This window comes from Labeo rohita, chromosome 17, assembly GCF_022985175.1.
Source record: "Labeo rohita strain BAU-BD-2019 chromosome 17, IGBB_LRoh.1.0, whole genome shotgun sequence".
Lineage (NCBI taxonomy): Eukaryota > Metazoa > Chordata > Actinopteri > Cypriniformes > Cyprinidae > Labeo > Labeo rohita.
Window position 1 is genome coordinate 33,883,434 of NC_066885.1, and position 134,714 is coordinate 34,018,147.

Here is a 134,714-nt window from a genome sequence, read left to right on the forward strand (position 1 = left end):
GGCTTTGCTCTGAGGAGCTGCCTGTCCAGGCTGCACTACCCATGTCTTGCCCTGAGGGGCTTCATGAAAGCTAGTTTAGCCCTCTCATGTGTCAGAGCTTATATTGCTGAGGCATAAAGCAACTTCACTTTCTATTTCCACTCTGCCCTCATGGTTAAACAGTGAACTGCCACTCTGAGGAGTCGGCTAGAGCTCACTGTCCTTCTGGAGGTTTTTGAGTGAGAGGTGTTTCGGAGGAAATCCTGAGACTGGCTCTCAGGAGCAGGAGCTCTTTAAGTATTGGACCTGCGGGGTCTAGTGCCACTGTTGGTTGCCCTGAGAAGGCTCCCCTCCCTGGGAGGGCTAGCCTAGGTACCCAAGGCTGAAGGCGCAGGTGCACTTTATATCACATGAGTTGTTTAAACTCATGTCTGTAGGAACGATTTGATCTCCCTTGAAGCTAGATCTAGTTCTGATACCCTCTTCTGGGTACTCATCTCAGGATATGGCAGTGCTCCCCTCGCTAAGGCAGGGTCTTTTGAAGCACGCTGTCCTTGGGCATACTGCCCAATTGCTATTCAATGGAAAGGGTCCTCCTGTATGTGCGGGGACAGTGCTCCCCTTACTGTAGGAGGTTGCACTGATCTATTCGGGTATTGAAGGCACTTGAGCTCCATAAAACAGCAGCCTGGGTCATTAGACCTTTTTCCCTGCCCCTGTAATGTCTCTCCTAACATTGGATGAGCATAGCAGTGTGTTCTCTGCTTCCCAGAGCCTCACGAGACAACGTCATGTGCAGTGTGTCCAGATTGCTAGACCCCTACTAGTAACTGCTTCCTTGGATTACAGCAGTCACATAGGGCTCAAATCCTGTTAGAAACAGCCTCATTGAGCGTTGTGAACGGTATCTAAGTGCTCATGCTAGCTAAGCACATTCTCGACTTATGTATCCCTGACGATATTTCTGAACAGGGTGCCGATGCTACCTGGTCACGCAAAGCTGAAGGTAAACCCCTGGATGACAAGCCAAGGTCTAGTCAAGTCAAGTCAAGTCACCTTTATTTATATACCGCCTTTAACAATACAGAATTGTGACAAGGCGGCTGTACAGTATTAAATAGGAAACAGTACATCAACAATGCCAAAGGCAACATTAAACACTCACATTATAGGTAAAGGTAGTTAATCAAAAACAATAAAATAAAATGCAATATTGTGTTAAGAGAAAGTGTCCCCAACTAAGCAAGCCAGAGGTGACAGCGGCAAGGAACCAAAACTCCATCGGTGACAAATGGAGAAAAAAACCTTGGGAGAAACCAGGCTCAGTCGGGGGGCCAGTTCTCCTCTGGCCAAAGTTCCCGTGGTCTTGTGCCGACAGCCGTCTAGGTGATGTGGTCTTTAATGTGGATCCGTCTCTGGGGCTCATCTAGTTGATGTGGACTCCGCTGACATTCAGGGCTGTAGAGGTCGTCTCTAGGTGCTGATCCACTGTCTGGGCTGGGTTCGGACTGGATCCGGGGGACTGCAGTGACCATCTGATCTGGATACGGACTGGATCTGGTGGTTAATGTGACCTCGGAATAAGAGAGAAACAGACTAATATTAGCGTAGATGCCATTCTTCTGACGATGCACCGAGTACATCGGGTGTTATGGGAAGTGTTAGACTAGACTGTCGTCCTAGACGACTGATTATATCACTTAAAGGAATCTCTTTGCTGTCTGATTCCAAGCCTGAGCTCTGCCCTGGGGTCAGGCTCCTGCTAGCCTAGCCCTTTACCGGTAAGTTCTTGGGTATGTACCTCAGGCCTTTGGTTAAAGGGATTAGGTCACTGACAGCTGCCTGGACGTCATTGGGGCAGGTCCCTCAACTTGGGTGTAGCTTGCCTTGATGTCTGGCCTGCACTCCCCTAAGCATTGCAGCGTGGGTATACAGTTCCCCATAGTGACCCCTAGAGGACGCAGTTCGATGTTCCCTTGACAGGGAAAGTCTCAGGTTCCGTATGTAGCCATGGTTCCCTGAGAAGGGAATGAGACACTGCGTCCTCTAGCATCATCACCATGACTCGGACGTAAGCTTCAGATGAAGAAGTGGATAATGTGTTCTAGTGATGTGCTAGTTCTAGTGATATGTGTGTTAAATATGTGTGTTAAACTTCAGCTGTAGGCACGGTTCGCTTGCATAAGCATTAAACAAAATGTTTTAATATCATTATTTTAAGAACAGATTGGAGCACTATATTATTGTTTTATGTAAAAGTGCTCAGGGTTGCCAGGTTTTCACAACAAAACCTGTCCAGTTGCTACACAAAACTAGCCCAATCGCGTTTTGAGGGGGGTCCCCTGTTAAAAATTGCATTCCGGGGTGTAAAATACATGCTTTTTGTTGGGTTACCCTTGGTAAATTCACATTTCAGGGGCTAAATATGACATTATTGGGGTCGCTTCAACCTGCGGACATTAAAAACAACCGTGGGTGGTAGCGCTCGCTTACTTGCTCAAGTACTCCTCTCTGTGCCAATCACAACAGGCTTGGCCAGCTGTCCAATCAGAGCGGAGTAGGCTTATGGAAGGGAGGGGTTTACAGGCATTACGCTCAAAGCTGGTTCAAATGAACCGTTTCAAAATCATTGACAAATGACTCCATGTATGAATGTATATTCGGAGAAAATTACAGTGTTTTCTGACTATAGATGCATTTACATTTCTTTGTAATTAATTGTGAAATTTACTAGCAATTTCTGAGTGAAAATTGTTTCTGCACCAAAATGTTTTCAGTGTAGTTGCTGAAAGTCAGACCCAGTCAACAAATTTTGGGCAGACAGGGTTGACTGATTTTAAACAAAATTGTGTTGGGTATGATGGGTACAGACATTTTAGCCTCTAACAATGATTATATCCTGTTGTCAGCGATCTAAATGTTGATTTTATTATGCATATTATTATAATTTGTCATGCATCTCCTAGCAATGAAGTGCATGTTTTTTTTTTTTTTTTTTTTTTGCATTTAAAATGTGATCCTCAGTGATTTAGTGTATAATAACCAGTTTTAGTCTGCATATCTGTCATGGCTAGAGTTTTAAAATCTCTTTGGATTTCGAAAACCGTGTAGTGTATTCCAGCCTTAACAGTATACATCACTGAAACTTGGACTAGTGAGTAAGTCTGACATGCAGTTCAAAAACAGGATCACATAAGAAACTTTCAAAACTCAAATCGGTCAAACATCAGTTCTATTTTAATTCTATACTGTTGAATCAAAGTTGCTTGAAAATTATTGATAACTGTAGGCCTTCACTGTTTTGTGCCTAATTCCCTGCTAACAAGTTAATCCTTGTGTTTTTGAGACACAACACACTCTATATGTTTATATTACTCTCATGTGTTAAAAACAAGTGACAAAAACAAGTTCTGCCCCCTCTTGGTGTGGTATATAGGCTCTTAATATACCATATGACAGCAGGGTTAATGCACAACTGTAGTCTCTTGGTTTGTGTAAAACAAACAAACAAAATGGTATATTTGTTCCAGTTTACTAGAATATAATACAAATGAGAATTTATAGACAACCATTAACTCAGAGACCAGTAGTTTGGCTTCATTTATTTTAAATGTTGCAGATTTGTTTTACTTCAAAAGTTTCTTGATGATCAACAACTACTTCAGTTTTTGTGAAATCAGACCTACGCTGTCAGATCCTACTAGCGGCTGCTGCATGATGTGAAGTAAAGTAATTAGCATCATAAAAAGAATAGGGAATCACACTTTATTAAAGTTTTGGTGGGGTTAGTTAAGGAAAGCTGGAAATCCTGAAGTGTTTGAGGGTTGGGGGGTGGTTAGAGATAGGGGGTTTAAATATGTTGGGAACGAACGCACACAAATTGTCCAGCTTTCATTAGTGTGGTGAGTGAAGACTCCGCAGAGCGCTTGATTCCCAAGACTCTCAGATAACAAGTGGCTTCTCACACTGGGGCTTTCTGTTTCCTCTAAATAAAACCAAAAAGAGAAAAAAAGGAGTGAGATGGAGAGTGAGTTACCACAGAGGAAAAAAAAAAAAAATGGGAGAGTGATTCCAGCAGCCAACTGTTATCTGCCTGACATTCAGTCAGTGTAGAGTTATTTTGGTTTATTTATCCCAAGAGCAATGAATGGCTGCCGACAAGATATTTCTGATAGATGTGATAAGGGCTTCCATCCTCTAAACATGCCCTCTTAGCTTTAAGTTAACCTCACCTCTAAAAGCCATTAGTGACAGACATAAAGCTGAGGGGGAACATGGAGGTCCTCTCTGAAACATTAATCTGCACACAAAGCATTGTAGACATCTCCAAAAGCAAACAGGAAAATGAAAAAGTCCAGAGTGGAATTTCAAGAATACGCAAGACTGACACCTTTGTTTCAACTAGAAGGTCCTTCATCTTAGTTTGACTCATTAATCATTGCAAGCAATTTGCGGACTACAGACAACCCATAACTTACGGTCCAGAGACAGAGCGTTCGAATGCGGTATTTTTATGAGCAGAAGCAAAACATGTTTCCCCATCCTATGCAGTCTGAATATCACATCCTCAAATAAATAGTAATCCATCTCATTTGCCACTCTAAACTTCTAATCCATCCACAGTTTAAAGATGTTGCTTTAAAGTTTACATGTAACAGCATTCACAAAATGTTTTACTTCTGCAATGTGACATATTTCTCAGTGCAACAGGATATTGAACAAGTTTTTTCAACAGAAAAAAAACATATATAAGTTTAAGTTATATGTTTTTTTTTTTTTATGTTTTTAGTTTTAGTTCACCATAATGACCCTCACTGTAAATTTCAGTATGGTAACACTATGGTTAATAAATTATGTTCAAGTTCAACCCATTTAAATATTCGGAGTGTCTATTTACACTAAGTGCAAATAGCCTGCCCACTAACCTGTGATTAGGGTAGTCAAGACTACACACGACGATTGTCAAACAGCTTCTCCAGTGGTGGTGACAGTAAAGTGCATGCTGTAGTCTTTTTTGACATGATCGATCCGAGTTTGAATCCACCTTTTTTACTCCCTTTTCAAATCTCATATTACATTGGAAGCACATTTATTTTTGATAAAAATGAAGTAAATAATCAAAAGGTTGAAAATAAATGATCAGGTAGGGTGAGGGTGGTAGGATGGCCTTTATGGCCCCAATAAATTGGCATCCATTTAATAATTTGAATCAAATTTATAGTAGTAGTTTAATGTTCAAAAAATGTTCAAAAGGGTTTATAATGTTCAGTTTCTGAAAAAAACAAAACAAAACAAAAATGTATAAACAGTTGTAACAAAGTTTAAAATGCTCTCATTGTATTTATTTATTTATTTATTTTTGCAGTGTTGTGAAAACTATTTGTGTTAAAGAATTGTTGTTTTAAACTGAATTTTTATTCATTAATGCTATTGGTAACACTTTATTTTCATAGTCCACTTTAGACATTCTACTAACAGTAAGTAACTTTGCAACTGCATGTCAACTATCATTAGAGTATTAGTAGACTGTCTGCTTAATATCTTCTAACACTCTTCTTTGCAAGTATATGTCAACTCATTCTACTAATCCTAAACCTACCATAACAGTCTGCTCTGAGAGTTAGTAGACATGTAGTTGCAAAGTAATGAGAATTAGTTGACATGTAGTTGCAAAGTTACTTATAATTAGTAGAATGTCTAAAGTGGACTATCAAAATAAAGTGTAACCATGCTATTCATGGTGAATTGTACTGAATCAGTTTGACCTCCTTCTTAAACATTGTACCCAGATTTTAAACATAATACAAGGTAAGTAAATGGGGTGAATTTTGATTTCACGTTCACTTTAAATCCCTAAATGCCTGTGAAGATGCCATATGGTACAAATGTGAAAATACTCAATCTGAACTCAAATTTGCGAGCTGGTTTTTTACAGGTCTTTTCAACCAGTTGGCCATAGATGGATGAAGCAGAGACACGCAATTCATGGGCTGCTGTACAGTGACTGACATCAAACTTTCCCATACATCACCCATTCTCTAATCAATATTCTTTAGTCTCTCAGTGTCTGAAGTGAAAGTTTTCATATTTTTGTGCCCAACCATCTGGCCAGCCAGTGATGAGAAGCAGAGATGATGGCTGGTATACAAAACTGGCAGTGCTCAAGTTTCTGATATCTTGTGGGACCCTTTGATGTGCATTGCCCCCACTCCTGGCTTCCTCCTCTCAGGAAATTGCATTCTGTCTGTTTCCACAGCAGATAAATGATCTAGGAAGGGGGCTGCACACTGTCACCGGCCAGTCCTGTATAACACCACGGCCTGTATCGTGTTAGCTGCGTGTGGCTTCATGGCTGGCATTGCTGGCCGGTTAATGTGCAAATACATTCCATGCGTACTCAATTTCTTAAAATATAATTCAGACTAAACAAACAAACAGATGTTTACATTTTTGCAAAATTGATGATTATAGCAATGATAGTTGCAAGTAAATTGTTGTATTGGTCTTTATATCAGAATGCTGCAGGGATGATGTGCTTTTGTAGGCCAAAACCTTGAAGCATGTTCTCATTTTACCACTTCTGTCATGAATCTGGTCCTGAATGCCAGGCCGCTCGTCACCAGAGGTCGCCATGCTTTGCTGTGTGTGGGCTCGTCTTTTACTGTGGGTGTCGTGGAGGAGGAACATGACAACGTGGTAGTGGCGGCCACAAAGTTTAGTCAACCACAAGTATGTTGATTGCTACTCCGGTGATTAAACCCACTCGTGAAATTGTGTCCGCACCGGAGTGCACTCACATAATGGCGGCGACAGCGGAGCCCCATTCACAAAATGGCGGCGACAACAACGGTCCGTTATGTCACTGCTGCCATCCCGGAGGCTTGCAAAGCCACAGCTGATGTTCCTGAGTCAAGTAAAGTCAAAGCTGTTGTTCCTGTGTCAAGTCCAGTTACAGCTGTGTTTCCTGAGTCAAGTCACAGCTGATCTTCATAAGCCAAGTAAAGTCACAGCAGATCTTCATGAGCCAGGGTCAAGTCCCGTCTCAGCTGGTCGTCTAGAGTCAAGTCACGTCTCAGCTGTTCGTCCAGAGTTAAGTCACATCACAGCTGGTCTCCAAGAGTCTCGTCACATCACAGCTGATCGTCCAGAGCCTCATCACGTCTCGTCTGGCCTCCCAGAGCCTCGTCACATCTCGTCTGACCGTCCTGAGTCATGTCACCTTTGATCGTCCTGAGTTATGCCACATCACGTCTGCTGCACCCAGATCATCAAGGTTAGTCCTTCGTAGTCCCAGTCTGGTATCCAGTGTGAGGGATCCTCCGCTGGTGTCTTCACGTGCTATTTGAATCCCTAAACCAGCACTCACCAACCCTCCTGTCCCAGAAGTAATCCTCTTGTCTGCAGCACTTCCCATATGGGGGATTGCTTTCTGGTGTCTTTGGGCTGCAGTCACTACCGCCGAAACTCCAGAACCATCGATGTCCACGGTAGGATCACCAGAGGTGGCGGCTGAAGCTGCAGAACCTCCTGAGATGGCGACGGGCGCGGAAGGATCTTCAGAGGTGGCAGCTAAGGCTGCAGAACCTCCAGAGATGGCGGTGCCCACTCCAGATCCTCCTGAGGTGGTGGCAATGGCTGCAGAACCTCCTGAGGCGGTACCGTTGAATTCAGTTCTGGTCCCGGTAGTAGCGGCAATTTCTGAACTCTTGTCCGGCCCTGTTCCGGCCACTTATGAACTCTCTGCCCATCCTGTCATGGCTATGAAGGCTGTCAATGAACTGTCTGCCTGTTCTGTCCCCACAAAGACTGCTAATAAGCCCACTGCGTTCCCTGCCTCTGTTCTTGTTGCTCTGTCTGTCTTTTCTGTCTCTGTTTTCCTCAGATCCCAGCCTCTGCCATGGGTCTCTGCTCCATCTACTTTGTCCTGGTTGCCGTCTGTTCTGCCGTGGTGGTCTGCTCAAGCCTGACGGTCTCCTGCTCCGTCAGCCCCTCCGTGGTGGTCTTCTGCTCCATCTTCTCCTCCGTGGAGTTCTCCTGCTCCACCCTGGAAGGCTCCTGCTCCATCTGCTCCACCCTGGATCCGACCCCTTCCCGTCTCCCTCGCTTCGTAACAACTTCCAGTTGTTCTGTTTAAAGTCAATGTTTTTTTTTGGTTTGTTTGTTTGTTTTTAATGGCTTTCTGGATAAAAGACTGAAATAAGGTTTGTGGTGAACACAAGCTTTAGATATGTTCATGTTTTATTCTACAACATAAAATACATCAGTAAAATGGCCTTGTCATTTTTAAAGCTTTTACTTTCCTAACAAATGACTAAATTGGACTACAGAGGTTGTCTAGCCATTTAATATCATCACAGGTGAACAGGTAAACTCATTTACTCACTAGTTGCTTTTGCAGCCTCAGGGCCAGAGCTTCAATGGTGCGAGGACTTGTCCGAGACTCACCAGGACGTCTGTTACTTTGAATTTTCTCTGTAAGTTTTGTGCCATTTTTGCCATTTTCAGGCATTATATTTAAACAAACTACTCCTAGAAATTTAAACAGATCAACACCAAATTTGGTCAATGTAATCTAAAGGCCTTTGTGACATTAAATTGCGAAGATCTTAAGTTTTCATTTATTAGTGTCCATGGAGGCCTGACAAACTTCGATGTTTCGCCATGTAAAAGAAAATTGTTATACCTGAGCCATACAATATCCGATCTGCCACAAACTACACCCGTTCCATAAGAGTGCTGGCCTGAATACATCTAAAGGCCAAAATATAGCTATAATCATAGCACCACCTGTTGGCAACAGGAAATGTCATGTTTTACACTAACGCAAACATACCATGTTCAATCTGCACTAGACTTCACATGTTTGATGAAAGTGCTGTCCTGAAGACATCTACATGTCAATATTCAGTTTCAACGCTGCTTGCAGCTTTAATTGTGTTTATAACTGTACTCTGTACTGCAAACTATTCCAACTCAAACTTTCAGGGTACAGGTTTTAAAATAGTTGTCAGAAGCTTAATGGTGATAATGTTGAAGTCGTCACACTGGTGTAGTTTGTTTGTACCTTATGTTTAGCTTTTATCTTCTGCCAATTGGAATTAGGCTTCAAAATTCATAAGTTGTGTTGATCTGTGAAGATTATCACGATGAACAAGACGTTTATTTGGGAATCAAGGTGATGCTAATTTAGCAGCTGACCACCTTCAAAAGTAGATTCCAGACAATTACTGTCAAACTTCAAATCAGTTATAAAATTAGTTAACATATGTCTAACAATGCAGAATCATTTTCACAACACTGGGTTAGAATTAATGCATAAATGAATGTTAATTTTATGTTAGCTATTGCATTGAATGAACTTTTTTGTTATTATTAACCAGCATATTAGTCTGATCTGATCCTATAAAGGGCATTTTTGTTTTCAGACAGCTTACCATGCTATGCAGTCATTAACTGCATTCCACTGACGATATTAATTCATCGTCTTCACTTTCTGGCAGCACCTCCTCAGAGTCATAATGCAACAGGTCAAAGGTCCTCCCAACAAAAAATAGCGGCCTCGGCTGTTGTCATCAACGTTAGCATGCACTGCCCACATTACGGCTCTGGAAAATGTTGCGTCTGCATTCTGAATCATTCTCTTTGATGACAGACAAGAGCAAGGCTCCGTCTCAACCCTCTGTCCCGGTCCAGACGACTCCCTGCGCCTCTGACCGTTGGGCCGTGAAGGTTCTCGTTTCATTCAAGCACCGTGTCACCCTTCCATTTACAACATCATAGAAAAAACACACTTGTGCACACTTGAGTGTTTCAGAGCAGGAAGTTCCCTGCGGGGAGAAAGTTTGGTTTCAGGTCAGCGTGCTTTAGTCGGAGAGGAGGTGTGCCGGGGGAGATTTGGAAACTCGAAGGCAGTGGGAGTGCTAGGCAGCTGGTCGGAAAAGGAAAAGCCAGTGGGCCTTTGGGATTTCGAAGGTGGGGGTGGACGATAGTGCCGTTGGGTCCTTGGAGGAAACATTAGCGAAGCGTGGAGGAAAAGCTGCCAAATTAACTTCTCACCCTTTCAATCACACCCCAGAGGATTCCTGTCCCACTTCACCTCTGCCAGTCTGGCTCGTTTTTTTCAGCCTCTCTTCCCATTCCAAGTTAAGACGTCGGACGACCCCTGAACGCCTTCACTCCCCAGCAACCCAGAACACTCAGTAACGTTAACACACCAACAAGCCAATGAGGTCGTATGGCCTCTTTCTGCCCTCAACTTGTTATTTTTCCTTTTGTGCGCCTTACGAGCAGAACTTTTAGTAAAGCTTCCCCTCATGTACCTTTTGAAGGAGTGGAATAAATGTCTCATTTGTATCAGTGACACTTGTTCTAAATGGTCCATTTCTGTTTAGGCAGATTTAAAGGTGTTATTGGGTTATTGGGAGCCACAAGTCTTTTTTTTGCATAAAAGTATTTTTATTCTTGGCCCTTAATAACGTTCACTAAAATGAAAAGCAGATGCAGACCATATTGGACCCTTTGTTAAAAAAAAAAAAATAAAAATACTTTGAGTGGTACTAATTTATTAGGCTCTTTCAGCATCTGGAATTCTTTATAATTAATGCATTGACCCCAAGACTTAACTTCCACCTGTCAAACCTTGAGAAGATGACCAGAGATGGTCCTATAAATGATTAGAAACTATGGCATCCTCCACTGCTCCCCCCCCCCACCCCACCCCCTCCCGGAATAAGAAATCTTCAGAATGTTTCAGAAACATCTGCACAATGTGAATGTCATCCAAAGGTTTATTAACTACAATTTATTATGGTTAATTAGCGGTGCTTTCTAAGGCAAGTATCATCATGGAGTGCTGCAGGGATTACATATTTTTATAGGCCTAAACCAAGAAATGAGTATTTGAGCACTTCTGGTCCCATCATCCTGAAATTGTTTTTTTTTTTTTTGGTTAAATGCCTAAGGTCTGTGGTGAACACAAGCTCAAGATAATTTCAAATTTTATTCTATAACATGAAGTACATCAGTAAAACCCCTTGTGATTTTTGAAGCTTTTAAGTGTTTTGTAAAAGGTGGTTGCTAACAATATCTACTTACTGTGAATGGAACTACAGAGGTTGGTGGTGGCATTAAATGGCATCAGTAAACTAGTAAACTCATCTACTCATTACTGGTTTTTCATTGTGTCTCAATGTTTAAACTTTCAAACTTTCAGAAAATAATTTTATTTTATTTTATTTATCATAAAATTCATGGTGTTTGGACAAAAGTCACCTATTCTATCTATTTAACTCAATGAGTATGACTTATCATAGAGGACCTCAGTGGCCTGAAGTTTTAATTTACAAACAAGTCACCTCTAATACTATGAAGTAAGGTGTTGCCTTGAAGGAGAAGTCCATTTCCAAAACAAAGATTCACATATAATGTACTTACCCCCTTGTCATCCAAGATGTTCATGTCTTTCTTTCTTCAGTTGCAAAGAAATTATGTTTTTTGAGGAAAATATTTCAGCATTTTTCTCCATATAATGGACTGATATGGTGCCCCGATTTTGAACTTTCAAAATGCAGTTTAAATGTGGCTTCAAACGAACCCAAATGCGGTTGTAAAAGATCCCAGCCAAAGAAGAAGGGTCTTATCTAGACCCTTCTAGATCTATCGATCGATTTTCAAAAAAATACAATTTAAATACATTTTAATCTCAAATGCTCGTCTTGCCTTTCTCTCCCTGAACTCTGTGTATTCTGGGTCAAGACAGGATATGTCGAAAAACACCAATCATATTTTCTCCCTCAACTTCAAAAATAATTTCAAAATCATCCTACATCGCTGCAGAAGTACCGACCCAGTGTTTGCAAAGTGAACATGCAAAGAAGATCAAACACCCTTAACAAAAAAGGTAAAACAGTGATATAGGATGATTTTGAAGTTGAGGGAGAACATAAGATAGGAGTTTTTCGACAAGCATTTGACATTAAAAAGTATGTCAATTGTATTATTTTTATGAAAATAACCGATCGTTATGCTAGATAAGACCCTTCTTCCTCGGCTGGGATCATTTACAACCACATTTGGGATTGTTTGAAGCTGCATTTAAACTACGTTTTGGAAGTACAAACTTGGGGGCACCATATTAGTCCATTATATGGAGAAAAATCCTGAAATGTTTTCCTCAAAAAAAATAATTTCTTTGCAACTGAAGAAAGAAAGACATGAACATCTTGGATGACAAGGGGGTGACTACATTATATGTGAATCTTTGTTTTGGAAGTGGAGTTTTCCTTTAAGTTTTTTATTGACTATCAATGTTTATTTTAGAAACAAATGCTGTTAAAGGGATAGTTCACTCAAAAAAAAAAAAAAAAAAAAAAAACTTCATGATTTACCGCGGTAAACCGAAGTCTAGGATAGATGCTTGCTGATGTAACAAATGATGGGAACAAATGAAATCAACGACATTTAAACTTTCTACTGCAGAAATTTGCTTTTAACTCAAGTTTTCTATATAAAAGACAGAAATGAAGGCGGTAAAACAAGGCATGTGGTTTTCACAGAAGCAAGCCCTCATACATCCTCAAAGCAGGAAAACCAGAGGACTTTTTGGATCACTAGCAGATTATAGACTCATTAGTCTAAATGTAGCTTTAAAGACTGTTACTCAACAGCAAACAGGGAGCATGCTAATGAACTTAAATGACTAACAGAGATAATGAGAGCCCAAAAGCCCTCTCAGAGAAGCAGCAGACAGTCTGTTCAAACCAAATTATTCAGTTAATCAGATAACCTTCTACATGCCTACTTGTAACACCTGGAGTGAAAACTTTGATAGATAGTCTATTAATCTTCCATGGACCAATAACAAATGCTCAACTGCATTAAAGTTTGTTTGTGATATAGAACTGTTGACCTTTGACCTGTAAGCGAATACTTCTGCATGACAGAGTATAAAAGGTAACATATTTCATGACAAGTGGTTACATTCACAGACCATTATTTTGCCATTTAGCCATTTTATTTCTTTGACATTCGGTGCTGCTACACCATATGTCTAAGTAGACAACTGTAAACATCTTTGAAGTTTGTTTATATATTTATTTATTGTGAATTAATTATGTTATTTTATATTCATTAAATCCAAATTCATGTGACTATAAAAGTGAAAAGCGATTGATCTAGCTGTTGTCATGTATAAATGAGGCAGGCCCTTAGACAGTTAATTACTAGTTTCCACTAAGCCCAACCATACGAGAGCTAAGACGGCCAAAGATTTATTGTGAGAACAACAAGGGCGCTCTTCCCGTTACAGAACGCTTTCCTTTGTTTGACTTTATTAATACCAATATATTACTCAAAGAAACAAGGGTGCATTACAACAAGAACATGTACCCTAGGATAATAAATGGCAGCATTGTGAGGGCCTAAACATTTTCGTTCATCCCCAGCTGTTTCCCTGCTCATCATGCTGCGAGATAACATGAAACACTCACGCAACAGCTTCATTTCACAGACATCTGTCATCCATTAAGGACAACACACTCAGCCTCTAAGGGGCAGAGTCTGATCTCTAAAGTCCTCTAGGGTGTGTGTGTGTGTGTGTGAATGGGAGGGGTTAGAGGCTGAAACTAGATAGGGTTCCTTTAAAACGACAGACATATTCAGCGGGACATAAGGCTGCCGAAGAGCTTAACAAGAAAGTTTCAACATTCCAAGACTCTTAACGCTCAGTGTTCCTAATTGCTTAGCTAATATTTGATCATGTATTGGCTCACCATGTCCCCTTCCTTTGGAGGATAAAGGGAACTTTTAACGCTGAAGTGTAATTCATTCATCTTGGGACTTGGGAATATTTGATCACATTGTAAAGAATGGTCATTTTGCATTAAAACTTGAATATGTTACAGAGTGATCACACAAAAAATGCTCCAAGTTACTTACAAACTGAGCAGCTTTCTGTTGATCAATGAGAAAACTGTTGAGAAATATGTGTGGGGAAATCTTTCGCCCCTTACACGAAATTTCCAGTTGCATGGATTCCGATTGAAATGGCTGCATTTCCCCTGCAGAAATGATCAGCTGTGTAGACACTGTCAAACAAAGTAAAATTAAATGCATATAGTTCATTATAATTCAGCTGTTGCAGGTTTGCATATTATTCAATGGTTGCATTTAACCTGTGCGTTTTTATTAATTTTGAGGATACATTTTTTTATGCACGGATTTGAACTGAAAAATCTCATGCGAAAACTGGACCAGATCATGCTGAACATTTGTGATGGTGATAACAGGTCTTCAGATTAAAGAGCATCTGTTGTAGAAACCAGCATCTGTTTGGTGTCTTTATTTAAGCAGCACAAACAGCATTCAAGACAAAAGTATCAGTGTTTGATTAATTTATTTCTTCAAAACAACTCGCTAATCACAGGTAATTATTTTAAACTTTTTTAAGGGTGATTACTATTTTTTTAATTAAAACTGAAAGCTTTTTATACATTTTGGCCAATCGTTTAAAGAACATCTGCATTTTTTGGGCCTGAAAACTCAAACTTTTGAAAATGTGTGCAGGCTCATCAATGGCTACTGGTCTGGGATGAATAATACAGCATTTTTAGTCCTTTTTTTGTGGATTCGTGTAAAGCTGTATCATTTTGTCAACATTGTCAACTGTATGGGAAACTTTTCAAAAACCTAAATAATCATTGTTGTTGTACAAATGTACACTTTGTTACATTGACTTCCACTCATATGCAGATGAGTGCAGGAGACAGGAAATGTAAATCAGGGTAATATTCTTTGCACTTCGCACAAAGTTCTCGTTTGGTGACCTCTGACCTCTGAAATCATATTGTGAGAAGACTTGGCATCTTAACACATCTTAACTGAGTTAAAAGAACACAAACTTTAATGCTGGAAGTTTGCAGCATTGCAGGAAAATGATATATGTAAAAAAAACACACTTTGTCAATGGGTGAAAGTTCGCATCAGGTGTAAATAGAATTTATTGTTCCTGGGGGCAGCCGTGGCCTAATGGTTAGGGATTCGGGCTTGTAACTAAAAGGTTGTGGGTTTGAGTCCCAGGTCTGGCAGGGATTGAAGGTGGGGGGAGTGAATAACCAGTGCTCTCTCCACCCTCAATACCATGACCAAGGTGAGTCCCTTGAGCAAGGCACCGAACCCCTGACTGCTCCCCGGGCGCTGCAGCGATAGCAATATGGCTGCCCACTGCTCTGGGTGTGTGTGCACTTGGATGGGTTAAATGCAGAGCACCAATTCCAGGTATGGGTCACCATACTTGGCCTCATGTCAATTTTTTTATTTTCTATTTAAATACTTCACGGTGAACATCCACATTTGGTGTGAAAGAGCCTCAAGCTGGAAATTCTTTGTTTCCCACAAAAGTTACACTCCTCCTAACATTTCATTGTACAGAACACACTATCTGATGGCCTATCCTCACATAAACACTGCTTTTATTGTGTCACAGTTGGGAGTGGAACACAACGGCCTTAATGAATTATCCGTCAGGCAGTATGTTCACTCTACAAAAATACAGTGTTTCCAAAAGTGGCAGACGTTCACAAAGACACCTGTTACATGAACAGGACAGAGTGGTTGTTAATCACAAAGAGGGCGGATGTCTATAACCATCCTTGAAAACATTAAGTGGAATTTAATTATAGCTTACCACAATCCAGAGGACTCGTACGGAGCTGCAACAACACAAACCTGTCCTCGTTCATTCTGTATGCTTTGCCTTTTTGCCTCTATACATTGGAAAACAATCAAAAAGACAAAAGTCATTTAGGCCATTCTGAGAGCATATCTTAAAGATATTTAGTGATACTGCTTTAATTCAGAGTGGATTTACAGACAGTACGTTCATACAGTGTTATCACACATGTATCTATATTTACTTTTACCTTATGATAACAACACAACACAACAATGTTCAGAATGGCTGGTAACTTTAAAAACTGAATGCCCAAATTAGCTGGTGAGTGTATATGTACAGTGAGCAAATATGTACAGTGTACAAACACCTGACTTTGATTCTAATAAATAAATAAATAAATAAAAACAGTTAATTGAACGTGAAACTCAGTCTAAAATACTCTAAAGTTCATCAGCAGTGTGTATAACTGACTACTGTAGACTGCATTTCTCACATTGTCATGATATGAGGTGTCTGATAATATTTATTCTTTTTTACGCCATCCTTTTTAATCAGTGGTTAAAAATACTTAGAAAAATACAAAACATATGAGCTCAAAATCAAAATCACTAACAAATATCATACATATTCTTTTGACTGATGTATATGCATGGAAAGGTAAATATATTAAATTTATCATTTATCCTGTCTCTTGGTTTAGTCTGCACTCATGCCATCAGCACAAGTTATTACCCACCAACTAAACAAGATCATCTTAATCAGTATATCAGCATCCACTAAAAATACTTTTTAAACTATATATATACATTATAATTAAATGAACAGTTATTTACATTGAATTGACTTGTGTAGGGTGAGGAACTGCATGTCAGTTTGAGGAATTGCATTCTCAAGAATGTTAGGTGAGGCATAAACGTTAATATTTGCTCCCATCTAGTGGTGGTGGTTTACTTAACAGGCTCTTCTGACAATCTCTTTTATTATCATGGTAACTTTACATATTAATAATAACATTGAATAAATCACAAAATGTTTCTTATCCATAAAAATGTTAGTTTTCTCAGTAGAAAATTTTATATTATTAAACAGTTAATGCATAAAATGTAATAGAACACTATTTCAACCCTCAGAACATGATTCCAAGCTCTCTAATTCAATTCCTGCTAGTAACAATTGTATTTGAGAGCTCTCCAATTGTATTCTTAGTAGCAATAATTTAATTACTGTCACGAATCTGGTCGGTGCTCTGCGGACCGCTCACCACCAGATGTCACTCTCACCTTTTCATTGCACTCTGACTGTTTCTTTGCACTTCGGACTGCATCTCCCATCCTCCACCGCACTGATTGCGTCAGCCCCCGTGACCAATCAGGCTTCCTATAAAACCCCGGACTTTCCCAGTTTATGTCACAGATTGTTGTATTGTTGTATTCCCATTGCTATCGTTTCCTAGTTTCTTGTTCCGAGTTCCTAGTTCCCAGTGTTTTGTTTTTCCCGCCTGGTTATCTTGTTTGGACTGTCTAGCCGCCTGCCTTTTGGACTATCGCTTGTATTGGATTATTCTCTACGATTGCCTGTGATATTCCTGTCTGCTTCTGCTTCACCCTGCCTGTACGACCATGTCTTTGTCTCGCCCCTGTAATAAAAGCTCGCGTATGGATCCGCTCGCCTCTCGTCTCTCATTGCCCGTTACAATTACAGAGCTTTCTCATTTTTATTTGTAAGAAGCTCTAATTAAATTCGTACTAGTAAGTATTTGATCAAATGTCAGTTTGCAAGAATTTGTGATTTACATCTATTTCCTTACCAAATCTAGCTTGTGGTATAGGCTCCTTTTCAAAATAAAAGCTCTTCGTGGTTCAATATTAACCTGAATTGTATTTTAAAAATATACTGTAATGTACCATTTCTCAAAACTATACTAACTGCATTCATACTATTGTAACTCTGGTGACTCATATGTGTTTTGTTAATAAAGGATATTTTCATTAAAAACATGCTGGTGTTGAGTTAAAAGACTAAAGTATAAAAAAATGTAATTCTCCACATTTGGCATTCTTCTCTTAACCATACTCCTAACTGGGTCTTTCAGAGTAATGTAATCAAATAAGAACATACAACAAGCCAAATCAAAAGCAGTGTATTTTTCCAAGAAAGTATTGGATAATGTAAGGCAGGGGTGCCCAACCCTGTTCCTGGAGATCTACCTTCCTGCAGGGTTTGCAACCCTGATCTAAATACCTGTCTGTAATTATCAAGTGCTCCTTCAGATCCTAATTAGTTGGTTCAGTTGTGTTTGATCAGGGTTCCTCTACAGGAAGGTAGTTCTGCAGGAACAGGGTTGAGCACCCCTGAAGGCAACTACATGGATTGGGGTTGGGTTTAGAAATAGGATCAGGTTTAGTACCAAGTTATTACCCTTTTATTCTAATTACAGATCTTTGCAATTAAACATATATTTAATGCTGGGTATTACCAGCATTAGTTATTACCCAATTGTTGTAGTTATTACTCCGTTATTGTAAATACTAAAACAAGTACACACAGTATGTACATGAGCTCTCTAAATCAGTTTTTAATAGTATTTACACTATTAAACTAGTAATTACTAATTAATAAAAACTTACTTACAGAGCTCTACAATTACATTTTTACTAATAAGAACTGCATTGTAGAGCTCACTATTCATTGTCATCTCTTTTTAATAATTGTCCCTCATGTATCTCATTCATCTACCTTGTAAAAATTAGCAAACAGAAAAAAATATGTAAATATTTTTAATGCGGTTTCGTGTCTGCAACAAGTTGCAGGGGTCAGTGGAAACTAATAGTTTGTTACCTGCAGTACTTTTTTTTTTTACTGCATATAATTCTGTATTCAAGTGAATGAATGAATACAAATCTTGATGATTATCCTTGTAAACAGAGTAATTTATGTATTAGTATTTGTGATTTGGCTTGTTATATGTTCTTATTTGATTATTTTACTCTGAAAGACCACAAGTTATATAAATAACACTGATGTTTTCCAGTTAGGAGAACGTTATTTTTATACTTTAGTCTTTTATGTCAGCACCAGCATGTTCTTAATGAAAATACTGGTTCATATCCTTTAATAACAAAACACATATCAGTTGCCATCCTAGTGTTACAATAATGTGAATGCAATTAGTATATTTTTGAGATAAGTTTTTAAATATGATTCAGGTTAATTTTGAACCACATAGGGCTTTTATTTTAAGCAGGAGCTTAAAATAGATTTGGTAAGTAAATGGATGTAATGGCAAATTCTTGCAAACTGACATTTAATCAAATTCTTACTAGTAAGAATTTAATTAGAGAGTTCTCTAATTCAGTTCTTACAAATAAGAATTAGAAAGCCCTATAATTAAATTCTGGCTAGTAAGAATGGAATTGGAGAGCTCTTAACTGCAATTGTTACTAGCAGGAATTGAATTAGAGAGCTTGAAATAGGGGGGTTGAAATATAATTAGACTACTACACTGACCAAACTTATAAACGCAACACTTTTGTTTTTGCCCCCATTTTTCATTAGCTGAACTCAAAGATCTAAGACTTCTTCTGTGTACACAAAAGGCCTATTTCTCTCAAATATTGTTCACAAATCTGTCTAAATCTGTGTTAGTGAGCACTTCTCCTTTGCCAAGATAATCCATCCACCTCACAGGTGTGGCATATCAAGATGCTGATTGAACAGCATGATTAATGCAAAGGTGTGCCTTAGGCTGGCCACAATAAAAGGCCACTCTAAAATGTGCAGTTTTACTGTATTGGGGGGTCTGGGGGGGTCAGAAAACCAGTCAGTATCTGGTGTGACCACCATGTACCTCATGCAGTGCAACAAATCTCCTTCGCATAGAGTTGATCAGGTTGTTGATTGTGGCCTGTGGAATGTTGGTCCACTCCTCTTTAATAGCTGTGCGAAGTTGCTGGATATTGGCAGGGACTGGAACACGCTGTCGTGTACGCCAATTTAGAGCATCCCAAACATGCTCAATGGGTGACATGTCCGGTGAGTTTGCTGGCCATGCAAGAACTGGGATGTTTTCAGCTTCCAGGAATTGTGTACAGATCCTTGCAACATAGGGCTGTGCATTATTATGCTGCAACATGATGGTCATGGATGAATGGCACAACATTGGGCCTCAGGATCTCATAACAGTATCTCTGTGGATTCAAAATGCCATCAATAAAATGCGCCTGTGTTCGTTGTCCATAACATACACCTGCCCACACCATAACCCCAACAGCACCATGGGCCACTCAATCCACCATGTTGACATCATCAACTGCAATCATGTCGAGACCCCGATGAGGACAACAAACATGCAGATGAGCTTCCCTCAGACAGTTTGTGCAGAAATGCTTTGGTTATGCAAACCGATTGATGCAGTAGCTGTCTGGGTGGCTGGTCTCAGACGAACTTGAAGGTGAAGATGCTGGATGTGGAGGTCCTGGGCTGGTGTGGTTATACATGGTCTGCGGTTGTGAGGCCGGTTGGATGTACTGCCAAATTCTCTGAAATGCCTTTGGAGACGGTGGTCTTCTCAGGCTGTGTTTTAAGGCACATTTCAGCATTGTATTGCCCAGGTTTGCACAGATAAGTGCAGTGATCTCCCCTCTTAGGTGCTCCAGCTAAAAGAGCAAGTTCCTTAAAAGAGCAAGCATGGTCGGGCAAGTGTCTTTTTCAAGATGTCTTTCCATCTGTGTGTTTCTGGATGCAGTGGTTTCCTTGCCTCCCATGACAGACATGATAAGGAAACCCGGGTTGCACTGTCTGTTCATTTACACCCATCTATAAGATTGGCAGCTAAGACATGGGAAATACAGTTGCAAATGGACTTTTCTTTTCCATTTGAAATTTGGCTGTGCGTTCGCAAAAGCAAAAACGCAAATATTAATGCAAGATTTGCAACAAGTACATTTGGATTATGTCACAATTTATGCATCCACATATAGAACAAAGCAGTTGAAAATACAATTTGCAATTCCTTTTGTAAATAGTCCAAAAACATCACTTTCTATTTCATTTGTACGTTTGTTTTATTTTACTTATTTGTCCTTTTGTTTGTGCTTCATGTTTTTCCACTTCATGCTTATTGTGTTAATGCCTTCAATAACTGTTTGAGGATTTTTACTTAAATTAGCCTAATATTAGTTTTTGCTTACAAATACATACAAATGTATGTACAAAAATCTTAAACACTAAACAATCCTTAACACTGGTGGATTTACAAATACAGATGTTTTACATTAATTTGCTTTGTTTGTATTATAGTGATTTGTTAAAAAGATATTGTTAAAAACTTCACTATACACATCCTTACAGTGATTTTTCATAATCTTTGTCGCCCTCTGCTGGTAGATAAAATTAAAACATCTCATCTCATAAGCTGTCAGGCTCTTGGTTTCTTTAATTTTCTCTAAGTGAAATGTTTATATTCTAGGTTAACAAATGTCCTCTATAGATCATTGTGGCTATGTTCTTTTGTGTGACATTTGTAACACAAAAGAACATGCCCCGGGTACATGAAAAACCTCAAGTTAAAAAAAAAAAAACAGTTGTAAGTAGCGTGTTACTTTAATGTGTTACTTCATTATAATTTCCAAAATCGTAATCAGAGTATAGTAATCACTGCGACACTTTGGGAAATGCAGCCACATGACCTGGTGCCTGAAGCATGTGTAAAACAACTCCAATCCTATTGGTCCACATAGCCAGTGACATCATAGGCGGGTACGCAAAAGTATAAAAGGGCACCTGCAAAATACATCACCAACTCAGTTGTCTGAGAAGACATTTTAAGTAAGCCCGTCCTGCCATACCAAATGGCTGAAATATAACCACCCTTAGATGGCTAAACTAAGGAGGTCCCCAATGAATGGCCAATCCCACAGTAGCCTAGTGAGTCACTGATATCAAAAGGAGGATTCATAGTAATGATTCGCTAAGGAGCGAACACATAAAACCATTAGTCCAGATCAAAACCTGGACACAGCTATCCTCAAATAAAATTTCCCTCAAATAAGGCTGAAGTTTGCCCAGGGCAAGAAGTGGGCCATCTACTTAAAAACCCGAACAGGGCAGACAGCGCAGTCTAGGCAAGGGCTCAAGGAGACCACTACTTAAAGACCCCACAAGGGGGAGCAGTCTCCGAGCTGGAACACAGTGTTACGTCCCAGGACGTTTTTTTTTTTTTTTTTTTTTTTTTTTTTGTTCTGTTCTCTCTCTTTCTCTCTCTCCCTCCCTCTCTTTCTTTGTTCCTCCACTCTACTCGCAAGTAGGAAGTAATGGCCACCACCTGACACCAATGATTGGCTGTTCCCATTGATTGGAGGATGAGAGAAAGCAGTTGGAATTTAAACGGCATTGCCAACACAGACCAGTGTGGTTGTGTGTGTGTGTGGAGGCCTTGTTGTGAGGATTCTCTCCCCTTGGTTTTCTAAGGATTCTTTTGTTGTTTTGTGAACTATATTGTACTTCCAACCTTACAACTAGAAAACCCAGCATTTGTTTGTAAGCTATCTTTGTTTGTATTTTGTGTTTTGTTATGAGGTCTTTACCTTAAGTTTTTGTATTGTTAATTTAGAACGGGGGTTAAGTAGAGAGGGGGTGCCATTTCTTTCTTTATTTTTTGTTTTCTCCTGTTTATGTTAGTTAAGGAGTTAGGGTATTTTGATGTATTTTTGTTTCTTTTCTTTTGGTAGGTTAATTAGTTAGTTAGTTAGTTAGTTAGTTAGTTTCTGTTTAGCAGTTAGGTGTATTATGTTTGTTGTTTTGGCCTGAGCCCCCTCTTGAAGCCTTAAATGTTACAATTTCTTTACTTTAAGTTGTAACGTGGGTTTTTCTCTTTTGTATTACATTCTTGAGGTTGTTGATTGATCCTCAGTGCTAACACACACACACACAACACCAACTTTAATTCTGTTATGTACCTTCCCTCCCTAGACATTAAAATGGGAACGTAACAACAGCTATCCTCAAACAGCAGATTCCAAACAAAGATTCAGCAGTTATCTGAGAGAGCTTGTGCCCAAGGGGAACCCAACCCAGTCATAGACTCCAGGTTAGAACATAGCTGCCCTCAGACTGCTGAATATAGCTCCACCCGCGATCTTGCACGCCCTGAGCTAAAAACAACTTGATGCTCACACTTTATCGTGATAGCAACACAAGCAATATCCACAGCATTAGGCAACCCGAACGTAAAGGATATGCGGACACCACAGATCAAAGTAATCGCCGTGAGCCGTGATAAACCGAGCCTCAGCAAAGGCTGAGACGCAAGCGTTTTGCCCCGCATCTCTCGGGAAAAGGAACAAACACAAGCGGAGCTATCAAAGTCATGCATCATAAAGAGCAAGTGGTCACAGAGACAAAGACGCAAAGATTAGAATATGCCCTGGAGTGGTAGAATCCCAACATGGAGGCACATATTCTTCAAAGCGCTGCTCAACTCACAGGAACAGGAGCCCTCTCTGGGCCGGACTTGGGAACAGAGTCTCTTCCTGGGCTGGACTTGGGAACAGGAGCCCTCTCTAGGCTGGATTTGGGAACAGGAGCCCTCTCTGGGCTGAACTTGGAAACAGGACGGGCTTGACCTGGAGTGGGTCTGGGGACTTGAGATAAATGAAGGGAGGTGGCTTTGAGCGCTGACCAGACAGAAGTATATGCCATTTAAATATAGGATGAGATTGATTAAGTTGACCAAAGAGCAATCACACAACGAATAGTATTCTTGTCCAGTCCCACCTGCAAACTGGAACATAATGAGGCGTCAGGCCAGCTCACCAGATAAGAAAGTTCGATAAATTCCTATACCCATACCACTCTAAAGGCTGACCACCTTGCTGCAGGCACCACAGTTAGTCCTCAGCCCAGTTCATCTTGTCTTTTGGTCCAATGTTCTGTTACAACTTCAACAGCCAGGAACGGGGAAACATGGATAACCCTAAATCACAGTCTTTAATGGAAGTTTTTAGATGTGGAACACAACATAACCAAATGAGGGTACAAGAGGAGAAACACAAGCACAAAGACAGTCCATGGGCATGACAGTTGGCTTGTTTTTAATATTTTTACTCAGGTGCTGCACTGTAAAGAATGCTGAGCCCAATTTACTCAATAAAATTGAGGCAACTATTTGCATCAGACTTTACGTATTTTGGACTTATTACATTTTTGTTTGTTGTATTAGACTTTACATGTTTCCAACTTGAACTCTTAAAGGGGTCATCAGATGCTAAGTTCACTTTTTCATGTTGTTTGAACATTAATGTGTGTTGGCAGTGTATGTATGTAAGTATATTAGAGACTTTTCATTAAGACCCTAAAGAATCATATCAACTTGTGGAAAATGGGCATCCGATGACCCCTTTAAGTAATGGCAACTCATTTTTTTCAATTGGCAACTCAGTTTTTTTAGTTTACAAAATATAGCTGTAAGTTTGTAAAATAATCCATATTTTTGTATTTTATAGATGTATTCAGTATTCAGTAAACAGTAAACAGTAAACAGACATTTCAAACAAAACCAAACACTTTAATTCTAAAATGTTACCACACATTCTTTTCAGATGAATGCATTCACCTTTGCATAAAGCTGTTTACAGTCTTCAAGGGAAAAAAATAAAAATAAATAACAACAGAATGCATATGATATGATGGACTCCCTCAGAATAATACTTGAACAATTTAAAACAGTGTATATAGTGTTTTGATAAAATGTCAAGTTCACTATATTACTTATATTACTATATTCACTAACATTATATTGGAGGGAGGAGCCATGGTGGAGGAAAGGCTGACAACTCCAGGGGGCCGACCGATGGCAGTGGAGCCCGAGGCGGAGACAGAGAGCCAATGAGCCAGGACAACACAGAGGATCCGGAGGCGGAGATCCGGAAGTCCGCGGCAGAACCGGAGCGACAGAGGACTGAGGTGGAGCCGGAGGGAAGTTTGACAGATCAAGGCAGGCAGATTGTTCAGGGCAGGCAGGGAGTTCAGAGGATGGTGGAAGAAGAGGGGACATGTCTTCATATACATCTCCATAGAAATCGATCAAGTCTGGTTCCAAATATAATAGTCCCAGATCCAGATTCACCTCACCCACAGCGGCAGTGCTGTGGGCAGTGCTTTCCTCAGCACCCTCACGCTCCACTGAAACATCCCCCTCGCGTTCAACGTGGCCGGCTCTCACACCTGGTCAGACAGGATAGTCTCAGGCTCCATGGCGATCCTTTGCACTGTTGCTCCTTTAGGCAATGTATATTTGCAAAAAAGCAAGCAAGTGTACATACATGTATATTTGCAGTAGGGTACATGAATGCTGATATATCAGATAAAAAATCCTTGTTTAGTCAACATCTAATCAGGTTTTGTAGAGATAATAAGTATCAAAGTAATCAAAGTAATCATACTAGCCTGTTTATAAAATTAGAAAAAAATAGGGGGTTACCCTTTACTTGATAAGGATTTTCCATTACTGGTATATTCATCAATCAGTGCGAGTAAGATAAGGTGGGAGTGTATCAGCACCTTTTTATATGATGAATGGGGTTTGTCAAGGTGGAATACTGTCTTCTCTTTTTTTAACTTGTATATGGATGATCTTTCTTTAAAGTTAAAACGATTGTAAAACTGGATGTGTTATAGGGGATTGTCTTATAAATCAACTGATGTACACTGATGATTTAGTTATTCTGTCCCCTTGCAGTGCAGAATTGCAACAGTTGCATCGTATTAGTTCAAGCTACGGTGTGCAGTTTGATATAAAATTTAATAGCAAAAAGAATGTGTCACTTCATGGATCTGTGTGCTCATTTCTGCGTCTGTGTTTGTATTGCATTCCTTGTGCTCGTCAGCGTTGTACCTGATGAGCTAATCAGAGCGCTCACAGGGGTAGCTCATTTGCTCTGCATAAATCTGACTGGCGTTTCTGTGGAGTGTTGTCAGATCGTTGTTCTCATGTCCTGTCCTGTCTTGCTTTCTGTCAGACCTCCTAGTTCCTGAATCTGCTTTGCGTGGGACACATATTTTGTCCATACTTTGACTGTTTGGATTGTTCCCGGCGTGATCTGGATTCTCTGCACCTGCACTGTCGGAAATCTGCACTTCTCACTTCATCAGTCTTCTGCAGTCGTTGTTGCTGGAGTTTACCTAACAAACATTATTTGCACTCGCATTTATCTTGTGGTTCTGTTTCATGACAGAACGATCTGACCATTATGGACCCAGCAAGTGCATCAGAAGTAAGAAACTTTTTGACTCGGATTGCCAGGAGGAACAGATGGCAGCCACCAATCACGCTGTTCAAGCCCTGGTCTCTCAGGTCTCGGAGCTGACCACCCAACTTCAGCGTCTTCAGGCTAAGTCTGTCCAGCAACCCACCGCCTCTAATCTACCTGTGTCTTCTGTCCCGGATCAGGCTGGTCGTTTCAGCGAACCCCGCCTTCCGCCTCCAGCTTTCTACTCGGGTGAGCCTCAGCTGTGCCGTTCTTTCCTTGCCAAATGCTCTCTGTACATCTCCCTTCAACCATCGTCATTTCCTACTGAGGAATCGAAGGTAGCTTTTGTCATCATGCTGCTTTCTGGATGGGCGGCTCTCTGGGAGACTACAGTTTAGGAGCAAAAGCTTCCGTGCTGCACTTCGTTCCAGTTGTTCTTGGAGGAGATCAAAAAGGTTTTTGACCGGGCGGCTAGAGAATGGTCTTTATGTTAAGGTGGAGAAGTGTGTTTTCCATGCACAGTCTGTTCCCTTTTTGGGTTACAGCGTGTCTGTCGAGGGCTTGCGCATGGATCCGGACAAGATTCAGGCTGTGGGTAGATTGGCCAACTCCAGATTCCTGCAAGGCCCTGCAGAGGTTTCTGGGCTTTGCCAATTTTTACCGGCGTTTTATTTGCAATTTCAGCCAGCTAGCTGCCCCTTAGACTGCCCTAACCTCCACCAAAACTCTGTTCAGGTGGTCCAGCGCAGCGAAAGCTGAGTTTGCCAAACTAAAAAGCTGCTTTGTTTCAGCTCCCATCCTTATCACCCCTGATCCTTTCCGGCAGTTTGTCGTGGAGGTTGACGCATCAGAGGTGGGAGTTAGTGCTGTCCTATCCCAGCACTCTTCCTTGGACAGCAAGATGCATCCTTGCGTGTATTTTTCTCACCGTTTGTCTCCCGCTGAACGCAACTATGATATTGGTAATGGAGAGCTGCTGGCAGTCAAGCTTGCTTTGGAGGAATGGTGTCATTGGTTAGAGGGATTGGGGGTCCCTTTTGTCATTTGGACCGATCATATGAATCTTGATCTTACATCAAGTCTGCCAAAAGATTTAAGAAGGTTTTTGTTTCTGTAGTTACATGGGAGATTGAATCGAAGGTCCGCACGGCCTCACAAGGGGTAACACCTCTGCCCGGATGCCCACCAGGTTGTTTGTTTGTGCCTTTACAGTTTGTTTGTCTGAGTCTTTACAGTCTGATGTCATTCAATGGGGTCATTGTTCCAAGGTGGCTTGTCATCCTGGGATGAGTCGTACTGTGTTTCTTATTAAACAACGGTTTTGGTGGCCATGGCTTGTGACCATACGATGTTTTGTTTTGGCTTGCTCTGTTTGTGCCATTTCTAAGACTTCCAATTGACCCCCCTTCTGGACTCCTTCAACCGCTGTCACTTTCTTCGAGACCCTGGTCCCACATTTCACTAGATTTTGTCACAGGTCTCCCGCCCTCAAGTGGGAACACGGTGGTTTTGACCGTGGTGGAATGGTTCTCGAAGGCTACTCATTTTATTGCTCTGCCTAAATTACCTTCTGCCAGAGAGACAGCGGTTGCTGTCATTGACCATGTTTTTCACATTCATGGCCTCCCAACGGATGTGGTCTCTGACAGGGGGCCTCAGTTTGTCTCCAAATTTTGGAGGAAGTTTTGTCATTTGTTGGAGGCGACTGTTAGTCTTTCTTCTGGGTTGCATCCACAGAGTAATGGTCAGACAGAGAGAGCCAACCAAGACCTAGAGCGTATGTTGCGATGTTTGGTCTCTCAGAATCCTTCCTCTTTGAGCCAGCAGCTTTCATGGGTTGAGTACGCACATAACTCATTACCAGTGTCTGCCATGGGCCTGTCTCCGTTTGAGTGTAGTTTAGGGTACCAGCCACCTATTTTTTCCAGTCTCGAATCCGAAGTCGCAGTTCCCTCTGCTCATGCATTTGTCCAGAGGTGCCGACGCGCCTGGAACAGGGCCAGACAGACCCTCATGAAGGTGGGGGCGCGCACCAAGGCCAAGGCTGATCACCACCGGTCAAAGCCTCCCGTTTACGTCATCAGTCAAAAAGTGTGGCTTTCATCTAAGAACATTCCTCTCCGTACCGTTTGTAATGAACTTGCTCATCAGCGTTGCCTAGTTACCGCACCTGACAAGTTAGTCAGAGTTCTCACAGGTGTGGAAATAAAAAAAACGCTGCGGCACAATATCGTTTAGTTTGTTTGTTTGTTTTACTTTCACTTTCACTTTGTGAGTTTTGTGGTGGAGTGTTTCAATTAATGGCAGAAGGAAGTAATATAAAGGGAAGTAAGACGTAACTAAGAGAGAGATTGTGTCATCAGTAAGGTTTGCAGTGCGAGAGTGATTTGGATTGCCTTGTGAAATGGAAAGATGGCCGCTTGTCCAACTGTTGCTTCCCGTGAGCGATGACTGGTGCGTTGCGGAGTCCCACTTGACTTTCATGCATTGCACTTCAAGATCGTGCAAGGATCTTCAAGGATTTTAGTGAAGCTGTTCTCAAGCAAAGAAAAGGCTGCTTATCCCTCCTTTCCTGGTGTCTGATGACAGCCATAACACTCTCCAGTTTCCTACATTCCTGCAAACCGGGTCAGTACCTGTACGCCGCCATTACACGCACTCCTTCACTTACGCCCACACTCACATAACATTCACTCCTGCACATTCGATGTGCTTGTGTTTCATGATTGTTTGATAATTATTTTGCTTTTTGATCTTTTGATTTGTTTAATATTATTGACTTTGAACTATGAAATTAACAATGTTTATTCCATGTTTCTTTTTCTCCTTTTTCCTTTCTCTGTGGACAATTTATGAATGATTGTGGACGCGAATCTGCCAAATTGGAATCTTGAAATAGTGACGCAATTTCTACATGGATTTCAAACTTGAACTGAAGTGTTGAACTGTTTTTCTTTTTCTGATGTTTTTTATTTTTTATTATTATTATTTCTTTTTTTGTTCCTTTTCAATACTTTTTTTTTTTTTTTTGGACTCTACATTGTGGAATTGATCTTACCTGGTGAAATGTGTACAGAGTTTTTCCCATTTCTGTGATTCAACATTGTAACAGATTTTTTTTTTCTTTCTTTTTGGCTATCCTGGGTTATTTTAAAATTGTCAGGCTAAATCCTGGCTGGCACCCGAACAAATTCACTTTAAAAATACTTTTTTTTTTTTTTTGCTTGGGCGGCCACCACCGTTACAGAGTGGCGCCCGAACAGGGACGTGGATTTGAAAATTTGAAAACATGGACTTGAAAATTGGAACAATTGAACACTTGAAAACTTAAGCTTGAAGACCTTAAAACTTGAACACTTATTTTTGTGAACTGTTTGTGTTGGGGAATTATTGAAACCAAAAGATAAACTGTTTACGAAAAGATAAACTGTGAATGAAAACTACTGTAAACTGTACTGTAAATTTTGTGCTTTTGGTTGACGGGAGAGACATCAGTTTGAAACTTTTGACGTTTGGTGAAACTTGTAAAAAATTGTGGTGTAAAAAAAATACAGACACAAACACAATACACAATTACTCATTTTCTGCCCAACGCTTCTTACCATCATACACACACCACAAACATGGCGGCTACCCCTTCTTCCCCATTTACTTTTGTAGAAATGGAGCTTCCACCAGACATCTCAACTCCAGTATAGCCACCAGTAGGACGACCTCGGATGCCTCCAGTACCGCCATCTGGTGTCTCCGCATTGTATAATACCCCTATTCCATTTAACCCTATACTTCCTGTATCCCATATGTCAATGTCTTTTCCTGCTCTGGTTGGCAGCACTCTCACTCTTGCAAACTCTCACCTGGGCACCACAAGTGGATAACATGCAACTCTGCACTTCATCCGAAGGGGAAACTCCTTCCTCAGTTGCACAACGTGACCTGCCCAACATTCTACCTACTCCTGGAAGGGAAATTCAACAGTCCACTGCTCAGGGCCAAAGAAACTGGGAAATTCTATTTGACTTCATGAAAAGACAAGAAAAAATCATCTTACCCAAGAAATGAAGTCACTTCTTCCCATCACAAAAGTCAACTCGCTGACCTTTCTGCAAAAGTGGAGGATAACAAGAGTCAAGTCTTCACTCTGCTGACCACCACCAAACAAAAGGAGGAATCTGAAACAGACAAGTTGACTAAAGCTATGAAGCAAATGATTACAGATGAACTTCAAAAGGTGGAATCTACCTTGGTGTCTGAAATGCGTTTCATGGTGGATCAACTCCAGTCAGAAGTTCAGCAGGACATTAAAGCTGTTCAAGACACATTTCAAACAAACCATGACCACACTACTTCAGAGCTCCAGCAATGTGTCACCCAAATCGACAAGTTTTCTACATGTGTAAAGGAGTTGAGAAATAAGATAGAGAAAGGATTTCAAGGTCTCAAAAAACAAATAGAGGAGTGACAAACATTGCCGTCACCAGTTCCCAGCACCACCATTACTTCAACTCTGCCATCTGAGCCTTCAACTTCTGTAACCCCTCTTCTGTCATCTGTAGTAAAAAGTGCAGACGATGCAGACCCCCTACTCTACCTAACCAAATGTCAGGATTTCTTAGCTCTTCTTCCCCTTACTGATGCAGATATCCTGGCCACCTTCCGTACTGTTCTACATGAAACTGCTCATGACTGGTGGGTGGTCAGACGTTCCAGCATATCCACGTGGAGTGAGTTCGAGGCTGCATTCCTTTCTGCATTCCTGTCTGAAGATTATGAGGATGAATTGGCTGAACGGGTAAGACCAAAAATCCAGGGTGAGAAAGAATTTATAAGAGAATTTGCATTCTCCTACAGAGCCCTTTGTAAAAGATGGAAAGCTGATCTAACTGAAGGTGAAATTGTAAAGATGATACTTAAGAACATCAAGCCTTACCTTGCCAGCCAACTGCGTAGTTGAGTAAATACTGTGGAGGAACTGGTCAAATTAGGACACTAACTGGAAAAAGATTGAACAACGGCTTCGATATGAAGGTCGAATGGATCCTAAGCATCCAAACATATCACAAAGACCCTCAACAAATCGACCTGCTAAGAAAATCCCAGTTCAGTGTTGGAGATGCAGTGGACCGCATCCGCCAGGCAAGTCTCCACACTATGTTCACCCACAGTCCCCTCAGTCATCTGGACACCAGTTCACCAGCAGTAAGCATCCTTACTCCTCTTCTCAGACAAAGGGTCAGTCTTCTAACAACTCTGTTACTGCCACAAGAATGCAGAAGCCTCCATCTACCATCCAGAAAGCCTCAATCTCCACAAGCTCCAATGCACCAATGACAATACCTCAGAAGTTGGTCGTTCCCATCAGTATTGCTACCTGGACTGGAAAAGCCATCGTGGACACCGGCGCAAGCTACACACTTATTCATTAAGGTCTCATGAAACAGCTTACATCAAAAGATCAACTCCATACATGGTACATCTGGCAAATGGAGAAGCAGAAATTGCATTAGGATGGATGAATACCACCATACGACCAAGCTTTCACTATATGATAAAAAATATTCTTTCAAGTTTTCACCAGCAAAAGAATACGCCTTTCAACCAGGCAATGCCAGTGTGCCAGTTGTGAGTCCTGTGGGGTTAGGATTAGGCAATCAGGTAGCGATTTGTCTTTTGGGACTGTCATTATGTTTTTAGCTGGTTCTCCTTCTTTTCTTTCTCTTTGTCCAGCATTTGCTCTGTAGGATTTTTCACTAAACTCTCTTCTTTCTTACTTTCTGCACATACTGGGCCTCATTCATGAAACACAAGCAGAACGAATTTTTGTGCAATTTGTTCATGAAGCTGTTCTAGCGTAAACTTTTGAATTCATAAAAATGTTTGTATTTTCAAAATGTTAGTTGGTACGAAAGAAATGTACACCTGCTCCATACCATGTGTAAATGGTGCATAAAACTTGTGTTCTTTTTGGCGAACTGATGACATTAATGTCAGATTTGTTTAGAACAGGAATGAAATATATATGTATAAAACAAACAAATTATTGTGGCATTTGTTTTAAACTGCATTTATTATACATGCCAAGCTTAAACTAATATATTTAAAGTGCTGAAACTACTACTAGTGGGAAAATGCTGTACAAATACACTTGAGCTCACATACCTCTGTCAGTTGAAATGTGTGCTCTTCGTACATGCTTTAAATCAGGGGTGTCCAACCCTGTTCCTGGAGATATACCTTCCTGCAGAGTTTTCCAACCCTGATCAAACACACCTGTATGTAATTATCAAGTGCTCCTTCAGATCATAATTAGTTGTTTCAGGTGTGTTTGATCAGAGTCGGAGCTGAACTCTGCAGGAAGGTAGATCTCCAGGAACAGGGTTGAGCATCCCTGCTTTAAATGTTTGATGTTAATGCCATTATACAGTATAAGATGCTTTGGAATACACATTTCAGAAAAAAAAAAAAATAAAATAAATCTCTTTCTCAAATGACCACTGCTACATGTATAATTTCCAGCTCTACAATTTGAGAGAGGATCTTTAGGATCTTTAAATATGAGAGCATCAGTTGGGAGATGGCTTCTCATATATGGATGGGGTTCGAACAAAACTGGGGCAACTCTGAACTACTGAGTGGCAACCGTTCCCTTACCAAAAAGTAGTACACTTCAAGTTTATTTTATTAAGTATACTTAAGTAAAGTTCAAGTATATTTTTAGTATATTTTATGTAGTAAGTATACAAATGTCAGTGTACTAGTAGAATACTTGCAGGTATACTATTTCAATACTCAGTAAACTACTAGTTCAGTAGTTTTATACTGCAGGTATACTCGTAAGTTTTCTTTAAGTAAACTTTACATCATACTAGTATACTACTATGTCCCCATCTAGGTATTAATTTGTATATATTTTGTTATATGATTATCTGAACATACAAAACATCAAAAGAAAGAACAAGATATCTGCTTGTAAACAAAAACATTTTATTCTAGCTTCATGCATTCTTTTTTTTAACACTTGAATGTAAGTTTCATAAAAAAAAGAAAGAAACATTTTGAACAAAAAGCTGAAAAAAAAAGACTATGAATTGGATTCAGAATGATAATCAAAATGTAGATGGAGTCAAACAAAACCCCAAAGCTTGAGAGTCATTATTACCTCTTCACTGGTCGACATTTTATTCCACAACGTTACACAGTTTTAATGTTGTTTTATGTTTGATGATCCTGCTAGATTACATGTGGAAGCATCTGTTGTTTCCGCTTCTTCTTTTTTTTTTTCTTTTTTTTTTTTTGTAAATTCTGTACAGAAGATGTGTACTAGTGCTCCCTACCATACAACAATAAAAACACAGATTCTAGGAGCACAGGCATAGCTCAAATATATTTAGACTTTTTCTAAATATTTCTAAGTATAAGACGAGTATACTTAAATGACATTTTAAGTGTATTTCTGAGAAGTACATGAAAAGTAGACTAAAAGTATATTTTCCTATTTTTTAGTTTAAAGGATAGCACACTTGAATAAACTTATTTTTCACAAGGGTTGACAGCCAGCATTAACCCATACTGCTGTATTCTCAGAAGAGTTTGGGTGGTCTAGTACTACAGTCTTCTTGATCAATAAGATCCATGGCCAAATTCAACCACAGTAAGGTCTATCAGAAGCCTTAACATGTTGACAGTGCAGCCCAAAGCAATTGTAGATGAGTCAGTAGATTGTTCCTCTGTCAGTGCCAGACTCCCACACAAGAGGGCACTAGTTTCTCTGTTGTGCACTGAATCACCTACTTCTACACTTATTGTGTCCTGCTGTGTCCCCCATATGCCACAAAATTCAAGTGACCTATTTTACTGTAGTGCACACACCTGCAAACAAAAAGCTTTTAATGAAGCAGATGTACACTATGATGAGCCTTATTTTCACAAAAGTGCTTAACTGGTCATGCAGTGTGAGATTTGGGCTACAAATACCAAATGAACATACAGTCATGCTTATGTGTATTGTAATTGCATCCATAAGATATAGTTTCTGTCTGTAGAATTTGATGTTTCCCTACCTAAACAGGTAGGTTTTGGCATACACAACCTTGTGTGTCTGTCACAATATACTGTACTTTCTGTGAAGTGCTATATAAATATGCATGTTTTGTATAAAACACTGTATAAACAAATGTTACTTGTACATGTACTAGAAGTATCTTAATTCATTTAATTTACATCATTTAAACAAGGCACAGACCAGTTGATTATGACTATAACTTCAGGTTATACCCAGGTATAATATCTTTTATCCAAGTATTTTGTTAATGTTTATTGTTTAATAAAAAAAAATAATAAAAAAAAAACCTTAGCCTTTACGTAATGATTTTATCTGGAATTGCTTAAAATATGAATATATTGCTGAAACACAGTAATGTATAATTTAATAAGAAGGGTTATATTGATTTTGCTTACATCTCCGTTGTAAATATATATATATATATATATATATATATATATATATATATATATATATATATATATATTCTATTTTATTAAAAAGTTAAATAAAGAGGTAAATCAATAACAATTACAATTTTAACAATATTTCAAGTGTGACTTATGAGATTTGTTGTATTTTGAATCCAATTTTTCTTTGTAAAATGCAAAAAGTTGATCATACTGATTGCATAGTTAAGGATTCATTAGTTTGAATATACACTGAACCAAATACTATCATAACATCTTAGTTGATAATTCAGGATATTTTATTTTTGACAAAACATCTCATGTTTCAGTAGTGACTGCACATTTTTGGTACTGACAGTAATGCTTTGGTAGCAACCACATCTGTCACACCCCTGTGGACTGTTTTGTTGGTTTTGCCCTCTTGTGCCCTTATTTGGTCTTTCCTGTTCCGTTTCTTGTTATGTCTTTATTGGTTAATCATTCATACCTGTTTGTGTCTCATTTGCATCCCTATATAAGTTTGTTTCAGTTCCTTGTTTGCTGTCCATTCTTAATGTTAGTTAACGTTGTGTATTTTCCCTGCTGTTTCTGTTTGTTCCTGTTCCCTTGTTGGATTATATTATTAAAGCACGATTGTATTATTTCCTCGTCCCTACAGCTCCTTCCTACACATGACCCTGACAGAAGAACGGACCAAAACAAAATGAAGGCTGAGGAAGCTCTGTGGGGTTTGCGGCAAGGCGGTCAGAAGTTGGAACGGTATGTGGAGGACTTCCTCGAGCTAGCTAACCAGCTGAGCTGGCACAACGCTGCTTTAGGTGCGTGTTTTCAGCTGGGGCTGGACGATGAGACTATCCGTTGCGATCTTCCCGTGTGTGAGTATCCCCTGATCGAACTGATTAATCTAGTCCTTTATTTAAATGGTTCTAACTTCGAAGTCAAAGAAATAAGGGAGGATTACATGTCTCGTCGTCAGGCCCCTTCTGGAACAGCCGCACAGTGTCGGCTCACACCACACTGAGAACCCCCACATGCTGCACCAATGGCTCGGACCACCTGCCCTGGCCCAAACGACCCCATATCATCCAAGGCTCCATCCGCTTCCTCAGCCCGGAACCGCCACTCACGGACTCTGGCCACCGCCCCGAGCTCAAGTCGGCCTGCCGCTGCCCTGGGCTCAAATCAGCCGGCCGCCACTCTCCCGGGCTGGCAGTACCCTTGTTTGTTTCAGTTCCTTGTTTGTCGTCCATTCTTAATGTTAGTTAACGTTGTGATGCCGTGTATTTTCCCTGCTGTTTCTCTTTGTTCCTGTTCCCTTGTTGGATTATATTATTAAAGCACAATTGTATTATTTCCTCATCCCTACGGCTCCTTCCTGCACACAACCCTGACAACATCACATTACAGCTCTTCCGAAAATAACCATGGTTTTACTACAAATAAAACCAAAAAACATGGTAACCACCAGTGTTGGGGAAAGTTACTTTTAAAAGTAATGCATTACAATGTTGCGTTACTCCCTGAAAAGGTAACTAATTACGTTACTTAGTTACTTTTTATGGAAAGTAATGCGTTATGTTACTTTTGCGTTACTTTTTAAATCTAGGCAGGGCTTGTTTGTTTGTTTTTAATATAAAACTATTCTAATGTAACACCAAAAGTGAAATGAATTCACCTCAGGCTGAAAGAAAAGTACATTTATGCAGGAGATCACTCTTCAGCTATAAAAAAAATGAAGCACAAATGTTAGTTTATCTAAAGTAATTTTTGCTTGCATTAGTACGGTTGAATTTCACCATCAAAAGTTAGCAGCAAAGACACTGGTTAATAAAATGTGATTAAATACATAAAGGATATTTGTTTTATTTAACATATTTCATTATTGCAGGGTTGTGTCATATTCTGAGTTTGCATTTCACTGTTTTTATTCATTTTGAGGAATACTGAATCTGTTTTTGTGTGTGTGTGAGATGAATTAATGCTTGTTCACATTTAGTCTAGAATACAGTAATCATGTTTACTCCCAATTTCCCGACAAGAGACTTGTCAATCGATAAATGGGGAAAAAAAAGTAACTGGCGTTACTTATTTGAAAAAGTAACTCAGATATTTTCTTAGAAATTCAAAAGTAATGTATTACTTTACTGGTTACTTGAAAAAGTAATATTATTACATGACTTGCGTTACTTGTAATACGTTACCCCTAACACTGGTACCCACAATCTAACTATGGTTCCCTTTTAGTTGTCACACCCTTGTGGATTGTTTGTGTTGGTTTCTCCCTCTGTTGCTGTTCCTGTCTGGAGTTACCTTTTGTTGATGTTATTAAAGACTTTTTGTTATATTTTGTCTTCATATGTCTCCTTCCACACATGACCGTGACAGAAGATCGGACCTTTCAAAGAAAGGAAGGATGGAAGTTGCTGTTTGCTTCTCCACCCTAGCCTGCAGAGATCTCCCATTTGTGGAGTTTGCCCGGGAGTTCTGTGGGCTGGCTATGATGTCAGGGCTGGACGACGCCACCATCAACTCTCTGTTCTGGATTGGGGCCAATTACAGCAGCCCCGTGGACCTCCCAGACACCACAGGACTGAGCTGGAGGGAAGGGATTCTCCGGTGTCTGGAGAGAGTCTGGCTTCAATCCAGAACCAGCCCACCGGACCACCCAGAGCCCAGCCAACGCACACCCCGACTCGCAGAGCCTGAGCCCAAACCCACCATGGACAGAGCCGAAAGCGACAGAGCCATCACCAAAGGGAGCGACAGCGCAGTGGATCGCTATTCAGCCTGAGCCAAGCCCATCCGACCAGGTGCAAGAGCCGGCCACGTGGCCTGCGATGGTGGATGTTTCAGTTGTGCATGAGGGTGCTGAGGACAGCACCGCCCACTGCACCGCCGCTGAGGGTGAGCAATGTATGGATCTGGGACATATAGTTATTGAACTGGACTTAATTGATTTCACTGAGGAGATTTATGTGGAAAGGGACTTGATCGATTTCTATGGGAATATATCTGAAGACATGCACTCTCTTCCACCATCCTCTGAACTTTCTGCCTGCCTGGATTTCCCACCCACCTTCCCTCTGTTATCTCCTTCTATCATCTCCTCCGCCTCGTCGCCAGAGCCTTGGGCTCCGCCTTGGCCCTCCGGATCCTCGGTGTCGCCCAGGATCATTGGCTCTTCATCTCCACGCCTCAGGCTCTACATCCACCGGCTCCTCCCTCCATCGGGTCTGCCCTGGATCCTTCTGTCTCCTTCCTGGCTCCTCCCTCCATCGTCACCACCCTGGACTTTGTTTGTTGTCCTCCTCCCAGGAGTCCGTCCTCCGCCAGAACCTCCTCCTACACTGACTTTCTGTTACTATCCCACGCCCACTCCTTTGTTTTTGTTTTTGTTTTTTCTACGGTGCGAGGTCGCACCTTCCGGGAGGGGGGAGTAATGTCACACCCCTGTGGACTGTTTGTGTTGGTTTCTCCCTCTGTTGCCCATATTTGGTCCTTCCTGTTCCTGTCCTTGTCAAGTCCTTATTAGTTAATCACCCACACCTGTCTGTGTATCATTACCCTGTCTTTATAAGTTGGATTGAGTTCAGTGTTTAGTGTCCGATCTTAAGGTTAAGTTGGTGTGTGTTTCCCTGCTGTTCCTGTCTGGAGTTACCTTTTGTTGATGTTATTAAAGACTTTTTGTTATATTTCGTCTTCCTACATCTCCTTCCCCACACGACCGTGACATTAGTCAGACACCTTTGAAGTTATTTTTGATCAAATAAAGGCAGCCTTGTGTGCATAAAAGACTAAAAGATAAAGAAAAAAAAAGAAAAACAAACTTATAACTGGTATTTTGTATATGTGACCCTGGACCACAAAATCTTAAAAAAGTGTTAAATGATACCCAGCCTCAGCTAGTCAGTTACGTCCTGTAGATGTACCTGGACCGACCGACGCAATATAGACATGATCTGCACATCGGACAGACATCTCATGTTTGTTGGGAACATGCATTTTAGTTTTTTAAAGTAACGACCAAATGGCCAGCGGCAGACAGTGAGTTGATTATAGTTTATGTCTGTTCAATTTTGCCTTCTCAAATCATCACGACTTGCCTAAAATAAAATCTATATATATAAAATCGAAATATATAAAACAGTTCAAGCATAACAATGCTAGTTTAAACGTTAAACCTAGATAAATGCAGGACATGGAGGCGCCAGCGCTATCACTTGCATTGTATTTTCAGTGGAAATTATTTTAAATATGCCATCATTTTTGCTTATAAAGGTAAGAGTAATACATCATTCGGAACTGTAAAGGGTCTACTTTTATGTGTGTGCTTTCACAATATCAATAAAACGTTGTGTTTTTAACAATAATGAAGAACAAAGAAAACAAACATGATGCACTTTCTGCCGTCTCAAAAATAAACCGAATCTCAGAGAATACATGCATCACAGACATGATAAATGTATATGTAGAAAGCTTTAAATTACTACTTAACGAAATAAAACTAATCGAAAACAAAAACTCTTTATCCGTATAGATGCATTTTTCTCCAAAGGCGTGTCCAGTGAGGAGATAGTGAGTCAGGATCGTCAACTTCATCCTTGCTACACTGACTCAGAAAACACTAGTTTATTAATAAAAAATTCAAATATCTCCTTACTATTTCCCCCGACACATTCATGGTAATTACATTTGCCTGTGCTTTGTGGCAAGCTTTAGCCTATTGTGTGCACTTGAACGCGGATCTCACCCAGCTGCGCTGAAGGCGTGCTCGCTGCTGCTCCTGGCGGGACACTAAGCTTTTTAGGCAGACCAGGACCAGTGCTCGAACTGGACACATATAATTAAGCTTCTGCTGGTCCGGATCCTGAAAGGGAGGAGGACAGAAGGCCTGGAGTATGACAGGCTGTGGTGCTGAAGAGGGGACCTTCGGGACATACCCCGGTCTGGGTAAAGGAAAGCTTTAGCCATGCCAGGGGCAAACTCTAGATGGGAAGGGGCCACAGAGAGGGCCTGAAGATCTCCTACACTCTTGAGAGACGTTAATGCCAGAAGAAGGACAGTCTTAACCGAGAGATGATGATTAGAGGACTCTTCAATAGGCTCAAAAGGAGGCCTACAAAAAGCCTCAAGCACACGGCGAGGCCCCACGTAGGGACCCGAGGCCGTACTGGAGGCCTCAGCCTCAGCGCACCGTGGAGGAAATGTACTACATGGGGGTCCTTGCCCACTGAAAAGCCACCAAGTGGGGCGTTTTAGCCCGCCACGTAGACCCTCAAGGTGGAGTGGGCTAACCCTGTGGAGAACCGATCCTGCAGAAACTCCAGCACTGTACCAACTGGGCAGTTATCTGGGTCCTGCTGGCGGTGTCCGCACCGTGAAGTGAAAAGTTTCACTCCCTCGTGGAGGGAGCTCTGGATTGGAGGATGGTCTCAACAACCTCGGTTGAGAGACCGGAAGCTACGAGGTGTGCCCCCTTAGAGGCCACACCCATAACTTCCACAACTCCGGCCGAGGGTGAAGGATGGTGCCTCCCGCTTGCGAGAGGAAATCCCTCCGGACGGGAATCTCCCACCTCGCGAAGAGGTCCACCTGAGCCTGGCCAAAAACTCTCCAAATCTGCTTCACCACCTCGGGGTGAAGCATTCATTACCCGGGCCTCGGCCCCTGCCTCGACAGGATGTCTGCTCCCATATTGAGATGCCCAGGAACATGAACTGCTCTCAGCGAGAGGAGTTTGTCCTGGGACCACACAAGGATCTGGTGCGCCAGCTTGTACAAGGGGCGCGAACGCAGACCTCCCTGGTGGTTGATGTAATAGACCACCGCTGTGTTGTTGGTGCGAACCAACACATGGCGGCCTATTAGGTCCGGGAGAAAGTGTTTCAACTCTCGAAACACGGCCAGCATCTCCAGGCAGTTGATGTGCCAAGTGAGATGGCGACTGCTCCACAGACCACGGGCGGAGTGGCCACTCATGACCGCACCCCAACCGGTGAGAAACGCATCCGTCACTAGCGTTACGCGGCGACAAGGAGCTCCTAACACCGGGCCCTGAGACAGGAACCAAGGCTTCTTCCACATGTCTAAGACACGTAGGCATCCCCGCATGACCTTGATCATGCGGAATGGGTTTCCCCTCGGGGAGAACCCCTTGGTCCTGAGCCACCACTGTAGGGGTCTCATGTACAGCAGGCCAAAAGGTATCACGTTGGACTCAGCTGTCATCAGACCCAGCAGTCGCTGGAACTGCTTTACAGTGAGTGACCAGCCTTTTTTCACTCTCGTGACTGCAGTGAGGATCGACTCGATCCGAGCAGGTGACAAACATGTCTGCATCGTGGTCGAATCCCACGAAAGCAAACCTCAGGAACTTCCTGTGTTGAGGAAGGATGGAGACGTGGAAGTAGACATTTTTTAGATCTATTGTCGCAAACCAGTCCTCAGAAGTGATCTGTGAAACTACTTGATTGATAGTCAACATTTTGAATTTCAATCTCATGACTGAGCGATTCAGTTGTCTCAGATCTAAAATGGGACGCAGACCCCCATCCTTCTTCGGAACAATGAAGTACCGGCTGTAGAACCCGGACTCCCTGTCGTATGGAGGGACCACCTTGATGGCCTCCTTCCTCAAGAGAGTTTCTACTTCCTGTTCCATTACCAGACCCTGCTCGGGGCTCACCACAGTGGGGAAGACCCCGTTGAAAGGTGGCGGCGGAGCGCCGAATTGAATGCGATAGCCTCGCTCTACAGTGCGCAGGACCCATGCAGATACATTTGGCAGTAGCTTCCACGCTGCCAAATAATCTACTGGGGGAACCAGTCTCTCGAGACCGGCCTCTGGATTTGTGTGAACTGCTAGCTCGGTGTCCCGTAACAGCACACCGGCAGGAACTAACCGAACTGTTCTAGAGACCCCCACAGGGGTGGCGAGCTCCTCAGCTCCGCTACGTTGCCGGGCAGAAGAGACTGAGGTATGGGCTCGCCGGAGACCACTGCGTCCTGGAACACTGGCAGGGTACGCATGATGGTCTCCTGAGGGCACTGAGGAGAGATGGACACCGTGGAATGCGGTGCACCCCGCCCCTCCCCCTCCCCAGCAGGGGCTGCCCTCAGCGGTCCTGCATAACCGCCAGGACCGCTTTGCCGAGGACTTCTTCGCCTGAAGCACGACCCTCAGGTCGGGCCTTGGCTTAGAAGCCCCCAGCTTCGAGCGCCGCTGTTCTCGGTCCCGCTGCGGAGGAGCACGAGAAGCAACGCTTTGTTTTTGTACTGCCATGTATGAGGAGCTGGTACTCGGCTGGGGCTGCTCCCGCCCAGCAGCCCCCAGAGTTAGAACACGACGAGGGAGAAACCGCTGAAATGCCGCCACTTGTTTACGGGCCTCCTGGTACCTGTCGATGACGGAATTGACGGCGTCGCCGAAAAGGCCAGAAGGCGCAAGCGGGGGCGTCGAGAAGGAAGACCCTGTCTTTCTCTTTCATGTCAGACAGGGTCAATCAAAGATGTCTCTCCGCTGACACCATAGCTGCCATTGACCGGCTGATGGCACGGGCGGTCTCTTTAATGGCGCGGAGAGACAAATCAGCGGCTCTCCTGAGTTCGGAGATGTCATCCCGACTTATCTCGTCGCTCTCATCTAACTCTTTAAGCAGGTCAGCCTGATATGCCTGCAACACTGCCATTTTGTGCAGACAAGCACCAGCCTGACCTGCTGCCAAGTACCCCTTACCCACCAGTGCTGATGTTGTACGCAGCGGCTTGGAGGGTAAGACCGGAGCCTTTAGAGACGATGCCGCTTCGGGAGACAGATAGCTCGCAAGCGTCTGTTCTACCCAAGGGATCGCTCTATATCTGCATTCTGTAGTCCCCGCCACATTCCTATAATAGTCAGAGGCGGGGACAAAGAGACGGGCCGAGAATGGTTTCCCCCACGATCTCGACACCTCAGTGTGGAGATCGGGGAAGAACGGCAGGCTCCGGTGTGAAGGAGGCGGCCTATTACGCAGGAAACGTTCATCTAATTTGCCTCGCTGCAGTTCAGCTTGTTTCTCGGCGGGCCAGTCGATGTTTAACTTGGCTACCGCACGAGTAACTACCTCCAACAACTCCTCATACTGGGGCGATTGTGGGGCCACCTCAACACACTCAGACTCAACCTCCTCGGAGGAAGAAATCCGAAGCGTTGAGGCTGTTCCCTGGGGGGAAGTAGCTGCAGAGCGGGCTTCCGATCCCTGAGAACGGGCCCCGGATCTACCGTGTGAGGAAAGAGATAGGGGTTCACCCGTCTCCATACCCTCCAGCAGATCCAACTGCGAACCCCACGAGTGCAGCCGCTGCTCCGCCTCGGCGGAAGCGGGGCCAGACCCGCGAGGAACGCTGGTGAAGGCTCCCTCCTTGAAGAGAGCCTTCCGGGAGCGGAGAGCACGCAGGGGAAGCCGCTCGCAGTGCGGGCAGTCGGCCCCCTCGAGAGCCGACTCAGCGTGATCCGCTCCCAAGCAAACCATGCACAAACCATGTGTATCGCCGCTCAGAATAAAACGCGAGCAGGGAGGAACACACGGCTTGTAACGTGGCTTGCTTTTATCAGAATGTTTTACTTTTTGTGACTTTTTGGGCATCGTGTTTCAAAATAAAGTGGCACGAACTAGTACCGAAAAACAGACACGAGACAAACACACACAGAGCGCTTCGCTGAATGAATAAAGCTGAATGCCAGTTCCAGCGCACGTGCTTTAAAGCTTCCTGGTCCGTGACATCACCCGCCTATGACGTCTCGCTTCTCTATTGGACTGATTACACATGTGATTCAGAGCGTGTTTACGCTGAAGGTGTTCCCCAAAGCGTTTGTAGATGCAGCTCGAGTTCCTGAAGGGGAACTTTCTTTACCTGGGGTTAAAATTAGTTTTAAGAACCCGGGATTAAGCATAGTGTGAAAAGTCTTGAAGACTTCAAAAATTCAGTTCAGCATAGGGTTGCTAATAACAATTTATGACATGTAAAAGCAATGCAAGTGAAATAAAAATTACATAATTTGGCACGCTAGTTTAGAGTCAAAATATGTGTGTTTTACCAATTATCACCCAACACTCAATTCCCCTGAGGTCCAGCTGAACTGGAGTGACAGACAGATGAAAAACAAGATATTGTTGCCACAAATTATTAATATGTGACTGTTTTATTAATGATCTCATTTTAATAAATAATCATTTTTAATTTTTTCAATAATTTTAATAATGAATTTGTTCCTTTTTTGGGGGGTAAATAGTGGCATTGTTTTACTTAATTGTTCCCTTGCATAGGTATCAACTGAAAAAAAAAACACTTTTAATAAAATCATTTTCAAATGATTTCTTTCTGTGTATCGTGTTTTCAAAATGCCTGTGTGTTTGCAAGGCATAAAGGTTCATTATTTATTACTAGTGTAATGATGTATGAAGCACAGCTCACACAGAAGTCACTTTCACCAATCACTTTCTTTTAGTCACTGCAGGAAACTTACATGACCAGCTTTAACATGATGTGCTCATGACTGGTAAGCTAATAAACGTCACTATCAGTCAATTAACATGATTTTTCCATGAATAAGTTTAACATATATTGAAACACCTTTGTGTAGTTTTAACTACAATGACTGTGTAAATAAGTCATAAGGACAAATTCTTAATTTGGATCCAAAATATCTTACACTGGACTGATAGATTATGATGGCTAGACTGTTTTTAGAACTTAGATCCAATCACAATGTGTCCCTTACTAATTTGGAACCAGGGCATGCAGATCAAATAACATTTCGATGACAAACTCAATTACACTTGTCATGTATGTGGACAACCTTCGGATACGGATTGCAGGTTAATACAAAGTATAAACGTGGCCAGTTTGTCTAAAACGACAGACAATCTGAGAAATATAAACAGCCCAAATTTTGGACTATAATATCAGCACTCCTAGAAAGATGCTTAACTAGTCATATTTGACTTGACCAGACCTGTTGTGTAAAGTAAACTAATATTTATCACTCACTGGGATGTGTGATACTGGCTTAGGCCCAGCATTGCCACAGTCCCCAGCTGACCAATAGCATGTAAAAACACCACAGGAATAGATGAGTGTGATATACTACACCACAGTCAGATGGTACACCCATAGAGGCACTGGAGCACAAAGAGATTAGGATAATAATTCCGAAGCCAAGAAAGGCCTTTCAAGAGAGAACGTATAAGATTGCAGCCCGCTATCAGGTTGGCTCTGGTTCGCCCTAGATGACATTGTGAAAGGTGTCAGTCTGTAGACCAAGTTACACGCTCATTTATATTTACTGTAACCTCAATTCTTCAACCTCATTTTTGGAAAGCAAATAATACAAAAGTTTTGCCTAAAAAATATAGATGGATTTTTAAAAACTCATCATTTTGGTGTTTTTAACTTCAAGCCATTGCATCTGGCTTAAATACAAGTCCTTTATCCATAATGTTGCTTTCTTCAGCATAAAAAGTGGTCTGGTCTGAATCAAAAGAGAAATCTGCACAGATTAAGTAGCGTTTACAAGCCAAAACAGCTCTAAACAAATAAGTGTGTGTGGATTTTGATGTGAGAGACAACAGGAGATGGACTTTTTCATTGAAGGAAGCGTTATTATGGATTATGAACTATTTTGGCCTTGCAGCTTTTCTCTTTACAAGATGTTAACTGATGGACTGGAGTGGTGTGGATTACTTGTGGATTACAGTGATGTTTTTTTATCAGATCTTTGGACTCTCATTGTGACGGCACCCATTGGTGAGCATGTGATGGAATGACACATGTCTCCAAATCTGATGAGGAAACAAACTCATCTACATCTTGAATGGCCTGAGGATGAGTAAATATTCAGCAAAATTTATTTTGGGGTCAACTGTTCCTTTAATGAGAAGGTCTTATCTACAAACTAAAATCTATATACTAAGACTTTATGTAAATAAAATGTTGTTGTTGAACATTTAGTCAGTGATCATGCTGTTTTACTGGCTCACGATTCAAAAATGACTCAAGACTATGCGAATGATGTGTGCTCATTGTGAATGACGCGTGCAACACTGATTGGCACCATTTAATAATTTAAGACATTTCACTGGATACAGGCAACTTTAGACCTTAAACGTATACCTTACAAACAACATGTCTTATGCATGAGCTGATTACTTTAGTTTGACTTTTCAAAAGGACTTGTATTATATGCTGTCTGCTAAAGCATTGTTGATGGAAGAGACACAATGCAGGTGTTTTGCTTCATGCACATTTGATAATTTTCAACATGTAAGCAGAACTTATTATTAGGAGTCAGTGAAATGTAGACATTCTGTAAATACCTGTAGAGACCAATTCACTTTTTATCTTCAAGATTTGGAGTGTCGCTATGGTCTTTGTGCTTTAGCAAATTCCATTTTTTTTTAATAACTTAATAAATTAAGTTCAGTATTTTATACTATTTTTTGGAACGTCATGAATAAGCAGTTGAGCCAGTATCACATTTCAGTAAATTTGCATTGTAGATGACCACATGACACTACTGGGTTACCAAAGCTACATGTCGTCAGCTAGTCTGCAGGTTGCAGTTGGAACAAGACATCATCAATTATTTAGGCCAGAGTCAGTTTGATTTGTCTCCTGATGATTACACACGCTCCTGTTCAAGCATCTCACAGTTGTTTGTCAGTGTTAAGATAGTATGATATGAAACAAAATTTTATTTGGATGAATGAGTGATCAGATGTAGCATTTTCACCTGCTGGACTATAAAATTGATACATTCTCTCAGTCTGGTGAGGATATTACACTCACATGCTTGATTGTGAAAGGAATGATGTTGCAGGAAAAGACACTGAACTATTTAAACTGATTGCTTTGCAGTTGTGTGCAAGACCAAGCTCTTGCATGTATAGGTTTAAATAATAATATTTTTAATAGAAATATGAACCACGTGAGAGACAAAAAAGGAATGTAGAAGTAAAGAAGTAGATAATTGTTGGTTGAAGTGTACTTGTTACTGTGTAATTGTACATTGAAGTACTGAGTAATATTAATTAATGTGTACTTACTACAAGGTTTGGTTTAGGGTTAGTTGGATGTAATTGTGCATAATTTACTCTTCTGTAGTAAGTACACTACTGGTCAACAGTTTTTTGCTGTTGTCATCTCTTCTGCTCACCAAGGCTGCATTTATTTGATCGAAAATACAACTGAGGGACTCATATGCAACTATTACAGAAGGTTCAAATACTCACTGATGCTGCAGAAGGAAAAACAATGAATAGCCGGGTCGTGAAAACTTTTTTGAATTTGAAGATCAGGGTAAATTTAACTTATTTTGTCTTTTGGGAACATATAAGTATCTTCTATACCTTCTGAAGGTCAGTACTAAATAAAAAAGGATATTTAGACAAAATAAGAAAAATGTACACATCTTCATTCTGTTCAAAAGTTTTCACCCCTTCTGTTTTCTGCTGGATCATCAGTGAGCATTTGAACCTTTTGTAATAGTTGCATATGAGTCCCTCAGTTGTCCTTAGTGTGAAAAGATGGATCTCAAAATTGTTGGAAAGGGTTCAAATACACAAAAATGCTGAAAAACCAAAGAATTTGTGTGACCTGATGGATTTTTCTGAAGAACAGCAGGCAGTTTAACTGTTCAGGACAAACAAGGGACTCTTGAACAACTATCACTAAACCAAAAACACAGCTGTGGATCATTCAGGAACAACAGAGTATTAAGAAAACTTTTTTTTTTGTAAATTATAAATAACTATCATTTTCTCTTGTGGACTATATGTGAACATATTTTATGTGAAATATCTTATTCAGGTCAGTACTAAATAAAAAATAACATGCATTTTGTATGATCTCTCTTATTTTGGTAAAATAATTTTTAACCTCAGCTGTACATACATACATAAAACTGTTTTCAACACTTAGACTAATAAAACCCATTATTAATAAGTGAGCACTGACGACTGGAGTAATGGTGCTTTGATGACAGCATTAAATTACATTTTAACAGATATTCACAAAAAAAAAAAAAAAAAAAAAAAGTAAGTAAAATAAGGTAATAAAAGCAAACTTGGTGAGCAGAAGAGAGTTCTTTCAAAAATTAAAAATTCTGAATTATTCCAAACGTTTGACCAGTAGTGTACATGCAACTGGTAACAAGGACACTGTAAAACAAAGTGTTTTATTGTATTAATTAGTTTTACTATCAATATATGAATTCACTGCTTCAAGAGATTGAAGTTGTTGACATGTATGTATAAGCATCCGTGGAGTAAAATATGTATCATTTGAAACAGGTCAACACACTGCACTGCAATTTCCTCCAGATCTTATGGAAATTCTGTCTTATAGTTGGACTACATGTAGCCCATCACTGGTGAGAGTTAGAGATTGGTAAGGTATTATATTCATGTTTCCTTCAAACTCATGATACAACATGTTGCTCCTGCAGTTTGCTTGCTGGTTTTTACCTGGTTTGTTAGTAGCCTATTTAGAGCAGTAACCTGTCAAAATCCCACACGATCTCTCTCATCAGGAACTAGTTCTAGTTACCACTGTCTCGGGTTCAGCACTCATACACTATTCATGGCCATATCACATCTCTCCTGCCCATCTTCAGGCTTAGACCAAACCAGACTCTTTTTGAGTTACTTTTGTGGCCTCTCTGTTTCTGTCATCCAAATGTCAATAATGAGTTTGTAGACTATTTATTTTAAAGACATCTTGATATCGGAATCGGTGTGTCCTTCCTGCAAACTCCTAGATGTGATTCAGGAAACAGAGAAGCAGCTGCACTGTACGGTAAGTTTGCAGTGTTTCATCAGACTTTGCATGCAAGTCTTTCTTGCTTTGTGTGTCATGGAAAACCAAACAGTGCAATCCTATGTAACTTAATGACGACGGCTTTCAGATTTGGCTTAACTGTTGTGGTTTTTGGTGTATTAATGAAAACATTAAACTTAATGGAAAACAAATCAGGATATTCAAAATTCACTTGTTTGTGGAATTAAGGATGTTTGAGTAACAGGGTACAATTTAAAAACAAGTTTTTTTTTAATCCAAAAAATATCTTGGATTAAACCATTATTAAACCACCATTAAACCTTAATATATAATTGCTGTTTAAGAAAGAAAAACTACCAGATACTATTAGAAACTAGTAAAAACTGTTGGTTTGTATGCACATAATCCATTAGCTCTACTTTGATTGCATAAAATCGGTTGACTCTAAGTATGCATACTTCTCAGTCTTGAATGTGCAATTTTTTTCTTTCTTTCTTTTTCTTTCTTTCTTTGTTTCTCTCTTTCTTTCTCATTTACAACATTTAGCATGTTTATTCAAAGGTAATCTATTTGTTGTACATGCACTTGTCTATTTAGATGGTTATACTGATTATGCAAATTAATTCAGTGTTAATTAAATTTTTCATGTATCTGCTAATTATTGATGGGTTAGGTTAATAAACTTTATTTAATGAGGGCAAATTATTTTTGGATGTCTGGCTGATTGGAATGGAATAAATCAAGTTACAAAGACATTTCTGTTATATTTGAATTGAGAGATGTTTAACTTTTAGTTTTCATTTTCACGTTCAAAAGATTCATATACCCAGAGGATAAGTCAAATTCATAACAATGAAGCGAAACAAGCATCGAGCCTCCAAGGATGATGGCAAAGGTCAAGGTGAAAGATTTTATTAATTATGTGAAAATTTGTAAATTATTGTGAATTCTTCAACATAATTATTTCAGTATTATTTATAGTGAATAATTAATATATTTAAAAAATGTAGTATTATTTAATATTTATATAATAATGTGTTTCATAAATTCTATTAAGCATTTTATATGTGTATGTTGCCTTCATTTATTGCGGGAAAAAAAGAATAAATAAATCATTTTAAAACTATAGCGCTGTTCATAATGACATCTCATCATATCTGACTCGTTAAGATGAACCGGCCATTCTGGAGACGGAGGATATGAGGATGCCAGACCCTGATACCATCTCACTCGCATCAGTAACTGCCGTCACAACCAATGTCTCCAACAAGAGGTGACCAAAAACCAAGAAGTCACATGAATCCAAATGTTACATTTATGTTGTGTTATGTATTATTTATGATATGTTCTAACAAACCATATTACTGTATTCTAACATAGTATGTTGATCAATTCTTTGTACTTTTTTCCACCCACAAATGCCGTAAATCTTTTAGATCAAAGCCTGACATCAAGATTGAGCCTAGTGCTGGAAGACCAGTGGATTTCCAAGTATGTAGAATGGCAAATTGTCATTTATGACAGAAAGTTCAAAAGAAAGTTTGTAAATAAAAGAGAACTTCCATGCATTTCAAGCTTTACATTTTACACAATGTTTGTTTCAACAATAGATGTAGTGTTGAAAATGAAGGCAGTGTTGTGTTTGTTTGTTGTTAATGGAACATGTTGATATAGTTAAACTGAGGAATTACACCTGTGGATTTTCTGTTTAGGACACCAGTCTTTATAGATCTTTCATTGAGAAAGACTAAAAATCATTGAGCAAAAATTATGAAGAGAAGTGACATTAATTGACAAGAACTTTTTTTTTTTTTTGAGATACGCAGATATATTAAACCTACAATTTTGTATCACTCAGACATTTTTGTGCCAGTTTGGAGCTAGTGTATATTTGAATACCATAGGGTCCCTCATACAGTATTTTGTAATTGTGTGTTATGCCCCACTTTCCAGGTCAATGTCACTGTTATAGAGGCCAGACAGCTGGTGGGTCTGAACATGGATCCTGTGGTGTGTGTGGAAATCGGTGATGAAAAAAAATACACCTCAATGAAGGAGTCGACCAACTGCCCTTACTACAATGAGGTACAAGGATAGTGCTACAGTGATGAACTACAATGATGTTCCGTTTTAATTTAGGATTGTAATATTGTCCTTTTGCCAAGTATTGATCATGACAAATAACTGTACTCAACAAAATAGCAACATGATGATATCAAACCAAATGATCATCTTAAAGTAATATTTCTCCCAAAAATGAAAATTTTCTGTAAATGTGCTCACCCTCAAGTCATTCAAGATGTAGATGAGTTTGTTTCTTCTTTAGGTTTCTAGAAATGTGTCATTCCATCACTGTCTCACCAGTGGATCCTCTGCAGTAAATGGGTGCCGTCAGAATGAGAGTCCAAACTGCTGATAAAAACATCACAATAATCCACAAGTAATCCACACCACTCCAGTCCATCAATTAACAGACAAAAGCTGAAAAAAATCCAGTATTTTCCATCCATTGAAAAAATTGTCTGATCTGAATCAAGAGAGAAATCTGCACAGATCATTTACAGAACATTTATAAGCCAAAAGTTCCTCACTGGAACTGGATTATGGAGTATTTTTGACTAGAAGTGACCAAGTTAAAATGTCCTAAAAATGGATTTGTTTCTAACAAAACTGCAGCTTTTGGCTTTAAAAAAAAAAGGTTAACTGATGGACTGGAGTGGTGTGGATTACTTGTGGATTATTGTGATGTTTTTATCAGCTGTTTGGACTCTTATTCTGATGACACCCATTCACTGCAGAGGATCTTTTGGTGAGCATGTGATGGAATGACACAAATCTGCTGAAGAAACAAACTCATCTACATCTTGGGTGGCCCGAGGGTGAAGACACTCTAAGCAAATTTTAATTTTTGAGGTTAACGATTTGGTAACACTTCAGTATAGGAAACAATTCTCACTATTAACTAGTTACTTAATAGCATGCCTATTCCAAAATATGGACATTTTTTTTAATACTTATAAAGCACATATTTTGCATGACCATATTCTGCATCCCTAATCCTATCCAATACCTGAACTTAACAACTACCTTACTAACTACTAATAAACAACAAATTAATAGTTTATCGAGGCAAAAGTCATAGTTAATAGTTGTTAATAGGGAGAATTGGACCTTAAAATAAAGTGTGGCTAAGTATTCCTTTAATGTTGCTAATATAATGTTTTCATAAAATCTTCCCTTTTTTTTTAGTACTTCGTTTTTGACTTCCACGTTCCTCCTGATGTCATGTTTGACAAGATCCTCAAAGTGTCAGTAAGTAGCATAAAATACCAATTCTGAATAGTTAAATCCTGGACTTTTTTTAAGATGGTCCTCTTCTTTTAGCATTAAGCTTTGTTTTAAACTTGTTTTAAAACAATGTGTCCATACAGGTTATCCACTCTAAGAATCTTTTGCGAAGTGGCACACTGGTCGGGAGCTTCAAGCTTGACGTGGGCACAGTTTATACACAACCTGGTAACTGGTATTATCATGCTTCTCTATCCACCTTATTTTGCAGTGTGAAAAGTAAGCTATTTTCTCTGTATGTACGAGCTTTCAGCTTTATTAGCCTCTATTAGATATATGAATTAAAGAATGACAAAATGCAGTAAACAGTAAAACGATACGCGCTACAAACCAGTGTATTTTATGATGATGATAATAAATGAAAATAATATTATAATAAATATCTGTTTGCAATTTTGCACCTGTAAAATATATAGAAACAAATGACAATGGAAGTCTTGCACGTTCAACTCACACAAGCTAAAAATAAGGTGGATAAATCTCTCAGTTTGTAGATTAGAGATTTTCATTTTTTTCTTCACATTTACAGAACATCAGTTCTTCCACAAATGGGCCACTCTATGCGATCCTGATGACATCACTGCAGGATGCAAAGGCTATGTCAAGTGTGACATCGCAGTTGTTGCAAAGGGCGACACTATTAAAACTCCACACAAAGCAAATGAAACAGATGAGGATGACATTGAGAGGTAAAATGACAACAACAACAAACTTTTGGAAAACAGTGATGGAAAGCATTACTGTTACTGTTCCTTACACTGAATAAACTCTAAACTCATGAAATGAATACTTTCAATAGTATTTAATTTAAATGTGAAATATGAAATTCTAGTTTATTATTTTTCCTGGTACACAACATTACAAATGCTTAGGCCACCCAGATAATTACATCCGAAATTGTATAGATTATTTAAAGGTGATTCTATATGCAAAGATTTTTATTGATTACTTTCTTGTTCCAGTAATCTTCTGTTGCCAGAAGATGTCCCAGCTGAGCGTCAATGGGCGAGATTCTATGTGAAAATCTACCGAGCCGAAGGATTGCCCAAAATGAACACCAGCATTATGGCAAATGTGAAAAAAGCTTTCATTGGAGAAAATAAGGACTTGGTTGATCCGTATGTCCAGGTGCAGTTCGCAGGACAGAAGGTGGGCATAATTCCTACTGATGGTCGATTGATTTGTTTTAATGGTGTGGAAGTGGCCAATTATAATATTAATATATAATATAGTTTAATGATGGAAAATAAGTTTCATCATTAAACAAAACACATTTTACACAAAATTCACCAAATAATATTTTAAAATGCACTATGAAAATGAAGACTTTTGAACTGATGTGTCAGAATGGCCAATTCTGTTAAAGGCTCCATGAAATGAATGGCGAACACCGTTCTCTTTCCTGTGCTGATGTATTTCCTGTTGAAACAGGAAGTTTGAGTGGGACATATTGAAGATGTCGTGCCTTTTATTTTATAGTTTACATCACAGCTGTGAACCACTATTTACTACTTGCTAGTCAGTTTATCACTAGAATTTGGTGTAATACATTTGAACTGTTTCCAAATAATATTTTTATTTTAAATATGCATTCATTCTCTAAATCATATGCATATGTGCTAAATATCTAAAGATAAATAACTGAATTATATATTTTGAATTCAAAATGGAAAAATATTCGAGTAGTTTGCAGCACTGGATTGTTGTTGGTTTTTTTAACATTTATACTGAAAAAGAGTTGTCATACATTAAATATTTAACTACAGCCTATATCTTACAAAATAAATAAATAAATAAATAAATAATTAAAGCCTTCTAAAGTCCAGCTAAATGCATTTATTATAAATTTAAACTATATACGTTTTATATGTTTATATACACGTTTTTTTATACGTTTTCATTTAATTATAAATAACATGCACTCAACCCATTGTCATCCAAGATGTTCATGTCTTTCTTTCTTCAGTCGTAAAGAAATTGTATTTTTTGAGGAAAACATTTCAGCATTTTTCTCCATATGATAGATTGATATGGTGCCCCGAGTTTGAACTTCAGTTTAAATGCGGCTTCAAACGATCCCAAATGTGGGGAAGAAGGGTCTTATCTAGCGAAATGATCGTTATTTTCATAAAAAAAGTACAATTCACATACTTTTTAAACTGCATTTTGGAAGTTCAAACTCTGGGCACCATATCAGTCCATTTTATGGAAAAAAATGCTGAAATGTTTTTCTCAAAAAACACAATTTCTTTACGACTGAAAAAAGAAAGACATGAACATTTTGGATGACAAGGGGGTGAGTAAATTATCTGTAAATCTTTGTTCTGGAAGTGGACTTCTCCTTTAAGTGTCCAAAAATGTTACATTCAGTTCACACTTAAGTATATTCTTTTAATGTATATGATTTCCTTTATAAGAAGTCCTTTTAAAAGTATGCTATAGTGTGCTTCTTTTTCACAAGGGGAGGTATCAATATTTTTGATCCATTGATCTATTTAATCTGTCCACAATGCAGGGTAAAACTTCAATTCAGAAGAGCAGCTATGAGCCGATCTGGAATGAGCAGGTAGTTTTCACTGAGCAGTTTCCACCACTGTGCCGGAGAATGAAGGTCCAGATCCGCGATTCGGATAAAGTGAACGATGTGGCCATCGGAACGCACTTCATTGACCTGCGGAAGATTGCTAATGATGGAGACAAAGGTATAAGGACTTTCTTACCACCTTGGCAAAGTCTGCAAGAGTAATACACTATACCGTGCAAAAAGTTGGTAATAATTATGATTTTATTTTTAAAATGTTTCTTATGCTCACCCAGGCTGCATTTATTGGATAAAAAAACAGTAAAAACAGTAATATTTTGAAAAATATTATTATTACAATAATTAATAAATAATTACACTAATTAATTAAAAATAATTGTTTTCTATTTCTAGTGTCACATGATCCTTCAGAAATCATTCTAATATGCTGATTTGCTGCTCAAGAAAATATTTCTGATTATTATCAATGCTGAAAACAGTTGTGCTGCCTAAATTTTTTTGTGGAAACTGATACATTTTTTCATTCTTTGATGGCTAGAAAGTTCAAAAGAAAAACATTTTAACTGTCACATTTGATCAGTTTACTGTCACATTTGATCACTTTTATTTAGTCCTTGCTAAATAAAAGTCTTTGGTAACACTTTCTATGAAGCCCATATTTATAATATATTATAAGGGTGTTCTTAAGGCATTGTAATGAATAATGCATAATGCATTATAAGAAACCATATAATATGTTATGTAATCTCATGAATAATCATAACAATTATAATACATTGTAATAATTACGTATTTGTGGTTATAACTTTTAAGAGGATGATTATTTATAACACGCAATGAACACCGTATTAAATCTACTTCATTTATAATGGACTATATCATATCTTGACATTGCTTATTTAAGATCTGCAAAGTATCTTACTCTGAGGCCAATGTTAATTTTGATGTGAGCTAGTTAATACTTAATACTTTCAAATGAAAAAAATGCTATATAAATATATATATATATATATATATATATATATATATATATGATATTACAATAAAAAGTTAAAAGCAAACATGTCATATTACACATTCATCTGATCTGATATCTGATCATATCTGATATTTTATTATTATTATTATTAATAAGTGGTCTTTGTCTGCTTTAAGTAAAGCAACATAAGTAAAAGTGCAAGATATGAGACTTATAATACATTATAACTATGAGAAATATAATCAGTTGTAACTTAAGTGGATGCAACATGTTCATTGTGTGTTATAAATTCTTGTACTCTGAAAAGCTATAAACACAAATAAGTAAACATTATTAAAACTGTTCTTATGAATATTCATGAGATGATACAACATATTATAATGCTTTTTATAATGCATTATGCATTCATTACAATGCCTTAAGAATATCCTTATAATGTATTATAAATACAGGCTTCATAGAAAGTGTTACCGCACAACTTTTTTTAACATGGTAATAATCAGCGATGTTTCTTGAGCAGCAAAACAGCATGTTAGAATGATTTCTGAAGTCATTCTAAGACTGGATACTGGAGTAATGATGCTGAAAATTCAGCTTTGTTCACAGCAAAAAATTATATTTTAACATATATTTAAATAAAAAACAGCTATTGTAAATTGTAATAACACTTTACAATATCACTGTTTTACAGTATTTAAGATCAAATAAATGCAGCCTTTGTGGATGTAAGAGACTTCTTTCAAACACACACACAAACAAAAATTATTATTATTTAAAACATTTGACACGATAGTGTATTTTTTTTTATTTCGTCTTGTTTTTGCTTTGTATACTCAATCACACAAAGCCATCACTACATTGTGGTTCAAGATCATTATAAAATTATTTGTAAACATATGTGAAAAGTCATTGAATGTTATCAAAGGTCAAAGATTTAAAAATGATCCTGTTTCTATTAATAGGCTTTCTTCCAACTCTTGGGCCTGCATGGGTTAACATGTATGGCTCCACACGCAGCTACACGCTCATGGATGAGTACCAGGACCTGAATGAAGGACTAGGGGAAGGAGTGTCGTTCAGGGCCCGACTGCTGATCAGTCTGACTGTGGAGATACTGGACACCTCCTCTCCTGAAGTAATGAGCTCCACTGAGGTGCAGGTGGAGGGGATACCCAACATCTCAGATGTAAGCGATCCATAGACGGGGGGGGGGGTTTGACAGGCCAATTACAGTGAATAATTAATCGTCTTTATTTATCTCCCTACATTATTCATTTAGCAGCAATACTCATAGTAGTTCTTTGTCTGCAAGACAATCATCTACACAGTCAGAGCCAAAGTTAGGCTTCATTCTGCATGTGACTTGCCGTTAAAAATTAATCAGTTTTAGAAAACAGAACTGTTTTAAATTGTTTATGAGCATGATGACATCGTTTTTTGTTAAATCTTAGGAAAACCCCCATACAATGAAAAAAAAAATGGTGTAGAAACAAATCTCACTCAGAAATTGCTAGTAAATTTCACTATAAATTACAAAGAATTTGCATGTAGTGCATTAGAATAAACATTAAATTTTAAAGTAGATAGAATTTTCTTGTAAAGCAAACTCTAATAACTTTAGGTTACTTTTGTAACCCCGGTTCTCTGATAACAGGAGTGAGGTATCTCACTATGGGAATCGCCTCAAGCGTGACCAATCCTGGAAGCACTAATTACACCACGTCTGTCGGTTGACTGACCAGTCACGACAGTGATGTAGGAGTCCCGCCTCCCCAATATATACTACTGCATAACAGTCCCTACCTCATTCTCAGCATATCTCTTCACCGTGCTGCTGCAAGGAGGGAAGTGTGGTGGGATACCTCACTCCTGTTATCAGAGAACGGAGCTACGAAAGTAACCCAAAGTTCTCTTTCAAACATTTGTTCGGTGTCTCACTATGAGATATTGATAACTCCCGTATTGCAGATATGCTGTCCGAAGCAGGCATATCAACCAACTCAGTGATGTGTGAGAAAATATTAAGGCAAGCTCTCCACATACTATTTACAGAATAGAAAGGAGACGTGTGAAAAATAAAAACGTCTTTACGAGTGTTTGTTTGTTTTTTATACACTTAGGACGAAATGAGCCAAGGAAGGCTCTGTAACATCCAGCCTATAAAATCTGAAAAAGTGTGTGCCAAAGCCCAGCTCACTGCCGCACAAATGTCTTGAACTGAAACGCCCTTAAACAACGCCCACGAAGTGGCTAACCCACGGGCACTATAAGCCCTCAGCCCTTCTGGGGAACTTAGACCGATGCTATTATAACCCAGTATAATAGCTTCCACCACCCAGTGGGACAGGCGCTGACGAGAAATAGGTTTACCCTTATGAGAATCACCCCGCAAAACAAATAACTGATTACTCTTTCTTTATCCCTTCGTCCTGTCCACATAATGACGCAACACATGGACAGGGCACAAACAATGAAGCCGCTCTTCTTCCAACAAAGAACAAAGGCGGGGGATGAAAAGCCAGTAAATCCACCTGTCTACAGGTGAAAGCTGACTTGCTCAATTAAAGCACAAATGCTGGATTAGTCTCGCAAAAAATCGACAAAGCCTGAAGTTCACTAACTCGTTTTGCGGTCGAAAGAGCCAAAAACAAAGCAATCTTTAGCGAAAGGTGCTTTAATGGGGTCATCGGATGCAAAGTTCACTTTTTCATGTTGTTTGAACATTAATGTGTTTTGGCAGTGTACGTACAAATCTACCCTATAATGATAAAAATCCATCCAGTGGTTTTTAATTAATCTGTAAAAATAATATCCCCTTTTTCAAATCAAGCCATTCTCATATGCCTGTCGGGGTGGCATCACACCCACAGAGGCTGCTCCCACAATAGTTGATTGACATGAGTGTCTTACCTCAGACCAGCTGTCACAGTCCAGTAACCTCCATTGTTTCGATGCCGGAGCAGGGATGTAAGTTAGATTGAACGATTGAAGTGTTGTGTTGCTGGATGTTATAATGAACATAGTGGTCGTCATTTACTCCCGACATCTGAGCCGCTGAAGATGCAGTTGATTACGTTTGTTTGTGAAGGGACTGCGGCTCCCGATCTACATAAATGCGTCTATGTTCACGCGAATCCAGCTTCACCTACAGCAGAAGTGAGTATAAGGGTTTTTTATAAATCTTTGCGATCACCTTTCATAATAATGTGCTAGTTAGGAAGTTTAGCGGCTTAATGCGGCTAAATGTGGCTAAAGTAAACAGGCTCGTCACTCCACATAGAGAAGTTAGGGGCAGGGCGAGCAGAGCTCATTTGCATTTAAAGGAACAACCCCTTATTTTAACCAAAGTATATTATAGACTTTTCATTAAGACCCTAAAGAATCATATCAACTTGTGGAAAATGGGCATCCGATGACCCCTTTAAATCGGCTCAAAAGGAGGCTGAGAGAGTGCGTTAAGGACCACGGACAGATCCCAAAGTGGAATCAGCAACCTTAAAACCCTGTTCAGATGCTGCGCACCCCTCATAAATCTGCACACAAGCGGGTGTTGACCTATAGTATTTCTGTCAATCCCCACATGACATGCAGAAATTGTGGCAAGATAAACATTAACGGTAGAGAAGGCTCTGCCCATATCTAAAAGTTCTTGCAGAAAACACAACACCTCTGCCACCGAACAGTGAAAGGGAACAATTTGCCTTTGCGCGCACCATAACTCAAATACATTCACCTGTAATGAATTAAAATATTTTGTGCCCCACACTATGAGTTTTTGTGCTGGACTGTGAAGCTGAGGAGAACTTGCTCCCCCTGACGATTTATATATGTCACTGCCATTGTGTTGTCTGATCTGACCAAAACGTGATGATTCCGTAGGAACTGCATGAAAAGTTTCAATGCTAGAAACACTGTTAACAGTTCCAGGAAATGTATATGTGCATTCTGTAGTGAGACGGGCCATTTTCCCTTCGCTATTCTGCCCTTGCACACTGCCCCCCAACCTGTGAGCTTGTTACTACTTATCTCAGAGAGACAGCTCCCAGGGGAGTCCCCGTTTTGAGAAAAGTGTGCTCTCTCCAGCGGTGGAGAGCGCACAAGCAAAGTGATGACACTATCATTTTGAGGTTGAGGTGGCTCTTCAGATGTAAGCGCTGTACCGCTATCCAACACTGAAACTCTCTCGCAACAGTCCTAACGGGATGACAGACAATGCCGAGGCCATCAGCCCTGAATGGGATTTTTTTCCCCTTCTGAAAAAGGGACAACCACGAATAGACCTGATGCACTCCTCTGATGGAAAAGCTTGATACAGGTTCAGCCTGAGCCCCAGGAAAATGATCTCTTATGTGGGCACTAAGTAGCTTTTTGCCTTGTTTATTTTGAAGCCTAAACCTTTTAAATGAGACACAAGCAGATTTGTTTCTATCTCTGCCTGCCTCAGCGATGTAGCACAGATATGCTCGTCAAAATATGCTAACACTCTGAGAACAGCTGTTCTCAGTGGTGTTAGAGCCACCTCGACACATTTGGAAAACGTTCGTGGGGCCAAATCCAAACCAAACGGCATCATCAAAAATTCGTAGGCTGTGCCCTGATAGGCAAACCTGAGGAATTTTCTGTGTGCCAGATAAATACTTATGTGAAAGTAAGCGTCCTTCAGATCTACTGATGTAAACCAATCTCTGGGACGAATAACATTGTATAATGTTTTTATTGTAAGCATTTTGAACTTTTACTTTCTGAGGTGTTTGTTGAGGTTCCGCAAATCCAGAATGGGACTGAGACCTCCCCCTTCTTTAGGATCGACAAAGTACTGGTGGTGGCCCCATCTAGCGGCAGAGCTGGGGGTTGCAACTCTGATTTGGATGTTTTTTTGTGTATTTTTTTTGTATTTTCACACACATCTGTGCCCTTGGCCCACTGCCTGGATGCACAGAAAACATTTTTATTTCTTTTGAAAGAGAACATTTGTGTAAACTTTCTTCCTCCATCTTGCATAACCCCACGGGTGGAGAGGAGAGAAACAACATGTGGGGCACTGGATGAACTGGTGCCAACACTCCAACAAGACAACCTCTTCCTCTTGAATGCTTTGCTTGAATCATACCCCGACGCTTCTTTGCTAGAGGGGGGAAACAAGACTCCTGCGCTGTGCAGAGGGGTGCTACAAAGACTCTGGTCCCCTTTATTCACAGCCGCGACTCGTGCTCTGTGCTGTAAGACCATTAACATAAACTGAGAGCAGTGCAGGCAGCACTCGGGATTAGCGACCGCAGCCTGTGCGTGTCTAACTCCCAAACACGTTATGCACAGAGGGTGAGAGTCTTTAGACAAGATCATAGACCTGCATGCACACGGATGAGAGGGATCTTTCTCTTTCGCTGTGCTGCTGGATGGGCTTGCAGTCATACTGATCCGTCACACCACTTAACATGAGGGAATATTTCAGAGAAAAGAGCTGTAACTGCTCGATAAAGAAAATGAGAACCTGCCTTGATGCACTGGTCCCCACAACAAAAAATACAGCAGAAAGAAAATATTTCCTTCAACAGAGAATATTTCCCAACCAAAAAGCAGCCATGTTCGGTGACGTACCTAAAAAGCGGCTTGTCCATGAACAGTTTAGTGGCTACTCCACGAGGATCTGCTGAGGATAGCTTTCAATAAGATCTTCAGGGGGAAGAGAACGAGAATGAAGTAGGAACCGTAATGCAATGGTATATATTGAGGAGGCGGGACTCCCATATCACTGTCATGATTGGTCTGTCAACTGTCAGACGTGGTGTAATTGGTGCTTCCAGGATTGGTCATGCCCGAGGCGATTTTCATAGTGAGATACCGAACGAATGTTTGAAAGAGAACCCTTTTATTTACAACAAAATGTATTCACAAAACATAATTTAATCAATTGTTTGTTGCTTATATCTAGAATGCCACAGGAAAAGTTGAGGAGTTCTTTCTCTTTGGATGCTTCCTTGAGGCCACTATGATTGACAGGAAGATTGGAGACAAACCCATCAACTTTGAGGTTACAATAGGTAAAATCTATGGCAGACTATGTATCAGCCATTAAACTGAGGTCAGAGTTGCTCATCAGTCAGAATGCTACTGAATTCTTTCAAAGAAATTTATATTACTGCTATAAGTGTATTTTTTAATAATGCATTTTTATATTTTAGTAGGAATGACACCAGTTCAATATTAGATCAATCATACACAAAGCAAATTGGCTAATTCCTGAAATGTTACAGTAGATGATATTAATAATCAGTTTTTGAAATGCCATCTCACCAATCCAGCCTTCTTATGTTCTGGTCGATTCAATATAAACTCAAACTCATTTAAACTCAAACACCTCCAGTTTTCACACGCAAGGACCATTACTGGCTTTAAAGGAATAGCTGACCCAAAATTAAACTTTTGCTCAAATTGTCCTCACCCTAAGGCCATCCAAGTTTGTTTGTTCTTGGGAACAGATAAGTAGAAATGTAGCATCACATCACTTGCACACCAGGGAATCCTCTGCAGTGTATCAAAATAATCCACAAGTAATCCATCAATTAATGTCTTGAGAAGCCAAAAGCTGCATGTTTGTTAGAAACAAATCCCCTTTTAACTTCAAACTGTTGCTTCCGACTAAAATACCATAATCCATAATAATGCTTCTTTTGGTGAAAAAGTGGTCTGGTCTGAAGCAGGAGAGAAATATGCACAGACCATGCACCGTTTACAATTTAAAACAGCTCTGAAACAAATATGTGGCAGGATTTGAATGTGAAAGACAACAGGAGATGGACTTTTTCACTGTAAGAGGCACTATTACGGATTATGGACTAATATTTTGGCCTGAAAGACTTTTTCTTGTTAAACATACTCAATAATCTTTCTTTTATGTACAATTAAAAAAAAAAAAACATATTTTACAGTGCACAGAAAAAGATACACTTCACTTTTATGCAAGTAATGAATTATTCTTGAAAGTGTGTCAGATACCTACATCACAAACTATCCTCTCAAATCAAGGAAACTATGGCAGTGAACTTGATACTCCAACCAAGCCAAAAACAAAGAAGAAGAAGGGTGGCGATGGTGATGACGAGGAATCTGAGCTCATTCATGGCTCCAGTGATGAGGAGGTGGATGATGGTGGAGATATGACATCAGTTTCCACCACTCCTCCAATGAAACCAGTCATCACTGACAGGTTAATTTACCCAACTTGTACTGTCCCAACACCCATTTATTTATTTTATTTTGCATTTTGGCAAATATATATCTGGTTTATTTTTCCATAGAAACTATTTCCACCTCCCGTACTTTGAGAGGAAGCCCTGCATCTATATCAAGAGCTGGTGGCAGGACCAAAGAAGACGACTTTATAATGCTAACATCATAGACAGAATTGCAGATAAATTGGTAATAAAACAGTGAATATGGATTATATATTTTGTTTATGAAATTTTCATCTTTTTACCATTTTGTACACATTCTTATTTTTGTCACCCATTTTTGTTTCAACCACTACTTTTATTAATTTCCTTTTTATTTTGTTTTTTTTTACCAAAAAAAATCTCTACTGATGAATAGGGTAAACCAAACTCCCCCCAGTTGTTCAATCACAGTACATTGATACAATTGTTTTTTTATTACAAGTTTTAAGAAATGGGAAATAAGGAAATGTGCTGGAGAATGCTTAAAAATGCAGATGAGACATTATCTTATTAAATATGCACTAATTTATTTCCAGAACACAAATCTGAACATTGGATGATCCAGGTTAAAATTTAATTTTGTTGACATTTTAGAGATTGGATTATGTTTTGCGCTAGTCAGAAAAAATCAAGTTATGGAAGCATATTAGCCCAAAACCACAAAATTGACCAGTGCATGAAAAAAACAAGGGTTTTACCTGTACTGTTTCGCCTAAAATTCCATTTTAATCATACTTTTCATTTAGTATTCAATAATAATCCTGATAATACATCTATACTTTGACATTCCAGCTTGTGTTTTCTGTCATTTTATAGGAAGAAGGGTTGAACGATGTGCAGGAGATCATTAAAACAGAGAAAGCATATCCTGAGCGCAGACTCAGAGGAGTCCTGGAGGAACTCAGCAATGGCTGCAGGTTTGTATACATGCCATTCTGCAAAGCTTATGAGTGGTTCTCTGAAAATAGTGCTATTTGTGCTCCATTTGTTTCCTGTTATTAAAGGTGTAGTAAGCGTTTTCTAAGAACCACTTGACTGGTAATGAATGGTGGTTAGTAAAGCATGATGAATAACAGTGAATTTCTTATCTCTTTCAGTACCTTCGTAACTTTGGGAAACACTGATCAGAATCAGGCTGGAAAGACTAAACTGGACCGTGAGAGACTAAAATTATGCATGCAGGAAGTGGTAAAAACAGCTGTTACTAATAAATATTAATAGTAACTAATTTTCAAATCTGATTCTGATGGCTTATTTTTGTGTCTGTTTGCTAAACCTTTCTGTTGTTGTTGTTGTTGTTGTTTTTCAGGAAAACATGGGACAACAAGCAAAGAATATGCGATCTCAAGTAAAGAAAAGCAACGTGAAAGACAAAATAAAACTGGCACAAAATTTCCTCCACAAGTTGAGATTCTTGTCTGATGAGGTAGTGCACAAAAGCTGATAAAATAAAAAATATGCCTGGTTGTGAGGCCATCTAGATGAATATCTTCATATCACTGTAAAAATATTAATGTAAATCATTTTGTTTTTTCATCATAGCCTCAGCATAGTGTTCCAGATATTTACATATGGATGATAAGCAACAGCAAACGCATTGCATATGCCCGTGTTCCCTCCAAAGACATCCTCTTCTCTTCTGTCGAGGAAGAAACTGGAAAGGACTGTGGGAAAGTCCAGACCATCTTTTTCAAGGTCGGGTTGAATGGACTCAAATTCTGAAAATGTCTTAAAAACATTGTATGTCAGAATACTTATCTTGAAAGGGACCAAATCATATAATTTGCATTGATTTTAACTAATCTGTCAAAACAGCTTATGATGAATGTATCAGTGTGGGTGAATCAAGTTTATTTGCAAAAGGATCCCTGATAATTTCAGTCTGATCTGAACAGTTTTAGCAGCACATTTCAGCACAGATTGCTTTAGGAATCTGTGACAATGTGATGAAAGAAGCTGTTATTAAAGGATGGAGCAGAACGTCTTGGTTACATGTCACCCTTGTTCCCAGAAGAAGGGAACAAAGATGTTACATCAACTGATGTATGGGGTCGCTGTGGAAAGTGCCACAACTACTGAACTTAACAACTGCCATCTAACATTGTAAGCTACACAGCTCCTCGTTGTGAGCCAGATAGTCTTTCATACTGAGAATGACAAAAAACATACTCACTGCGAGGAGGGTCACATCTTTTGTTTCTTAGCCTGAGTTTGTGATTTTACACAACAACAAAAAATAGTGCTTCAGCTCTTTATCTTTCTGATAATGGTACAGCCACAACCAGTTGTAATACACTGGGCAAGTGTGCCTAAATCCGTGCGGAGAGGGATGCTACATAGACCTCATCCTGCCTGAAGGAGGGAAACATGGAGAGTACACAAATGGGCTGACTGGCAGGGCAGTACTACATATGGAAGAGTCACTGCAGTAGTGGATAGAAGTAATTCTGTCAAGGGAAAGACACAGGATTACCAACTGGGAAACTGTACCATGGATGAATACACAACGAAATTAATACACACTGCTTCAGGGCATAAGCCTGCCTAGCAGAGGGAGCTCTAGCCTGACTAATAGTGGCTATCACTGTCTGTGACAGACCACTTAAATCCCTGTGTCCCATCCAGGATCCACACGTGGAGCTTCCAAAGATCTGGACGCAGTTGCAGTGCCCCTGAGAAACAAGGTCTTTTCTCAGAGGAATTCACCAGGGAGGGGCTGTCGTGAGGAGCATCAGGTCTGAGAAGTTGGTCCAGGTGGGCCAGTAGGGCGTAACGATCAAGGCCTGCTCCTTGTGCTCCCTAATATTGCACAAAGTCTGTGCAAGGAGCCTCAGTGAGAGAAGCAACAACCTGAAGCCCCAACTGGCAGGTGCTTGTACAACAGATTATGAGAGTGAGCTAGAATAAGCCAGTCATCAAGAGTTGTGGATATGGATACCCGCTTCCCTTAATGGGGCAAGGGCACCCTTTGTGACTTTAGAGAAGACTAAAGGGAAGGGGAGGGCTTTGTACTGCAAACTGAAAGCAAACTGAAGTAACGCTCTGTGTCGAGGCAAGAATGAGAAGTGGAAGAATTCATCCTTCAGTGCTTCAGTCCAATCTTAAGGCCGAACACACATGCGCTTCTGCATTAACATCTTGAACGAGAGCTTTTGCCAGGCAAAATTCAAAACTCACAGATCCAAGATCGGTTGAGAGCCACCACCTTTCTTGGGTACAATGAAGGGCTGTAAGTAAGGTGGCAACGCATCCCGGAGTAGAGAGAGTGAGTGTGGAGTAGCACTTACCCGGCTCCCTGGGTCCCATGAGGGACTGGCTGTAGAGGCTTGAGGAAGCAGTGCGTCCTTGAGGTGTGACCACTTGGCCTGTGGCGAAAGGGGAGGATGAGGCTGAGAGTGAGCAAGCATCACATTGCCCACTGCCAGACTGCGTTGAGTGTGACTCAGAGACTGAGGAAAACACTCTTTCACTGATAATTTGGGTGAAATAAAAAACAAAGGCAACAAAAGATTCTCCACCCGACCCTCCTCCTGGGGACAGAGTGGTGTTGGAAAAATGGCCACTGCATACAGAGCAGAGGCTGCCTGTCCAGCAGCCCAATAAGCCAAGGCTGATGTCAACTTACAGGCCTTGTATGAGAGATATGGACAAACCCTCCAGGTGGCCATGCTTTATGGGCGTAAATGCACCCTATCACATGCTCTGCCTGGAAGGTCTGGAAGTATTCCTTTGGCGGCCCTGTCATAAAGGGTAGAGAGGGACGAGAACGTAGCAAAATGGCATCTGGCAGTAAAAGGTGCCCTCCAAGATTTTGTGGCCTCCTCATGCACCTCCAGGAAGAAAGACATTGGGACGGAGCATGACTAAGTGTCACATCCCATATCCAGAAACCAATTATCCAACCGTGAACGCTCCAAGATTGGCTGGGTTTCCACTCAAGCCCGATGTTCATGGTTGCCAGGGAAAGCATGGTCAACTCAGAATCGGACTCTGACTTTGCAACCACCCCAGAATGAGGAAGTTCAGCCGAGGTCTTATGCTTGGAGGACACTGATGCTGCAATTGACTTCTGGTCATTGAAATGCTAGGACCACCGTGTAAGGATGGTTTTCGACGGCACACAACATTGAGAAGTGGAAAAATCCATGAGAACTGGTCTGGCAGAAGTGCTCCCACTGTAACCCTCAGATTGCCCTGAGTGCTAACCAACACTGCCCTGTGCAATGCAGAGGGTCCACGCTGGGTAGCAGAAAAGGTGCGTTCCCCCACCATAAAAAGTGAGAGACGAGATCTCAGCATTGCCATGGTCATGCTTTCACAATGAGGACATAAACCATTCAACCATGAGAGACAGCGATTGTGACCGTTAGAGGGGGTCAGGAAATGGCCACATCCAGAAATGCACGGATAAAGAGACATCTATAAAAAGACACTCTTGTCCGTGTTGCTCTCTAAGAGAAACTGCTCTTTTATGCTGAAGCGCACAAGGGGGAATCACTGTACTTATCTGTGCTAACAGCCAGCGAAACACAGTTGAATACGCCGTAGATGGATATTCCAGCGAAAGAGAGATTCCTGAACTCACTATACAACTCACAAGGTGAATGGATTAATTGAATGGAAGGACTGCTGTAGAGACACAAGCAACAGGTTCTGAATATATATCTGAAATATCTGAATAAGTGGATGCACACCACCATCTTATATACCCATGTGTATGGGGGGTGGCTGGACATGCAAATTCCACTCGCCAATAATCATTGGACTATTTTTGTACTACTCAAAGGTGATTGGGGATCCCAGGGGAAACCCCATACATCAGTCGATGTAACGATGAACGTGACTGACTGAAAGGGAACTATGTTTTCTCTCATTTCACATGTGAAGGCACACTAGCATTACACAAACTTTCAATTTAAAGGGTCGAAGAGGGTCATAAAAAGTTATTTATGACTTTAAAAAATGAACAACAAAAAATACCTATAATTGGTTTTTCTAAACATCTACTAGTTATAATTTAGCAACAAGTACCAATTTTCTTTCTTTTAATATTTTACTTCTCTTTTTAGCTCCCTGGTAAGAAAAGCTTTGGACCTGCAGGCTGGACCGTTCAGGCAAAAACTGAGCTGTATCTGTGGCTCGGCTTGAACAGGCAACGTAAGGACTACTTGAACGGCCTACCAAATGGTTTTGAGGAGAACAAGGCAGTAAAAGGGCCTGGCATACAGTCCTCACCACCCATCAGCCTGATGTACACCAGTAAGATATTCAAGAACTTGATATCCACTGATTGTCTGTGTAATAGTCGGAGATAATAACTCTTTTATTGTATGCAAACAGTGAAGCAGATATTCCAGCTGAGGGTTCACATGTATCAGGCTCGCAGTCTGTTTGCAGCTGACAGCACAGGCCTGTCAGACCCTTTTGCCAGGGTATTTTTTTCTACTCACAGCCAGGTCACAGAGGTGAGATATAAGCTTCTTGCCAACTTACTACTTTTGCCAGCACCATCAGGCTATCCAATAGAAAAGTCTCCTCTTAAAGCACTGAACATGCAATAGTACTTGATGGGTTTGAACTGAAATATTTACTAAAAAAATTGTTTGGTGTATGTTTTACTGCTTGAACAGTGGAGCATTGAACTGTTTGATCAATCTACTGCATAAAGAAGTTAGAAGGAAGACGTAATAAGCAAATGATTTCCTTTTAGGTCCTGAATGAGACGTTGTGTCCTACATGGGATCAGCTGCTGGTGTTTGATAATGTGGAGCTCTATGGCGAGGCAGGAGAACTGAGAGATGATCCTCCTATAATCGTCATTGAGATCTATGATCAGGACACTGTCGTGAGTGCTTATACCCTGCAAAATTATCCATCTTCAATCATTCTGCTTTTCATGCTTTTACCTCCATAAATGTGGTTCATTTCCAATCTCATTCTACTTCTCAAGGGAAAAGCCGATTTCATGGGTAGGACATTCGCTAAACCTATAACCAAGATGTCAGACGAGCATTATGGGCCACCACGCTTCCCTCCTCAACTTGAGTACTACCAGATCTACCGGGGAAACTGCACTGCAGGGGAAATGCTGGCAGCCTTTGAACTGTTGCAGGTGCACCTGACAGGAACAAGAAAATGTTTAAGTCTCAGTCTGTGTTTGTGTACATATATACTTATGCATTGTGGAAATCTTTCAGATTGGACCAGCGGGAAAGGCCGACCTGCCCCCAATAGATGGACCTTCCGATTTCGATCGTGGTCCAATCCTGCCTGTTCCTATTGGCATAAGACCTGTCTTGAGTAAATACCGAATTGAGGTGAGTTGCTCTTAGTAAAACAGCTACAGGGTGACCTAGAATCTATTGATGACCTACAATCTAAAAAATCATGGTTACTTGTTTGGCAGCAATGGTTTCATTAAGAACCTTTAACATCCATGGAACCTTTCCATTTCACAAAAGGCTCTTTATAGTGGAAAAAGGCTCTTCAGATTATTAAAATGTTCTTCACACTAAGGAAAAAATGGTTGTTGTAAGAACTGTTTATTAAAAGGAACTAAAATGATTCCTATATGGTAATCCCCTCACACAATGCTTTTTAATATTATTTTCACATTTCTTGTAAATTTTAAAATGGTATTGTAGAGAGGTGCGCAGTCCTCATAAAAGAGCACACTTTTGACAAAAAATAATAATTTTGTCTCATTTTGAGGCCTAGATAATCACAGGCATCAGGCCCGTTCAACCTTAATTTGTCATTTATCCTATGTGATTTGTGCAGAACCAAGGAGTTTTTGCATGTGGGTGGTCGGAGAATCCGTCCAAAATTTTATAAAACATTTATTACACAACACAACTGAATAGATTTGGTTTTTAATGAGATAGGCATTATATATGCATTTTTTTTTATCTCAGTTTTTTGGGGAAAACTCAGTGTGCACTAGGGAATCTGTATTGCAGGCGTGGTACATTGCACTGAAAGACTACAGAGCACAGCTTCTTATTTACAAATTGTGTTTCCAAGTGCAGCAGTGGTGTCCAGTGCTGATTTAATTTATTTTGTTTCTATAAGCTATAGAATTTGTGGTAGCCTGAACAGATGCAGTTTTGTTTGGTTCATTACAAAAATGTATATGATGTCAGGATTTTAGCCTTCTTTAAAACTTCAATACTTCAAAATTGTGCCAGTAGACTATCATGACTCACAGTCTTAGGAAGAAGTTCCAGATCCCCATCAAAAATACTAGATACATGACCAAACAAAACATTCGTGCAGGTTCTCTTCTGGGGCCTGAGGGACCTGAAGCGAGTGAATCTGGCCCAAGTTGACCGTCCTCGTGTGGACATCGAGTGTGCAGGGAAAGGTGTTCAGTCAGCGCTGATTCAAAACTACAAGAAAAATCCCAATTTCAGCACACTAGTGAAGTGGTTTGAAGTGGTGAGTTTTTGCATGTTTATAACTTTTCTGCATTTTCAAGCAGTTATGTTGATGATTGCACTACAGACATTTGAAAATGTTCATGTTTTTTTTCCAGGACCTGCCTGAAAATGAGCTTCTCCATCCTCCTCTGAACATCCGTGTGGTGGACTGCCGGGCATTTGGCCGTTACACGCTAGTTGGCTCTCATGCCGTCACATCTCTACGCAAATTCATTTACAGGCCATCGGACAAAAGTGTCAATAACTGGTCTGCCATGGGTGTGTATACAGAGATAAAAGCTGTTAAATATCTGTAGTTGATTAAAATTGAATTTATCAAAAATGACAGTAAAGATATTTATAATGTGACAAAACGTTTCTATTTCAAATAAATGCTGTTCCTTTCAACTTTTTTTATTCAGTGAATTCTGAAAAAATAAAATATATGATGGAACATTCATGACCACAACTGTTTTCAACACTGATAATGTTGAAACCTAATAAACGCTGGAAACAATGTAGATATTCCTTTAATGTTCCTTATTCTCACATAAACTAAGCACAAAGTAATGATGTTTTTTCCTCTACAGAGGAGGTCGTGATCAACACAGAGCCAGAACCAGCTGTGAAGAAGATTGAGACAGTGGTCAAACTCGACTCAGTGAGAAACGCTACAAAATACTTGAAATATGTCTATTAACTATATCAGTCAAACATTTTGACATAATGGACAGGATTTTGTCAGGTTTTTTTTTTTTTTTTTAACTGTTTTTATTTTACTGAATCTGTTTCAGGCGTCTGATGCTGTGGTTAAGGTTGATATGGTATGTGGAAAGATATCAGATCTATTTTTATTATTATTATTATTATTATGTTCAATGCCTGTAACATTCACAACACTGGCATTTATACATTTATTAGTTTTATGTGTGAAAAATAAATAAATAAATCTGTGTCCTCAATATTGTGACAGCCAGATGACGAGAAAGGTGGGAAAGGGAAAAAGAAGCGGAAGAAGGGCGAAGAGGTGGAAGAGGAGGAGCTGGATGAAAGCATGCTGGACTGGTGGTCCAAATACTTTGCCTCAATTGAAACAATGAAAGAGGTAAGAGCTATAGAAGAATACAATTATTTTACATTTACCAGAAGATGAATGAAAATGTATGATTCAGTTCTTTGAACTGAGATTTTATTATACTATTTACAAACCATTTAGATCATTAAAGCACAAGAAGCAGAAGCTGAAGAAAAGGAAGATTTTGAGTCTGGAGACGGTAAGTCAACAATATGTTTGACATTAGTATAACTTTTAACTTTCCTAAAATTTACAAATGTTAAATCAGATAGGAGCTATGCATGTTAAACTAAAAATAGCTGCCCAAGTGCATTTGTAAAATGAAATGACTAGTTCCTTATGTTCCTAATGCCTCTGATATGAAAGGGACCAAGAAGAAGAGAGGAAAAGGAAACAAGAACAAAGCCATGCCTGGAGAGGGAGTGCCAGAGAAGAAGAAGCAGAAATTGGAAGAGTTAAAGGTACATTTGTACTGAGGTCTTTAAAGGAATAGTTCACCCAAAAATGAAAATGTACTTAAAAAGTACACATTCTTAGGCCATCCAAGATGTAGATGAGTCTGTTTCTTCATCAGATTTCTAGAAATGTGTCATTCCATCACTGGATCCTCTGCAGTGAATGGGTGCCGTCAGAAGGAGAGTCCAAACAGCTGATAAAAACATCACATTAATCCAGACGTAATCCACACCACTCTAGTCCATCAGTTAACATCTTGAAATGCTATGAGTTTGTAAGAAACAAATCCATCATCAAGACATTTTTAACTTCAAACCATCCATGATCCATAATAACGCTTCCTCCAGTGAGAAAGTCCACTCTTTGGCTTGTAAACAGTGCTTGATCTGTGCAGATTTCTCTCTTGATTCAGACTAGATGTCTTTTTCACTGGAGGAAACATTATTATGGATTACAGAAACAACCAGTTTGAAGTTAAAACATCTTAATGATGGGTTTGTTTATTTTGTCTTCTCAAGATGTTAACTGATGGACTGGAGTGGTGTGGGTTACTTGTGGATTATTGTGATGTTTTTATCAGCTGTTTGGACTCTGTCATTCTGACGGCACCCATTCACTGCGTTGGTGAGACAGTGATGGAATGACACATTTCTACAAATATGATTAAGAAACAAACTCATTTACATCTTGGATGCCCTGAGACAGCACATTTTCAGTAAATTTTCAGTTTTGGGTAAACTATTCCTTCAACAGCAAAAGTCCATTTGAAAGGCCTAGATGAAATTCTAATAGTTGTTTGTCTCTTTGGAGAGCATATGGGATGCCTTGTGGATGTAAAAGAGTGGGAATTCTTGTTACCTCCATAGATGTACAACAGAGAGCTTGAATATGAGTTTAACACCTTTGAAGATTGGCTTCACACTTTCAACCTTTATCGAGGCAAGTGTTCGGATGATGCTGATGTCGAGCAGAATGCAGCTGATGAAGACAGACTTATTGGCAAATTCAAGGTTTGCTGTCACTCATTGGTTATTGCTATCTTCTCTCTTGCTTCTGACTTGCTGTTTCTCCATGAACTCAACCAGTCAAACATTTGGACAAATCTACGCTTGCTTTATTATTATTGTTTTCTACATATGTTCGATTAATAGTAACGTCACTGAAACTATGAAATAACACAATTTACTGGGTTGAAATATACTAATAAATTAGTATTGAACGTACTAAACACATTCAACAGTTTGTTTGTTGATTGTACTGTAGGGATCCATGTGCATCTACAAAGTCCCCGTATCGGATGACGTGTCCAGAGAAATGGGCTTTGATTCCAACATGGGCATGTTCCAGAACATCCCACACAACGACCCCATAAACGTCCTCGTCCGAGTCTATGTGGTCAGGGTATGTAGTACTAAACACCATAGAGAAGCACACTGAGTTTTTTCCTGTTTGGCCATTTGAATAAATTTGATGGCTTTGTCTCAGGCAACAGAACTGCATCCTGCAGACATCAATGGGAAGGCCGACCCATATATCGCCATCAAGCTCGGAAAGACAGAGATCAAGGACAAAGAAAACTACATCTCTAAACAACTAAACCCTGTGTTTGGAAAGTGAGTACATTAACACAGTGATTTTGATGTTCTCTTTTATCATTTGATTAATATTAACTTCAAACTTCAAACTCGCAGGTCTTTTGACATTGAAGCGACTCTCCCAATGGATTCCACCCTCACCGTGTCCATCTACGACTGGGATTTGGTGGGAACCGATGACCTGATTGGGGAGACAAAGATTGACTTGGAGAACCGTTACTACAGCAAACACAGGGCAACATGTGGTCTCAGCGCCAGCTATGCAATGTGTGTAAAACTAACTTCTCTTAAACACATTAGAAAGTTTGTGCTTGACACTTGACTTGACTCTACTGTTGGGGATTTGATATTTAATATCATATACATATCATTATATTTTCTTTATAAATATTTTGAATTAGAAAACTTTTAAAAATGTATCCAATTACATTTCTCATTTTTATTTAGTTTACCTTGATGTACTAAAATAACTGAAACTGAAATAAAAAATTAATTACTATACAGAGATTTTTACATTAGAAAACAACAAAATTACTAAAACTTCAAAATTAAATTGAAAACAATATATATATACAAACTACCAACGAAACCAAAATATTAATAATAACTCAAATAGTACCTAATTTATAATAAAATAACATTGTAAAAAAAATCTTATAAATCACTAAAAAGTATTTTTATAAATGGAAAAATATTGTCATGATCTGGGGTTAACTAGAAGTACCAATTTACAAGCTACAAGCTTCAAAAAAAAAAAAAAAAAAAAAAAAGGATGGTTGGATAAAACATTTCGTACTGTTTTTCTTTAGTCATGGCTATAATGTGTGGAGGGACCCAATGAAGCCAACGCAAATCCTTGCCAAACTCTGCAAAGATGGAAAAATGGATTCGCCCCAGTATGGCCCAGGGGGAAGAGTGAAAGTGGCGAACAGAGTTTACACGGGACCGACTGAAATTGAGGACGAAAATGGTATGTATGTTTCCACAAAGCATTTTGAAGGGGAGCAAATATGCATTATTATAAAAGCAACACATAAAAACAAATGCACATGCTTTTTTTCTCAGGACTCAAGAAACAGACGGATGAGCACCTGGCTCTTGCTGTACTAAACCACTGGGAAGATATACCACGGATCGGCTGCAAACTTGTCCCTGAGCATGTGGAGACGAGACCTCTCCTGAATCCGGATAAACCTGGGATGGAGCAGGTCAGGAGTAATGTCCTAAACAGCACCACTATCTGCTAATGAAATTGTGTTAATGAGCCGTTAATGAATATAAATGCTTCTGATGTAGGGGAGGATTGAGTTGTGGGTGGACATGTTCCCAAAGGATATGCCTGCGCCTGGACCCGCTCTCGATATTTCACCAAGGAAGCCAAAGAAGTAGGAAGAACTTAGTGAAATTCTTTAGCAAAAAAAAAAAAAAAAGAAAAGAAAAGAAAAGAATATTTTATATTCTAAATATGTTTTGGTCATTGACAGATTTGAGCTCAGAGTGATTGTGTGGAACACAGACGAAGTCGTTCTGGAGGACGATGACATTTTCACAGGGGAAAAGTCAAGTGACATATTTGTTAGAGGGTATGGGATCTTTTTCATGCAAATCACTTGTATATATATGAAGTGCTGGGCAGTAACTGATTACATGTAATCTGGATTGCCTATTCAGATTTAAAAAATTAAGTACTTGGTAATTAGATTATTATATAATATAATAAGTGACTGTGCCATCACTATGTAATTTGTGACTAACAGATGGCTGAAAGGTCAACAAGAAGACAAGCAAGACACAGACGTTCACTATCACTCTCTGACCGGAGAGGGCAATTTCAACTGGCGCTTCATTTACCCCTTCGACTACCTACAGGCTGAAGAGAAAATTGTCATCTCAAAGAAAGAGTCCATGTTTTCTTGGGACGAGACTGAGTATAAAATTCCTGCCCGACTGAATTTGCAAGTGTGGGATGCGGATCACTTCTCTGCAGACGACTTCTTGGGTGTGCTGTTGTAGTTTTATGGTGTAATTTAAATTTACATTCAGGCTTAGTCTTAATGACCTTGATTCATGCCGGCACATGTGTGTTTGGTTTTTGTTTCAGGTGCAATTGAACTAGATCTGAATCGATTTCCTCGTGGTGCAAAGACCGCAAAGCAGTGCTCCATTGACATGGTGACTAATGAGCAAGACATGCCCATGGTCAACCTCTTCAAACAGAGGAGAATTAAAGGCTGGTGGCCATTTGTGGCCCGAGATGAAAATGATGAGCTGGAAATTACAGTAAGTGACCTGCACATAAATATACAGTAATTATGTACAAATAGTATGTTTTGTTGTTACAAACATGCATGATTTTCGTTCTTCTGTTAAAATACAAATTTTTTTGGAAACTGCTTTTTGGATATTTTGTTCAAGAAAGTGGAAGTTTTTTGTCTGTCAATCTCCAAAAATTCAATAAAGCACCACAAAAGTCCGTGGTGAAAAAAAACAGCATATGCTGGTTAGGTATGTTTTGATGCTGGTTTAAGCTGCTCCTTAAACCAGCAAAGGACCAGCTTAAACCAGCATCGAAACATACCTAACCAGCATATGCTGTTTTTTTCACCAGGGGTATGGCAAATGTGACAGTTGAGAGTAATGGCAGGGTTTTTATAGTAAGCTAAAACTTACTAAAAAAATAAGCCCTTAAAAAAAATGACTAAATCTGCTAAATAAAGTGTAAAGACTTGCTAATGCTGAGTAGTAACCATACAATTTCAGGCCTGACTTTCACTCACGACAGTTTTCTGGTAATCACTGATAAAAGTCAAAAATTGGAGGCCAAACAGTGATCTTTCATGTGAATGGCGAGCACATAAATATTTAGCACGCCAATTATATGGAACTGTCTGTAACATGTAACATGTAGGGCAGATACAGAGTTGTCAGGAAGTTGCCAGTGACCTCCACAGCTGCCGATCCGTTGTGTAATGTGCAAACCACAGCAACTTCATGACACCGAAACACTCATGTAGTCTGAAAGGAAACAGGCATAAGATATTTGCTTATTCTGTCAGAATAAGCCAATTTAAATGCAGTTTAAATGCAAGCCCATTTAAGGTGCCCAATTTAAGTAATCAGAACGTAACCGCCTGGTATTTCACACTCGTTCATGCGTACACCATGACAGTCAAAACTATATCATTCATTGATACATACTGTACGATAATCCAACCATTAAAAAAAAAAAAAAAAAAATCAACTGACTCAACACCAGCTCAAATTTTGTCCACCTGCTCAAGCCCATTTTTACCCACACAATCAAATTCAAAACCGCCAACACTGACTGTAATCATAATTTTAGGGTGCTTTTTTGTGGGCTTGGTAGTAAAAAGCACCTTTCACTTTTAGCTGTGCTTGAAACATTCAGCAGAATATCGTCCTTTATGAGTGAAAGAAAATAATGCAAATTAAATGAAAGGATTTTCATTTTTGCATGATCTGACTCATGCTCAGTCCTCATCCTGAACTATCAGTGTGCACTTGTAGCATTTTCTGTTCAGCTTTAATAGTTTGAATTTAATGTATTTTATCCCTCAAGGGAAAAGTAGAAGCAGAGCTTCATCTGATGACAGGTGAGGAAGCCGAGAAGAGTCCTGTTGGTGAAGGACGCAATGAACCTGAGCCGCTGGAGAAACCAAAGTAAGAGCAACATTTATGTCTTTACATCTACCTTCAGTGCTTCAGTCATTTGGCACCAACCGTTTTTCACTTTCACTAAAGTATAAAAACTTGTTGAACTAAACATTATAAATCACTTTTTATTTAGAATACTAAAAACATTCCATCACCCAGTTCATTAATAAACACTTTAAAAGAGTGCTTCTTAGAAAATAAACGGTAGCCCCTCGTTTTCCTGCTTCCAACTTTCATTGAAGAGTAAAAATATCCTGGTTTAAATGAAATCTCTCCTGACATTTAATACCTCCCAAAAAAAAAAAAAAAAAAAAAACTAAATTAGAATCATATCCCTTTAAAGATTCAAATTACAGATCCCATATTCCTTCGTCTATCACAAAACCTATAAACCATGCTGTATTAAAGAAAACTCTTTCACCCCAAATATCAGTCTGTTTAATGATCACAAATTCACTATTGCCTCACCTTCTGTCCAGTAACCTTGAGAAAGAGCTGCCAATTTAAATGAATTAAAGATTAAAAACTGGTAAGGAGGCCAGTTCATACCTAAGAGTCTGGGAAATATCTGGTGAAAGGGTTTTTGGTGTCCTGTGAAAACCTTCTCCAACTGTAAGAAATTCAGGTTTTGAATCAGAGAATCGAGTTGAGTGTTAAGTGGTTTATAGGGGGTTTGGTTAAGCTGTTCACACAAACATTATAATAACAGAACTAGTATGTCTCCCGGTAGACACATCTGAATAAGTTGAAAACGAATCCCGAATTCGAAATGGTTTTATAGCTCGCCCACTGCTGTGCCGCAGATTTTACCACACGTTTTTCTTTGTCCCACCAGCCGCCCTGACACAACCTTCCTGTGGTTCATCAGTCCGCTCAAAGCAATCCGCTATCTAATCTGCAACAACTACAAGTGGCTAATCATCAAAATTGTGGTGGTTCTGTTGTTATTAGCGATGCTGGGCTTGTTTCTGTACAGTATGCCAGGTTACATGGTGAAAAAGCTTCTAGGTGCTTGAAAAGCTTTCTCAATGCCTGCAACATTTAGCATCACTGCAATATTATTCCACTTGACTGAGGCGGTTGTTTTTGAAATGATGTATTTGTTTGTTGGAGAAGTCATATGCATACTTGTTGTTTTTCATCTGTTAAAAATCATTACTGCTTTAACTGAATGATGACCATGAACATACTATTAAATGGCAAACCTGGCCGAGAACATAAAGTCGTTGATCATCAAACGCTGACAGCAGATTGTAGCAGTTCTAGTTTTGGCTAGCAATGCTAGTTTGGGCTTTTCACATTTTAAGAATTGAAAACATTTTATCACAGTTGTTAGCTCTTTGTGTTTCAGAAAACATACAAAATCTAAAAACATGTAGTGGTCTCATTTGTCTGCATATCCAGTACTGATGTAAAATGTTTTATTAATATATACATCACCTCATACGCTTCTGGGGTTTTCAGATTGTTGGAAGTCACATTTCTTCACTAAAATATGTGTTATTGTGTGCTTTGGATGCTACTAATAAATCAATAAAGAAAACTGCATGCATTTTTATTTATTAACAGTTCTTTGCCACTTTTACACATAATACATTTTCTGCACTTATATACTCTAAAAACCAGTCCAATCATGGATTAACGTCCTAAAGTATTTCACAATAAACAGGCCCATTTACTATTTACAGCCATCTTCTAACTCTAGTGCAGAATCTCTTATGGAGAAAAAAGTAGTGTTGACTAACATCATGAGTCTGTGAACACTTGATGTGCACCATTTACACGCTTGAACGTGCCAAAATTGCATTTCATCAGTGACACATTTTTAATTTGTGCATGTTCACAACTAATTCAAACCAAATTTTTAAAAGCTTGTTCAATGGTTTTGTCCCACCAGCCGCCCCGACACTACATTCCTGTGGTTCCTTAGCCCGCTAAAGGCAATCCGCCATCTCGTCTGCAACCAGTACAGGTGGCTGGTCATCAAAATTGTGTTGGCGCTGATGCTTCTTGCCATTGTGGCCCTGTTCCTCTACAGTATGCCTGGCTATATGGCCAAGAAACTCCTGGGGGTCTGAGAGCAGAAAACACTATATTCAATCAGAGCTTAATCTCTTCTACATACTACATTATGTTTGAAATGCATGAGTTGAACATGATTTGTATGTCTGCATTTGGCAAAATAAAGACATCAGTTGACAGTAAACCTAATATCCGGTCTTATGTTTTTCATTGGCTCATATTTTGCGTTCATTGTTTTAAGCTGGCGCGAGCTTAGAGAGTTAAATTTAACTAAAACTTACTTTAGCCTTCTTTTGTAGCAAGTTCTTCTCAGCCATTATTTCTTGAACGTATGGCAAAGATTGAGGGGGCCATGTTCAGAAATTTACTGTGCTTTGCTGAAGCCAAAGCAAACCAAAAATATACTCTTTAATAGAAATAATATTAATCTAATATTATAATAACAGTCCCCTGGTTCTGAAAAAATAAATTTCAAGGCATTAATTTATTACATCACTCGCATTAATGCCGAAAAATTGGACTTACTGTCATTTCTTATCCTGTGATTCTAGTGAAGAACATCAGACTACAGCCTTCATCTGTCATTCAGTTAGAAATAAATGACCCATCTATCTCAGATTGACCAGCTGTCCATTTGTACTATGTTTTGTACCCTCAAGGTAAGATTCAAGTTTGTTATTATGGGCCACATCTCAAAATGTATTGGCCCATATATACCAAATGATATGGAAACGGACACGATATGAACAAGTGATCTAGGAACATCTAGGAAAAAAAAAATTGCTCATAGCACAAATTCTCACACTTTTTTTTTTTTTTTTTTTTTTTATGTACACTAACGGAAAAAAATCATGTCCAGCCTATGGAAATGACCATCTTCATCTAGACCCCTCATTTAAATATTTTTTGCAAGCATAAGCTTTTTTTTTTTTTTTCCCTAAGACAACGACACATACCAAAGTGTGGGGACACAATTGTCGATCAGGTTGTAATAAAAGGAAATTATGAATACATGCAAAAATGAGCAAGAACCAATGAAATAACCTATTATGTTGTAGTCAATGTAGACTTTTACCTGTGAACTTTTTGTTTTTCCAATATATTTCTTTTCTTTCTTGCATAGTAAAAAAAACCCAAAAAAAACAAATCAACAATAATAAGCCCCAAGAAGCCACAGTTTACAGTGAATTTATAACAGCTAAGGGGCGTTGTTAGGCACAACGTGAAGCGGAGTGACTAAAACCCCCTTAGCTGTTATAAATTCACTGTAAACAATGGCATCACAGGACTTACTGCTTTTATAAAACTGTTATTCCATATACGTAGTAAGGTTTCACAAAATAAAACAAAGCAAATAAAGTGTAATGATATATAAAAAAATACAATAAAATAATTAATTAAAAAATAATAATAAAGAACAGTATTTTTTCCACCAAACAATGAAGTGGTAACACTTTAGAATAGGGTACACTTACTCACTTTTAGTTATAACTTTTCCCTCAATAATTTCCCAATTTGCTGCTTATTAATAGTTAGTAAGGTAGTTGTTAAAGGGGTCATTGGATGCAACGTTCACTTTTACATGTTGTTGGAACATTAATGTGTGTTGGCAGTGTATGTACAAATCTACCCTATAATGATAAAAATCCATGCAGTGGTTTTTAATTAATCTGTAAAAATAATATCCCCTTTTTCAAAATGAGCCATTCTCAGATGTCCAACAGAGGCCGCTCCCACGATAGTTGATTGATATGAGCATTTTACCTCAGATCAGCTGTAACAGTCCGACCTCCATTGTTTCGATGTCGAAGCAGAGATGTAAATTAGACAAGAATATCTCAGATTGAGGTGTTGTGTTGCTGGATGTAATAATGAACATAGTGGTCGTCATTTCCTCCCGACATCTGAGCCACTGAAGAAGCAGTAGATTATGTTTGTTTGTGAAGGGAATGCACCTCCCGATCTACATATATCCGTTTGTGTTCGTGCGAATCATTCATGATGCAGCTTCACTTACAGCAAAAGTGAGTATAAGCGTTTTTTATGAATCTTTGTGATCGCCTTTCCTAATAACATGCTAGTTAGCAAGTTTAGCGGCTAAAGTAAACAGGCTCGTCACTCCACAGAGAGAAGAGAGGTGCGAGCAGAGCTCATTAACATTCAAAGCAGCCTCGACCTGAACAGGCATTTTGGCAGAGCCGATTTTGGCAAGGTGTTACTTACACTACCATTGAGAAATTTTAACCAAAGCATGTTATAGACTTTTCATTAAGACCCTGAAGAATCATATCAACTTGTGAAAATGGGCATCCGATGATCCCTTTAAATTTAGGTATTGGGTAGGATTAGGGATGTAGAATGAGGTCATGTAGAATAAGGCAGTAATATGTGCTTAATTAGAACTAATAAATGGCTAATATTCTAGCAATGTGCATGCTAATAAGCAACTAGTTAAGAAACCGTAAAATAATGTGTTACCAATGTAGTTCCTCAGAAACAGTTGTGGTTGCAACAAAGTGGTTGCCAAGTAACACACAAAAGTAATCAATGGTGTATGTTTGTAGAGTCATTTATAACAGCTTAGAATGCGGCTCAACCAATCAGAATCAAGGACCGGAACTATCCGTTTTATAACATTAAATATTTTCTCTCACAAATTGAGGAACTAAACTTGTAGATTCAATAAAAACAAATCCCCAAACGATTAGTTTCTGGACATCTCTTTAGGCCACTGTTTGTCATCAATTAGTCAAGTTATTATTTGCTGAAACTTGATTAGCTCCTGCCTGCTATGAGTCTCAAGATTTGTTAAGACTGGACCATGTGTTTGACAGACACAGGTCATCTAGTTTAATTAAGTGACCCTAGACCATTACATTGGCTTACATCTGGCACTGATGTTTTTGATACCCCTGATATGGTTCTAGAGTTATGAACTAAAAAGCAAATGTACTTGTTACACATCCACTAGTGTTCAACGGGTCTGTGGGTGGAACCCGTAACCATCCCAACTAGTCTGAGATCTCTTATCTTTGCTGACACCCAGACACTTTTCGGGTGGAGATAAAGAATAACCACCAAAACAGTACAAAAACCAAATTATTTTAGAGACGAATACTGTTTTATCTACACCAACCTTTTTTTTTTTCTCCCTCCAGTGTAGAGATGTCTCCAATAGCTGTTTAAACAAACGTATGTTTCACACGGCAGTTTCCGTACCACTACTATACAAAAAGAAACAAACCAGTAGCATGTGAAACGCCTGCTTTTGCATTTTTCCAGACGGCAAGATTACGACAGTGAACGGGTTTTAAGATAGAATTCAAAACCTTTATTACAAAAATAAGTTACACTCACCTCATTTTACAGTATAAAACAATTTATTTGCTGGAATGCAAAAACGTTGTTGGCCACCAACAATAGTTTAAAACTGCTCACATCTTTTCAAAAGGTTGCAATGTTACAGCTTTATCGAGAGGGAGTTAACTGTGTACAAAACCGGTTGAATGGTTCGGTCACCTGCTTGCTATATATGGAATATAAACTGAAGCTGCAGTATCCCTTTTTCCACCAAAACAAGCTCATCTCTTGCCTGCGAACACAAGCTCGGGAAAAAGTAACGAGCGTCAACATCGATCGTCTGACAATAGTCATGATTGATTATAAAACCTCCATAATTCATCGCTCTCGGACTGGCGTTCGCGAGAAGCGCCCGGCGTCGGCGGAAACGAGGACACTGCAGGGCTTAGCAAATGCAGCGGATGCATTTGTGATGTTTAAGCCAATACAAAAGTAACATTTTATTCCAAACTATCATACAATCATACACCCAGTAACTACATAATCTGAAGAAGCAAGGCAGCTAATTCAGTTGAAAGGAGGATAAAAGCAGGGCTTGTTCCAGCTCATCATATGAGAATCACTTGCATGCCCAGTTTTACTGTTTGCAATGTCAGAGCAGCAGCCGATTGACTATATTACATTAAGAATATCTGCTGCCCTTGTGCATATTTCATAAGAAACAAGCCCTGCTCCTATGCTTCGACGTGTCCCTATTTACAGTACAGGCAGGGTAGTTGAATCCTCTCTACTGAGGTAGTTAACCGACCCTTAAAAAGACAAGTTCTGAAAAGAACCACGTTCCTGGAATGCCTGACTTGTCCATGCGAGGCGGTTACACCAAAAACCCGCAGATGTTCTCTAGCCGAATCCAAGCGCTTTAGGTTAACATGGACATTCCGACAACAAAATTGTAGTTAGCACAAAAATATACAACAGCATCAAGCTCCTCTGAGCCACTTCAAACGCAGGAGTAAAAAAAAAAAAAAAAAAAAAAAAAAAAAGAAAAAAAAAAAAGAAAAAAAAAAAAAAAACAATGAAAAAGAAAAAGTGCAAAAACACATCTGACATTGGGGATCCTTGAGAGTCTGAACTTCAGTTCCAGAATGTGTCGTGTTTAGGCGAGGACTATATAAACTGGGGGTAGTAGTGAGAGGGTTTATTTAGACGGGCTCCGAATGGGGAAAACTGGGTGTCCGACTGGGGTTTCGACTCGAGAACTCTTATAAGGTTTGTCAGGGGTGGCAGTATAGGAGATATGCTTCAATACAGGCTGGAATATCATTGGACCTTTGAGTTTGCTTTAACCTTATGAACACTGGTAGCATCCGGTGTAACCCCATACAACAAGTCAGTCTTCATACTACCTGGTCAGGACCAGCCTCGACCCCCTTTCCCTGGAGGAAGAAAAAAAATATGCATGCTTTATTCACACAAACATAAGCAGCGCTACATAATCAAGCTCATGCAGGACCTTCACAACAAAAGCACAGGAGATGGTGAAAATCCAGTTATCCAAGTCATCACAAAATGAGAATGGTTTCAAAGAAATATGAAGACATAAGTGCCAATGAGCGGCACAATGAGTAGCATGAACACGTCCAGGTGCAGGACTGACGTTGCTAAAGTGCACCTGTTACATTCACAATTAAAGTATTTATTTTGCCTATTAAGTTGCTAATGAGCCTATCTTTAGACTAGTTTTATGATCCTCCCTTGTCTTCAGCAAATGAGAGTGTTAATACAGGTGTTTTAAAATCCTCTATTTTAAACTTTACTAACAAAAAATTAAGCATTAGTGTTTAATACTTTTATTTCTGTGATTAATTTAAACCATTTCAAATTAGCAGATTTAAATGCATAATAAATGCAACATTATTTAAAGCAAAATATTTGGACAATCTTTTTAATGAAATAAAACATACTAATGGAGTACGTTTTACAAGAAAATACTATTTTAGTCCTTCTACTTAATTAACACATAAGTCAGTGTTACTTGCTGTTTTTAGTAATTATTTGTGAAATTTACTGGCAATTTCTGAGCAATTCCTTCCCATTTTTCCCCCCACTCATTATTTTTACTGGTATGTTTACATGATGATTTAATATTTGTCCTTTTGTCTGAGTTCATGTAATAAAAACATGCAAGTTTTTAGATTGTTTACTGTTTTTACTCAATTCTGCATTTGGAGAATCTAATTTGCTAAAATAGTTCTTTTGATTAGTGAAGCACATCTAAGCAAATTCTACTGAGGCACCAAAAGTTTATTTATTACAAAAACTGATATTAAAGTAGCTGAAAACCAAAAACAAAGTTGAATCATTTAACAATCAAGAACTCAAAAAGTTGTATACAAACATTTAAATTGTACTTAAATTGCAGTTTTTAACAATATTTTTTACTCCATTTTATTGTTGAAATATTTAAACAGTGTTGGAAAATGGTGTGCTGAAAAAAGCACAGACTAAAAGAAGGTGGTTGACAAATTACAAATCTTCATTTTCAATGCATTTTCAAGCTAACATGTTTACCTGTTGTAGTTTATCCATGTTTTGTGCATGAAATAGACACTGACAGTCAAAACAAGGAAGCAGCGCTAATTAGATGTCACCATTTTGGTCAATGATTTTGTCTCTCTAAAATGGTTTTAACCAATTTTAAAATTTAATCAAACATGAAATACACGTATTTAAGCTTTGTCACTCAGACCTAAGTACAGCTCGCACTACACGAGTTCTTCTCGATGAAGACATTTTGCATATGCAGCAGTCTAAAATAAATCAGTTCACGTAAGTGCTGTGAATTGAATTTCCATGAATGAAAGATAAGTGCAAACCTTTGGTCCATTTCGTCCACAAGGTGCCTTGCATATGTAAGCAATATGAAAAGGAGGGGAAGGAAAAAACAAACGCCAAAACATGTATTTTGATCACTATGTCCTTTGTCAAATTTGACTTAATAAAGTGAGTGCACATCTAGGCTAGAGCGTTTCAAAACCTCCTGCCAACACTCCAGGAATGCTCCACCCACACATCACGTACCACTCGACATCTCTGCTGGATGCCTCCTCTGGACCCTCGGCCGCCTCGGCTGGACCCCGGACCCACGCGCTGAGAGAAACCGGCCCGTCCTCTGGTGCCGGTGGAGCCGCGGCCTCTGGACAGTGTGGGGCCGCGGGCTCCTCTGCTGCCTCTTCCTCTGACGTGAGCTTGAAAGTCATCGTAGCCGTAGTAGGGGTCGTCGTAACCGCCTCTGTAGTTGTGATAGTCATAGCCGTAGTAATCGTAATAATCTTCATAGCTGTAATAGTCGTGGGGATACGAATAACCTCCTCTAGCGCCGCGTCCTCTTGCTCTCGTCGGGGGATGCATATGCGGCGGCCCGTAGTAATAATACTCATCATACCTGAAACAGAAGCGCATGTTTAGGATTAAAAATATAATTTTTAATGTCATTTTTAGACCTTGAGAGCGCTGTTGTGCTATATTTCTCCACGTATGTTTAGGGGAAGTTGATAAGTCATCTTACATTTGAGTTTTAGCAGCTTGTCTCTGGGCCTTTCGCTCTTTCCTCTTCTGATCAGGCGGCTTTGCAAAGACGATTTCAATTTGTTCCCCTTCCAAATCCTTCCCGTGCATTTCAGCTAGAGCCTGCAGAAAAACACTGGTTAAAATCCGTGCATAAATTACCAGCAACCTCTCAAATGATGCAGAGGAAGAGATAATTACCTTAACAGCGCTATCTCTCTCTTCAAAGTGGATGAAGGCGTAGTCTTTCAGCTTTTTAACCCTTTCCAGTTTGCCAAACTGACAGAACGACTTCTCGAGAAGCTCTTCCGTTACTGTGCTCGCCAGGTTTCTTACAAAGAGGACTTTGACCTAAGCAATACGTTCAAAAAAATCTTTTCAGTAAATATCATTTTGACCGTTTATAATTCAAGGCTCTGGCATGTGAATCATTTAACAAACAGGAAGATTTTTTTGCATAAAGATAAAGCTCATGTAACATCTGCATAACAAATGAGAACAAATTACATTCACATTTAAACTCATTCTCATTGCTGTAATGTGTTCAGTGTGAAGTTTCTGTAATTCTCATTATTCTTCTCGCTATTCTAATACAAATTTCTCACAGCGCCACAGATAATCAACCTTAAGCTAATGTTGTCAGTATTTACATTTTATGCACTGACATTACATTAGAAATGCATCACTAATTGCTGTAATGCTATATAAAAGATTATTTTAAATATAGAGCTGACTACGTTTCTTTTTCATTTTCTTCATATCTTGCACGCCACTTTCACTCGCACCACACACCGAAAACCGTCCTCTTTCAAGACACGTAAAGTATGGCATGCTGTGTTTCATTACTACTCATTGATATTTAGGCCTGGAATCATTTTCCAGTCATAGTCTGTGTTTAGCACAGCAATGACCTGGAGTGGTGAAACAGACTGCAGATTTAAAAGATTTTAAAACCTCAAAAGCAAGTCTGAAGACAAAGGCGTTTGTTTTTTTTAGTTCTCAGAATTAAGGAATGTATGTGTTACATTGTGCAACCATGCAAGTGAACAAACCCACAGACAGAGATGATATCAGTGACAACTGACACGCAAAGTTCAGACATATTGTTATCACGGAATAAAATTACTCATCACGACATAAAATTTTGGTCTTATCGGCATCCACCTTGCTTACTTTTGCACTGCTGTTAGTAGAAACCAACGTACCTTAGCCATGACCTCAGGATCGGGGTCTTCTATGGGATCAGCCCATTCTACCGTCACCACATTCCCCCAAACCTTCACTTTGCCGCTCATTAATCTGCGCCGCGCCTGGGCTGCCGTTTTATGATCCTCGTACTCTAGGAAGCAGAAGCCGCGATTCTTCTTTTTGTCATCAGGCTGATGATATAAGATGACGTCGTTCAAGCCCTCTGTTGAGATTCAGGATGGAAAATTAATTACCGAAAACTGAAGTTTGTTTTCACACAAATCCATCACAAACACTTGACTCTTCAGTCAATCAAAAAAACTAAAAATTGATAAACTCATTGCAGACGTTCACTTCTTCTGAATGTACTTTCAGTAACAAACTTCAGTATATTTTGCTGTTACAATAACAAATTGGAAAATGTGCCAGATTACAAAACAGATCATTAAAATGAACAAAAGCATTCCATTTAAAATAGTGCTGAAATGTGTTCGAAAACTACCAGTATTAATGTTCTGAAATTACTAAATGACAGATTTAATGCTTTATCACTACTATCGCACAATTTTATTATTTTTATAATAATAATAATGTACAAGGGAAAGAAAAAAAATAAAATCTGGTCATTTTAGAGCATGTACTATCCATGTGCAATTTGGATATGCATTTTATATTTCTTTTGCACAAGCATTTCATAAAAGTTTTTTGTTAGAATAGAGAAAGAATCTGAAAAATAAAACAGAATCAGGGTGGTCCTGTGCATGCACATATGCACAATATTAAGTGTACTTTGTCTTCGCACAAGCAAAAACTGTTTCGCTGTTTTCGCAAACTACCTGTGTTGATATTCTTGATAATCGGTAAAAGCGATGTGTCAACTCTAATGCACACACATACAAGTATCTCGGCAGTTAGTAACACCAACACTTACCAGTAACTTTGGCAAACTCCTCCACAATCTGCTCCTTAGTTTTGCTCTTGGGGATGGACCCCACAAAAAGACGATTGTTGGCAACAGAGATGCACACACCGATGTGTTTCCCAGGGCGAATTTCATTGTTGTTACACTGCAGGAAAATTACAGTCAGAATCCAAAAAACTAAAGGCTAGAAGGACAGAAACGATCGGAAGATTACTTACGAGTTTGACGGCTTGCTGAGCGGCCTCTTTAGTGCAGAAGGTGACGAAGGCGTATCCTCGGTTCAGCCCGCTGAGCGGGTCCATCATCAGACGCAGATCCCATATGGGTCCAGCTTTCTCAAACAGAGGGACTAGCTCATCTTCAAAGAGATCTCGGGGGATCTTTCCTACAAAAATCTATGAGCGAAGATACGAGTTCAGCCATAGTACACAGACTGATGTCCATAAATATAGTACAGAGCCTATCCTACTGAAATAAACTTTATACTGTCAGCTAGGGATGCACGATATTATCGGACTGATATCGGAATCGGCCGATAATGACTTCAAATGTAAATATCGGCATCGGCCCGATATGAAAAATTATGCCGATATGTTTTGCCGATAAGATGAATATGTTAACTCACATGTGCTAAGGGTGTGCTAGGGATTAGATCACGTCAGCAGTGTGGCTCATTCTTGAAGCAAAGTTTTGACTGAATGAGGAGTAGATTCACTGTTTTGTATCGCTGCATTTAAACTGAGAATACACATACAGAATGATGCATAGCAATAGCACGTGCAGTGGCAGCAGCGGCTATAGGAGAAAGCGCGCTGTTGTTCCATTTGGGATAATTTACTGTTGCCTGTTTCATATCCAGTCACTAGATCGCTAAATGCACATTTTAAATGGTTTTATGGTGCTCTTTGTTGTATTTTGAAACCCAATGGCTGTGTTTGCACATGACATGATCTGCATTTAAAATAAAAAGTAATTACGGCGCGCGGTCAGTGAATTCTCTTTCTTCGGCGGCGCAACGGCAAAACACACTGTTGCTCATATGAAACATTTTTCGTGAATATGACACAAGTGAGGTACAAAGCATTCTTTATAAGTTAAATAATTGGTTAGCAGGCAAATGTTAGTAGCGACCATACTTTTGGATTCATGCAGTTCGAGCCAATACATTTAAAGCCATAAGCGGCTGTGTGTCCTGTTTTCCCGGTTGGTCACGAATTGCCACAAACTTAATAATATTTATAGTTTCTTTTCACAAATCATCACCGTCTCACCCTTTAATTTCGCAGGTTTGTTTTCTTGTCATTTACTTTTAATCCATGTTGTCGGATCATTTATGCGGGTAAACTGCGTGTGGGAAATAAAAGATTTCGTGGCAATAAATTAAGAATTCGTTAATACGACTTTTTAATTCGTTCCCTTATTTTACAAATTAATAAATTAATAAAACGTAGGAACGAATTAACAAGTTGTAGGAAATAATTATGTTCGTGTCCCGCAGCCCTGTCAGAGCGCAGTGCACCGTATAAAATAATTAGAAATTATAATTAAACATGACTTAGTGACTACATTTCTATTACTTTCTTTCCATGTTGAATGCCTTTGTATTGCAGGGCTCTAGAATGATCAAAACTGTCACTTTTTTTTTTTTTTTTTAAATGTGCAAGTTAAAATTTGACGTGGTCGCACTGCTCCATACAGCGCGGGTTACAGAGTTACAAAGCCGTGGCATATTCAGGATTTCACTGATCACGCAAAGAGTAGTTTTCGTTGTGAGCGCTTCGGGTGTAGAGCCTGGTTTGTATTTGTAGTGTCAGCACGAGCCAGGTGGTGACGGCAAAAAGGACGCGACTATTCTGGAAACGATGGCGGACGGAGGATTTGGTTTTCGAGTAGGGTAAAAGACCGCTTGTTAAACCAGAGAAGGTAAACATGTTGGTATTCTTGTGCAAAAAAAGTGTACTGTTTTGCCAGTTGGTCACGAATTGCCACATAACTTAATATTTTTATTTTCCCAAATCCTCACCGTCTCACCCTTTAATTTCTTAGGTTTATTTTCTTGTCATTCACTTTTAATCCATGTTTTCGTATCTCTTACTGTGATAAATTGCAGGTGGGAAATAAAATATTTCGTGGGAATAAATTAACAATTCATTAATACTACATATTAATTCGTTCCCTCATTTTACAAATTAATAAATTAATAAATCATAGGAACGAATTAAGAAATTGTAGCAATGAATTATGTCCTGTTCATGTCCCGCAAAGCACCCTCACAGTCACCCAGTTTAGTTCTACTTTTCTGTTTTCGTTTTGAAATGTTGTATTCAGATTGCGAATTCGAAAGTGAAAGCATCCGAAGTTCGGCTTATAACATAGCAAAAGTGAACTTAATTTACAAAATTCAGATCATAAATAATGCTAGTCTACTGATGAAAAAGAAGGGATTGAATGTAAACCACTCATTACTATTTATTTAATCCTAACGAATAAGTTATCGTTAAAAACTAACTTTCCAAATAAAATGATATATATCGGTATCGGTATCGGTATCGGCCAAAATGAGATGACAAAATATCGGCATATCGGATATCGGCAAAAATCCAATATCGTGCATCTCTACTGTCAGCAGACCCTTTCCCAGCAATTGGGGATCTGTGATAATGACAGAAATGGCATCTCAGTACTTTCTGGGATTGTTGTCTTTTTGGTTATACTATATTTTGATATCCTTGTCACAGTGTAATTACACAGTCAAGTACGAAATAATATTATTAACAACAACAACAACATCATCATCATCATCATCATCATCATCATCATCATCATCATCATCATCATCATCATGTAGGGTTATGGCTAAGGTTTATTTTAGGGTTACCTGCTTGTAATTGTATCTAATTTGCTGTCATTTCTATAGTGGAACGTGCAACAACAACACTGTAAAATAAAGTGTTACCAACTTTTTTTTTTTTATTAAGAGAAAAGATCTGGCACCCATTCATTTCAATGGGCATTTCGGCCTTAAGAGCAATTTTAACCTTATTAGGTGTATGCATCATCTTTTGCGTGAAACTCTTACGTTACAATCACATTACAATCATAATCATTTCGAATAAAGACACTGTAGGCCATTACAAATCTAATTAAATCAGTATCAAAAAGAAAATTTTGCACTGCACAAGTAGAACAGAGTCTTCATCTAAAGCAGCATTTAGATATATTTATGCTGTTTAATTATTACATAATTCTATGAGACTAATGCTTTTAAAATAATATTTAGAAAAACTAAATCTGAAGTTTTTAAAATACTTTGAACATGAACTCAAAACTGCCAACAGGTGGTAGCAATTCAACTGATTCATTCAAAACTGATTCGTCTTTATGAATGGATTGATTTGTTCAAAAATGCTGATTCAATCAGGAATGAAACACTGTGGTTTATACAAAATGTATACATTTGTAGAATGCAAATTTTAGGGATTGTGCACGAGTCAATTACTTCTACTCCAGCAAGTAATCAGTTAAAACACTGTCCAAATTGACAATAATGAAGTATATTGTTAATCACCTAAAACTCACTATTGTTTACAAATGCAAGTGACAGTACTGTGAACATGACACTGATATGATGCCGTGTGCTTTAAAATAAAGCCACATGCAATACTATCATTACTTGCTATTACTGGCAGTCTACTTCTGGTTTTTATGCAAACTCTAGGTGAGTGTTTTAAAGAACTGATTAACAAGTCTAAGAAATGGATGGCATGCAGTGCATTTTAACAGCTTCAGAACATAATCTAAGAAAAAATGCAGAATAAAACAGACATTCATCACTCACACAAACTAGCAGCACATTTAAACGACCACAGCACTAACCTCTGTGCCGACGGTGGGCTGAACTCCAGCATGGGTCGACCCTGGAGGAGGACCGCCATACTTGCGCTGACCTGTCGTCACATCAAGCGTATAGCCAGTTCTCTCGAGCAAAGCCTGTGAAGAAGAAAACAAAAACACTCGACCGTCAGACAGTTACTGGATCAATAGAATGGAAAGAATAAGCAACAAAGAGCTAGACAGAATGAACAATAGATAAACAGGCAGAGAGATCAATTGAGTTTGTGAAATAAAAAAAAAACCTGACTAACTGGCTGCACAGACTTACTTTGATTTTGGCCTCATCTGGTCCTTTAGTGGAGTCTGACACTTTGGTCCCCTGTTTCTCCCTCTGCCTGTACGTCTTCATCACTCCACAGAGGAAGGCACTTTTATTCTGTTCAAAACATTAGCAATGGGTGAGCAGGTGTGTTTGTGCGCCAACATAATAAAAACCAGGACAATAAGGTCTGATCGATGGCCCAGGACAGCTGACTCTTTGGTATCGCACTTCAACAGCCAAAAATAATATGGAAAAATATTCTCGTAAACACAGCCTGTTATGTATTACGTGAACATGAACTGTTGAAAATCAGATGCGTGTCATTTTTATTTAATGCCCTGTCAGCATCTTAGGCTATTTTCATGGCGAAAACAATTCAGAGCAGCAAACAAACAAACACAGGTTACATTACGAAAGATTTTTTACATTAACATATAATAAAAATTCTAAAACTTTTTCTTTCGAAATTATACAAAACTCTTTAAGCATGTTCACTTCATAAGAGTTTTCGACATAAGCAGGACAGTCCAATAAAATGTTTGACAGAAAGGGGAATCTTGCAAAACATACATTGAGTAGGGCCTTCACCTTTAAGCAAAAAATGCAAGGGTCAGTCTTGAATGACCTATGCAACATCTGGTAAATACCACTTGATCAAATTTAGTTTTAAAAGAGATTAAAAATCTGTTTGAAATTTCCAGATGGATTTCATGTAATTTCACGGAGAAAAATCACACAACTCTTGGATCAATATCTTCTGTAGCTTTAATAAGGATTAATCTACATTTCATTTATTTTATATTTGATTATTAAATTTCAGTCCTTGAATATTACTGTTAGACCTACCTGAAAACTTTTTTTTTATTTGTATCTTTGTTCTATTGCATTTATTTGCACTATTGCTTTTGTAAATATATTTGCTCTTTTTTTTTTTTTCTGACTGTGTACTTGCCTTTAGGGATGGTTGAACTAACATGTAACAACCATATTTATTATAATACAAGGTAACATGGGTCAGAAATAATGAAAACAACAATAGTGAAAATTAGCATTGAGGCCTGGGAATAGTCCTCAATATACTCAGTTCATTTATGATAACTACAGTTAACTACACATTTGTTTTACCGTATGCAAAACAGCACTACAAATCAATGAATGCAAATCAGTTTTTTTTTTTTTTACGTTAATGCATATGTAAATTTTATAGTATGAAATAACAACAAGTGCCCAAGATAAGTATGAGTGTTCTCGGTACGTTCGGTGTGCGACTGCATTAGTTTGGCCTTCTCAAACATACCTGAACATGTGACAGGTCGCTGTCTTTAAACTGCAGGAGAACTTGCAGCGCACCCTCTTCATTGAACTCTTTCAGAGCTTCAATCGCTCGATCATCGAGATCGCTGTGAGACACGAGTCCTGCACAAAAACACATACTTATCACACTACTACAAACTGTTAATACATTTACCTTCACTGGATGATACCAGACACGATTTTAAAATCCGCATGAATGCTGTGATGTGAACCACTGCAGTGCTTTCCTCAATTGATGTCATGTGTAATTTGACACAGTAGAGCAGAGCCATTGACTGTATCTCACAGACACAGCGCTTTATAAGCGTTAATCATCTAATCAAGACCAGCTGCTGTCATTGTTCCCGCATGTGCGCGTTTGGCAGCGTGCTTCCTCTGACGCCAGACAAGGAGAACTCATATTGACGGTCTGATTTGTTCTTAAGGTTCAGATCACAGTTCATTCAAAATTAGCAATCAGTTAGGCTGATTCTAATATTCACATTCTTAGCTACTTAAATCATTACTGGCTCCTTCAATATATGACATGTGGCGAGCCAACAACTGCATTACAGTAACATACATACAGCAGGACAAAACACTGGCTTCAGTGATCTGTTTGCATAAACTGCTGTAACAGTCATTAAATGTCAATAAATATGTAACAGTAAGATTAAAGAGACAGTTCACCAAAAATGACAATTGTTTTTACTCACCCTCAAGTTATTCCAATTTTTTCTGTTGAACATAAAAAGATTTTGAAGAAAGTGGGCAACAAAATTATTTTGACTTTCATAATATTGGGGGAAAAAAACGCTATGGAAGTCAATGGAGACCAAAAACTGTGCAGTTACCCACATTCCTCAAAATATCTTCTTTTGCGTTCAGCAGAATAAATACATTTATATTTTAAGCTTGGAATATAATTTTGGAATGCAATAAGGGTGAGTAAATGACAATTTTAATTTTTGAGTGAACTATGACTTTAACAGTTCAACAGACTTCCACTTCAAACATCCAGACATGAAAACAGCTTTGCATACACAATACATCTCCAAAGATGGTTCTGCATAGAGGTTATTGGGCACATCATTAGTGCCAGTAGTAAAAAAAATAAATAAATAAATAAATCAAATAATAATAATAATAGTAATAAACAAAACGCCAAGGTCATGTGTTTCACTCCAAGGGCAAAATGCACACTTAAATGCATGTATACTTAAAGTCACTTTGAATAATATGCCCACCAAATGCAGGAAATAAATGTAAAACACTGGAAGCTGTGAAACATGTCAGAAATAAACACCACAATATAACAATAAAGGTTATTTATTGGCACTGATGGTTTCACGAAGGACATTTAACATCCATGGAACCTTCCAAATCCATAAAAGGTTTTTTATAGAAGAAAAAGTTTGTTAAAATTATTAAAATAATCACATGCACACACATAAAATAAAAAAAAATAATAAAAATGTGTTCTTTTGAGAAATCTCAACTCAAAGGGTCTTTGTGGAACCAAAGAAGGTTCTTCTATTGGTTTCAATCACCACTGCAAAACTCCCCATTTTTGGAACATATATTTCTAAGAGTGAACATGCAATCACACAGAGCGTTAGATGGGTAACGTCTCACCTGCTATGTAAATCTCATCTAGTTTGACTGCAACTTTTCTAGGTAAGCCGGCGTCTAGTAGCGTCTGGAAGTGCTCTGAATGGGTAACAGCCGCTTGAGACTCCACGGGTTCATCGGTACCATTTCCATTTATATGTTCCGTGGCCATGTCTCCGGGACCTGTGCAGATGTAAGGGGCCAAATTAATCCAAAACTGGGTCAAAGTTGAGCGATCTGGAGCCTGCTGGCTGTCTTCATCACCACGGAAGTAGAGAGATGCAGAAACACTGCAGGACAAACTTGATTTTACTTACTGTATGCAGCATTTAATAGTTATAAACAGTATTTGTTTATTCTTTTATTATTATGCAACATGCATGCAATTTTATTAGAACACAGATAATCTGTCAAACCATCATTTGGCCTAAGGAACAACATTTACAGAAGCAATTTGTTGTGCTGTTTGGATTTTATTTTGCAAGTAGCAAACATTATTGAGAATCAAATGAGAAAGATTTAATCAAACACATCCCGAAACAAAATAATTAGCAGCCATTAAGACTTCAAAACAACCTTGCATCATTAAATGTTACATAACCATTATATACTGTTTATTGTCTAAATTCATAATGCGCTTTTTAATATTGTGGACTAATAATTAAAAATTGTTCATGCATATAATTTATCAGACTGTATCAGTCCTAAATATATATATATATATATATATATATATATATATATATATATATATATATATATATATATATATATATATATATATATATATATATATATGTATATGTATGTATGTATATGTCAATTTCTATTCATATCTCAGTGTAGTATTCACAAACAGCTGTGAGACATTCCTAGTGGTACTTTCAAAACATTGCTGTTTGTTTGATCATCACAGCCATCTCGACTCATTAACAATGAGCCAATCACTGCTTTGGGGCGGGACAATCCATCTGTCTGACCAATGAGGTCAGATGAAGAAAGTGTTCAGAAAAACCCGTTTGATAACAGCCATGTGCGTAATTCTGTCTGGTGATGCTGATGACAGATATTACTCTTCACTTATAAACTGTGACCAATCACAGCACTTGAAATATCCACTTTAAATTCCTTACTGTACATTTTTAAATTAACAACTTGCTACTGAAAAATAAAGAATTATTCAACTCAAAACAACATGCACAGACCATACTAAATTAAGCCCTTGTGTTAGATGATTCTACTTGGATGCCAAACTCCATATAACTGTTCGTTTCTATTGTTCATAGAGCTTCCATGTCATTACAGAAAATGTACTGTGGAAGTCAGTCTCACATAAAAAACGACTGCAGCTGACATAATCGATCCCTTTTAGTCATATTGAGATATTAAAGGCATTGACTCACAGCATTGCCTGTTTTTTCCACCATAACCTCAATATAGCCAAAAACTAGTCCAAAACGTGTTTTAGAAAGAGAAAAAAAAGCTGTCATTAAAAGCATTTGTTATTAGTTGTGAAACCTGTTGTAGCATTTATGCACAATTATTTTCAACAACTTATTTGATTTCATTCAATAATACAGATAACACCCATGGAGTAATTTTATTGCTAGTTCTGTAGACATCAGCACTCTTGTCTGATCGACATGAACTGCAATATTCATAAATATGGCATTTATGCCATTTTTATAATATTTTAGCCTATTACCATTAACAGAATATTACAGTAAGAAGACAATAGCATCATGTCCTATATCTGTTAGCGCATTTCATCACTCAGACGTCCACGTGTTCCGCCGGCCGAATAATTCCCGCTTCACGAGCATGTGCACTAGGAGATTCTGCCTGTCTACAGACAAAACGGCCATTTCTACCACAAAACCAGTGCAGCTTACAAACCTCTGACAACCCTAGCGCTTGATCATTCATTACTTGATTAAATGATGTGATCGAAACCGTTTATTTACAGAATGTGTGACCGACTGAACTAGCTCATTCCGTGACAAATGTTTACATGCAGCTTCAAACAGGAGTCAGTGTACATAAAATGACTTCTAGTCACGCATTCTCATCGGGCTGTGTCTCTTTGTTGTGTCAGATGCTGAATGACAAGGGCACACTCACTAGGCCACAACACATGAGCTACGTGGACACTCTGCGCTCTAATAAAGCCTGTCTCCAGCACCTCGGAGGAGTCTTTCAGCAAGACTTGACACGTTATCTGCTTTAAAAAGAACAAACGAACACTTTCGCCTCAAACTTTAATCATGGTTGGCCGTGTTAAGTTTGTTTGTTTGACAACGTGTGTGTGTGTGTGTTTGTGTTCGGGGAGGAGGGGGGGCGACATCGTGTTTGATCAGCCAGCGAACAACAACCACATCATGACTTTACCACACTACTTCAACCGTGTACGTGCACAGAAAGCGAACAACAGTCGGTAAATAACGCATAAACGCGCACGAATGCCGCTCATCGGATATGTGATGAGTTGAGCCGCGTGCGTGCCGCCACAGAAGCCGGTGCGATCACTCTCTACTCTCTACTGAAAGCCAAAGAAGCATCACTTCACCGCAAACACAACCGACTCTGCGCTCAGGAAATCTCAAGAGAACGTTCTCATACCTGTCAGTTAATATCTTGGATTATGTTGGGATAAATCCAGAGGGAAATGTACTGAAAGAGGATAAAGTGGCCAAATCCCGCCGTGTCTGCTATCTCACTCTTTTCAATAGGTCTGATGCAAAATGGCGGCCAAACTCATGCCGCGGGAGTTTTTTTTTTTTCCGCTTCCGGTTGTACGGGGTTTCTCACACAGCTATTGGAGGGGTCACATTACACCGACTGCGTTCGGAACGGCATACTGTTTCACTACGTACTCAATATTGCGCAGTATGCTGTATACGGCTTACTGTTTTAAAAACAGTAGTGGGTTTCTAGCTAACTGCTTACTGAGTACACACACTATGTAGTGTATACAACCTAGTACTTTTAAAAATAGTCTCAGATAAAACAGTAGAGCTCAAAAAGCCCTTGTTCTTTTCAATTTAAACAAGTGCATAGGCTCAGGTGTAATGCCTAAACTTGCGTACCTGTATACTGACACTTGAGGCACAAAAGTTTAATCTTCGTCCAGTGTCTGCACTATATCTCTTTATAAGTTATGAACAATAAAACGTCTTTGTAGTCTTTTAAACTGTGGTTGCGTGTATCTCAAACCCCGTCTCACTTTTGTTGCGGTCTCCAGTATTTTTGTTCCTGTCCCAAATGGCACGCTTCACCTGCACTTGCGGTCTTGCCAAGTACGAGTGTCCCTTAAGTCCACGAGACCGTAGCGTGTCCCATTTGTCATTTCAGTGTTCAGACATGTTTTTAACCTGTTAAACGTGTTAAGGCAAGTCATTTGACTTGGCGGCCATCTTTGAAACGCCTCTCGAGCAAGCAAGTGCAGCTCCTGTCTCTTTGAATGGGGACACATCAAATTCTCCAAAACCGTTTACCAAGCTTACGATTCAGTTTCATATTTGAAATCACCAATGAAATCTGACAAGAACTGCCTCGTAAATATTGTTCCTTATGCTTCAATAGCGTTAAAAAATAGTTTAGTGTTAACTTCTAACTGCAGCTCCAGTGACGCGCTGATTTGTCTAATCAACCATTGGCTCTTTCATTAAGAAGGCGGGGCTTCGCGGCCATAATGAGCGTTGCATTTCTCCCCATAAAAAAAATGCGAGTGACAAGTTTTGGCTATTTTATAGTGTTTGGTTGTATAGACCAATTATCTGTTTGTAAACATTAGGGATGCGAAAACCGAAAAAAGACGGCTTTTACGGTTAGAGAATTACACGGATACGGTACAAAGTACTTAGATTTAAAAATTTAAAAAGTATAGATTATATTGATTAGATGTCATTTTCTAAATTTTATTCGCATATTACAAGAGCTTGTCATGCAGCGATAAACACTGTTAAAGAGCCAGTGATTATTTGATTCTATATTTCAAAATTCAGACTTTATTTTCGCAATTTCGAGATTATATCCCACCACTATAGAGGGAAAACAACTCGTTATTCTCTCTTTTCCTCTCGGTTCAGAGTTTATATCCCACGTTTCTGGCCTTTTTCCCCTCAGAATTAACAAACCCACTAGTTTTGTGAAATTAAGTTATAAAGTCCGAATTATGAGATATAAACTTGCATTTGTGAAAAAAAAGTCAGAATTAAAAGATAAAATTTAAAAAATGGTATGTAAAAATGTTAATAGTAATAGTTTTAAATAATATTTCGTGCTGTAACTGAAGGGTTAATACAGTACATCCCCTACGAACAGCATATGTGAATATTATGTAGACCTATTGTTTAAATCAAATGTATGCTTTAAAAGTCGAATAATCATAGCAGTTTTCATCCGTAGTATGTCTGTTAAACGTCGTTTTTTCTTATTCCATGGATTTTATCCGTTCATCTCCACTTGTTTTTCTGGAACCACTATGCGCGCGCAGCTGCAAGTGACGTCACGGCGTTTTTAATTAATTAAATAAATTGTAACATTTATATAATACTGTAGTACAACAAGGAAAATGATACGTAGGCTAATTGAGTTAGTTTCACAAGAACACACATTTTATCTGAAGATCACATTTTATAAATTACATTTTCATAAAAACATTTGCAGTTAATTTGTAAAAGGTGTTGTTAACACACATAGGGCTGAATTTTTGTTGCATTTACACCGTTTTAACCAGCAGATGCCGCCAGCCTCTGGTACTCTCTCCAAGTACCACCCTGGTATTCCAGATCTGCCTTAAAAACATTTAAAACTATCCGAATGAGAAATTAAATTAACCCAAAAATAGACCTAATGCTTAATATATTTACAATCACTGTTATGCTTTGCGCATAATTTTAACTTAAAAATCAGTTCTATACGATGCCCCGAGATCATTTTCTCTGTTCTTCTTGGAGAAATATGACAGCACATTAAAGTCCCAGAACAGGTCTCCCTGTTGTTTGAACATTTTTGTTTTCAGTAAGCTCTCTTGTATCTGTTATACTATGGGAACATAGAAGATCAGCTAACCGATTTATATTGCAATGTGAATGTTAGCTCACTTACACAATGAATATCTCCAAAAGGATCTTGTTTGTTATGGAACTGTTACATAACATCATAACAACACTATTTTCCTAAGAGGTTTCATCCTGTAAAATAAATGCACTGATATGAAAGCACAGAGTGCTAGGATTCACAGTAATCAGCAGTCCGTGGGCAAGAGTAGCCTGTTGTGGAACTGGTATTATTTTTAGCAGTACGATGTCTGGAAAAACTTAACGAATGATTTTAAAGATAATACTTAATTATGTAATTCAATTACTTTGTCCAGCAATGACCACTTTAGTGTCTGTGTACCAAAAACATTTGTTCTCTAAATTTCTTCTTCTTTCTGTTACATCACTACACCAGTAGATGGCGACCAGTGAGTGATTCTCAGCTGAGAGAATAATAGCCCTTAACAAATATCGCAACAATGTATCATGAACAAACATGAGTTTAAAAAAAAAAATGGTATTATATCCATAAATTAGAATTACATTAAGATTTTTTAAAAAAGTGGGATGTGAAATTCATTGAAACCAAAAATCTCAACAATGATCCGTAAACATTTTTCAAGGAATGAACTAGTTAAGTCTGTCACACATCCTGTAAATAACCCATATAAAATAATAAAGTATGACTACTTAAACTATAGGTGAAGTGGGACTACAGTAAAAGCTCTAATGACAATTTACTTGTAATTTTTGTATAGCAAAAAGCAAAGGAAGTAATCAAAAGTGAAAACACTAAATATTTTAATGTGAGATTGACATTTAATTTACAAACATCTGTCATTTAAATCAGTTTTCTGTCGATAATATTTACTTCCAGGAGAATTACTTTTTTTTTTAGTCTAAGTTCCAGACAAAGTGGTTTTAAATAAGCAAATAGCATTATATTTAAAAAAGTTCAACTGTACTCTGTTCAATGCAAAAGCCTCAGCAGCACACAGAGAATTGCTATAGCACACGTCACTGTGTGATCTTCCTCCTGGTGGCGCTGTGTGGTTGTTTGGGAGGTGGTGGTCTGCTCTTGATGTTCTGGCACTTTGGGATGTGCCTCTCTGCCGGGCCTGGGGCAAATTTGCGGCCACAATGAGGGCAGGTTACATATTCTGAGTTTAGGTTTGCGACTGACTGTGGCGGCACTCTTCCAGGAGTGTGAGCTCGACCCTGACGCATAGTTTGAATGAAGGCCTCATGTTTCTGCCGCCAATTGTTCTTCTTAAGCTGAAGATAAAAACAGTGTGCCATTAGTAAAGACACGTATAGTACACAGAAAAATCATGTTATGAAGTAAACATTACCACAAAACACAAATAGGCCTTTATGAAATTGCAGATGACAAATAACATCATCATCATCATGTCCACACCTCGACCACAAACAATGGTCAATGTTAAAATGTAAATGAATGTGCAGTTAAATTAAGTCACATTTGACATTATTTGAGTCCTCACACCATCATATGACTCATGAAGAATTTTTTGTGTGCAGAAAAGTGCAATTGTTTAATAGTTTTTTACTTATTTGTTTATTTATTTATTTATTTTATATTTCTCTTTTTGTGCATACGTTTTCTCTCTTTATGGAGCTTATGAATTTAGACATTAATTTTTTGATATGGGACCATTTATTGTATACCTTTAGACAAAATATATATTAAATAAAATGCAAATATGTTTTGTTGAGTATCATATTTGATCCAGCAGATTTTAATGGCTCATGTAGTCTGCTATAGTGAGAATATGGAGGAAAAAAACAGCTCATTTTCATTCAGAGACTCAGACTAAGCAAACATATGCATTTTGGTATTTATGAATAAATTCTGATGCTTGTAATGTAAATCAATAAGATCTTTATAACAGTATAGCACATTCTTACATAAAATTATATAAATATCAGTGTTTATTCTCTATCTGCAATAATATGTCTTCGTAAGATGAGATTGAAATGATCAAAACATATAATACAGAGCAATCCAATCTGATAATTGTAATGATAATTTAAACTTAATTATAATTTGAGATTCACAATTTTTTCTAAATAATAAATAAAGATTCATGGACAAATAAGCTGTTTTTTTTTCCAGTGAGTGTTCATCTGAAAATATTATTAACACTATCAAACCTATTCTTACATTTACTTGATAATAATCAGATGTCAAGAACTGACACCAAAATAACATGTGAATCATGAGCTGAAAGTGATGTTTGTACAATTACACTAAAAGGCATGAAGTACACTCTTAAAAATAAAGATTCTTTATTGGCATCAATGGTTCTGTGAAGAACCTTGAACATCCATGAAACCTTTCAAAAGCAGGAAAGGTTCTTTATAGTCAAAAAAGGTTCTTTAGATGTTCTTCAAAATGGTTCTTTTAGGAACCACTCACTGAAAGGTTCTTTGAGGAAAACACCATTTTGGAACCTTCGTTTTGAGGCATGACATAGATTGTGTGTGACAGGTTTAACAGCAAATTTGTGCTCATGTTCATCATTTAGAGGCTTTTGCATCTTAAATATGGTACAGTAGGCTTTATAGAGTTAAAAGTGAAACTCTTACTTCTGGGGTTTTGCTCCTGCTGTTGGTTTTCATGAACTCCTCGAGATCTGTCCCTTTGGCTCTGTACTGTGACATGTCAAAGATCTTGCGCTGAGGCCGCTTTTTCTCACACACCCTCATGTGCGTCTCCAGGCGGTCTCGTGCGAAGCATCGATGGCACACATTACACGGGATCAGCTGGTGTGGAGCATCTGGATTCTCCTCCAGACTGAGCTCCACCTGCTGCAGGCGCTTTCCTCTCTGGCTGGGATTTCTGTCCGGGTCGGCCTCCCTCATGAGTTTCGATGTGAGCTGATATAAACCATCTTTATTTTCTCTCCTCTCATGTTTGAGGTGAGATCTGTCTCTTCTCACAGAGTCCGATAAATCTGGTTTTCTCACATCGCAGTGTTCTTCATCTTCATTGTGCAAATACAGGTTGTGTGTTTCCCTTCTTCTTCTCACATTGTCCCATCCCATTCCTCTCTCTCTTCGCCCATTACTCATTTCCCGGCTCCTGTGCGTTGCTGTGTGTTCATACTCGTCCCACTCTCTCATTTCCTCCAGCTTGTGACCCTTTCTCATCTCTGAGGTGAAATGGTGCCCCCTCTCCACCTGGCCACCATTTATCCCCCGCTCCCACTCCTCCCATCTCTCCACATCATCTCTGAATTCCCTTCTTTCACTCCCATATCGGTCTCTTTCCTCATTCCAGTCACCGTATCCATTACTATAGAACCTGTTGTCCTCCTTTTGCTTTTCCAAATATTTTTTATTTCTCTCATCTCTCCTCGCACTATCCTTCCTCTCTTTTTGGACTCTTCTCAGAGTCTCCTCTGCTTTGAAAATCTTCTCCTGGAGCATCATCTCCTTGGACTGGATTTCCTTTGACAGCCGTGTTTGTTTCTCAAACTTCTGTTCACGGTCCACATCGCTCTTTGTCAGATTTCTCCTCCCCTGATAGTCTGAAGTAAGAGCATCTAGTTTCCTTACAACCTTCTGCTGGTGTCTAATAGCCGCCTGATCAGTCAAACATGAGTAAAGTCTCTCTTGATGTTCTGGTTTTGTGACGTTACTCAGGCTGTACGCTCTCTTGTGAAGGACTGGTTTTAGAGGGAAGAGTTTGTCAGATTCTTTCCGTGAAGGAACGTATTCATTCTGCTCCTCCAGATGTATGTGTTTCTTCCTATGGATGTTGTCTGGATGTTGCCAGGGTTGTTGTCTCCCTCTCATGTAGCTCATCTTTCCCTCTTGGTTTTCTAGAACATGCGGTCTGGAGTTGTGATGAGCTCCTGAGGGACTGTGCTGTCTGCTCATGCCCTCTCTGTGCAAATATGGAAGTTTTGTTGATACTGTCTCCTTTTCCCAAAAGTGCTGCGTGAACTGATAGTGTGGCACCGTTTGCATGTTTATGCAGTGTGTAAATCTCAGTGACTGTCTCACACGTACAGCTTTAGCAGGAGTTGATCATCTAATAACAGCGCTGTCCACCTGTGCTCTGTGAACCGATATAAAATACAGGCAATTCTTTAAAAACAGTCCAGGTTTAAATTGTTTTTTTTTTTCTTGTTTCTTCTGTCCACTATATATTTATATTACCTGCTCACTGAGTCTAAAAAAGCTAGTTAACTGCTGGTCTTATACGTTTAAGGTGAGAAACTACAGGCAAAACCATTATTTTTTTCATGCACCAATCAATGTAAGGCTAATTTGCTTTCATAGCATGCCTTCTTTCAGACCACTGGAAAAAAAAAAAAAAAAAAAAAAACATACATAATCTGTAATTTCAATTACAATACAAATCTTGACTCAAACTGAGTCAGAATTCTCTCTAAGCAGAACATTTTACTAACTTTACAGCTTTAATACTCTTCATATTCTGAAGGTTTTAGCAGAGGAATTTTATCCCTAAAAAATATGGTACTTTTTTCAGACTATCGATGGATAATATTAATATTACCGAAAACTTGTACTACAAAAAATAATCTTAATACGCTGTGAATAAGCAGCTGGAGAAAGTATGATGATATATTTGTTAAAATTTTTTTTTACCTTATTGACTAGGGTAAAACCCTCTTAACCCTCTTGGCTTAATCAGCACATTTTCATTTGCACTTGAATGAGATTTTTTTGAGGTTTAATGTCTATTTAGCTTCAAACTTACCGGCTTGTGCTTTCTGTGAATGTGAACCGCTCGATCTACTCAGGTTCAATAAAATCAATAATATGTTTTCAGTAGTGGTGAAGAGTTGTGTTTACACTCGTTGCTTAGAAACAAGACAACGCAAACTTCCTGCATGTTTACAATTGGCTAGTAGCGTCAGACGTCATGCCGTAACCCGGATGACCGACGCGCTATCATAATGACGCTGCGCATGTGCCGTTTCATGAGCAAAACAGTAAGTTGCTACTTCACATGTGAAATAAACTGCATTTGAAACACCAATAGAGCCGATTTTACTGCGGATTTCAGAAACCGGAAAGCCCTTCAATATCGTCCATCCACCGGTACGTTATAGTGTGTATGTCATGGAAAACCTGGACATATCAGTCAAACGCTGTCACTGTTTCTAATGAGATCCAGTGCATTTCCTTGAAAATAACGTCTTAAAAAAGTCATGCAGAATTGTGTAGTGAATAAAAATAGTTGTACTTTCTACTAGTCATGATCCTGTAATCGCAAACCGCTGGAGAAGTTATGAATTTGATGATAAGCCTGTGATCTGAGCTACTGTGATTGATTGAGATGAGCGGTTTGTGTTTCAGGTGATCATGTCCTCTGAAGAGCTGCTGTCTGTAGATTATGAGGTGTTTGGAAGAGTGCAGGGTGTGTTCTTTCGAAAATACACCCAGGTAATGTACTCATGCCGTATGTGGGACTAGCTGCCACATAATTGTGAATATTTCTATATTAGAGTCGATTCTGTCTTTAACATCACACTGTATCAAAAAAGCATGGCAGTGTATTGACACAAATAGTTTAAAAAATGATTTACTATCTAAAGTTTATACAACTGAATGGCTTTTTAGCTAATTAAAACAGTAAAACAATTATGAATCATAATTTGTAAAAAAAAAAAAATAAAAATAACAGGAAAAAATATAACTCAAAAATATTAAACTGTTCTTGTGTAACGGTTATTGTGATTAAAGAATTGTGTGCAATTACAAATGTAAACCTATAGCCTGTCCTGACCAGACATTTCTTCAAAATAATCTTGTCTTGTAAACACAGTTCAACATTTGTTTAAAATCTGCCTTCATAACATAATTCATGTTATAATTCACATGAAATCATAAGAAATCATATTTACATATTTGTTATCTTAATACACTTTTCAAGTATTTATTTTCCAATGTTGCTTCAGGTAATATTATAGTTTTCATTGTAATTTTAGTTGTTTTAGTAATTTTTAGTAGTTTCTTAATGTCTATTTATATTAACTTTTAGCTATTTATTTAAGTTTTAGTCAAAGGTTTTTTATGTTTTATCGTATTTCACTTAACATTTATTTATGTTCAATTAATTAAATATGTTTTTAATGGTTTCAGTTTTAATGAATTCCCATTCTACCTGTTTTCGTAGCTTAATGTGCTCATCTACTAAAAAAAAATCACATTACAGACGTAAATGGGTAGTTAAAGATCTTTTGTGTTGCCTTTAACCTATGGTTTGATGTTGTTCATGTGTTTGTCATATTTTTATTGTTTTTAGTACTAAAATATTATTATATTTCGATTTGTCCTTTTATGGATATGGTTTCTTTCCTTTTTTATTTGTTTTAGTCAGTGTTTATATTAAGGCCTTTTATGTTCTTAAATGATTTTAAACTTTTTTTTTTTAACATGTTGTAAAGCACTTTGCTTTGTAGTGTATGTCCAGTGCTGTGTTGGTCAGTCGTGCTGTTCTGTGTGTGTTGTGTTTCAGTCAGAAGGAACGAGACTGGGTCTGGTTGGCTGGGTGCAGAATACTGATGCCGGGACGGTTCAAGGGCAGCTGCAGGGTCCGGCCTCCAAAGTCCAGCAAATGCAGCAGTGGCTGCAAACCACCGGCAGCCCTCAGTCACGAATCGCCAAAGCAGAGTTCAGTAACGAGCGCGCCATCGACAAACTGGATTTTAAGAATTTCAAAGTTGTTCGTTAATAACAGAACAACTCAATTAGTATTTATTAACATATACTACTTATTTATTTTATTTTTGACCTATTGTCTGTTACTGATAAATATGAGGAAAAGCATGTACCGCAGTACATCTCATTTTAGTTTTTTTTTTTTCAAAATGACTCCTTATTGACATTATATAACATCTGTTTTACAATTTCAGAGTGCTTTACATGAACACACCCTCCTCCTCTAACAAATAAGACGCACAATGCAATAAATCCGTGTTCACTCCTGTTTCTTCAGTGTATTTCTGTTTTATCATAGCTTAGCTTTCATTCACACATTAGTGTGTTTCTTTATTTCAAAATGCAGTACATTAGTGTAGTTGTGTTTCAAATAACTATAAAAAATTATGGATTTTTTTTTAGTAGTTTAACAACACCAAATTATGAATGTATAAATTAGCCTACCAGTGTTCAAGTGAGGGTCCTTCAAAAAATAAAACTTTTCATGTGCACTTTTATCTTTAAAAGTAAAAAGAGAAATATTTTTCAGATGTTTCAAAGGCAGTAACGTTATTTTAATGTGTCACCTGCACAGTAAAAATTGTATGTTTGCATTATTTCTATTAAAGTTGTATAGTATTTGAGGTCTCTAATCAGAAAAGCTTAATCTGTTTCAGTATTAAAAACATTTTTAGACCGAAGTCATGCTATGAGTGTATATATTAATGAGAAGACCTATGGCAAAAGCCAAAAAATACAATTAAAAACTTCTAAAACATAGAAGGAAGTACAATCAACAATAAGGCATTCTGCTGGCTCTAGCTTGGATTTATTTTTATCCCATACCAATATTAATTTGCTCACCACAGAAAAAAAATAAAACAAATAAATAAATAATAATGATAATTCTGATTATTAATAGTAATTATATGCCAACAATAAATACTTTTTAAAAAATATTACATTGAAAATAATAACAAAAGTTGTACTCTAGTAGTTCTAGTTCTGCAACTGGAAATTTCAGGGCCCAAAATAATAGACCCACTTTTGATAGAAAACTGTGGCATACAATGATTCTCACTTTCACACTTGTCATGGTTTGTTAGCACAAAAACTCAAGTGCTTTCACACTCTGACAGTGATTTATCACTAGAGGTCGCTGAATTTCCCATTGTCGGATGCTGCATTACATTGCCACTGCTTTGTTGAATTACTAACAGCTGCTGTAAATTGGAAAATCACCAGTACTGAAAACTGCTGTCAGTGTGAAAACACCTTTACATGGAGTAGACAGCCTACCGTAACTTTTATCACTTGTAGCTTTGTCACATCAGCCCTGGTTAGTGGACATTGCTATACAGGTTGCAGCAGATCATGACTGGGAGAACAAGTCTGCATGTTTTTGTTTGTCATGATTGACATCCCTTCTTTTTGGCAAATTAATATTATAAAGTGTCTTGTGTTTGCTTGGTTGCGTAAAAAAAAAAAGGAGGGTTTTCTAAATTTTATTTTGCCTCCTTCGGTGAAAAAGTCATTTCTGGTCTGAAGAGGAGAGATATCTGCACTGATCAAGTGGTGAGACAGTGATGGAATGACACATTTCTCCAAATCTGATCTACATTTTGGATGGCCAGAGGGTGGGTGAATTTTCAGCAAATTTTCATGTTTGGGTAAACCATTCCTATAAAAGAACTGGAAGTGCACTGGAATGTAGTTCCATATTGGTAACTACAGTACAACCATGTGTTTATGTAAAAATTGTGTACATATTTCAGCAGTATAGTATTGCAAAGATCATTGGTGCCCCTCTCCCCTCCCTTCTGGACATTTTCCTTGCACGATGCTCAGGTAAAGCCACTAGTATCGTGAAGGACCCCACCCACCCATCCCATCGTCTCTTCCAGCTCCTGCCATCAGGAAGACGCTACAGGAGCATCAGAGCCCGCTCAGCAAGACTGCTCAACAGCTTTTTCCCCCAGGCTGTGAGAGCCCTCAATTCCAACCACCTCACCCCCCTCTGAAACCACAATGTAAACTGTTGAAAAACTCGAAACACAATTTTTGCAATTCTGAGTGTGCTACACACAGGTGAGTGGACTGGACAAACCACCTGTAGTAGTGCATTCTTTCATCTCTATATGCACCAGACACTTTCCTATAAACACTACATGTACACAGAAAACACTGTGCACCTCTGAGTGTGCTACCTACAGGTGAGTGGGGTAGACAAACCACCTGTAGAAACACTCTTTTCTCTCTATGCACCAGACACTTTCTTGTTAACACTTATTAACGTTACAAGGACCTAATAAGGACTTACAAACGTCTACTTGTCAACGCACCACAATCTTTTTGCACTGTTTGCATCTTAACCTTTAAATACCTCTTCTGCACATTATCATGCACAGTTATTATGTAAACTACTTGTATAGTCTGTCTTTTGTTATGTGTATGTATAGTCAATTATTTATAGTATATGTATAGTTACATGTATAGGTTTAAAAAAATGTTTCTACGTCTAGTGTATTTATGTTCATATTTATGTTTATTTACACATGTAGCGGAATGACACTAAAGCTTGACTTGACTTGACTTGACTTTAGAAATGAGTAACCCAGATTCTCCCACTGCAACAACAAAACTAAGCTCATCATTTGAGCGCTGGATTATTTCCCCTCTTGAGGAAATTAAGTTTAGGTTTTGGCCGAAGGTACGTCATGATGTGGCACTGTCCATAAAACATACCTCTCCATAATTCTTTGCTCCTATGCCATGTTTCATGTGTACATTGAGCAGTGTGTCTGGTATTCTCCCAGAACCAAGACTCCAGAATGAATGGATGTATTGTGAAAGAGCCAAACATTCCAGGAAATGAGTGTTCCCCACCCCCTAGTCTCCTTCCAAAGCCTAGACGGGACACTTATTTTCTACAGGAGCTTTTTTGGGAGCCCAACCACCCATATGGAAGCCTGCACCAACTTTGAGACCAAATACATTTGATGACGCCAGTACTATAGCAAATGGCTAAAGCTTGCGCTTCATGAGGGCTTAATACTTCGCTTGTCATTATTAGTGAGTTCAGCTGTTTGTACGAGGAGCAATCACATGTTCATAAGAGGCATAATGACAATATGTGACAATATGTTTTATTGGTAGGTTTAGGTATAAACTTGTGGTGCCAGACTTGCCATTGATGCAAAGATGATTTTTATAAACCTTTCTTGTATACATTTTGTACTGTTCAGTTCTTTTAGTTACAGTAGTACATTGATTTTATTTCATTTTGATAAAAAATAACTGTGCTACTAATGAGAGAGTGCAAAAAAACCCTTTCAAAATATGTTTTTACTCCAATTACACTTTCATAAACCTCTAAGCATTTGTTGTCAGGACGGATTTCGCGGGAAATTGCATAGGCCTACGTCATTCGCCCTTGCGTGTCACATCACAGAAAAAAGAAACTACGGCTGTGAGCCCTGGTGAAAAAAACCAGCATATGCTGGTAGGTATGTTTTGACACTGGTTTAAGCTGGTCCTTAGCTGGTTTATGCTGGTCCTTTGCTGGTTTGCTGGTCAAGGACCAGCTTAAACCAGCAAAGGACCAGCTTAAACCAGCATCAAAACCCACCTACCAGCATATGCTGTTTTTTTTCAACAGGGAGTAATTTGAGAAAAACTGGCCATGGATCATTCAAAAGGGCAAACCTCAAATGAATCACCAGTTGTAAAAACAAAGAAACTGTGTTTTTATTATTTTAATTTGTTGTTATTTATTTATTTATTTTTATTTTTATTTTTTTGTTAATCCACTCTGATAAAATGTCCTGTATACTGTATGTGTACACGGCCACTTTGAATTACATCATCCGCGCTGAGAAGCAGAGCCTAAGCACAACCAAAACAATGTTCCTCCGCAAGAGCCATGCACTTTTATTTTTAACCGCTAGAGGGCCAAAAGTTACAATGCGTAGGCCTATTCTTTAACCATTCAAAGCCTGGAATGATATATAGCAGAATATGGAGCTCATATTCCTGGAGGAAAAAACACCTTCATTTTATTCATAGACCCATACTAACCAAAAATATGCAAATACTGATATTTACATGGCCAAAAAGATACAATAATAGCTTAATAATAAGATACAATTAAGTTATCTTGTAATGTAAATCAATGAGATCTTTATAACAGTATAGCAGATACTTATACAAAATTATATAAATATCAGTAATCACTATGTATCTCCAATAACATGTCTAAATAAGATGAGACTGAAATGATCCAAACATTCAATGCAATGCAATCCAATGACAATTGAGAGATGAACAAATAAATGCTCTTCAAAAGATGTGAGATATTTTGGAGGCTTAAAGAAAGAAAGAAAGAAAGAAAGAGAAAGAAATGTTCCTCAGAAGATCCCGATGATCAGATTTGAGACTCACTGAGACTCACTGAAAAAACGTTCATGGGGAATCAATTAAAGCCAAGCTGCTTCAGTCCAGTAAGTTTTCATCTGGAAATATTACTAAAGTTATTCCTACATTTACTTGACATTATATTTACTCAATGGAGATCAAAATTAGAAAAATAAAGAACATTAGAGAGCTACAGGTATGCCATTGTTCTAGTAACATGTTTGACAAAATATCAAAAGCATTTCAATAAAAACCTTTATTTTGTAAAAACACAGTGATCAAAATTAGAGAATAGTAACCACTGTAGCACAAAAGAAGATTACAATTAAAATTGGTAGGAAGTGTAGAGGCCCTTGCTTTGAATGATTTCAGCACATCTGTGGTCATAGGATATCACTAGTTTCACAGACTGTGCTGGTGTGATCTTGGTCCACTCTTCTCACGCTCTCTTCCATAGTTTGGGAACTGTATAAGTTTCTTAGCCATAACATTGTTGCAAAGGACTGTCCAGAAATCTTCAGTCGGGTCTAGAACAGGACTCTAGGCTGGCCATTTCTGTTTTGCAGTGTGACGCGGGCATTGTCTTGCATGAAAATTGCAGGCTGATTGGGAGATGCTTACCATGTAGCTGTACAATAGACCCAATCCCAGCTGCAGAAAAAAATCCCCCAAACCATGACACTTCGTCCTCCACCTTTCACTGGCATCTTTATGCAGTTGGGCTTCAGTCTTCCCCAGTTTGAATTTTTACCCTGTTCAACACTGATCTGGCAAGCAATTCCAACTGTATTGAACCTATTCCTCATTGAGAGCTTCTGTATTATTCTGTCTTCTCGTGCATTTGTCTTACAAAAATGACCGTCCTTTTTGGGGAACTTGAATGAATTATGTCACTGTAAAACCTCCAATATTTGAGAAAACACAGATTTGGAGTGACCATCTTCTCTTGCAGTGGTCTTCATCTGGACAACCTCCTGTCACCAGCTTTCATTCACCTTAGAGTGGCCTGATATCTTGCAATCTCAGTGAAAATTGGAGGAATGCTGACAGTTAAATAGGGTTTGCCAGATAATTAAGGAAATGCACCAGGTGCCAGATTAAAACCCACATATCTTGGAGGTATCTGTAAGTGTTCGCTTATTTTGATCAGAGTTCTTTTTAAAATCTCATTTAAGTTTTTTATACTTCAGAATACATCTCCACTGTATATTTTTTATCATTAGTATCATTAATGTATCATTATGAGCTGATGTATTATTAATGGTTGAGTGTTCGTGGGTTGTACACTCTTTGTACTTTTTTGTTTCAGCTAGTTTCAGCTGAATGAGTGGGTTATGCAACATGAATGAATTAAGGAGACTTTAAAATGCAGTAAAATTACAATGAATTTGGACTGTATTTGAATTGAGAGGGTGGGCACAATTGCAATTTAAATGTTGAGCAGAAAGAACTGAAATTCAAAGAAATTCATATGATGATGTTAAGCAAAGTTTGCCCTGAGGATTAAAGTTATAGACAGATTTTCTTATAGACAGACTTTCTTTGCATTGTAATCCAGTACATTCATTTTCCATTTCATTCATTTCATTCATTTCTTCCTGTCATTCCAAATTTAACTTCTTGTGGCTTTGGCAAATTCACAGTTATGAACTGAAAGATGTGAGTTCTTCATACACATGAGTATATAATCATTTTAGGGAAGAAAAAAAAAACGCACAAAAATTTCCTTAAATTACATTTTCATGTTGTCGGGTTGTACTAGACTCAGGGTTTTTTTATGTAAAAAAAAAAAAAAAAAAAAAAAAAAAAAAAAAAAAAAAAAAATCTGCAGACTGTGATTTGGCAGCAGTTACACATACAGAGTTATATCACAGAAAAATGGACTAAAATTCACGATGCTTATATTTTACACACTGTCTCTGGAGAGCCGGAGAGAGTGAATATCCAACAAACCTAAAACTGAATCGACCTCGTGAACGCGCTGCGCCTCTGAGATTCCCTGAGCGCGTGCTCGTTGCGCATGCTCGCGATCGGCCGAGCGAAGGGATTTTCATACAAGACTGACATTTAAAAAGACATAATAAATATGTGACTACATATATGTATTACATATATTTTATAAAATGCATTCATTTCTTCAGTGGTCAGGTGTTGACGAATTGCCGTCATAAATCAGCCGCCCGCAGATTCATGGAAATTACATATTTTAGACTGAAAGCTGCAATAATAATATTTTACCTACATTCAGGATGGAAGTTTATTATCGGTAGTAATTAAGTTACCTTGCAATATACTGGTATAGCGTACAATAATAGGTTATAGGCGATTTGGTGAATAATAGGCTACCGAAAGTACTAAACTGGGCTGCTTCATCTTCATGGGCTACCCATTCACTCATCATCGTAGGCTGCTGAACAAAGAGAATAATCTACTTTAAAGAAAAAATGCCACAATTGCCTACTTTCTGTGGAATTTTCAGGGTTACTTCAATAACAGGTCTTTGAATACCATATATAACCCATCAGCTTTTGGGATTCAAAGAAAAATGTATACCTGAGCCTTACCATACCATCAAACACACATTCGTGTTTCATTGAAGACAATGCCATAATGCCATCATCAGGTTAGGCACTGGATATATGGAACCTTTCCATTTTACGTTTTGCTTTCTGCGCATTTGTGTTAATGACAGGCGTCTAAACGCGCTTTCCACAGGAAGACGCAAATGCACTGCACAAAACACAAAGCAGCAGCAGCTTCTTCAGTCCAGACACACGCTCAGCACTGGAATCCCAACACGTAGGTATCCATATATGGGCATTTTCCTGTTTGACAGTGTTACGTCACTGCGTGACGCGTGAGCAGGTGCCGATGCTGAGGCTGGAGGGGTCAGGAGATGGAGACGGCACATGAAATATACATTTAATTATATTCAACTGCAGTACGGACTAACAAAATATAAGGTAATCATTGATCAAATAATTTTTATTGAAAAGCAGTAGAGTTGGTCCAGTATCCTATTTGCATTTGCCTCATTTTCACATACCTTGTAGCTGAATTATAGGCAACAAGATGACAGCAGAAGACATTCTCAGATCAAAGTATAGGCTAGTGTCAAATATTTAGGTGAGCATAAGTTTGCATGAAATGATCACGTCTTCAAATACGTCACATGCAAAAGTCATACATTATTCATAAGGACGTTATGCATGTCTTTATGCATATCGGGGTCCATCAGAATTTTATGAATGAACATGTGGCACGGACCACATTTCGTCCTCACAGGGGCTATCGATTCGCCGCGCGCAGATTTACTACAATGACTTCTGTTTCAGTCGACATTTTAGCTCAATATGGATTGAACAATAATATGCGAATGTGCTCAGAAAGCCCCGTTTTTTCTGCGCTTTCTGTACAGACGCTCCCCGCATGCGGAATGGTACGGCCCGTTTCATTCATAAAATTCAGGCGGACTATAAATAGGCGCTCGCTGAGCGGAGTGTCACTGACCAGGTTTATAAACCTGGAGAGAGCGACTCCAACATCACGAAGCGAGGCATCTGGATCATAAAAGCTGGAACCAAGTCAATAGCTCTGTCCGTGTGCGCTGGAGAAATGTTTCTGAGCAAAGCGAAGAAGACTGATCCGGACTCCTCATGCTCTTCTGCCGGGGACACCCGCCCGAACAAACCCACCGATGCCCCGATGGACAGCAGCACACAGGTAGAAGGATGACTGATAGATGCTTCCACTTTCACGCGTTAGCTACATCATAATAAAACGGTGCATCTGCTCATATATGATGCAAATGTATGTTTTTAGAGGCCGTTGATTCTTATTCGAATATGCATTATTCTGAAAAAGACAGCAGATAGCCTGTTATTGTTGTTGTGAAGTCATTTTAAATAGTCATATTTACAGGATTTAGAATAGCACGCTATTGCATTGCGTGCGCTTCCTGTGTTTATCTGATGCTGAATGTTTTGTTTTGTCGCGCATCCTTTGCAATGCAGCGAAACATGGTGAAGCATTGTGTAAATGCAGCTGTTCATTGAGAAAAATAAATCCATTGAGGAGAGCCCACAGCAGCCCTGCGTAAGCATTGACGTCAGAGACAATGCAAAAGTTAAATATTGATCAGGAGACTATTTTTAGATGCTCGAGCGTATTTAAAGCAAGAGTCTTAAGTGTGAACTAAAAAAAAAAAAACTCGAAAGATCACAACGCTGAATTAAAAACTCACATTTGAGAACCTGGTTATGCAGACGCACATAAATCAGTGTTGTGCGTATATAGCGAGAATGACATATATTTTCATCGCAATTGCAGGGCTCGTGCGTGGACGCCGAGTCTCCGGGCTCGTTCGTTCCGACGGTCACCGCGATCTCCAGCACACCAGACCTGCAGTGGATGGTCCAGCCGACGATCATCACGTCTGTGTCTCCGTCACTGGGTAGAGCCGAAAGCAGTGAACCGGCCAAGAGCAAGACAGCTGGGAACAAGGGGAAATGCGCTGCCAGAAAGAGCAAGAGCGAGCAGGTACATTTCTGCATTTGCTGCATGTTTGGCGCGCGTGATAATCTGTGAAGCATGTGCCCGGGATTGATGGGGATGCAGCTCTTGCTTTGGCATGTTGCCTAGACCAGCAGCATCCACTTTATATTCAGGTCACAGCAAGTCTGCAACAATAGACTATTTTTAGACGCATTGCAGAGAAAGACGCGTTTGCCATTGGGGTGAACTGGCGGTAGAAGGCATGCGTTTTTGCGAGGGATGCGTGGATTCTTCGAGATGGTAATAAGTGCAATTCATCTTGGCTTTGACTAGCTCTCTCCGGAGGAAGAGGAGAAGAAGAGGATCAGGAGAGAGAGGAATAAAATGGCTGCAGCGAAGTGTCGCAACAGACGGAGAGAACTCACCGACACCCTCCAGGCAGTGAGTACAAACGCCACAACATCAGGTTTCATGCCAAAAATTTAGGCTTACTCGCCCACCGTTAAAAGATAATCCATACCATGCGGTTTTGCGACATTCTCTTAAAAACTCAATTTAAGATGAAGCGTGTAATTCTAGCATCAGAAGACAGAAATTCAATTATTGAATCCCCAAAACTTATGTCATTGGTCTATTTGCTTGGTTTGGTGTGGTCGGGATGTTCAAGCAGAGTAATATTTACCATTTTAACCACCTATTAATGGCTTATAGTTGGTTCTAAATATTAAGATTTTAACAGAAGAAAAAAAAAAAAAAAAAAAACAAACTTTCGCAATGGTGCGTCAACGCAGCGATGTGTCTACGTCATTTGATGTCAGTGGCACCACATTTAAGTGGGTCCCTACTTAAAAAAAAAAAACAAAAAAAAAAAAAAAAAAAAAGCAAGGAAGAAAGAAAAAATAAAGGGTCCAAAATAACATTTTCTCAATGTACATAACATTTTTATAATTTAATAAGATGATAATAAAAATAAGAACCGTTCTGGAACCATTAAGGTTCTCCATGGAACCATACACTCTTAAAAATAAAGGTGCATTAAAAGGTTCTTCACAGTGATGCCACAGAAGAATCATTTTTGGTTCCACAAAGAACCATTCAGTCAAAGGTTCTTTAAAGAACAATCTCCTTCTTACCTTTTTATAATCTGAAGAACCTTCTTTTGCCACAAAGAACCTTTTGTGAAACAGAAAGGTTCTTCGGATATTAAAGGTTCTTTATGGAACCATTTAAACAAAAAAGTTTTTTTCGAGGGCATCGTGAAGCACCTTTATTTTTTTAGTGTAGATGACAATAAATAACCTGTTTAAAGAAAACAAATGTTTGAAAAATGGATAACATCCGGGCAGAAATTTGCCTGTGCCTTTTCTGTTAGGCTTACAGACGTCAACCCTAAAACACAACACAATGCAATGTCATAAGGGTCAAAAAAACAGTCATAAGGGTCAATTTTTCTGAAACTGAGATTTACACATAAATACGCTTTCCATTGATGTATGGTTTGGTAGGATAGGACAATATTTGGCCAAGATACAAATATTTGAAAATCTGGAATGTGAGGGTGAGAAAATCGCCTTTAAAGTTGTCCAAATGAAGTTCTTAGCAATGCATATTACTAATCAAAAATTAAGTACAAAATATCTTCATGGAACGTGATCTTTACTTAATATCCTAATGATTTTTGGCATAAAAGTCTAAAATTTGACTCATACAATGTATTTTTGGCTATTGCTACAAACATAAAACTGGTTTTGTGGTCCAGGGTCACATAAAATGTGTTCATATTAACATGGCACATTGAGCTTATTGTACAAACTTTCCTAGAGTGCAGAGATCTTAATGTTTTGTTATTTTGGAGCTTGATTTAGACTCATTTGTCTATTAAATAGAAAAGGCAAGGAAATTCCTTGTTTTGCAAATTTTTGCAAGTGAAATGCAATCATTTTAATAGGAACAGGACTTATGTGAGAGTGGTGCTTCATGCCACACTGTTGACAATAGACAATTTGCACAGAAAATTGTGCTGAAATTGCACTAATGTGACTGCATCCTTGAGCCATATAGGTTTGGATGTGAGGGGAAGAATGATGTTCTTCCTTTAGATCTGTGGAATAATTGCCTGTGGAATAATCCTACCTTTGGTTTCTCCAGGAAACAGACAAGCTAGAAGAGGACAAAGCCGCCCTCCAGGCTGAAATCGAGAATCTCCTGAAGGAAAAGGAGAGGCTTGAGTATGTTCTGGCCACTCATAAACCTCTTTGCCAGCTGCCCGAAGAGCTGGACTGCCTGTTTCCAGAGTCTCCCCAGCCTCTTCCAACTCCCGAAACGGCCAGCAAACTCCCAGAGGACGGCCCACAAGACGTCGCTTCCCTGCAGGACTTGGAGATCCCCACGGTACCGTCCAGCGCCATTTCTGGGAACTCCAACATCCTGCTGTGCTCCAGCGCAGAGGTCAGCTTGTGCGACCTCGAGCCCTCTCTGGACGTCAAGGACGAGCTCCTCGCCGCCGTCGACGAGGACCGGGTCTCGGCGGAAACGGCCCGCTCCGTGCCCGACATCGACCTGACCGGCTCGCTGGGGATCACGGACTGGGAAACCCTCTACAAGTCTGTGGCCAACGATCTAGAACCTTTGAGCACCCCGGTGGTGAGCACGTCCACGCCCACCTGCAGCAACTACCTGTCCGTATTTACCTTCGCCTGCCCAGAGCTGGACTCCCTGGCCGAGGGACTGGACGGTTGCAAAGGTGGCGTGACCAAAGCAGAATCTAGCGTCGATATCCTCAACTCTCCCACGCTTCTTGCCTTATAAATGCAAGCGTAGATGATGTAACGTCACGATATTGTTCTTAATATCTACCGGACATCGCCGTGTTCTGATGTCCAGATGTGTGATGTTGGTGTGAAGCCAGCTGTTCTATGGCTGCATCCATGTCATGTGTGCGGGACGGGGGTTGGGTTTACTTTCTTCCAGGGACATTTGATGTAGCCCAAATACAAGAGCATGGATAATTATCTTACGAGCAGATACGAACTATGTTCTGGTTTGAAAAGCATGCATGAGAAATCATGAGAATATATCTATATATAAAAATATATATATAACATATATAGTATATATATATGTATCAGTTCCATATTTGTTTGATCTGGTGCTAAGTTCTGTGGAATTGACTGCGGTTTTGTGTTCGTTTTCTATGGCAATAGATTATCGACTCGTGTTGTGCTTTAATATACAGTCATCGGAGTTATCGCATACCTCAGTGTCATCATTCGACTGTGTTTTCACATTGTTCTTAAATGTTTAGAGTTTTCCATGAAAACATCCAGTGCTATATCGATGGAGATGTATTTTATGATAATTTATTTTTCTACATTTTAAATTTGACTTCTTTGTCAAATGAAAAGAACGAAATGAGCATTGATTGCTGAATAAATATTCACGATATACAGTCATGCACTGTTGTTCTTGTGTCCTTTGTTTCAAAATAAATTGTGGCTAGAAAATAGAGCTCAATTGTTGACATACTAGACCAAAATGTTCAGCTGCAGACCATGGGATTACATTTATGAAGTGCTTTTTAATTTGATATTATTTGCAGTATCATCTAACTAATATAGCCACAGCTGGCAATCAGCAATCATTTTTGAAATATAGTGTCTTTTTTTTTTAACAGGAAAGTCCATTTTGAATCGTAAGTGATAGATAGCAATACACACCAGAGGCAACTGGCTTCCAAAGGAAATCACTCCGTCTTACTGATAGAATGAAAGAGAAGTCTAAAAAAAAACCCTAAAAGTGAGTACGGTCATAAGATATGTGGTCATAAGATGTGTATGTAGACATTTAAATGTAATAGGATATCATAAGTCAATTTAAATGAGTCATTTAAGCTCAATATTGTGTGGCCTTCTAACCTTTCAAAGTCCTCAACACTAATATGCAATGTTTTGTAGAACTGAAGCTACAAACAACAAACGTTTTTGGCTTAAAGGGGTACACAGCTTTTGTGTTTTGTACACTGGTAACATACACTTTCCGGATGCTGACTGATGCCTGCAAAAAAATGTAATCATATATTTGTACAAATTATAATATAGATATACTGCAATGCAAAAATAATACACAGAACAAATTGTCATATTACTTAAATTATATGTTATGAAACAGAAACACTTAATTTCTTAATTTAAGTTTCACTTAATTTATTTATTTTTTAAACAGTTCTTCTGTAATTCTGTGGTACTAATTATTGTACTGTCAATGTTTTGGTAAATATTTAGGTAGGTAAAATTTTTGCATTTGGAATGATAGGAACATTTTAGAAGTTACTATAACATTATGGGAATGCTCTGTAATATTCTAGTACTTTCTGGAATATTCCAGAATATTGTGGGACTAGTCATGAAAGACAAAAATCATGCAACGGACAATTCTGAAGTTTTGGACGGCTCATTTCTTCTAACTATTTATGTTAAACTGTTGTTGTTAGCTCAGTATCATTTTTATGCATAATAACAGCTTAGCTTATATAAATTGTCAGCATATTTTTTAGTTTCCATGAGCACTGTTAAATTTCATATTTAGCATGCAGACAAACTATATAAAGACACATTAAAAGTAAAAGCAAAACTTTTATAAAAATGTGTTTGGTGGTGTAATAAATCAGTGAATTCTTGGACTGCAGGCTTTTCTGAACTGGTGTCTGGTTATATGAGAATGTGTTATACTTAATACTAAATAATTGTGTCTTTATTTGTAAATACAGTACTATACTGTATATTAACAAAAAAAAATATCTTTATTTTAAATGTGCAGCAGTGTATTTTATTGTGCAACTTGATAAACAGATTTACAATATTATTTAGGAAAATATACCATTTCAATTTATATTTAATGGTTTATAAGCATTTCACAGATTTCCTCTGATTATATGAAACTATTGTCAGAGCACTACAATGTACAAATGTACTGGTTCTGTGCATGTATATGTCACATGCTCACTTAATCAGCCATTTAAACTGGAAACTAGAAAAAGATTAGACTTTCAAGACTTCTTATCCATCACCTCTAGTGGATAACATGAGTCTTTCAGCATCTGTCAGATGAAATGACTGATAGTTTAGAGTTTACTCTCAGCACCCTAGACATCAGAAATGTATGAAACTAAACATCTTTCCTTCCACATGTTCTCCATACATACTAAGATTTGAGAAATTTGTATTTTTGCACAGAGGATTCCATTCAGATCTGACATCATTAGCCAATGAAATTTGATTGGCTGGCTATTTATATTAGTGGATATGTTATGACGTCCCCCAGAGAAGATGCACTATCCAACTATCCACCTTATTTTTCAATGCAGCTGTTTTCTGTGAATGTGCAAGACTTGTGGTTCATTAGCTGCCATAATAAAATAATAGGAAGAATAACAAAGTGCAGTAAATGGTAAAACTGTTAGCACTATTCATAAACTATTCATAATTAAGACAGTACATTAAAAAATATGGTAAGACACACCAGTTTGCAATATCAATCTGTTTTATACAGCTAAAAATAACTGGAAGCAAATGAGACTGGAAGCCTTGCACACAAAAATGTACAAATGGCCACGCCCGCTCTTACAGGAAAAAATGTGGTGGATAACCCAATTATATGGTTACTGCATTATTAAGGATTTTCTGTTGTGCAAATTTTGATGTGACTTGGTGTGCATCCTCAGAAGGTTCTGTGGTCTATATGCATCAAGTTTTAAGTATGGACATTGATTTAAGGAGGAAAATGAGCAATGGCAGAAATTAATGAATTAATTTGCTTATATCTTCAGCACGTTTGGACAAATCTTTTGATTCTTTTGTTTATTTCTTGCCAGCACCATCCCTGACTGCTGTGTACAAAATATGATGAAGCTCATATAGGAGTGAGGTTACAGTACACAGGTGTATCCTATGCAGAAGTGGAAAAAAAAAAAACATGTAGAAGTTTGTCCCCTTCACATCCGTTACAATAATTTTTTTCCACTGCAATTTAAACAAATTATGCATTTCAGATGCATCTTGTTTTATTAGTCTTTATTATGAATTTCTTAAGTTACCAATGTGCATAAATGTGTGTCAGTGTCCTACTTACTCAAAATATGGTATGCACCATCTTGAGATACTCCTGACAAGAAGTTATAAAAAGAATACAAACACATTTAATCATTTTACAGACATGAACTGTATACCATAATAAATAAATGTCACTTTTCTTGTATACACAATGTCAAAACTTTACAAAACATGGTACACATGGACAACAAGACATTAATATCCAAAATATCATGATCAACAATTTCTGATTGTTAGAGGGGATTAGAGATTTCTAAATGATCATTTATATTCGTGTGAATGACAGAGGAAGGTTGTAATACTAAGAAATCCTTTTCTCATTAGTCTCATTTTCTATGTCTCATAATTTGGCATCAGTGCATGTGGTTCAGTAGCTTTACATACTATAAAGAATGCAACGAAATTCATGTCTACAGCAATGGTGCACTTCTCCTATGTATCTCCTGAGTTTAACATACATAGTTTGCAAAGAAATCTGTGATTGCCAACATATTTATGGATCATTAAATAGTACCTACAGTTTTATATATATCCTAACTTTGTAACTGGTTTCAATTTTGTATTTATAATTTTGTGTTTGTGTTTGATTATCACATAGATCGACTCATATGGTGCATTAAGGTTTATAGCAGGTGTTAACAGTAATTAACAACTACAAATGTGTCACACACACCATGTGCATGTGATTCATTCGACTGCTGATGTTGAAACACGGTGTGAGTGACTCTTCACACTTCACATTATACATGTCACGTACAACAAAGTATCAAAAAGTACTATGGTACCATCTGGATAAGAACCAGAGTACCATGTAAATACCATGGTACAAGCATTCCAGTACCACGCTGCCAATACACACAGTTGTATTATTTATTTATTTAGTCAGGGGTAAAAAAAAAAAAAAGATATTAAACAAAATCTTGCTTCCTGATATGAATGCAGCTTCTTAAAAACCCTAAAAAACAAATATTTCAAACTCCTTCAAGGTCATTGGTCTACTCCTCTGGAAGCTTCCTCTCTCCTTGGTGCACCTCTTCATGGTGCAGTTAGGTGAATTGAGATATCCTTTAAGATTTGTGACCTCCACTGATTTACAGCTCACAAGCTGGAGGACGGAGGAGCGAGAAAAATGAGAACACATCAGTTTTAGGATTGAGAAGCACTCTCTGTGTTTAATATAGTTATTTCATTAGGCAATTGTCGTTTCATTGTTATTGTGATTTTGTGTTCACCTCCATTACTTTGCTCCACTTATGGTCATAAATATGGCAGAAGAGTGAAAAAAGGCAGGTGACTGAAACAGATTAATTGATTGCCCATGTTTTTGGACATATAGTGCCATGGTATTTCATGAAGAGAAACCTATGTAAGCTATATGATATGGTACGAAGCGTTGCTACACTCTTTTTTTTTTTTTTTTTTACCACTGTAAAATATTAGGCCACTGCTAAATGCTTGTCTGACGGTGGGGATTACGATATACCGACCTGAGAAAATAGTTTCCATGATGAAAATATTTAAGCGATCATGTCCTGTGTTTTCTATCAGCTGTTTAGCCTGTTCCTAGCGATGCCAGAGCGCAAATGAATCGCTCTTTTGGTCTAATCGGTCATTCAGACGGTTCACTCAGGCACTGAATCGTTTGCAGCGGTTTCTAACGGGATCCTGTATGAGTCAGAAACCATTGTAGTAAACAGAACTCGCAAATACAAGCAGCTCTTTATTGCCCGTGCAGCTTATTGTGCATTGCAGGTAAATACAATTTCTGTTCACGTACCCAAAACACGAGTATCAAAATATGGGGACACTTTTTGACGGGGTGCCGATGAAAGGCTAGGAAGGCTCCTGGTACATATCAGTCCCTTCCAGCAAGCGCAGTGCTGTTGAAAGAACTTCAGCTTGGCAGTCGAGAGCATGTAAAGCTCTGACGGTGAACGGAATGTTTGTTTTCTGGTTTCTAAGGGGTGGAGCGAGTCTGCTCCTCACTTCTCCACTTCTCCATGTGTGTTTTCCCTGCAGTTCATTTCTCATCCTCCCTGCTGACGTCTGACTTCCGCATTCCTCGCTCTTCCCGATCAGGGATCAGCGCTCGAGACTCGAGCTGATGCAACGATTCCCGCTCTTCAAGATCTACTCGCGACCTCCAGCTGACGTCACAAAGGGACTCCATTCGCTCACCTCGAGACCAAAGTCAGGTAAGAGCGCAACTTTGACAACTTTTGCACGGCTTCGAGTCCGGCCGCTGCATTTCTCCGTGGCTGTGTCTCAAAGCGCGGAGAGCCGCCTAGGCAGAGCGCGTTTTTGCGCATCTCGGGCGCGCAGCAGCATTTTTGGGCATCGTGCGCGCGTTCCGATTCAGCCGAGCCGCTGCGCGTCTGAGATGCGCAAAAATGCTTTGTATGTAGGGAACTCGCTAGGTTTTGAGACACAGCCCGAGCGTCTGCAAGCACAAAATGGTACATCGCAAAATAAGTAACGTGTTTGAATAACAGCAGTGTATTCTGTTGCTGTAGCTGCATGCAGTAACTGTAACTTAAATACCTCCTCGTTTCCAGATTTGAACGCATTTCACTCGGCCATGTCCATCTCTAGTCGTAGCCTACACAGGGAATGTTCACTTCCTAATATACCGCGTTAATGGTGATGATGATGGAACAGATAGACTCAGCACCGCTGTAAGCTGAAGTTTATGTTACATAAGAGAAACTTCCGCTTTGAGATCATAGAGTCACCGTAGGGCGTGGTGCATATGCACATTCATATTTTCATTATCTTTACATTATTGTTTCACTAGCCTGTATTGTCCGGTGTCACTGAGCGTGGGCTCGTATAATGCCTGCGTGGTAATATCACGTAAATACTGCGGACAAGAACTTTTTAATATTCAAAGTAACACACAAAAGTGTGAGACCACTAGTAAAATGCTATGTGGCATTGTTTTAGTTTAATGAATGAATGAATAAATAAAAGCAGTCTGAGTGTAGTGTTACATCTGAATTTGAGAATGTGTCAGTTCAGTTTTGCTTTAATGAAGGCTGCACTGAAACTGACTTGAGCTAAATGATTAATAATATAATACATAATGATTATGCTCTCCGGCATTGTTTGAGATGGTTCAGAAAGCATCTTGAACTTTAAGGAAAGCGTGATTTTAAACAGGCTAAATACTGGGAAAATATATTTTAATATATTTTAATATCTATGGCCTCTGTTTGCGTTTTATATCAATTTAAGGGCCCGGGCTGTAGCTTTCCTCTTGAGTGACCTGAGCACGTCCAGTTTTATAGTATGCGGTTGTATATCGGTCATACGGATGTGACATTGGTGTCTTTGCCTCAGTCTATTTAAAACATGGTCTCCAACTTGAGTGCTGCAAACATTTACAACAAAGTTAAATGAACTGCAATGCTCTTTGCAGATAAACAATGCCCAGCAAGCATTTTCAGTTGTTCAGAAAAGGGTTTCAGTTCCACTCAAAAAGAAGTGGGCGATAAAATCTGGAAGCAATGTGTGAAACTGCTTCTCATTGCATAACAGTGCTATTATAACTGCATGCATAATGCAACGAAATGACACTGACCTTTACGGCGCTGATGAACGTAGGAATGTTGATTATGACACACGCGGCTCTGCGCTGTGATCTGATCAACAGTAACTCCGCAAAGATATATGTCACTGTGAGCAAACTGCAGGGACACTGGCCTTTAGAGTGCACTATGATGCTGTCAGGTGTATAAACACAAACTCTCTCTCATCAGTAGGTGGTTTTGGGATTTCTGAGCTGGTTTTGGGGAGAGACGTTCAGATTTCAGTTGTAAATCTTGTATTCTTGAGCATTGTACTGTAGTAGCATTGAACTGGCAACATTGTTGTGCTTGTGTTCTGCTACTAAATGAATAACTGTGAAATGTATCGATACTATTCTGTGACCATTCAGGAGAGCGTAGTTAGAGTTTAACCGTGTTTTGATAGAAGCATCCTGCAGAGTGACACGCTAAACTAATTTATGCTAAATTAATTTACGGAACAGAATCACGTATATCTGAATTTTATTTTTGTGTAAATCTCAGTGTTTAAGGATTTATTTCTTTAAAAACAATTTAAACTTCATTAATGATGATTGGACAAGGTTGGCTAAGTGTGAGTTTTGAAGCTCTGATGTAGGATGAAATTTCAGTCACTTTTGTAATTAGAGACAGTGGAAAAATTACTCAGATTTTATGTCTTAAAAAAGCTTCTATTGCACTTTAGCATGCAGGACTAAATGAACCTTGTGAATGGTTGATTTAATGCTGTACAGAGGCAAAAGTCACTCTTTTCTCATTATGCATGTGAGAGATTCAACTTACAGTCAATTCCAATAAGACGTTGGCATGTTGTTATGCTACAAATATGATACTCCAGTACAGTTGAGTAGAAAAGGATTTAAATGACACTGAACCATTTTAGCAACACTTGTCATAACATCTGAATTAAATTAATTAAATGCATGCATTTCAATGCGTAACTCTTTTATGTATAGTCTCAGCTTGCTTGTGTTGAATTTAACCCATGACAATAGATTGATTATTGTATTCATTTTGCTTGTTGTCCATATTACTTTTGGACAAACAACATGATCTCATCTGTGGCATGTTGCATCATTTCTTTAGCGTGTTACACAGCATTCCTCCCTGGATCTTTGCAGAACTGCCGTCCACAATAATGGGGTGATCGATCAATTACAGCGACACATTATCTGTGATAATGGAGCAAAGTATTAATATAAGACGTGTTAACGGTCACAGCGGAGAGAGTGTTAGCGAGCGTGGTGCTCTGAGGCTCTCAAGTACAGCTCTCTATAGGACTTTCCAGTGAAAATCTAAACAAAGAGAACAGTGTTGTATTCTGTTTATTTTTCCAAATCCTTCATGCTGTCATTCCCTCAATACATACTTGCCTTGACTGGTTCATATGAAGTTTCATTTGGAAGTGTGCTAAAAGTTTCAAAGATGGTGAATTTAATGGTGGAAATCGTTTTTCCATTGGGGCTTTTAGTGAGATGGCTTGTGTTGATTGAGTGTGTGTGTAGACAGAAAGGCGGCACACCTCACACACAGTCATGAAACACGCTTCGTCACGTGCTCCTGATTTATATATGGCAGAAATGAAGACTGAAGTTATGCATCAGAGGGGTTTGAGTTAGTTGATTGTGTCTATAAAGAATATAAGCGTACTACATACTGAGTACTGCACAGTGTGCACTCCGGGCAGATCACTATATTTTAATTGCAGCAACATCCAGCGCTGCATGTTGAAAACAGTACTATGCTACAATTGGCAGTTTGATCACTGGCAAGTACAAATACAGCTCTGAAACTCTTTCTAAATTAGTGAACTACATTTGTACATTTTCTAAAGAAGATGTGCGTAAGGTTTATAAAAAACTGCTACGCAGTTCTTAAAGGAGAAGTCCACTTCCTAAACAAAGATTCACATATAATGTGCTCACCCCCTTGTCATCCAAGATGTTCATGTCTTTTTTTTTCATTCGTAAAGAAATTGTGTTTTTTGAGGAAAACATTTCAGCATTTTTCTCCATATAATTTTCTCCATATAACAATTGATTTTGAACTTCCAAAATGCAGTTTAAATGCGGCTTCAAACGATCAAAAATGCGGTTGTAAACGATCCCAGCTGAGGAAGAAGGGTCTTATCTAGCGAAATGATCGGTTATTTTCATAAAAATAATACAATTTATATTTATATTTATATTATACTTTTTAATGTCAAACGCTCGTCTTGTCTTACTCTGCCTGGACTGTTTTTATTCCGGTTCATGTCAGTTAGTGTATGCCGATAAACTCCCATCTCATGTTCTCCCTCAACTTCAAAATTGTCCTATATCACTGTTTTACCTTTTTTGTTAAGGGTGTTTGATCTTCTTTGCATGTTCACTTTGTAAAGACTGTGTCTGTTCTTCTGCAGCGATGTAGGATGATTTTGAAATGATTTTTGAAGTTGAGGGAGAAAATACGATTGGAGTTTTTTCAACATACCCGAACTGTCTTGAGCCAGAATACACAGAGTTCAGGGAGAGAAAGACAAGATGAGCGTTTGAGATTAAAAAAGTATTTAAATTGTATTATTTTTATTAAAATAACCAATCGTTTCGCTAGATAAGTCCCTTCTTTCTCGGCTGGGATCGTTTACAGCCGCATTTGTGATCGTTTGAAGCCGCATTTAAACTACATTTTGGAAGTTCAAAATCGGGGCACCATATCAGTCCATTATATGGAGAAAAATCCTGAAATGTTTTCCTCAAAAAACACAATTACTTTACGACTGAAGAAAGAAAGACATGAACATCTTGGATAACACGGGGGTGAGTACATTATATGTGAATCTTTGTCTTGAAAGTGTCCTTTAAGGTGTTTTGAGTGTTTTTTTATTTATTTATTTATTTTTTTTACTTATTTCTATGAGGCTGCCAGGGTTTTCTGGGTGGTATATCAGTCTGATATTGTGTAGTAGTGCACTTAAATGATTAATATTAGTATTATTTTACTGAAGCTTAAACAAAAACTTTCATTTAGTCAAAAAATAGTCCTAGAGTTTAATAATCAATTATTTCATAAAATTTTTAATAATCAACACACAGAAAAGTTGTGTGTGTGTGTATATATATATATATATATATATATAAAAAAAAAAAATGAAATAAAAGTAAATAAATAATAAAAATGCAGCTTTTTTTTGTCAACTTTGATATGATATAGCCTAATTATGTTTCTATGTTTCTATTTAATTATTATTGAACTTATAAACAGTGACTGCATATAAAAACCTGTTTTAATGACAGATTTCTTTAAACATAGGCCTATGCATTAAATACTGAAGACAGCAAGTAAAAACATAATGAATTTGCAGTGCTCCTCATGTTATTTTTTTCTAGGTGACTATTGTTTGTGGACATTGAATGTCTTTCATTACATGACATTGTTTAGTTACAAGTTGTTTTACTGATGTCTTTCTGTGGTTGAAACACTGATGGACTGATTACATTAACGTGATACATTTCAGTAAGTCGTTCTGTTTCTTTAAACACCTGCTGATATTGATTCAAGTTTATTTCACTTAACCTGTAAAGAGGAGAAGATGATGCCATTTGAACTCTACAGTGATTGTTACAACACATTAAAGAGTGTCAGAACCACATTTATTGTTTGTATTTCAAGATAAAATTGACAGAATTTGAAAGCTGAGAGGTTGCATTAACAACAAAAGTAACAAAACACAAAGCTTATTATGATTTTTGGATGATGTGCTACAAATAATGTTTAGTAATGTTTCCTGGGTGAAAAAAGTGCTCTATTTTTCACTCATTAAAGTTGTTCTTAATATATTTGAAAAGTATAAATATAAAATTATTCTTTAGTACATTTAAGATAATCATAAGAACATTGTAATCACAAGTACACTTGAACCCATCTTCCGTACACTAGTTCACTTAAGTGGTAACTAAATAAGCAAATTGTGGTTAATATTCATGGTGTCCCAAAATAGCACATTTGAGTACGCTTAGATGATCTTGATCATAGAAAGTACTAAAGAATCATTTTTATTATATTAAGTACAACATTAGTGCGTGAAAAGAGAGCACTTTAAGTTTATTATGGAAGTGCACTTTTTTTTCGCCTGGGTTTAACTGAGCATTAACTGAAAACAGTGCAGACTAAAAGATCTCGGTTCATCGAAATGAAAATCAATTGAACATGACAAGTCAGAATAGTACATCCATCCACACAGCTGACATGTTCACCTGTTATAGTTTATCCATGTCGTGTAAATGAACCATGACAACATCAGAACACACCTTTGAATGAGCGCTGCCCTGTTTCTGCCAAAGATTTTACAGTCCAACACTGTTTCAACTGAAACCAAAAATACATTTTCATTTGAATACTATTGGTTGCTGTAATTTGGTGCTAGATATGTCCCTTCTTAAATGAAACATTTTCACTCATTTAATCATCCGCCTGGCAAAAGTCTCTTAAAAGCACACTTCTTCTTAACAAGCCGCATAATTTAAGGTATCAATCCATGACAGAAATTATGCATGATGTTAGTAGCCTGCTTGAGGTTATGGATTTGTTTAAATGACTAACTCTCGGTATGAGCAATGATAGCTTGCCTTAGCAAAGACTAATTAAACTTCCTCTGAGTCATAACGGTTGTGTGTGCCGTGCAGCGGTTCACATATGGCAATGATTTCTTGTGTCATCGTGAGGCGTTTCTTCGAGAAGAACGTTCATGTAGTCGGTCACTTTCTGTAGTTCATCTGTCGGTGAGGATGCGTGACTCGAACAGGCTGTGAGAATGTTCTCTCAAACACATTGTTTTCTGAAACACTGCGTCTGAAAGGTTTTGATTTGAGGAGGACTTATGTAGGCCGATGACATTGTCCTGTTGCTCTGTGGCCACATTCCTCTCGGCTGACACGGAGAACAGTACGCACATTTGGATGGAGGAAACATTGGTAGCGGGCGGATCTTGGCTGACGCGCTCAGTTCTTCAATCCACGGCTTAAAGCAGAATGTGTCTGGGTCTAGTTTTGTGCCTCTCATAAAAAAGGGAAAAAGAGCAGCTTCTCTTGCCAAGGGTCTGTAAGTGCTGGTATGCCATACATTTGTCAGATGTGGAGAGAGATATTGGATCTCTTACTGCATGTGCAGAATAGGCAGTGCATGGACTTATTATAGGCTTACTGTTGCTTATTGGTTAGTTCTTTATTATTGTCTGATAAAAGCTGTATGATGGATTCCAGTGACAGATGCATCTTTGAGCATCTGGACAAAACCTGACGCTGATTTGTTGGTATTTCAGCACAGGTGGTGTTGCGAGGGAGACTTTGATTTTAGCAAAGTTGTTGAGTCATGGCTTTAGAATGCTGTAAAATATAATCTTCTTTGGATTACTTTTCTTTTGAAGTATTTGTGCCAGATTATGTGTGCCAGTTTTTCAGTTATAAAATTCTTTCTATAACCTTGGTTTAAAGCATTTTCACAGGTACTAAAAGGAAGTCATTGGTAGTTTGGCTTTCTGTGTGCTTTGTGACTCCAAAATGACACCAAAGCGTTTCAGTGAACAATCCGAGGTGTCTCTCAGAAACGATATTAGCAGATAAGATGTATAATGCAGTGGATAACTGGATAAGGTATTTCTGGATTAGAGGTTGCTTTCCAAAGCCTACACCCTCTCTGTTCCTCCCTGGTGGAATGAACCTCCAGCCTCCACCTGAACTGCTGAAACCATCACAACTTCCAGAAATCGGCTGAAAGACACCTTTTCCACCAGCATTTAATCAACTCTAACCCAATGCATTTGCTTCTTATCTTCTTGTTTCCTCATCTAGCTTTCTAATAAATGTGGTATTGTATACTGTTGGCGCTTCTATTGTGAGTCGCTTTGGATGAATGCATCGCCTAAATACATAAATGTAAATTTAATGTAAATTCATTTATGTGAATCATTTCAAACTGTTTGAATGAACCGATTCAAATCTCGGATTCATTTGCATCATCGTTCAGAAATGCAGTGGCATATTTGATACATTCGAATGCTTAGTAGACTGGAAAATATTGCTTTTTTTATGTATCGTGATATTGTATGAACAAAGATTTTCATTCTTAGCACAACAGCGCTGAAAACATGCCATGTATTGGGCCACAGTGACTGTGTGGCTGAAATCACCATTTTAAAATATTTCAGAGCAAATGCAAAAATGTTGAGATATATGCAGAATTGAATCTATAATATTAGGATTTTTTAGCTATTTGGTGTATAATCGAACTCTAGCTTCAGTCAGAATACTTCCAAATTATAACTGAAATTTAATTAATTAAAATTTTAAAATAAAACGTCTCTTACAAATGGCTCTGCTCTTTCCTCCAGCTGTGGTCACGGGCGTTTGTGACATGATGCCGGGACAAATACCGGACCCCTCAGTGACGGCGGGCTCACTGCCCAGTCTGGGGCCTCTAGCGGGCATTTCTGCCACCACACTGACTGAACACCTGAAATACGCTGACCTCTGCAACCTTGGGGCCATGCTGTCCCCTTTACATCTACTGGGAAAGCTGGGCAAGCGGCCACTCCCTATTAAAGCCGAGGTGAGCATCTTTCATCCTTTAAATTGGGAAGCAAATTTAGAGGCATCTTCAGGAAAAAGCACTCTTGTATTATTTGCACATTTGCACTTGCCAGTATGTGAGGCCTGTTTCATATATGCATCTAAATGATTCGTCTGCAGGAAACCAAAACCCGATAGCAGAGCTATAAACTGATGTAATCATATGGGTTCAGTCAGGTTTATGAAATAGACAGTGCAGTTTGTGTGCATTATTGTTCACTCCATTATTTGATGTCGCCTTCCACATGTCTGTAAAAAAAACTGATTTTTTCAAAGTTGTAAATAAGATTATTGCAGTACATTTTGTAACAGTATACGGTTTCAGTGTTTCTGCTTCAAAAGTGCTTCATCTTTAGGTGTTATTTGCTGTTTCTTTGGGAAATTAACTAGAAATTTCTGAATGAAGTTTCAAAGTAAATCTTACATCATATTTTTAGTATGCACATCTGGCACAATACTGTGCATACTTATCAAACTGCAGTGACTCCATCTAGTGGAGAGAAAGTGACTGCTCAAACAAAAGACTTAAAAAAAAAAAAAAAAAAAAAAAAAAAAAAAGAACCCTTTGACTGTAAGAAAAGCATAACTGAAACTTTAAAGCAAAATTTGCTGCTATTTGGCCCAACCATATCAAGAAGCAGAACAGAAAACAAATAAACAAAACTCCACAAGTGGCCTTATTGAAAATATATAGACTGGACTGGAGATGACAAATATAATCAAAACCTTGTTTTATAGATAAATAAAATATTTTAAATGCATAAAATACTGCAGCACCAGAACAAGCAGTTCAAATGTTTCTGTACTGTTAAGCTTCATATTCATCTAAATCATAATTATATATTTTATATTTTATGTTGAATCATACTACATTCCCTGCCTTTTCATTTAGTTGCATTTTGACTGAGAACAGCAACAGGTTCTAGTTTGAGAGAAGAGTTGAGAAGTTGAAGGGAGAGCATTCATTCCAGCTGAACAGCTGTTACTATTATAGAAATTAATACTTAGTCGGTGCCAATGGCCTTGTGGGCGGTGTGCTGACATGCGGCGCTGTTGCGCTTCGGGCGTCCTGTGTTTGAGTCTGACTCGGGGACGTTTCCTGATCCCACCCCACTTCACTTCCTGTCAATTCTGTCCTGTCCTGTTGCAATACAGGCAATGCTAAAAACTAAAATTTGTGGGTGTACTATTCCTTTAATGCGGACTGTTTGAATGTTATTTAATGAAGAAGCTTGTATTAAACCCCATGACCTGTGTTATTATTACTTACTTAAATGTAAATGCTGCTGCAAGTTACACAAGCATTTCATAACTGCCATCCTTCCAGGCTCGGTTTATGTGATCAGCAAGTTCAGAGAGCACTGATTCATACAGACTGATTATTGGCCAATTCCAGTGCACTCGGTGCATTACATTTGTGGCTGGCTACATTTTCTACCCTTTTGAAAACTTATTTTTCAGACATGTCTTAGATTTCATTCAGCAAACGCCTTTTGATGTTTCAGTTCATTCTTGCATTTCACAGTTCGATAAAAAACAGAAAGCTTTTTAACTTTTTCACTATGTATACTATGTATACAGTATACTATGATTAACAAGTTTTCAAGGTCTGTCCTATGTTTTCATTGCCTTAGATTAAATAGAAATGAATTATTATCAGTAGCACTTCGGAATATTAACATATTTTTTACTCTTGTTGTATTATATTATTTGTTTTTATATTGGAGGCAACTTCCTTGAATTTAAAGTTGAATTAAATGTTTTCAAATGGATTCCTAAACATATGAAGTACTTACTCATCTTGTAGGAAATGTAGTGTATAAACAGACCAATAAAAAGACCTTCATTTTTCTTGTTTTGCTGTTGCCGTTCATACAGAAAGATGAAGAGGAAGAGAGGAGGAAAAGAAGGCGAGAGAAAAACAAAGTGGCAGCAGCAAGATGTCGAAACAAAAAGAAAGAAAGAACAGAATATCTACAAAGGGTAAGTCGGATGTAAAAGCCTTAGTCAGTGTTGGGAAAAGTTACTTTTAAAAGTAATGTGTAACAATATTGTGTTACTCCATAAAAAAGTAAATAATTACATTAATTTTGTGTTACTTTTTGTCACCTGAGCTTTTCTTATTTATTTTTTAAAACAAAAACACCAAAAGGCAACTCTGAAGGCCCTTTCACAGTAAAAGTGAAATGAATATGAAAAAAAATGCCTCTGTACCTCACTCTTAATTTCTGTCAACACGGGACAGGAGAGCTGTCAGTGAATAAATGGGAAAACAAAGTAACTTGGGTTACTTATTTGAAAATTTACTCAGATATTTTCTTGGCCTCAGTTCTGTATCAACATACAGCACGACTGTATTCATGTGCCTTCATCTCTTCCTCTGAAGGAATCTGAGCGACTAGAGATGATGAACTCAGAGCTGAAAGCACAGATCGAGGAGCTAAAGCACGAAAGACAGCAGCTCATACTGATGCTCAATCGCCACCGGCCCACCTGCATCGTGAGGACGGACAGCATTAAGACGCCTGAGAAAGAAGCCAACCCTCTCCTGGAGCAGGTGGAGGCCAAATGAGAAGGAACCACACATTTCCATGTTACTGTTTACAGGTTAGCTCGTCTCCGGCTAGCTGAAGCACTTGGCTCGAAGCACTTGGACATTTTAGGGAAGAGAGAATGGCGTTCTCTGACCTGTGAGGTTGGAGTTTTGAGACTAAACAAAGCAAAAGGAAAAACACACACGGATGGCCTCATTAAAATGGGCTATGTGTTGGCAGTTACGAAACTTTTGTGGGATAGTTTTTTTTTTTTCCTGTAAAAGGTTTTTTTTTTTATTCTAATAAAGTGCCTTATTTGTTTTAGTCCATTTAGGGTTTTTTTTTTTTTGAAAGAATTGCCTATAGGTTGTTCTGAATTCATTAAAACACTCATTGAATTGTTGGACATGCATGTTGTGGCCTCGCCATGTTAACTGGATGATACTTCATGGACTGTCTCAACATTTATTCACCATTTGCTGCCTTCAGTTGCGTATTTTTTTTTTTTTCTGACGCAGGCGTCATGTATGCACATATGTATGAACTGTTTACATCTTGCCAATTTATTATAGTTACCTAGTATATAAATATATATATATGATTTTTATACTTCCTGTACATGGACTTATCACTAGATGTGATACATTTTATGCAACAAACAATTTCATAACCTCTATTTCTGTGACTTATTCAATATGTTGTATAGCTGTGAAAACTGCAAACAATTATTA

The 134,714-nt window shown here is 38.6% G+C and overlaps 6 protein-coding genes across 10 annotated transcripts; 4 read left to right on the forward strand and 2 right to left on the reverse strand.

The window, feature by feature from the left end:
• Positions 1 to 48,025: 48,025 nt before the first annotated feature.
• Positions 48,026 to 78,629, forward strand: LOC127179768 (otoferlin). The gene is made up of 42 exons (XM_051133489.1): positions 48,026 to 48,180; positions 48,979 to 49,063; positions 49,333 to 49,435; positions 49,599 to 49,653; positions 50,116 to 50,247; positions 51,412 to 51,474; positions 51,594 to 51,678; positions 52,040 to 52,199; positions 52,473 to 52,659; positions 54,026 to 54,212; positions 55,994 to 56,217; positions 60,964 to 61,072; positions 62,058 to 62,238; positions 62,330 to 62,450; positions 63,062 to 63,162; positions 63,343 to 63,433; positions 63,555 to 63,671; positions 63,788 to 63,940; positions 67,315 to 67,504; positions 67,586 to 67,710; positions 67,956 to 68,090; positions 68,196 to 68,357; positions 68,443 to 68,562; positions 69,521 to 69,682; positions 69,780 to 69,942; positions 70,254 to 70,324; positions 70,458 to 70,487; positions 70,637 to 70,768; positions 70,880 to 70,937; positions 71,105 to 71,199; positions 72,061 to 72,204; positions 72,458 to 72,595; positions 72,680 to 72,807; positions 72,886 to 73,056; positions 73,599 to 73,759; positions 73,855 to 73,997; positions 74,086 to 74,174; positions 74,274 to 74,372; positions 74,547 to 74,788; positions 74,891 to 75,069; positions 76,370 to 76,470; positions 78,362 to 78,629. The coding sequence occupies exons 2-42, from the start codon at positions 49,015 to 49,017 to the stop codon at positions 78,540 to 78,542; spliced, it is 5,337 nt and encodes a 1,778-aa protein (XP_050989446.1). The 5' UTR covers positions 48,026 to 48,180; positions 48,979 to 49,014; the 3' UTR covers positions 78,543 to 78,629.
• A 4,178-nt stretch (positions 78,630 to 82,807) lies between these two features.
• Positions 82,808 to 97,293, reverse strand: syncripl (synaptotagmin binding, cytoplasmic RNA interacting protein, like). 4 transcript variants are annotated; one of them, XM_051133436.1, is made up of 13 exons: positions 97,143 to 97,293; positions 94,548 to 94,706; positions 92,917 to 93,035; positions 91,626 to 91,733; positions 91,340 to 91,453; positions 87,682 to 87,858; positions 87,473 to 87,608; positions 86,559 to 86,764; positions 85,555 to 85,704; positions 85,355 to 85,476; positions 84,868 to 85,231; positions 84,663 to 84,689; positions 82,808 to 83,222 (listed from the first exon to the last, which is right to left on the reverse strand). In XM_051133436.1, the coding sequence occupies exons 2-13, from the start codon at positions 94,693 to 94,695 to the stop codon at positions 83,184 to 83,186; spliced, it is 1,710 nt and encodes a 569-aa protein (XP_050989393.1). In that variant the 5' UTR covers positions 94,696 to 94,706; positions 97,143 to 97,293; the 3' UTR covers positions 82,808 to 83,183. The 4 variants fall into 4 exon arrangements, with proteins under 4 accessions (XP_050989393.1, XP_050989394.1, XP_050989391.1 ...); XM_051133437.1 differs by lacking the exon at positions 84,663 to 84,689; XM_051133434.1 differs by lacking the exon at positions 82,808 to 83,222 and having other exon boundaries at positions 83,229 to 84,689.
• A 3,086-nt stretch (positions 97,294 to 100,379) lies between these two features.
• On the reverse strand, positions 100,380 to 104,373 carry zc2hc1c (zinc finger, C2HC-type containing 1C). The gene is made up of 3 exons (XM_051133879.1): positions 104,319 to 104,373; positions 102,176 to 103,652; positions 100,380 to 100,840 (listed from the first exon to the last, which is right to left on the reverse strand). The coding sequence occupies exons 2-3, from the start codon at positions 103,559 to 103,561 to the stop codon at positions 100,583 to 100,585; spliced, it is 1,644 nt and encodes a 547-aa protein (XP_050989836.1). The 5' UTR covers positions 103,562 to 103,652; positions 104,319 to 104,373; the 3' UTR covers positions 100,380 to 100,582.
• A 125-nt stretch (positions 104,374 to 104,498) lies between these two features.
• On the forward strand, positions 104,499 to 106,553 carry acyp1 (acylphosphatase 1, erythrocyte (common) type). 2 transcript variants are annotated; one of them, XM_051132714.1, is made up of 3 exons: positions 104,499 to 104,553; positions 104,921 to 105,007; positions 106,083 to 106,553. In XM_051132714.1, exons 1-3 carry the CDS (start codon positions 104,518 to 104,520, stop codon positions 106,296 to 106,298), a joined length of 339 nt encoding a protein of 112 aa, XP_050988671.1. In that variant the 5' UTR covers positions 104,499 to 104,517; the 3' UTR covers positions 106,299 to 106,553. The 2 variants fall into 2 exon arrangements, with proteins under 2 accessions (XP_050988671.1, XP_050988672.1); XM_051132715.1 differs by having other exon boundaries at positions 104,500 to 104,662.
• Positions 106,554 to 113,680: 7,127 nt separating this feature from the next.
• fosaa (v-fos FBJ murine osteosarcoma viral oncogene homolog Aa) lies at positions 113,681 to 118,616 on the forward strand. The gene is made up of 4 exons (XM_051132638.1): positions 113,681 to 114,400; positions 115,007 to 115,216; positions 115,505 to 115,612; positions 117,320 to 118,616. The coding sequence occupies exons 1-4, from the start codon at positions 114,293 to 114,295 to the stop codon at positions 117,977 to 117,979; spliced, it is 1,086 nt and encodes a 361-aa protein (XP_050988595.1). The 5' UTR covers positions 113,681 to 114,292; the 3' UTR covers positions 117,980 to 118,616.
• A 4,509-nt stretch (positions 118,617 to 123,125) lies between these two features.
• On the forward strand, positions 123,126 to 134,492 carry jdp2a (Jun dimerization protein 2a). Its single transcript, XM_051132591.1, is given in 5 exon segments — positions 123,126 to 123,365; positions 123,368 to 123,473; positions 131,212 to 131,429; positions 133,328 to 133,432; positions 133,836 to 134,492. Coding segments are annotated over 5 exon segments (702 nt in total). The 5' UTR covers positions 123,126 to 123,278; the 3' UTR covers positions 134,022 to 134,492.
• Positions 134,493 to 134,714: the final 222 nt, after the last annotated feature.

What these genes read in the sequence shown, in the direction of transcription:
- LOC127179768 (XM_051133489.1), top strand. Translation starts at nt 49,015, where the DNA reads ATGAAGCGAAACAAGCATCGAGCCTCCAAGGATGATGGCAAAGGTCAA. An exon ending in ACTGCCCTTACTACAATGAG is followed by an intron (nt 50,248 to 51,411) that starts GTACAAGGATAG and finishes CTTTTTTTTTAG; the next exon opens with TACTTCGTTTTTGACTTCCA. An exon ending in AGAAATTGGAAGAGTTAAAG is followed by an intron (nt 71,200 to 72,060) that starts GTACATTTGTAC and finishes TTACCTCCATAG; the next exon opens with ATGTACAACAGAGAGCTTGA.
- syncripl (XM_051133434.1), bottom strand. Translation starts at nt 94,695, where the DNA reads ATGGCCACGGAACATATAAATGGAAATGGTACCGATGAACCCGTGGAG. An exon ending in GCGACCTGTCACATGTTCAG is followed by an intron (nt 91,734 to 92,916) that starts GTATGTTTGAGA and finishes TGTTTTGAACAG; the next exon opens with AATAAAAGTGCCTTCCTCTG. An exon ending in GGAGTTTGCCAAAGTTACTG is followed by an intron (nt 86,765 to 87,472) that starts GTAAGTGTTGGT and finishes GAATCTCAACAG; the next exon opens with AGGGCTTGAACGACGTCATC.
- zc2hc1c (XM_051133879.1), bottom strand. Translation starts at nt 103,561, where the DNA reads ATGCAAACGGTGCCACACTATCAGTTCACGCAGCACTTTTGGGAAAAG. An exon ending in GCAGGAGCAAAACCCCAGAA is followed by an intron (nt 100,841 to 102,175) that starts GTAAGAGTTTCA and finishes TTTTATCTTCAG; the next exon opens with CTTAAGAAGAACAATTGGCG.
- acyp1 (XM_051132714.1), top strand. Translation starts at nt 104,518, where the DNA reads ATGACGCTGCGCATGTGCCGTTTCATGAGCAAAACA. An exon ending in GCCGTTTCATGAGCAAAACA is followed by an intron (nt 104,554 to 104,920) that starts GTAAGTTGCTAC and finishes TTTGTGTTTCAG; the next exon opens with GTGATCATGTCCTCTGAAGA. An exon ending in TCTTTCGAAAATACACCCAG is followed by an intron (nt 105,008 to 106,082) that starts GTAATGTACTCA and finishes GTTGTGTTTCAG; the next exon opens with TCAGAAGGAACGAGACTGGG.
- fosaa (XM_051132638.1), top strand. Translation starts at nt 114,293, where the DNA reads ATGTTTCTGAGCAAAGCGAAGAAGACTGATCCGGACTCCTCATGCTCT. An exon ending in CGATGGACAGCAGCACACAG is followed by an intron (nt 114,401 to 115,006) that starts GTAGAAGGATGA and finishes TCGCAATTGCAG; the next exon opens with GGCTCGTGCGTGGACGCCGA. An exon ending in TCACCGACACCCTCCAGGCA is followed by an intron (nt 115,613 to 117,319) that starts GTGAGTACAAAC and finishes TGGTTTCTCCAG; the next exon opens with GAAACAGACAAGCTAGAAGA.